Here is a 137,629-nt window from a genome sequence, read left to right as displayed (position 1 = left end):
ATTTCATCACGCATTTCATCGTTAGAGACCTGCATTGCCCAAAAATAGGTTTGTAAGAGATAAATGCACAAAACATATTAGACTTAAAAATTTTAAGGGACAAAAGTACGAAACAAATTAAATGAGATAAAGAAACTAACCGCAGGCAAGTCAGAAATGGCGTCTCCAAGAAGCAGTGCTCGCTCTAATTTCCGGGGTTGATTTTCATCGTACGCCACAACATTTTGCTAGAATTTTTTTAAGCACAATCATGTATCAGAGAAAATGAATAAATTTCTTTTAACAATTTCTGGAAGCTGAGAACGTAAAAAATTAAGGGTTCATTCACCCACAAACAAAAGAAAATGCCTTAAATGCCGTTATTTCCAGCCAAAGTGTAGGCTACGTGGCATTCATTCGACTGGATACAAAAGAAGTCCATTCGACTGGATACAAAAGAAGTCCTTTCCATAAGGATACATGTGCAAGCTGCCCTATAAACCATGAGTCTTCTGCCATTTGTTCCGAACGTCCGTTTTTCTTCCAACTTATGTCGCATGGACATGCCTGAAAGGGCACCTCGCCCATATCGACGTAGCACGAGGGCACCGTATGCCGGAATTTTTTTTTCTTTCAATATATACTTTGGAATTTTTTTATATTAGTTACATTTTATGAATATAAATAATGAATATATGTATCTGATTGCATAAATTTGTTTGGTTATATATATACATATATATATATATATACACATTACAAACTGGCATATCAATTACATCAGTATTTTTTTAGCATATATACCCGCACCACACTAGTTCATACCCATGAGAAATAGCTTCTAAGAATCAATTAAAGCAGATCACAAGATTGAATGACAACAATCGATTGTTTTTCTTTCTTTAAGTTTTTGGGTTTTGACCCGTCTTTGACAAGACAACAATTAAAGGGGGACACAAGACTGAGTAACGACAGTACATTGCATTAGTTGTTTAGTATACTGCTTCAGTCCATTACCAGCATGCGTTCTTTTAGCGGTAGCAGGACAAAGGACAATCGTAGTTGTTACATGGCTTCTCCATCAAGACTTTACTGTTGTGCAAATTGATTGATCCATGACATGGTTATTCAAGGTCAAAGAAGGATGTTTTCCACTATATGGACAGTTGCACAAAAAGCTTCCAAAGCCAAAAAAAATTCTCTGGCAGAGTGAATGGGAAATAATATATATCAAGATGCCAATATCTAAGCAGCCACAAGTAATCATCCACGGTGACAAGTAGATGGCTGATACTTTGTCTAAGGTAGGAACTAAAAAGGAAGACTACATCCTTTACATGCAAGCATACCTCAAATTCATTAGGAACGCCACCCCTAACGACCACATCATGAGTTGGCAGAGGATATGGAGGCAGTTTCTGCAAGATTAAACATTAAAAGAAATTCAAAATCCGAACTATATAATGATAGTGAACCCTTAGAAATTGAAGAAAATGCTTGCCTCGTTTGGATGAGCCCCCCACAAGAAAACACGCATACGAAATTGAGGAAGTCCATAGCATCCTGCAGCCATCATGCCAAGTCTTGCTTGATAATTCATATGAATCAACCGCGCCAATGCATATCTTCCAAGAAAACCACGAGCAAACTTTAAAATATCCACGACATTCTCCATTAAAACGTATTTTGGCTTCAAGTAGTCAACAATATCCATGAAGACAACCATTTGATGATTTTTGGGATCATCCAATGGTGCTTGTGCATTTCTAAACCGATTGAACCCACTAATTCCTTGACAAGGTGGTCCTCCACAAATTACATCAACATCACCCTATTAAATTAACAAGTCACGGGCACAAACAGTTAAAACAACATTCATTTATCATTACAACATACAATTCTATAAACCATAGTCACAAATAACTTCGGTAAGATTTTTTTTGGGTATGGTATGACAAACTTAAAAAAAAATAGGAAAGCCGAAAAAATATAGTAAATTTTTTAAAAATTTAAAAAACTAAAAATAGGAAAAAAATGAAAGTGAGAAACTAATAATACAAACATATAGACTTGCAACAAATAAAAAATGAAAAAAAAAAAAGTGTGTGGCATTAAAAAAACTGAAAAAATAAAAAAGTGAAAAAAAACACGTTAAAAATAGGTTAAAAACACGTTTTTGTGTTTTTAACATTTTTTCCAAAGAAATGCTTTTTTTAAGTTTTTAATGGCCATTTAATTTATCGGGGTTTTTTTTATTTGTTAAAAACGCATTTTCTGTGACTAAACCATGTCATAACTTAATGGGCACCTAAGAGGAATAAGAGGAATGGTTGATGGAGATTCAAAAAGAAAAGTACTAAAATACTTACAGGTAGAGGCAAAATATTCATCTTATAGCCTTTCGTCACAAACTCTTTTATCCGTTCTTGGCACTTGCTGCATAGCAAAACCAATTGCAAAATGAAGTAAAAGGAAGAGTAACTACAACGCCCAACTTTATTCTGGGTACAGTCTACTACCTTAGCCCTTCAATCGGTTCCCAGGTATCATCACTCGGTCCATAACCTTTCCAGCGTACCTGTGGGATCTCGTTATTAGGCAACATTTCAGTAAAAGATGGATTAAAGGCAAATCATTTACAATGCATCGTTCACCAATGCGCAAGAAACTCATTAACAGGAGGTCTCTTGAGAGTTCAGACAAAGCTGATGGTAAATCTTAAAAGCCAAATCGTCGTTCACTTTTCATAGGACAGGCAATTTGATAAGTTTCAACCACATAAATAGTATGGAAATAAATAACAAAAGGAGAATTTTTTGAAAAATAAAGCAGATGGTGCAAATAGTATTGTAAATCTAATATTCTCGTGTCATAAATACAAGCTCGAACCTAAATTACCTTAAACTTGAGTCCACGTTTTCCACATTCACTAGGATCACCATAGCAGACACCTACAATCTTTGCGACCTCATACTCACCACTTGCAAGTTTTTCATCTTCATCTTCAGGATCATCATTGTCGTCCACGACCAAGTTTTCAGACTGGGTCTTTATAGTACCCAATAAATGATATCGCTTGCAAAGCTTCTCCCATTCTTTAATCAATGCCAAGAAATCCTCTGCAGATTCGTTTCTTACCTGAAAAGAGAGCAAAGAACAGTGTAGATCTACATTGACAGGTAACTGGGTAGGTATATGTGGAGACAAACATGCAAACGGACTTAGCATCAAAACAGGAGGGACCAAATACCAAAAGACTAGCAACTCTGACTGCACACTCTAGTAACCTGTTTAGATTACACGAACAGTTTACCTGTGTCTCAGGATGATTAAGTTGAAGACTCTGGCAAGCATATTCATTGATATCCAGGGCCCATCTCTACCAAAAAAACAAGTTAGGAAAGTCAAAGGTGGATAGAGAAAGATAAGTTAGACAATACTGAAACTGTTCTCGTAGATTTAGCATCTCGATTGATTAAATTACCGTAACGAGGTTCACACCAGACAGTCTACCTCCCAGACAAAGTCCAGTGGACATTCCACCGCAGCCAGCATACAAGTCTAATAAAGACAGCACAGGTTTCTCCATCTTAGAATCGACCGACGGTTCTTCAGAATCTGACTTGGTTTCAGAAGATAAAGTTGAAGATGAGCCGCTGCTCGAATCCGAACTTTCTGAAAGGTAATAGAGGAAGTTCAAATGTGATCGGCCAATAGCATTGACAATTCCACAAAGTAACTTTTGTTAACAGAACAATAATTATGAATCACACATTTCAGCCAGGAAGATGTAAATAAAGAAAGGAATTTCAGAAGGATGAGGGGGCTACCAGGTAGAATTTTAGAGAACGTAGAATACACCGGAGAATAAGACATATCATAATAAAAGTCACAAGCAGGAATTTTCCTCTCTTTTGCAAGTAAATCAACCTGCGATTTTGAAGATGAAAGGAAAAGTAAGCGTCAAAAGCTGATGAAATTGCAGCAAGTAAAACTACCAGGATATGAGGCAATACAAAAAAAAATATGATGATGATGATGATAAATGCTAATAATACACACAATTGTATAAAGCATCGAAGAAGAAACAGAGGTGCTTCAGTAGCTGACAACTTCCAAGCAATTAGCATACATTTGGGCATACTTGCACAATCTTGACTTTGGAGACGATGCATTCCAGCAAATTATCATCTTTGATTTCGGATAAGAAAATTCTCTTCTTATCAATAAGGTTCGCGTGATCCTTTATTACCTGCGAAAACATTCGATATTCGTATGTAATGGCAGAATTCAGAAGGGTAAACAACAAATATATCACCGCAAATATTCATACAGTATCCTCGGATCTATAAAACCATTGGGCATTAAAATATCTTTCCCCATCCGGTCCCTCGAAGAATTCAACAATTCTGCCAATGAAATCGGGCCCGTTATCATCTCCCTGCCCAAAAGAAAGCACAAATTAAGCGAAAGGTTTGGCAGTAGAAACGCACTTTCAATGGCTTATTCTTAATGCGAATGCTCAGACACCAAAAGACTGTATAATGCACAAGGAAATGATAACGAGAAAAACGAGAACTAGTGATGGGCAGAACAATGGCAAGGAACAGGGGGGAAAAGGCATAGTAGCCCTCTGCACCACTGAAATGTAGAAGCCTATAAGATTGGATAGCAGAGAAAAATAACCAAAGAATTTTATGAGCTAGATTTTTTTTATTCCTGTCATCTCTAATGAAAATTTCACAATGAATGCCATGGAATTGGGCTTCTTGCAATGATTTGTCATCCTTGCAGGAACCCATAATAAACGCGAATTTACATGACTAATCCTTAACAGGTCATATCTATTCGTACCTATCACGCCTAATCCAGCAGCATGTAGATATTATTTAATCGTCCACCACACTCATATTGCCTTCTAACGTGCGCAAATATGAATGCTTCCAGTGAGTTTATATGTCCAACAACACATGCAGATTTCAACTTCATTCCATAGCAGAAGAGAGTACCTTTACGAAAGCGTCATCATATAGATTGAAAACAACTCCATCAATCTCACATTGAGAAAAATGACGCCTCGCGTAGATAACGGGCTCGCCCCCCTCACTGCTGGGCAATTTTGAGGAAACAAGTTAGGAAAGCTCGGACCAAAATCCGACGGTGCTCTAGACATTGTTTCCCCGATGTAACTTTTACATACCTTTCCTGCTTCAGTTTCCGATCCTTCCCTCCCGATCTCTGTCCAACAACAAAAATCTACCTCAACCAGCGGAATCAGAAACAGAGGAAATAAAGAAAACGTAAGGAAAACTCCTCACCTTGGCAGGGTACCTGTGAGGCCACCTCCGATACGCCTCCTCCTCCAAAATCGGCTCTCCCGTGAAGTAGATACCAGAAGACGCAGGCTTCCTATTCTGCTTCTTCCCGGAGGTCTTCCCCTTCTCCCCCACCCTCATCATTTTAGCCAGAGGCATCGCCTCCTCCTCCTCCTCCGAGTCAACGAACAGAGTCTCCAAACATTCCTCATCTTCCGTCGACGCAGGCTCCTCCTTGGCATCTCGGCCTCGCTTTCGTGCCGAGGAATCGAAGCCGCTCTTCTCAGCAGCAGCTGCGGAGTGGGGGTTGCGGGTGCAGACCTTACGCGGCATCTTCTACTGCCTAGCCGGAGATAGCTGCGGGATTCGGCCGCCGGAAAAATGGAATGGGAAGATGAACGCCGTAGGCTGCCGAAAGGGATGAGTGGCAGGAAAAGCGGAAGCAGAAGGAAAGCGTTTGGGAAGGCAAAGAGTCTAAAAGGGGAAGAGCAAAGCCCGCTTCCTTGCACGGAATGAAATTTAAAAGAACGAGCGGGAAAGGCGAATTTTTCGCGACAGCAAATTCGCTTGTTTGCTACGAAACTCACCGACTCGTTACCCTCCAACGGTCCGTATCGGGATCTCCGTCTAGCTAACACGGTTCGTATTAGCGAGTCGTAGGGCAGCGCCCTGAGCCTGGGCGGCATCATCGGAATCGATATAATTGGAACAAGTTTGTTCCGGACAAACAACACTGCCCCGCTCGACCGGAAAACCAGACACAACGGAATGTTGCTGGACCGGCCGGAGGATCCTGGAGCCAATTCCTTAGGGGGCGTTTGAATGTATGGTATTTAAGTGCTTAGCATTGAAAATAATACACACGTATTTGGAAGGTGGAAATGTGGAACAAATGCATCATATAATTATTCTAGGTATTATTATTCCATGTTTTATATACATTGTATTAAAATGCCTTTCATATACAAAGGTTATCTCATTTATTTTGTAAAACTATAGGTTTCACATAATCCACCTGTTAATCTGGAAAATATCGCAGTTAATAAAGGCTGTAAATTGAAACAAATGCTGTTGGTGTGTCCATAACCTTCCAAAACAGATTGCTTTTTCGCACGCAGCACTACCCTTCTTTGTAGCTTTGTGTTTTCTATTTTCTCTTTATTGTTTCTTTTGTGTACCCAATATGGAAGGCATGTACTCACCCGATCAAAAAAGTAATGTGAAACTCAGAGCAGGGAAAAAAGGCTTTATTCGTTCTTTCTCTTCCTGCAAAACAGCCTTGTGTATCTTAGATTTCATCCATCATGGGTGCAAAAGCTGTTGTTTGTGTCTCCTCGATATCTTATGAAGTGATGATTAATGAAGAGGTAAGGAGAAATTTCACTTCTACCAAGGGTGTCAAGCAAGGCGACCGGATGTCTCCCTACCTATTCATCCCAATATAAGCCTGGGCGTCGGCCCGGCCCGACCACCGCCTAGCCGGCCCGGCCCGACCCGATCGAACCCGAGTCCGGGCCAGGAAAAACCTGGCCCGGCGACGGCCCGGCCCGGCCCGGCCCGACTCTCGCCCTCCGCTCCCCTTCTCCCTCCTCCTCTCTGCTCTCGCTCCCCCTCTCCCTCTCCCTCTCTGCTCCCGCTCTCCCTCTCCCTCCTCCTCGTCTCCCTTGCTGCTCCTCCTCCGCCTCCCTCGTCGCTCCCCCTCCTTTTGCTGGGAAATGGGAGGGCACCAGGGTGGGGGAAAGGGGGTCAGGAGGGCGGGGGAGGGTGATGGGAAAGGGGGTCGGGAGGGCGGGGGGAAAGGGGGTTGGGACTCGGGAGGGGGAAAGGGGGTCGGGAGGGCGCCAGGGTGGGGGAAAGGCGGTCTGGAGGGCGGGCCGGGCCAGTCCGGGTCCGGGTCAAGTTGAGCGGCCCGATGGGTCGGAACAGGCCGGCCAGGCCCGGCCCGATTCCCAGGCCTATCCCAATAATGAAAATTGTAGCTAGGAATATTAAGGGGCAAATAATGAGGAGGGTCATTCGCCTCCCCTCCTCAGTTAGAGTCATACCATATGTCCACTGCCTAATGTTTGCATATGATCTCTTGTTATTTAGTGTTGCTTCAGTCAAATCGCTTATCAACATCAAAAGAATGTTAAACCAATTAGAATGAGAGTGGGCTTAATAATCAATAACTTCAAATTCTCTCTTTTTACCTTTAATTCAAAGGTTGGCCAACATTGGTGGCTGGCAGATGGTTAAGCTGCCCTTAGAATATTTGGGCGTCCTTTTTTTTTTTACGGGGAACTTAAATGTGGAGCATTAGGCATGATTAATTGCTAAATTTGATAAGAAGATGGCACCTTAGAAGTCCCAACTCCTATCATCTGCTGGGCGTACTTGCCTTATCACTTATAACCTAAGCTCCATGGATAATTTTTGGATGCAAATCTTTCTCCTTCCCACGTGATATAGTGAAGAAGCTTAAGAAATGCATGGCCAGGTTCCATTGGGCTGATATTGAGGATAACCAACATATTCACCAAATAGTCTGGCGTTCAATGTGCAAGCTCAAAGCGAAAGGAAGGATTGATATATGCCTTCCTGGGGATGTTAATCACTCTCTACTAGCGAGCAGGCTTTGCCATTCCTTTAATACAATTCAATATTTGCTCATTGGTGTAGGGCAAGATATCTTAAATCTAAGAGTTTATGGACAATGTGAAAACCATGGAAGGGCTCTTGGGCTTGAAAAAACTGAGACAAGATAGAAAACTAGGTAAAATGGAAGATTAATGATGGAAAATCGGTCCCTTTCTGGTCAAACTAGTGGTATGATGAAATTTTGGTGCAATCAAGGAGTGGGGAGGAATATGGTGTCATAATTGATCGGCTGAAGCTTTCAGTAGTTGAGGTAAAAGAGAGGGGTGAGGCTAGACTAGCTCCGCCGAGCAAGGCATTATCGGCGACTAGGTATATTCAACTAGCTAGTGAGCTGACAAATAGTTAGTAATTCCCAGAAATTCAATGATCTAAGGTCCATGTGGATCTGGGAAGCTATAAGGCAAAAGGGGAGTCGTAAAGGCTGGTTGAAGGGTACATGGAACAGACACATTTCAACTAGACCAAGTTGGACTACTTACATTGCCAGCCTCATGAAAAAGACCACTCAAGATAGATTACAAAGGCATAGAGTGCATTTAGCTAATAGATGTCACTTATGCAAAAGGAAGGAGGAGAGCAATTTGCATGTCAAAGTTTGGTAGGAGTAGGTTCCCATGGCAAAGTATAGATGAAAAAATCCAGTTTTGCAAGGTGTCCTTCAAGGCTAAATGCTTTAGGAAATGTTAGATGTTGTTATTCTTAATCATGGTATGGAAGTTGTGGTGGCTTAGAAATGAAGTGACACATGGGAGAGTGACCATACATACGACTCAATAGATTTTCTCTGTTGTTTGATACTCAGCTAAGGAGGCATTTCAAAGTACACAGCTAAAGGATGAGGAACGAAAGGCCATGCCGACTTGGCTGCTGATTGGACTCGTGTGTGAGGATAGTCTCTCAAGCTTAAACATGAAAGCCAATGTGCTTCAAATTGTTACTTGCAAGAAGAGCGTTAAAACCATGGTAATGGGCTTGTGAAGATTGAGAGGTATGCAATCTAGTGAGGCCCTTTTTACTGAAGCTCGCTCTAGGGAAGATGATGCTGAATTGCACATGTTGAATGGCTGGCTACAATCCACAGAGAGATTTAATGGAAATTTTGAGATCATAGCGAACAATGAAGGCTGGAACCGTAGATTCAGAGTTGTGTTGGAAGGAAGAAGGCCGATTAATAAAAAATGGCAACATATTAGGGCACTGAGCCAACGTGTAAGGGTAGTTTGCCAACTGCCTAATATAGAGGCTGGTGAGCAGATGCGTCAATATGGGGAAACAGTTGGGAGAGATGATGGCGGCTAATGCTATCTTAGCTTTACAGGTCCTGTTTGTGCTTAATGTCCTTTGATTTTTAATCAGGAGCATCTACTCTTGTGGTGGTTTGGCGTTTGGTTTTGGGGCAGCTGGGTTATGCGTGCTTGAGTTTTTTATCTCATTTTGTGGCTGATAATGCATCACAAAGTTCAGAAAATGCAAACAAACGCAAAATAAAAACCAGAGCAAATGTCGTCCTAAAATAAGAGGAGACGTTCATGAAAGAGCTTAATCATGAAAGTGTAGGCTGCATTTCCACCGCCAGAAAGCTCCCCACCAAAATTGCTGTCAGGGGAAGAAGCCACCATAGGGGCAGATGGCTTTGCTCGCCTTGTATGAAAAACACTCCTTGCTTCTAATTGGAGTGAGGCATGGCTAGTTAAAGTTTCAACAACGGAGTTATTGCCATTGCTCACATCCAGAAGGCTATCATCAGATTCTCTGTGTTATGAATTTGCAACAGGTTCCACAGGTTCAATCGACCACACTAATTTGCTCCAATTCAAGGACTTCAGAAACAGATTTTATATAACTTTGAAAAGGGCGGTGAAACAGAAAACACTTTGGGGGACCCTTTTAGGCGTTTCAGGAAGGGACAAAGTGAGATTAAAGAGAGAGAGGGAGAGGAAGAGAGAAAGGCTAAGAGAGGGATGAACACGAGCAGAAAACATATTGATGTTTGGGTGACACTTCAAAACCAATTTTTTTTTAGTGTTTGAGTGTCGTCAAAGAAAACCCAGTTTGTTTGGATAGAAAAGAGAGGAAATGAATGAGAGGGGTAGTATGAAAATAAAAAGATTATTTCTTTCATTCCTTTCCTTTCCTTCTCAATCCATCCGATTTGGGAGGGATTGCATTTACACTACACAATCCATCCATTTTCTTTCTTGTTCTTTCCATCCCCTCGCAACCAAACACACTTTCTTCATTTTCCCTCCTTTCTAATTAGTCAACCAAACAAAAATGAAAGATCGCTCAATCCCTCCCTTTCCCTCCAACCAAACAAGCCGTTAGTCTCCTTTTAAGTTATTAAAAACCAGGTTTTGAATGTGCCACCCAACAAAAATTAGTGAAACCTAAACCCAGTTTTTTCTGTTGTAGGCAATGTCGGGCATCAGACACAAAAACGGCTTACAAGGGCTGCTCTATCACCATCCCCGGTCCAAAAAAGAAAAAAATGATGGCGACAACCTTATAAGCCGAGGGTTTGGTTGCCTAAAACCATGTTGCTTGCTTGGAAACCATGTCCCATAGGTCCGTTCGTGCCAATTAAAAAGTACAATAATTTTTTTTTTTTGTATTTGAGAGATGGGAAAATAATAACGTGGGAAGGTGAATGATTGATTTTTGCCACCAAAAGGGCAACGTCGATGAAAAATGGCGATTCCCAACTCCATTTATTTTGTTGCACTAGTAAAATTATTACTTTTTCTTAACAAAGTTGTCTAGTTTGACAGGAAAATCTTTGAAACAGATTGAAAATACAGGAAGCGAACAGGGTGGCGCTGAGATGGCTCTCATCTTCGTTACGATTCCTATGGGCGCCATATTCCTGCGCCTTAAGAGGTGGCAGACACGGTCCATGACTGGCCACGACTGGTCTTAGACCCTGGGAAAATTTTGGCGAGGCAAACGGCCCTTCCTCTCTTTCTCCCTATTCCTGCCCTTCAGCGGGGACGGGGAGCCATGGCTGACAGAGAAGAGCAAGCAGCGACGGTGGGCACTGATCTTGGTCTGGCGTTGCTCAAAATCAATGACGATAGTGATGACGAAAGGGAAAGAGCCGAGGCGTCCTCCGAGAGCGAGGATGAAGCATATAATGAGCACAATCAAGAGGAGCAGCAGCAGCAATACCTCCTAAAATCGATACAGTCGAGCATTCTGATCCGGCAGCTTCCAAGCGAGGGCCTTTCCTTTCAGTTATGGCCTGCCGCCACCGCCCTCGTCTCCCTTATGGATCAAGAACATCTCCCCATCCCTTGCGTCGACAAGTTGAAAGCGACCAGTAATGTCGACCGACCAATCAGAGCCCTGGAGTTGGGATCAGGCACGGGCTTGGTGGGCATCGCGGCGGCCGCGCTGCTGGGCGCCCAAGTCGTCCTCACCGACCTCCCTCATGTTCTTCCGAACCTCCTCTTCAATGCCGAAGCCAACGGGGAGGTCGTGAGGGCGAGCGGCCGCGGTGGCAGCGTGTCCGTCGACTGCTTGCGATGGGGCAACGCCGAGGACTGCCTCAAGCACCGCGGCCTGGACCTCATCCTGGCATCCGACGTCGTCTACCACAGCCACCTCTTCGATCCACTGCTTCAGACGCTCCGGCTCTTGCTGGTAGATGAGACGGTTCTGGTGATGGCGCACCTCAGGAGGTGGAAGAAGGACGCTGTCTTCTTCAAGAAGGCGAAGAAGTGGTTCGATGTTGAGATGGTCCACACGCATCCTCCATTTCCTGGTACTAGAGTCGGAGTAGCCATCTACTGTTTCACTAAAAGAAGAGCCTGATAGTGTTAATCGCCATATAGTTGAAGCATGCAGCTTCTTTTGCTCCTGCAATTACTCTGCAAGAGATGATTTTGTCATGTATTTGTATTTGTATTCGGGAAAGCAGAACTGCTTGCAGTAGCAAGCAACTTTAGGCAATTCATTCTTTTATCACTAGGCACGTATCCTGAAATTGATTTATATTGTTTGGGGTTTCGGATCGGCTACGTCGTTGCCCAAGAATTCTTGGTCTCGTGCTTGGATATAATTTCAAAAGAGATTAGTCTCTAATGCAACAAATAGAAAAGTATCACGTGGGGATCCCTTTGCCAGGTTTGAAAGTTTTGTGAGTTCTGACCAACAGTGAGGCGCTGAGAAATTGAAGTTGCTATTCCTCAACAAGACTGTAACCGTAATAGACGTGCCAGAGAGAGAGAGACAGAGAAAGCGCGCTCCCACTGCCACTAAATTTTGAATATTCTGCAAACAAAAAGTTTCAATTTTTTCTTGCATAAGGATGTGTGGTATTTTCAAAGGAATCATGAGTTAAACAGTCTCAAGTAGTCCACGAAAGCTGATCAGTAAAAAAACAACAAGAACACATTAAAACTAGCAGCAATTGCTAGTGAGCAATTTAGCTATTAGGGAGGCCACTATTGGTACAGCAGGTTAATCCTGTTTAGACGGTCTCCCATCCCAAGAGTGGTTTCTCTGTTACAAAAAGAAATTTAGAAACTTCATATAAGTCAAGGAGGACCAATGTAAAGGATGTTACAACGTATATCTATAAATGTCATAACCATATGACGTCTATGAGCTGATCGCGTCAAAATCTTTTACCCTTTCATGTTAAATTCACAAAGTGAGCCACCTTGACATAGCTTCTGAAGATGGGCATTCTGTGAAGGTTCCAGTCACTATACACAAAATGCAGGTGGGCCTGAATCTTATTCTTCATCATTCTTGCCATTGTATGTATGAATTAACAGTAACTGTCTGCATCAAGGTGGCCCAAGTGTGTTTCTGGGAGCACTAATCCATGGAGTACCAGCAATGGCAAACCTCCAAAGTGCATTTACATGCTCAGGATCTGCATAATCAATACCAACACGTGGACCCACTAATATCTTCTCTGGTTCGAGGCCATCAAGAATTTCCAAACCACCTTGAGTAATGCAAGTAATCCAAGATTTAGATCGAGAGAATTTATAATACTCTATTTTGCAGTATGCAATTCAAATTACGCGTACCGGGAACATACAGAGGATGATTTGACCATGTTGTTGAAAGCCCTAGTGCCTGACCAATCTGAATGACAAGGAAAAATTTAGAGAATCATTGCCAAGCAAACAGCAACAGGGGACCCTACATCAGCAAAACAAATAGAAAAAGTAGGAAAAAAGAAGTCCATGAATTCATATTTGCAGTTCAGCTGCCAATCCTCTTTCCACATAGTTTTTGGTTTGCACTTTGTACTAATAGTTTTCACAGAAAGGATCTATTTCACAAAAAACATTGGCATGAATGTGCTGCATAAAAGACAATTATGATTCCTTTCATAAGCAAAAGAGTCCGTAAGACATTTATATTAATGATTACAAAGTAACCTTTCATGCTTGAAGCTGGGAATGATCTCACACTAAAATATTGGGAGAAGTACGCAGACCTAGTGATTTCTAAATCCTCCAGTTAAAATTTGCAAAGAAGCCTCTGCTAAGCTTGTAGTTTCTGGACCCTCTAATTGAAATCATACTTCACTTTTCTCAAAACTAATTTGCATTAATGTGATATTAGTGCCCAAAACCTAGATCATCAACTTCTACATCATGCCTTATCAATGAGTAGCTATGAAGTTGTCAGACATTGAATTCTACAGCCCTGTAAAATCTAGTTCAAAATCACATGGTTTAAGAGTCAATTTTTCCAGATTTTTGTGGCACGAACATTGAAAGCCTCATCAATGCTGGATTTCGGAAACCACTAGAAAAGTTACAAAAGGTGCTAAATTTAATGAACAATAGAAACTTTTTGAAACTCAGAGAGATGTAAAACCTAGCATCTTAAAAAATACTGGTACCACAGAGAAGCTACCAGTTTGTAGGGGAATTGGTCAATATTACCAGATATTTCAAATTCAAAGAACCCAATATCTAAAAATAGAACCAACATATCATTCCATACATACCATTTGTGAATTTTAGGCCACTGACACTTCTTTAAACATATAGTTATGGACTGAGATCAGGGTTAATCAATTGTGTGTTAGTTTCTATGCACATAAACAAGACACAGGCTGCATGCACACACACACAACAAAAAAAAAAAAAAACAAGATGGTCACATTAATTGCTTTAAGGATGACAATTGCATAATCTCAGAATAAAAACAGAAGATCCACATGCCATGAAAGAGGAGGGAACCATGCCCATGAAGTCAATGTAATATGACATGGGTTCATTTCCTTCCCAGTCAGACGACAGAAGGGAATACAGGTACAAAGTTCACCTTGCCAGGCCCAGTTAGGAGAATGGGTTTTTCCGTCCTTTGACCACGACGTTCTTTTATGGTCTCCAAACCTGGAAATGGTCACAAAAACCAATATTTTGGAATCAGGAAAGTAAATGCTCCAAGTTCTATCATATGGGTGCAGTACGAGGATGGCAGTGTGTGTACAGGTCCCATATTTGAAAATTATGAGTATGCGGGTAAGGCAGGAATCAGGATGTGTGTGTAGAGGAAATATAGAAACGAGATGGAAGGGAAACCAAACAGAAGAGAAAAATCAAAATTAAAGCAAAAATTAAGTTTGAAAACATGAATTTTTAATTTTTAAATTACAGCTGTACTGAGCTATACCCACATACCTATGTCAGCATACTCATGTACCAACATGGGTACTTGGACCTTTCACATGTACCTGTGTCGCACAAGCTGTCAAGCTCCAAGCCTCCAACACAAGCTTTTAACGTTATTAACAAAGATGTATGAAAATATGAACCCAAAAGCAGGTTTCAATCTCATTTACCAAATCTCGTGCAAAATTTTGCTATAGAAGATATACTTGTATCCCCACGAAAAAATCACTAAGAAACATTACTGCAAAGTGCAAAGTGCAAACTGCAAAGTAGAACACACAAGAGTATTTGTAAGAAGACATGGAAGTGAAAAACGTGCACTTAAACAATGCCAAGGAAATTGGGAAATGATGGTAAGTGGTTTCACATGCATAGAAGGCTTTTCTCTTTATGCATGAAAAAATGCCGGTTCGATAAGAAAAATAACAAAAAATGTTTGTAGCATCATTTGATCTTGGGGTGGATTAAGATGCATAAGGAAGCACCCTTTTCAAATGGCTTGTGTCTTTTTCAAGTGCAAAATTTTGGCTACCAGATTTGATTATTTCTTGATGAACGAATTTGACTGTTCTCCAGCAAATTCATCATGCAGTATATTTGTGGGACTTCTATGACCATCAAGAAGCCGCCCACCTCATGGTCACTAGGTTCTTAAGCAACATATCAAAATTTTAACACAAGAAGCCAAAGCTACAACCTGATATTCTCACAAAGAGAAGTCTAAAACCTAATCAAAATCAGAGAAACCTATACTTTGCTGAGCTTCATCAATTAAAAGCTCTAAACACCTTGACACCTCTAGTGCTAGTAGTGTACTTCGCAATTGCATACACACATCCATATTTCAGTCCATATCTGAAAATGTGCATACATTTTTCTATAACTTTACCATTTACAGAATCAAGTTCGCACGCAGGGAAAATATGGCACAATGGCATGTGCTCTTTAACTTTTCCATCGTACCAGTTTTGCTTTATTATTATCAACAAAGCTCGTAAATATAGTAAAAGAAACTCTACAGTTTCTTTCTTGAATTTAACCCATAAAAAGGATGACATGAAATACAATATCATCAAGAAGCAAGAGGACAGGAGGAGAGCCAAACCAATAAGGGAATGACGTACCGCTAACAGGCGAACACGACCGGATTAAGACTGCTGCACCAATTCCTTCTTTGTCTGCCACCACATTGAGCATGACGTGGAGACCATAGCACATGTAGACATAAGCATGCCCCCCTGGCCCAAACTATGCCAAAGCATCAATAACTATTTTAGACATGTTTGGCAAAGGAATTCCTTTTACACGACCCTTCGACCTCAAGAAGAGGAGAAAAAGAAAATTTAAACATGAACGCAATTTTCCTATAGAAAAACTACAGAGAGTTCTCTGTTTCAGAAACATAACATTTGCCTGTCATTAACAAAGGACTTATTGCTATCTAAAATTCCTCATGCAGAACTAACATGCCATAGCAACGGCCAAGAAGGACGTCCTATTACCCGTTCTTGCCAAGTTGCCCTCAACCATGAAGAGAAACAAAAAAACAGAGACTACTGGAAGAACAAGACATACCAGTGGAGCAGTTCTTGGTGTAATACCAAAGCGGCCATGACAAGCTGTGTCATTCTGCCGATAAGCTTCCACCTGACAAAGAAGCAACAGTAGATGCAGAATGAACCAATAGAACAAATAAACAAAGTAGACAGGTAAGTGTTTCCCCAGCAAGTTTAACGAGAAAACACTCCATTTTGTTCAGCTTGATCGTGGTGTCAATGTCTCTTGTCAAATGAAGGAACCCTTGAGAAGAAGGGGACATGAACTAACAAAGACGATACATCAAATAGAAATTTGTTTCAGGTTTGAAGTTATATTCGGGAGGAATGGCAATGATAGAACTACTGATTTTAGAAGGACTGATTGAAACGCATGGAAAAGAATTTGGCGATTGTCTTCTCTCTGGAAAGAAACGTAATCAACAAAAGAAGGAACTGAGTGATAGTGATAGGATTTCACCACTCATTCAGATGGTCCCCAGACTAGGGTTCGTCTGCCCATTTCCCTTATTTCACAACCCGCTGCTAAATGCATAACAGGGCAGGGGCGGCAGACCGCACCTCCGTGATTTGGAGGACGACGTCATCGCGTCTGAGGAGCTTGCCGAGGAGACGAGGCGCCAAATCTAGCGCGTCCATTCGGAAAAACTCCGGCCCCATAATCGCACACTGTCCCGTCATCGCAGCTGGGATGGGCTTGGGCACCGGTGCCAGCGACATCGGCCCAATGTCGGCGACGTCTGCTCTTTTGAGGGTAGCCGCGCGTTTCAGGCGTTTGGTTCCCGCCAAATCCGACGGTTGGTTTTCCTCTTCCTCAGATATCAAAGTCTCCACCTGTGGTCGTGAGTCGTTCTTCCTCCTCCTCTTGGGTCTTGAAGCCCTTGACATTTGCAGCGGTCCAGCGGATGATTATCTTGGTAGCAAACGTCTGTCCCCGGCTTGATTCGGCACAACTTCCGGCCTTCTTTGCTTTGGAATCTCCATCTTTAAATGCCCCCCGTGATATTCAAGTCAACTTAGTTTTAGATCGTGTTTTAACGCTTAATAGGAGAGGTCTAACCTGAGAGCTGGGATGTCACCGGTCACTGGTAGATCATGAGATCTCCGGAATAATTTGTCCACGGCCGGGAGGTGATCATAGTGTCCTTGATGTACCGTGGATAAAGATATTTATGTTTGAATGACACGGATACAGTAGCTTGATTTTTTTTTGTTTTTGGTATGAATGATAGAAGTAAACTTTTGAGTAGTCAATTCCTTTTTTCTTTCCATGGATTGAATACGATGAGTTAGTTATAATTAGGACAGAAATGGAACAACTTTGGATTAGATTTATGCATTACCAAGTCAAACACAACTCAAATCTTCACCGAGCAAGAGTGAAAGCTTTCACCTAACCCTTATCGCTTTTAGAGTATACTTGGGTGCTTTAGAGTGCCACCATCGTACGTGTGGATGGCGCTCCTTTTGCAGTATAAAGATTTGACATGGGGTGATTCAAAATAAGAATTGGCCAGTCCTGTTCACTTTCAAACCCTTAAATTCATAAATCAGCAATAATTTATATAATAATTTATAATAATTGCAAAAGATGAACGGAAACTTGTAAGAGAAATGGTGGCAGTTCAAATATTTTAGCTTGAACAAACATGTAGCCGTCCACATGTGATAGCGTTTGTGTCGATTCAGTTTTTTTTATCAAACACAAAGCCATTGGTTTATGGCACACCAAGGACACTCCTAACACAACCATCCATCCTGAACATTTTTGTTCAGCTGCTCTTCACGACGAAAGGTTCAAAACATTCAGCTACTACCTTAGAGCTACAATTTTAGATCAGTACTTAAATACATAGGTAAGATTTGATAACTCAAATTTTGAATAGGTTTGCAGGTTTTTTCAAATATGATAAGATCTTATTTAAACACCCAAATCAAATGTTTTAGAGCTGAATCTCTAAGTTTTTTAATCATGGAAATCACATCTACTTGCTTTACAATTTGGAAAAAAAAACTATGAACATTAGCTTCTGGGTGCTTCTTATATTGGAGAGTAGTTTTAATAAATACAAATGATAGTACATTGGTTATGTGGCCTCAACGGCCAATCCAATTATAATACTCATACTACCTATTCAATTAAATATGTATAAATAATGCATCCAAAACCTTTCATAGGATGATTTGATTGGATTCTTTAAGATAATAATAAAAGGAGAAACAATTTAAAAAACCATGTACATTAAGGCCAATAACAAATTATTGCTATCTTTCGAGAATTAACAATTAGATGACAAACTTTTGACTCGCCAAGGCTCGCTGCCGTTAGTTTAACTACAGTTAATGTAACGTTAAGTTGTGATTTTATAAAAATATATTAGTTGATAGTATAGTTCCACATAAAATACACCAAATATTGACATTGCCATGGCTTTTGACATGCTTAGCAACTATGACGGAATTAGTTGAGGTTGTCATTAATGAGGTCATTAGTGGCTACCGCTTGCCTGGAGAATGAGCGTCTTACATAAAATCAAAGCATTAAAAAAGTAGTTCCAGATATGATCAGACATTTACTTTCAAACTTAACATCGGCAAATGCTTTTAGGTTTTGGATCAGTGGTCTAGCAGAATAATGTATTAATTATTCTTGTTTTTGGCAACACAGCTAGGGATATAAATGGGTAGGATACATGTATCCACTTACTGATACTATTTCAAACCTGCTTACTAACATTTAGTAAAGAAATCTGAATGAGAATTTAATAAGCAGTTTCATATGAAATCCACACCCGATATCCGATAAAAGTCTAATCCAATTACATATAATTTTCGAACCTTATTATAATCAATATTCTTCAAAAAAGGTCCACATTCGAGTCTAAATTCAGAAACCGTTTCGTAGAATTCGATTATAATATTTTTCAAAAACTATTTAAAAAAATAAATAAAAAAATGCACAAAAGAATAAAAAAATATAATATTTTCGAACATGGGCAGCACCATAAGGCATAAAGAGAGAGAGAGTCAATTTTCTTTCGTTTTCCCCGAAAATTTGGACGAACATTTTATTTAACCGAAGTCCTTTTGTGACAGTGGTGAGCGTAAGTAAGGCCTGTACTGACATTGCAAGTTGCAGGGTTGCTGCGGTGAATGGGAAGGGCAGTTTCGTAATTTTGAAGGGATGATAAGGCGGAACGGTCGACGGGCCCCTCATCGTCCGCCCGTCGCTATCAGGTTTTCCTCCCCCGTTTCTTTCCTTCCCTTCCGTCTGGCAGGCGGGGCGGTGGAGACTTGCTGCCAACGGACGGTGGCCAATCAATCCCTCTCCAATCTCGTCGACCACAGGGGTGACTATGTCATTTCAGCTTCACCCAAATTCCTGGTAGTTTCCTCCTGCAATTCGGCCAGACCCGGCGGCGGCGGCGGTGGTGGTGGTGGTGGTGCGGTGGCGGTGGCGGTGGCGGTGGTGGTGGTGCTGCTTTCTATCGTCGTCGTCGATTCTGTGGAAGAGAGAAAGTGGGAGAGGGAGGAATGTCTTCGTCCAGTAGTCGATTGGGCCAGACATTCTGGTGCCACCCTTGCGACATGAGCGTCACGCTCTTCGAAGGGCAGCCACTCCGCTGCCCTAATTGCCTCGGCGACTGCGTCGAGTCCATGGAGTCCGGCGACTACCTCGACTACTTCACACCGGATCCGCAACCCCCTTCTTCCGCGTATATCCGCCGCCGGCGACTCGGCTCTGACATCCCCCGCCTCGTGCCCTTCCACCATTCTCGAGCTGCTGACGGCATCGGCTTCGAATATTTGTTAGATGACGACGATGGCGGCGGCGGTGGCGGCGAAATAAGAGGCGACGACGCCGCTGGTGGGCTCCCCGGCGACGAGGACGCAGAGCTCCGGCGGACCGGCCTGGGAGACTACCTGCTTGGCGACCGTCTCGAACGCCTTATGGAGCACCTTGCTGAGATGGACTCCGGCAACTACGGTCATTTCCCGGCGTCAAAGGCGTCCGTGGCCGCGATCCCTACTATCAAGATCACCCAGGCGATCCTAGCCGAGGATTCCTTGAATTGCGCCATCTGCAAGGACGAGTTCGAGGCCGATGTTGACGCGAAGCAGCTGCCCTGCCGGCATATCTATCACGGTGACTGTATCCTGCCGTGGCTCTCGCAACACAACTCTTGCCCGATCTGCAGGTACCAGCTTCCCTTGGAACCGCCAGAACCAGAAATGTTTAGTCATAATTCAGGCGATTGGAGAGGCCTTCGCGATGGCGTTTTCCACGACGAAGATTTTAGGGAATTTCTTCGTCAAGTTCGGCGAGGCATCCGGAGCAGGGGCGGCGGCCCCAATGCTTTCACTTTTGATCCAGATTATGAGGAATACCTCGCTGTAGCAGATTACTTCGGGCGCATATCCAGGAGGCACCGTCTGGCCGTGTCCACGACCAGGGAGATTGGCGCCACGACTTCTCCGACGCAGGTAGGGATGACAAGCTCAGGGCCGGCGAACAGCGGGGAAACGGTGTCCAGCGGCAACGATGATGGAGATTCTCTGGTCTCTGAAGTTAGGGCCGGTTGAGGGAATCAATCCCCCAGGGTTGTGGTACGAATCATGTCCATTGCTTGCTGTCTTCATCACCGTGTTTCTGAGAGCCCGAAATGCATATTTTGCCCTCTGTGTTACTCTAACTGTATTCTTATTCGTTCAAAAATGCATCCTCCTTCAAAAATGGCTCTCTTCCTGTTATTATGAGTGAACAAATGCATCTTCTCTTCCTTCTTAATTTGCCCTTTTGGTATTTTACCTTCTCATTTGCTAATTTCTTGTTTTCGGGAGCCGAAATATTTGGTTTATTTACTATCTAACTAGTTCATTTTGTCCTTCATTGAGTGGAAACCGCATTATTTTTCCATCTACTTATTTTAAAACCTCTAGAGGACGAGCCCATCTAATGTTTAGCAGAGCAAATTGAAGCTTCTCTACATTTACACCGCAAAACTAGTTTCTTCATGCCTCGGGATTTGTATGGACACGGCCAATGAAACTAAAATCAAAAGAATGAATATCAACCGTATCAGGGGTACATCACTTCGCTGCTCTAAACTGTATCAGAGGTTTTCCCGGAAAATGCTATTCCAGTCTTTTAGGTTGGTTCACTAACTGTGCTAAACCTACTCCTTTGGTACTATCTCGTACTTCTATTTGCATCGCTTATCTGTTGAAGCCTTGAAAATTCTGATATCTGGTTCATGAATATTTCCCAGAGGTTGTTTGCTAATGCAATTAATATTGGCAGGTCTCAGAATCCAAGTTATTGTGATAACAGAATTTGGGTAAGTGGTTATTGTCGTTAAAAGGAATGGAATTGGGATTATGTATTTGGAGTGACATCAGTTGTAGCCTGTTACATGATTAGCAGGTACATGTCTACCCACCTGATGATGAACGCACTCAGTTTTTTGGTGTGTCAACGACCATGATTCTCAAACAATGATAAAAGAAGTTGACAATTACGATAGTAGTAACTTGGGCAACCTATCATCGTGAAAAAGCGACAGCTGCAACACCAAACCTGAATCCCACATGGGCCTACAAAAAGTACTTGGAGTTCCTTGAGGCCCGTTTATTTCAACCTCATGGAAAGGAGGAAAACTTTCCTGAGAAGGAAATAGTGTATAGAAACCGGTAGAGTATAGCAAATAACATTTTCATGTCATAGTTTTGAAAGTGCGTCTGTTGCATGATGTGTGAACTGGTTTGATAGGACATTACATGGTTAGAACTGGAATGGAATACCTTCTAGTTCACAGGAAACTCTATGGATCTAAATCTGCAACTTAGATAGGAACGTTGTGTTTATGACTGTTTCTTTGTTTTGACTGACTAACTTTGAAGAGGAAATCAAAGAAACCAACCCAGTGGTTATTGACGAACAATAACATGATGATATTTTTCAAAAAATCATTATTTCATTCAATCACCAGGGAATGAATCTTGAAGCACACCGAGCACTCATTCCCATCCCCAACTCTTCTGGGATGGATAACTTGTGATTTGTTAGGGCTCTTGATCCAAACAAGGACCATATGCTGGCCATGATGGAAGAGAAACATGGTTGAGAATCTTGAGATAATGAAATCTCCAAGAGGTGCCAAAGGAAGTAACACCATGAAGTGTTGGCTCTATTTATTAGTCTCAGTTCGAGATGCTTTGGTAACAGTTGTTATGGGTAAAAGAGAAGTTACAATGTCAAGGATGGTGAGGAACACTAGGAAAAGGTGAATGACACGGCAAAGAAGACTCACTAGGAAAAGAGAGCAGTAGAGGGTGAGCTGTGACGCTACTCTCCCATCAAAGTGATTTATCCTGGAAATAATTATGCTTTATCACTGGGCCCAGAAAGAATTCTACTTTAGATGTTTCTTATGTTCGTGTAGGACAACAATGAGTTTCCTGGCAAAACCCAGGATATTTAATGGAAATTCGCTGGGGAAAGGGATTCTAAAATTTGCAATTTTATCAAATGTGGCCACTATAAGCACATCACATCTATTTCTTTTTGTTCCTTTGGCCTTAAACATCTGGTTATTGAAGTTGAGGTTTAAATTTCATGGTGATTTAATGTTGTTTATTCATTTATCAACTGAATAGAGCAGAGCCTTCACTCTTCAACATCAAGTCTCCAGAGGAAGCACTTTTCATTCAGCAAAGACACGTGTTAAGGGAGATGAAATCTTTGATGGTCAAAATTGACAGGAATGTAGATCTTAGATACTTTTTATATGAAAGATATACCACTTCTTTATCTCTGTTTTACTGATCCAGCATTCTCTTCTCTCTGGACTAGCTTTTGGATTTTAGACTTTGTGCATGATATTATGTCATGCTGCCACCATTTGAGGGGACAAGTGGTTACTTATCGAACATTAAGTCATACTTTTTTCAAGTCCACCACTTTGCTGTACCATGTTTTCTCAGTATCAATACGTGTGCTGCTACTGAATATTTGAATTGCCACATCTGGCATTTTTAAACTAATACACTTCATAAGTTCATATTACTAATACACTTCTTTAATGATTTAACTTTATTGTGCATCTCTATCTATTGGAGAAAAAGTGTATGCATTGAGACTTATTGATAGATGTGCTACACTATCTGGTAATGCAGATTGTTTGTGCAACTTATTTAGTTGGAAAAAGTTGGTTTTATCCCTTGCTTTCTAGGTTTCATTATACATGTCAAACACCCTATCATTAACAATGTTTCTCCTAGGACTCGTATTTATCTTGTTAACCAGGATTGGCATCTTCACTGATGGAACAAAAGCACTCAATATATGGCTAGGGGAGGACCCATATACTGCTTCAGTTTGATAAAGTAGGGTAGTTCATGATATTTCATCGATGATGTATATGTCTTGCTGTGGCTGTTATTCTTTTTGTGTTTCATCAAGTATTGTCAGTTAAATATTTTTAAGGGCCTCAAGCAGCTTCAAGGATGTCTATGGAAGTAGACTGTACTAGCTATCTAGCTACAATTGTGATCTAGTTTATAGGCATATGTACTCTGGGCTTCCCTACAGATGCAACAGAATACCAAATATGTGTTCCAATTAGCTTGAGTATAACTGAGACAAGCTTTGATCACATCCAACATGCTTGACTGTTCAAATCTATCCAAGGACTAGTGCTATACATATTTACCATTTTATATAATTTAACTAATGTCTATGCATGTCATTGCTCAAAAATTACTGCACATGCTGGTCCATTAGCTGTATTTCTAGAAAAGCCAGGCCCTATTCACCTCTCTTCACGTAGTGAGGAGGAACCTTTTGTTTGATGTGGGACTGGTTCCCTATATACAAGAGAATTTAAGTCGACATTATTGTATGTAGCACATGTTTGATCCATCACGAATGCAGTTTAATGGACTTTGTTGGACTAGATTTTTCTTTTTACTGTTAGGCACACAATCATAGTAGTCAAAAGTGCCAGGCAGGCCTAGGCGGTGGACTTCCTGAAGGGCCTAAGCTGATGAAAAACCAATGTTGTAAAAAGCGTATTGTAAGCCGTATCGGTATGGCTTTAAGATACGCCGTATCGTAAAATATCGTAACGTATCGTAACCGTATCATATTTTTTTTAAAATTAAATAAAAAATAAAAAATTGAAAAATTCATAAAAAATCAGTAAAAATGAAGAATAACATAAAAAAACGATGAGTGTCATATACAGAACAATGCCTAAGCCGGGAAAGTTTTCAGAACCGGTGGTCTAATTTTAAAATTCGAAAAAAAAAAATTATTTCCCCTCCTCGATCCCCACCTCAAGAAAAATATCGTAAAGAAGCTCGAGCAATTATTAATTATTACAGCAGTAGCGAGGAAAATATTTAAAGCTAAAAGTAATCTCGTGAATATATTAAAAAGAGATTAATTTATTCAAGAAATAAAAGCTCGTAGTACTAGCTCTTTTCTCTCTCTCCAAGAAACAACAAGTTACTGCGAAAATGGGGATGGCGAGGGGAAGAAAGGTAAAAGATGGTAAGAAAAAGAAAAATATGAGGAAGAAGGAAACTAGAAGATGATGGCGACTTGTTTCTCGTTTTTTTCTTCCTTTTCTTTTAATTTTTTTTTTGTTGAGGTTTCTCTCGCAGGACGGAGGCCAACCTGGTGACGATCTTGCCTTCATTTTGGGTGACCTTAGTTTCGAGCGGCGGCGGTGTCCATTCCATGACCACCACCGTTATTTGACCACAGCCACGGGTGTTGGGGTCCTTATGCTCGCAGCGGTTGCCGACCGGACACAACTGGAACTCGTCGGAAAAGACAGTGGTGGAGAAGCCGGATGGCTTCACGTTGATGATGGAGAGGTGGGGCGTGGGGTTGGTCGGTTGGGGGATTTTTAAGCGTTGAAAAGCTAAAACATCCCGTATCTTACGATATAGTACCTGTGTTGCACGATACGTGCGATACAGGTACGATACACCCCCATTTTATGATACAGGGGGTGTATTGTATCGTATTTTAGAAACGATACGATACATATAGTATGTATCGTACGATACGGCCCCATATCGTACGATGCGTACAACACTGTGAAAAACAGTGAAGGAAAGAAAAAAAATAGATGAAAAAAGGAAATAGAAGATGAAAAATATAAAAAAATAAAATTTTGGAGAAGAAGAAAAAGGAGAATCAGAAATTGGCTCTAGAGCAACCTAGTTGAAAGGGTGGTTGTCTGGGGCCTAGGTGCCCCTAGGTGCGCACATATGCATGCTTTTGACTACTAAGCACAATACATGAAGTTGCACCTGAGTGGATCTTAATCTAAAAGTAGATTTATGTGAATTTGTATTTGGTTAGTGGGAGTGATGCTTTCTTTGTGCAAACAAGTGGTAGTAAGTGCAATTAATCATTTGTGAATGAGTCATGTTTAGGTTACAGTCTGACGTCTGGACAGCACTTGTCTATTGGCTTGCTAATCTTATTCAATGAACATTATAGTGTGCAGGGAGGTGATAAACCCAGTATGATGTAGTTCATACTTCATTTATTCATTTTCCAAGAAAAATGATTTCACAAAATCAACTGTAAAGTGTAAAACCTATCTTTTGCAAATCAGCAAGATCTTGTATTTGCACCTCCACATGCATTTGCACTATCTGTTAATTCTTGCAAAATTATAACCAGTTTTTACTAGTTTTAATGTTGGATCGTTTATCTTGGTGGGCCAAATGGGGTGAAACAAAAATGATTATTTTATCCTGACTGAAGGGCATTTACTCAGCAAGAAAGTCAATGTGATGCATATTGTCCAACATCTGATGATGCTGCTGTTTGTAATAACATTCTTTCTATGCCCCTTTTCTAGATGAGTGGTGTGACACTTGGCACGTAAAAGCATATATGAAGTTTGTGGGATAGATGCGCACATGAGAATGGAAAGACTCACACATTTATTTATGTGTATATGCATGTTTATGTCACCAAAACATGATTGTTGTGGTATTGTCATGATTGTTATGGTATTTTAGTACCATAAGGCATAAGCTATGGTGATGCACCTTTGTTGTGCATGCTACATACATCTTGAATTAACAGAAAACTAATTGATCGATCATGTTTAACAAAAGTTAGTGGTTTTCATGTGTCAAACTTGTATTTCAACACTTTTTGGTTATCTTTCGGAAAAAACCCCAATTTCACCATATCTAAGGTTAACTCTTATTGTGAAGGCGATTGAACATGCTACCTGATATAAACAATATTAGATATATCTGTACTGTTAGATTAAACTTTGATGCCTAAGCCCGCACAAACAAGAGCATGAGCTGTCATAACTCATAAGGTTCCAGGATCCAAAATCAATGTACATAAACACACAAAATTTGAACCAGAAAAGTTGTTTTGTTTTGACAAAGTGGTTATGCGTTGTGTTAAGTAATAATTGGATGTTGGAAATTAGTCTGGACTCTGTTTTGTAAGTGGAAGCTGTAGGGGAAGCAAAAAGAGGGTTTAATATTTTACGTCATGAAATAGGAGAGAGAATTGGTTTAAAACTTTAGAAGTGTTGAGTTGTCATAGTACATAATTTTTGATATTCTATTCAAGATGTTGATCTTCCATTCTAAATCACCTGAACTAATGCTTAGAGGCATCGTGTCCACTATCCACAACGTGACAGCTAAGAATGTGTTCTCCCCCTGCTTGGGAGTTTTCTTGTTCATTCACATGGCTGCATTTTTTCTTCTTCCCTCCTGTCACAAATGATCTCCCTGTAACGAATACTTCTTTTTTTTTTTTTGAACAAGGCTTGAACATGAGACCCTTAGCATAATCTGATAGCGATCTATCTACGTACCTCCTACCTGTAGATAGTGAAAAGCTCTATTTGTTCTACCTGCTATTTTTGAATATTGTATGAAGTTATAAATGATGACATTGAATCAATCGTTGCATGTATTATATTAATGTAACATGAATAAAATGTTGGGTGTTTTTTCCTTGAATTATTGCTTAGAACAAGCATCTGGTACACATTCTCATTTCCTATAATTATCTTCACAAGCATCTATGACATTAGTGAGCTCCCACAAGTGGCGAGTGGTTTTTAGTAATCACACTAAGTTGCAGAACTTGACCGACTGAACTGATGATCGAAGAATCTGATTGGTTATATTGAATTAAGAATATTGTGTGGTCTGCGCTATCAAGTTTTCTTGAGTCTTGACAGTATTAGCTGAAAATTTTCAATTTATGTACTATAGATTTTAGGATGGGACAAAACTTTGAATCGCATGTCTTTTGGTAATTTAGGCTCACTTCATCTTGAAATGGAAGTAATTTTGCATTTAAATTTATAGCTGTAGTGAAAGCCATTGATCATTTATTGTTTTCTTGAATTTCTCCTGGACACTTCTTAATATTGGCCACTTCTACAATTTCCTACAGTTTGTATGTAGTTGTCAACCTGGCGGAATGTGTGTAACTAGAAGTGGAGTACAAATCTGTTGAAGAGCTTGCCTACCGTAACGGAGCCAATGCAGCAAGCTTATATCCTCGGCATCTTCTCACTCTAATTTTCACTTAATACCATATAACCTAGTAGGACAAAATTAGCAGTACTTATATACTGTGGTTTGTTGTTACAGTGTCTTGTTTTGTACAACTTCATTTTGGCTTCGGGGAATTGTTTCTTTTTACGGCTTATTGCTGCTTCATGAGTGCAGAAGAGTAGTTTAAAAAAAAAAAGCAGGAAGGAGGCCGCAGTTCTGATTTTCCTTTTTCTTTTTTTGCAAATTGATATTATTTGTGCAGCATATATTCTTCCTTTGTTGTCCATCGCAAGATATCTTTTGATTCAAAATGCAAAAACGTAGCAGCATTGGTTATAACCTGTCCTATGTTGTTTGGATCAAACTGAATCAAGTTCCATGTCCCTGTCCCGTGGATTTCTTGTTTTGCCCATCCATGATCCGCATGAAGCACATTCCTCCTATTGCAGCTAGCCTAAGGTACTTATGTTTCTGATTCGTTTTTGTTTTTGTTTTTCAAAAAAATAATTTTATAACAGATTTGGGGATATTCAGATTCTTAGATGATGGTATTGGAGGTGCAATTTGGATATTGAACTTTAACCTTCATCAAATCAGGGCCTTAAATATTCATTTCTTTAGCTAGGTGAGTGAGACTAGCTAGTCGCAAACCGGTAAATTGTTACACGTGGTTATTGGAGGAGTTGACAGGTTTAAGTTGAAGGACGTCTATCCTACCTGGAAGTGAATTTCTTGTCTTTAAGACATGGTATCCCCTTTATTCAGCTAGTTCTTGCCTATTAAAAGCTGGTAGAATGGTACGCCTATTTTTCTAATGTTTTGCTGATAAGACCGACCGAAGAATGAGAAGTTAGGTTGTTAATGTCTTTTGGAAAGAAGAAAAACAGAGGCCAGTGCATCAAGGGCTGTTTGACATTTAGAAAGATTGTGTGAGTGTTTTATGAAACTACAACTAATATTCAAATAGATTTACAAACCAAATAAGCGTTTTATGAGTTTATCCTAATATTTGAGGCAAATTTATGAAACATTTTATACATTGTTTCCCATGCCAAACGACCCTTAAGCGGGTGTTTACACAAAGAAACAATTTATAAGTGTTTAATAAATCTGTCTCAAAAAGTGGAGCAGATTCATGAACCAGGAAGTTTTAATGCTTTATGAATGAGGTTCAAATTCTTAACAAACTGCTGCTGTCATGAAGAGTTCGTAGTCCATGAATAAGGTCTAATTGACATTTGGTGGATAAGGTCTAATTGTATATGAGTGCTTCAGCAATTTCCCTTCTTTTCACTCTTTTTGTTGTCAGTCGGTTGCTTGAAAAGAAAGCGTTTGCTAGCTGGGCCAAGCTAGTCGATTTATCCAACTATTTAATTCTATCCATTCATCATAGAAAAACAGATTCTAAAGAAAAAACAGATTCTAAAGACGTCTCATTTCTTACAATTTAGTATCAAGTACCACGAGATTAACACATTGCAGGGAGAAATCGCAACACAACCTTGATGTTTCTAGAATCGATCAAAATGTCATAATCAAATTTCCACCTCAATCCGGAATCAGAATGAATATTCCAGTTCTGATTTCCCTTTGAGTTTCATGATACAAAACTTTGGTTGTAGAATTAAAAATGACTTGTTTCACGACAAGAGGAATAAAATTCTAGAATTCATGAAATAAAGCCTTCATGTCTTCTGCCATAAGAAGATGAAAAACTTCTAGAATTCTGGAATCATAATTCTACCCCTTTTAAGTGGGATTAAAAGGAATCTATAATTCTAAAATCAAAATTCTTTGTTTGATGACAGAATTTTCACCTTTTTAAAAAGGGAAATATAAATTGTAAAATTACATTGATTCTCAAGCGAATCAAGTGCCCCCTAAATCAATAACTATTTTTTTTATCAATGAACTCTTAAGTGCCCATTAGATAGCATCTTCATTACTCATGCAGCTTTTCGTAGCAATTCATGATTTTTGGCGACTTAATTTGAGAGCTACCATCCAAAAGCATGGACGATTAACTTCCAAGCTGCAGTGAAGTTGATCTCGCTCTTTTCAAGAGGGAAGAGACTAGAGAGAGAAACGAAAGGGCGATCGAGTGCAACTTCTCCATAAATCTCTCCCTCCATGCAGAAATGATGGTTCTTGAAGCAAATACCGAACACCCATCTCCCTCTCTCTCTTTCTTTCTCCACACTTTCCGCTATCGTCTTGCTTCACACAAAAGAAAGAATTTCGAGGGAAGCAACAGGTTGAAAAGAATGTATACTGCAATCTCCATTTAATCTTTTTACAAAGGAAGTAAAGAAGATAAATATTACAAACTCAAACCACGAATCATTCCGGAAACCAAACAAAAGAATAAATCAATCAATCGAAGGCAGTATTCAGTATTCATCGAAGCCGCAAGTTGAGGCAGTCCCTTCCGATCAAGAAAAGAGGAAGAGAGAGAGTTGTGGAAGAATCACATGCTGGCCTGAGTGGCCAAGCGGGAGGAGGATGAGGAGCGGGTGGGAGAAGGCTCACCCGCAGGGAGGTCGGACAGCAGGGCCACCATCCTCCTGATGCTCACGGAGCGAACCGTCCTGAAGGACGACGATCTGCTGACCGTCCTCTCGAAGAAGCTCGACGATTTCTTGAGGATGAGGTAGACGAGCGCCTGCACCACCAGGAACAATCCCGCCCTCAGCAGCACGTCGCCGGTGGAGAATCCCCACTCTGCTGCCATCTTCTCAACTATATTATTTCTCTTCTTCTTCTTCTTCTTTGCGCCAATGAAGAAGCTCTGGATTCTTTTGCAAGATAAACGTTGACAGAAAGCAATGGGGAGTTAGCCGCCGTGGCCCAGCCATTAAATAGGCGAGGTAGTGGCGATTGCCACTTTGACTCTCTCTCAGCTGACTTGCTAGCCGTTAATTTGTTTATTGGAGGGCCAGGATCTCGTTGCTTATTCAAGCGAAGACCGAAGAATCTCCGCCCGCCGCCCCCTTTTTCCGTTTCCCGGAAGTTGCAAGCTGGGTCATCCAGATGAGCACGCGTTTTCATGTTGCTTGAAAGCTTTCGGATAAGAACCGGCATCCCGTCTACGTGACGCCGCCGTATCCCCTTCACCCACGTCGTACCTTCTTCTCCCCTTCTCCATGGAGTGCCTGATCAATGCATGCATCATCGCCTCATCATCTCTCTTTCTCTTTCTACTGGTTCAAAGTTCAAACTTCATATATTTTTCACAAACAAAGTCCAACTAAACTGATCTGTCCAGAAAGAAGTCCCATGAATTTACCTTATCGATTGGATTTCTCCAGAGAAGAATAAAGCCCAATAGACCCACCTCATGTGTTCAGTGTTCGACCTTTACAAGCAACCAGTGATCCAACCGAGCTAAAACCGTCAGCTTAGACCGATATTAGTAACACTTGACCCTCTGAAGATGCAGGCCCCTAGGGTGCCATGTCGGCATCGGACATGTGTTAAGTCGGGTCTGGTACTTGATGAGTTTTAGCCGTTGAAATTGAGTGTTGGGTCAGCTCGATAATTCTTGATCAAATAGCTTATTGTTTAATAGTATATACATATATTGTTATAATTAATTATATTTATATATTAAATTATATATTTGTTTTAACCAAGTCAAATTGGGCTGAGTCTGGATCTGGGTTTTGACTTTTGAGCAGTCAGGCCAAGTCTGAACTGCAGTCATTGACTGCGGCCTGAGATTGTCTCTAACTTTTTATCGGGCCACCCAACTCAATGCAAAGCCCGAATTGAGGTTGACAGATCAATCATGCACTCATCTTTTCTTTCTGTTTCTGTGCTGGATTGAAACATTTGACCTTGACTGGAGACAAAGAACATCATGTAACAACGGTGGGGGCCGAATCAGCAGGATTTCTCCTTGTTATGTGAAACTGCGCATACTAGATCAGCTCTTGCTGACATAAAAAAAAAAGTGAATTGTAGATAATATACTAAAAGTGAGATGGTTGCAGTCTAAGTTGAACCACCATAACTAAGGAGGCTTTTGGATGACAACTTTTTTTTTTGTAACCCAGTTTTATAAAAACTAGGCTTTCTAAAAACCAAGTTTTTTAATGAGTTTTAAAAGCTTTACTTTTTGTTTGGGTGGCTCATCCAAAACCTGGCTTTTGAATAACTTAAAAGGGGATCAGGTTTTTCACTTTTTTTTTTTTACAAAACCAGGTTTTATCAAAACTGGGTTTTCTTCAAACCCAGTTTTCATGGCACTCAAACACTTCAAAAACTTGGTTTTGAAAACAAAGCTAGGGTTTGCCTCCAAAACCTCGTTTTGAAGTGTCACCCAAACACCCTCTAACTCTCTTACCTTAATGTCTGGGTAAGACAAGAGCATCCAAGTACGTTTAGGTAAAGTTTTACTAGAAAAAAATTTCTCGGTCCAGTAAAACCTCATCTTATCCCTCAATCAAATAGCAGGCATATTGCCAATTTTATGGTCTGCCTCCTATGACACATTTAAAAAAATGATTTTTCAAAGAAGTTGGATTTGTAAGAATGTTTCTTTTCATGAGTTTCGAAAACATATTTTTTTCCATGTTTGGGTGGACAGGCAAAAAATGGTTTAAAATGAACAACCTAAGGAGGAAGTTTTTTCACTCCCTTATGAAAACAGTGTTTTCATTTTAGAAAACCCACTTTCCTGAAAACTATGTTTTCAAGTCATCCAAACAAGCAAAAAATGCATTTTGGAGGCAAAACGCCTTTTTATCTAAACACACACTTACTGTTTAGAAAAGAGACGTGTTATCCTTGCAAAACTTGTCCGTGAAGAAGTTGAACTTCCTCATTGGGTGCCTTTCGATCATATCCATGAACGTCATTGCTGGTGCCCAACTTCATTTTCTTCCAGTCTATCCTGCCAACTTGATCTTCCTCATCTATGTCCATATTTTATTCACCTTTGAAGTATCCACTGGAATGTAACATAGTTAATTTATAATTTAAGAACGAAGTAAAGGAAAAAGCATAATCTGAAACCCATTTAGAAGCCGTGGTTGAACCAACGAGCAAGTTCAAGGCTGCCTAACGATGTTCAAACACTTTGTTGGTATGTGGTTGGTCTCCAATGGCAGGACGACATGTTCAAAGGCCATGTTTTGATATTTTAAATCGTAGATGATGATGATAATGAGGACAGCTTTTGCATGACTCAATATTGATCTTCGTCATTTTTGTAGAGCAATTTTGTCTCTCAGCGGATGATTTCTGGGATTATTTGTCTTATACTGAGAATTACTTGTTCAAAGCGATCTGCTAGTTTATTTGAGGTTTCTTAATTTCTTTGTTTCTGTGTGAAACTTCCACGGCGAAGAGAGAACAAGAGTGCAAGTAACCGCGTCTAGACTATGAATTTGCACGCTTGCTTTCAGTAATGCACGTCTAGACTTGGACACCAAGTATTGCCAATATTTTAATCTATTTAGGTATTTTCAAACGATCTCATGCATCTTTGCTGTCCTTGGCTTGCGAGAAAATTTCGTTCCTCCAAGCCCTACATCCTGTACACAAATTCAGGTCTACCTTTGCCAAACATTAAATGCAAATGTGCCTTTGATAAATAACACGCAGTTGATCATCAAGCCTCTGAAAAGCAATCAATTACTCATGTTTGTTCGACCTGTTCTTTGTGAAACACTAGAGGGTTTTATATAATCCCAGACAAAACACCAGGGCTTTATCAGTTATTTGAGAGGAAAAACCCAGTCCTTTAGAGGACAACACCATAACAAAGCTCGAGCCGCAAGTGGCAGGATTGAAACTCAACCTGAAGATATCAATCTCTCAACACTCTTCTCGACCGCTTCTTCCTGGCCGTTCTCTACCAGTCAGTGGCGGCTGCAATTTTTTTTATCAGATATGATCAGTGGATGCAGTGATTTGTGTATTTCATAGGTTTATGATATTTCTATAGCATTTCAAAGGTCATGAAGATGCCAACCAATTTTGCTGTTCAAGAAAAATTATAATTGGCATTGAAAATAAAGTTGATCCAACAACCATATAGATCACGTTTACAAGGTCAGATTTGATCCAATAGCTTAAAGCACTCGGAAACTAATGGTTTCCTACACAAATAAAGAGCACTAGTTGTCCACAAGAGTTTCCTTTACCTGGACTTGATTACATGGGATTGGTTTCCCTGCCTAGGTGGGTTGGTTCAATATCTCCAAGTTACAGGCCACAGTTCAACAATCAAAGATGTACATTATTTGTCTTGCAGCTAAAGTAGCGCGGATACTTTCTTGGTAGGCAAAGAAGAAAATCACTTGCAAGTTTATATCGATCGACAAATGGCGTAAACATCACCTCTTCTAGCTAGCAGCAGTCAAACATGCCCAAAGAAATCCTTACTTTTCCAGGATCCCGCTTGTCATCTAGAACACAAGAGGAAAAGTTAGTATCCAAATGCTTAATAAGACATTATGCCTTCATTTTGCTTTTCACTTGCATTTTTGCCTCTAGCATTTACATATAGCAGCAAAATGGTGTAGGGCTTTGCTTTCCAAGTAATAGATGGGCAGCAACCCAATGTTTTCGCAATGGACAAAAGGATTATATTATACAATTATCACTATAAGTGGGAGAAGGTAGAATACGGAAAAAGAAGGAAATGATCAGATGTGCTTCTCAATCATTTCACGAACTTCATCAACGACCAGCCATGCCTTGTGCCCCCCAATTATCTCCTCTTTCATTTCTTCATCTTTCCATAGCTGCATATATTGTTTTACGAAATCCATACAAAAGAGCCATATATCAGAAGACAGGAAGAAACGCCAGAATCGAAGGCATTGCTCATCATTTGCAAAATTACCTGAATAGTTGGCATTTTCTGTTTGACGAGCATCATCACATGAGAAGCAACACCAGATAGGAGTTAGTCCTTTGCACAACAACATCAAGATACTATCCTGATAGAAATGCAACAGCTACCAGCAACGGATGATCAAGTTCTTCAAAAAAAACTTCCAATTTTAGCAGAGAAAACTAAGCACTTCTTTTAAATAGTTCCAAGCTTATGAACTTTCATTTTCAGTAGCCCCAGTCCATTTTAAGACAAGTTCAGTCTGTATACATGCCCCATGCTTGCAGAAACATGAGTCTCCCATGACTACATATAGCCCAAAAAAGCAAAGAATAACAGTCCATACCTGCGCAAACCCATCTATGATGGTCATATGTGATTGGGCAACTTGCCAAACATTCCTAAGACTATCCAAGAATACTAATGCTACCAGCAAGAGGAACTGAGGTTCTGATATAATACACGCAACACCACTAGAGGGCAGAGGCTGCACATTTTCTGGTTGACGTATTATCAATATGGCTGAGGACACCAATTAGGAAGTATACGATCCTGGTGGACATGTTATCCTATTACCTTGTTAACGTGCTAAAGAGAGTAGAGTAGTAGACCGATCAAAAAGTGTGGTCATGGTGTTGCACATTCACTCACGAGACCACTTGAAGGGTGGCCTGATTGAGACCGTGAACCGGGCAGATGGTTAAAGTCAAGTGCACTCTGCAGACAGCAGAAAAACGTCCAAGGCTTGTATAATTAAGAGGCTGCTGATGTTAAATAGAAAAGCAAGCAACTCATCTAGATTAAGATCGAACATCGTTTTAATCCTTGTATCAGTAAAAGAATATTGATACAACAATATATATATATATATATATATATATATATATATATATATATATATATTGTGTTAAGGAAAGAATTACTAGCAAACCAATTGCTATCAGAAGACATGCAAATGGGGAAAGAGAAGAGAACGCACCGAGATATTACCCCGCTTCACCAGTGCCTGCGGCACATTGTTGACATCCACACAATAGAATTTAACTCTACAAGAACCAAAGAGAAGTAAAAGGTCAAGTGCATCTACATATTGAAGTCTCATCTCGGAAGAAAGATGGGCGATATTGAAAAAGTACTGCACTCGAGTTCTCATAGCTTTTTTGTTAACCGTAAAATATGCATAAGCGACTTTGAGAAGAAAGTTTAGCAGGCTAGAAAGAAAGATAACACAAGCAGCAGGGAAGCAGCAAGTAGGAACCACTCTTTACACGAAGGTAACTAGCACTAATTTTACACTTTACAGGCAGGAGAGAGAGAGAGAGAGAGAGAGAGAGAGAGAGAGAGAGAGAGAGAGAGAGAGAGAGTCACCTGTCATGATAATCCGACGCGAGCTTCTCCAATTTAGGCCTCAGATAAATACATTTCCGACACCAATCAGCCATCCTAACGACCACCCATCGATCCATTCACATCTAGAAATGAGAGGAGGAGGAAGAGAAGAAAATGAAACTATCAAGCACAGGCAATAAGACAGGGGGAACGAACCAATCGACGACAATGGGCTGAGCTGCCTCCTTGGCTTGCTGCAGGGCTCGGTCGAATTCATCCATTCCCGCTATTGGCTCCATTTCGATCGAATCAGGTCTCGATGCCTCAGCCCAGAAGGACTGCGGCCCCCAAACTTCGGTCGTCCATCTGTTCCTCCTCCTCTTCTTCCTTTCCCCTCTGCCATTCACCAATCTACGGAGGGAGAGAAGCCCAAAAGAAGACGACGACGATGGGTACCCACTATTTCCGGATGACTGGCCTCTATGGTACAAATCTCTGTAGATGAGGTGAGAGTTTGCTGTCAAAACCGCCATTAGCTTTTCCACCGTTCAAGCTCAGTGGCCAAAGGTACTAACGAATTGCCAACAACGGTTGTAAAGACTAACGACAGTAAGAAGGGAACATCTCTGCCTCCTCCTTCCTACTACATTATGATTAGAGAGACGATGAGGGCAGATTGGAAACTGTTGATTGTGAGGATCCAGAGGAGCCAGGAAAGGAAGAGGCTTATCTCGGGGGCTGAAGAGGAAGAGGTCTTGAATGTCCAAGTGAGATGGGAGAAGAAAGTGGGTCCTACACTAAAATGAGCAAAAGAAACTGACAGCCGAAATATCTAGAGATGGAATACTGAAGATATTTTGTGACAGTAACAGTGGTAAGCCCCGGAATATAAAGGATGGCATAAAGGCATGAACAGGGGGTTTTGCCTTTATTTGGGTATTTCGTGGAATTTATCTAGAAAAGTTGGTGCTGTTCGTCTCCTAGGGAGATCCCTAAGATGCCGAAGTTCTTCTCCTTTCTCTCCAACCTCTTGTTTTCGGAGTGTAAAAGAAAGCAAATGACATCTAACTCCACTCATTATACTCTAATAAAAAAGCCTGCCACTCGTTTTGAGTTCTATTAAGTCCACTTTTCTCAAGAAAATAAATAAGTATAGCTACGGACCATTTTGGTCCACACCATTCGCTACTCGTTAACCGATACAGTTTATTACCTGATTAAAACAAGTTTTTTTGACATTAGTGTTTTTACTGCAGCGGTACGTTGGTCATACATGGAGCAGGTCAAAAGGAGTTACACATGAATGTACTAAAAAGAACTGTAAATCCAACCGTAGTGGCTATTATGGTCATCAAAAGCGGAGTGTAGTTCCCTTTCGTGGGGCATATGCGAAGCTAATAAACCACGAAAATTCTTCACTTCCGTTAAGTGCGTTGGCTTGGAGACGATGTTGACAAAAAAAAAAATCAAACCAATTATAGCTTTTGACTGGCAAAAGAGGACAGGATAAAAAGACCATATTAAGTTCAAAAAACCAAAATAGCAAGCCAACATCTGATACAAGCCCGAATCGGCCCCAGAGCAATGGAACGAAGAATAATGCTCGATCATTTTAAATATTCAATTATCATCTGTCAAACAAGAAAGGAAAGAGAAACCAATTTGGCTCCAGCATCCCCAGTTGGTGTTACCCGACATTCTCACTGGCTCAGCATGCACCATCTTTGATTTCTGGTGCAATTTGAAACCAATCATCAGCTTATCTTCGAGACTTGCTTCTACTTGTCAGAATGTCATGCAGGGCCTCGACCACTGGATAGACATTGTCGGATCATGCTTAGAAATCTGCATACTTCATAACTTGCACCTGCACGTACTTTGTGGTATTGGGCCACAGCCTCTGACAACCCAGGGATGGCCTGCAACAGTACTTAAACTAAATCTCTGCCTTGGGTCTGAAATAAATTTTAGAACAAAGAACATTCAGCATGAGTTACCAAAGCCACATTCAAGAGAAATTGGTGCAACATAATAGGGAGGAGTTAGGAAGACAGGCCTTTGCAGAGAAGTCCTTCGAGTAGATTCTTTAGTTCAGGTTCCGTTCCTCTTGGAAGAGGTAATGGATCGTTAACAATCTGATTGGAGGTAACAGCAGAAAGCAGCAGCAGGGTACAAGTGGTTACAACGAATGACAAAATCAGCAAATTGAATGTTTGATCCATCAGATTATGAGACAACTTGTCAAGAACGAAATGAATCACCTTGTCAAATGTCTCTTGAAGTGTGTCGCCAATAAAGGGACACTGCCCAAGGAGCAGACAGTATAACGTCACACCAAGAGCCCACGTATCAGCAGCTTTACCATGGTAGGTTAAACCTATCAATGCACCGAGATGAAACTCGGGTATCAGAATTTTTACTTGACAAGTGTACTGGAAATTCTAGCAGGGGGAAAAGCTATAGCAGGATTTTTTTTTCTTTTTCTGTTTCGAATGTTGCCCGTACCTGAGCAGCATTCTGGTGCTGTGAAGACAGGTGTCCCTGGTGACCTCCGGAGCTCATCATTATCATCCTGAGGGCAGCATAAATCAATTAAAGCTTATCAAGTCTTAGAATCCACTTTAAAAGAAAATTAAAAAGCGATGCCAAGGAAATGGGTTTCATTCAAAGAAACCATAAAGTGCAACCGGCATCTTGGAAAATTTATCGCCACTGTTTACATAAAACTTAACATGGATTGTGGGTCATTACTTGTAACAACCTTCTTTTGTTTTCAATACATCATTGGGCACATTCATGAGCTAAGAAAAGGTCAATAACCGCCAAAGAAGGAAGTTGTACACAAAAATTTTACAGAATAATTGCCATGCTCTCACAGGATCACATGCCACAACAGCCAAATGACAAACAATGCATGGCTGTCCATGAGCACAAGACAAGATAGAATCTGGAACGCTAAACAACCTACATGGTGCTAAAGTTTGGATTCCTTGTATGTTTCTTCCCTTGCTTTTTGGTTGGTAAGTCTAGAGGACTGCCCAACCCTGAGTTTTTCCCATCGACAAAAAAGGACCTAGATTATTCTGTGTCCCAATCCAATAGAAATCAAACATGATAACAATTAACAACTAATGTTACGGATTGCTTGATTAGCATGAAAAATTTTAGGTTGTACTGCCATGAAATTTCAAACTGCCAATACATCCTGAAACAAGAAAGGTGAATTTTTTCTGAAAAAAATCACTCATGATACTAAGGTAAGACCAAAAATTCAGGGAAAAAGAAAAGAAAAGAAAAGCCAGCCCTAGAGGGCCTGACTTTTATTTTTGAAAAATTTCGCCTTCCCTACAGCTGAGGCAACTTCTCCATGCTAGCAAACACCCCCTTAGAGAGCAACTGGTGCACAACACAGAAGGCCAGAAATTCTAATAATTTGATTTGATACGGCCTCACTTCATGTCTGTTTTTAGTTGTGATCTTTTACCGTCTATCTTTCAAGAGGAGCTTTGTGACCATCAATCGTCACCCGAATGTCTCTCTACATCAGGAAGCATAAAAAAACTCAGACGCATTGGAGCCACAAGTTGTTGAATGAAACCTACAGTTTAAGGATACAGGTAAAATAGCACTTGTAGCCTCTGCCACAATGGTGCAAGTTATTGAGACCGAGTTAAGCTCACCTAATGCCTCAACTATGCTATCATTTTTCTACCACAAGCAAAGGACAGTTTGGAGTGTTCTAATGACTTCCACTGCAAGGTGTGGCAATACTTGTATAGTAGTATTGCTCAACCAAGTGCATGGGGAAAAACTGCATTAACCAATAATATAATGGAGGCAGTTACTAAACAACACTAATGACATTAGCTATAATTCTAATGCAAATGAAACCATCTCATAGGTTATCCCAATCAAAAGCATAATTTGTTGCCAATAAAAGGATCTTGAAATTGGAAAGGTTCCAAAAACTGGCCAAGTGAGTGGAATAATCTGCTTGAATGCTTCTGTTTCAAATTTGAATCTTCATAGGGTAATAAAACATTAACCTAACACCATAGCTCTCTTTTATGCCATGTGGCTCTCAGGACGAGCAAATTGCAGTCTCTAGCTACATTCATCTCCAGGTTGAGATACCCTTATGGCCTACGGATATCTCCAATTAAAATGCAGAAGCAATGTTCAGTCTGGCATGGGATTCTCCTGTCATCATGCCCATCAACAAAAAGTTACAGGTCGTAACCAGAAAATAATAGTTTCATTGTCCATAAAACAATCACAAACAAATGTGCAAATGTATCGGCAACAAACTCTTCCACATCATAATTTATGGAGGGTAAGAATTCAAACCCATCCGTTAAAAAATGATCAAACACAAAATCAAATGAGGAAGTTAACAGTACACATCAAGAGAATGAAAAGCAAATATCAGGAAAAAGTTAAGCAAACGGTTCTTCAACAGTTGGATAATTTAAGGCAGAATAAATATACGATCATGTGATATTACCTCAAAGACATGGCTAACACCAAAGTCAGCAATTTTCACTCTGCCACCACTTGTGACCAACAGGTTTTCAGGTTTTATGTCCCCATGTACAATATTCTGTCAAGCGCCATAGTCTATTCACACTCAGCAGTAGCATAGCATGCATAAAAGATTGAAAGAAAATAAACATGAAACTGACTTATACTCAAGTAAAACATGGAGTCCCAAAATCTATTTATATCTCAGATCAAAACCAATAAACATGAGATCCATGTTCATTAGGAACTTAAATATACACTTGATAGTTTAAAATATGATACTTCTGTTCAAGATTGATCTCATTTACTGGGCAACGTGCACTTCACCATTTCTCAAAATCTAGACATTAGTGAACTTTAGTCGTTCAGCCTCATTATGTGGTACCTCTTCTTGTACAGAAGAAACAATTTTCATTTTTTGTAACAGTCAAATCTGTAAAAAATTTAATCAACAAATAAAGAAAAGACTTCCAGTATATTCACTATCTACTAATATCAAGGACACTTGGCAAGCAATGACACAATCCCTCTCCCAGTGCTTCTTATATTATAACTAGTCATCACATTTCATTAATTCCCTCAAAGACACAATTATGCAGTGCGGCAATACGGATACCACCACGAGACATGATATATACATGTGTGTGCGTGTGTATACATACATCTAGCTATATGCTCTTCCTTCAAATAGAGGTCTTATGTCAGCCAATAACTACTTTAATTCAGCATTTTATCTCTGTTAAAGAGCTGCATGCATTAGATAAGGTATTCTCTGCTGATGTTTTATGCATGATGTGTGCCCTCTCGATAGGGGGTCACGAAGTCATGGGAATGAATGATAATAGCTTAGTTAACCTCTCATCCTTTGAACTCCATGGTGGACTTCTTGTCACACTTAATCTCTAAATGAAGTTCAACTTCCCGACAATAAATAATAGTAAGTTACAGTGTTCAAGACTAAAGAGCTAAAGATAAATGACACATTAGAAAAATGAAATAATTTATAACACATTAAAAAGTTAAAAAAAAAATGAAATAGTATGACTAAGAGCATCTAATAAGAATTGCAACTAACAATACAGCTCCACAGTTATGCCCATGAAAGTAGCATTTCATATCTCTGAGTCTCTGGCTCACAATCACACGACAGAGTACATCTCAAAAGTTACCTAAGTTGTAGGATAATTAAAAAAAGAAAAAGCAGCAGCAATTATCATAGTTTTGTCCTATTTCTTCCATAACATAAAAAGTCAAAATAATGGAACTCACATGGGCATGGAGGTACATGAGTCCTGCAACAATATCTCTAAAGTATCCTCTGGCAGTGTCCTCCCCAATTCCACCAGGTGGACCAGAACCCTCACATATGCAATCTCCTTCTACGTACTCCAGAACTACATTGAAAAACAAAAAGCTCCTAGGACATAAACAAAATAGCAGAACATTTTCCTCCAACTATCATAACAGGAGAAATGAATTCTTCAATACATGAAATAAAAACATAGGAGCTAAAAACAAGTATGAGAAAAACCCTCTGAAAGGGGTATCATGCTGATTGGTACCCATATAGAAGTGATCTTGGTCTGAGTCGTCAATCACCTCAATAAGATTAACTATATTGGGATGTTCCACCATTTTCATGATTGAAACCTGATAGAAGGAATAATAAAGCAATAAGCATTTGTACGTCAAAGGTTGCAACTTGCAACATTAGCATTCTGTTGTTTAAGGACAATAATGAAACATCTTATTTGTGCCACTGCCACATGTAATAACAATTAAAAAATATTTCATGACATGATAGCAGAAAAATCCTATCAACTTAAGTTGCTTTATTGGTGTTTTCTCAAGCAGCTAGTCCTTTACATTTTACCATCCTAGACCAACAAATGAGACAACATATTAGTTTTTTCCTTCGTACTTTTTATTCTCATTATTTCCCATGCCAAGAACTTTTTTCAAGTTATTCATTTCTAAGATACAAATGAAAAAAAAATGACTTTTTGAGTGAAATACTATAACGGTATAACCACAACATTTTACTTTTCAGTTGTCATGATCAATTACACTGTTCTTTTTCTTATTTTATTTCTACGTGAGCAAGGGAAAATCGGATTTTTCCATGTGCTCCTGCAAAAAAATTACGATAATTTGAGATTTTTATTTTATAATGATTAACATATAACACAGTTCCATATGCATGTACGGATTTCTGTATGTCTCTCTTCTGTGAAAAAAATCATGTTAACTAATATATTTTACAATCTTTAAGAAATATGGCATGATGACAAAACGTCAACAACATGGATCACGTATTGTTCTCCAAGAATTAGCAACAATACAGACCTCCCTTAGTACATCAGTCATAGCAGTTTCAGAAGGTGCTACACGCAACTTCATCAAACGGGACTTGTAGAAGGCCTGCAAGTACAACAAGCACCACTAATGAAGAAATTGCACTAATAAAAAAATCACACATAAAGGAAAGTTCCCTTGTGTCAGAGTTTACTAATACAAGCTTCAATAGCATTTGAACACAACAGGAGTGTTATATGTTAATTTATAAACCGACACTCTGTGTGATCTGTTGTCATATAAAAGAATGTTAAAAAACAAGTCAACACCCTAGTACTCTGTACTCCCAGAACAGAACAACCTAGTGTCTCATGCTTGCTTGTTCAACTAATATTGCACATATGTATTTGCATGCCAGGACATATGTTCCATTATGCCTATATAAATGTCTATTTGTCTACAGTGTGGTCAAAAGTAATTTTGTTGACCCAATACACAATGGCCCAATAGGGCCAGACGACAGGCTGAGTTAGATAAAACACGACTCATGTAGACCAGTAAATCATACCTAGATCTGCTAGTTGATAGGATCAGCTTGATCAAGACTCTCGGTCGATCAACAGACCAAGTCCAACAGTCATAAGAAGTATAGGCTAGGCTGGCCTAATGACCAAGGCTGTCTGTTGATGACCAGATCAAGCCCATCAGCCCGTTAGAAGGATAGGCCAGGGTGGCCTAACCCAGCTGATTGTTCATCCTTAACAATACAACATTTTTTCAACCATTCCCTCATTCCCATATATCATCCAGTATTTTCTACTACCAAGTTTTTGCAGAATTTCAATATTATTTATTACAATTCACAAGCAATGAATGCCACGGTAAATATAAGGAACAAACAGCTTACTCCAAAGGGGGCCAAAGGCCCAAAAGAGCTTTTATAGTTATTTAAATACATATAGGATTAGCAAAAGGCTCATTGGAAACAATCTTTCTCATTTAGATGTCATTGGAAAGAAGATGAGCAAGGCACTCATTAAACCACAAGCAAAATACACTAAAATCATTAATTGAAAAAACAGAGACCTTATGCTGAAGTACTATTATACCAAGGCACAGGCAAGTTACCTTAACTGCATATCTCTTTCCATCTTTACTGTTTCGGTATAAAACCTACTAAACAGCATTACACATGTAAAGAAAACACATCTTTGATAATTCAACTAAATAGCAACTTGACATAAGCAATTACCACTTTGCACAAGCTTCCTACACGTAATGTACGTTCTCGAATATACTCATTAATAATCTTCCTACCATCCTCATCCTAAATCACATAACATACACATGAGTTAGTGCACACAATAAATAAACAATAAATAAATAAGAATTAAGAAGAAGACAACACCAGGTCGGGTTTTCTACCCTTCATAGTTCATACGAAAGGAAGGAAAGAATAGCTAATTGCATCTGATAAACAATCAAGTTTTGCAATATCAAGACTGAAAAGGCAATGGGATCCTTTGACTTCTAACAATAGGAGGAAGATCAACTCTGTTTTTGCCAAGGAAAATTTGGAGTTTTGAAAAGAAGTCCATAATGGTGCTTGGAGATGGAAGCTACTAAAAATATTGAACCTCCAAAAACTCATTAAGGAATTCAAGATGGTCTGATAAACAAATCTTTTGAATGCTTCACATAAATACTGTCATTTCCTTTTCTTCCTGGCTCTCCTGAGAAGAATATTGGCAAAATCAAACACTAATACAAGCCTGCCTTAGATTACCCAACAGTGCCCAAAAATAGAGGAAAGTGCTCAAAAGCATTCCAGAACAGACAAAGGGACACATGCAGCATCTTTTGCCAACCACAAGTCACAGAACTAGTTCTTACAGCAGAATAACTGTGAAGACAAGTGAGTATCTTTGGCAAAATTTGTCTGTTTGGGGGTCAAGATTTGGGAAACATTTTATTCAAGCGTCAGAAGTTGGACGAGATACAAACGAACTTGTTAGTCCCAAAAACACTAATAGCCATCACTTTGCTGAAAATAAATAGAATATTGAGAATTTGAAAGGTGGAATCCTTCGTAAAAGTTGTCATGCTTGTAATATGTAACAACTTACAGGATGAGGATTAGAATAAAACTTATATACTAATATGCCTATGTGTTTGTTGTTGTCATTATATTTACCTAATGACTCACTAAAAATCTGCAAATTGTATCCAAATATAAACTAAGCAAAACTACAAAGAAAAACACTTCAAAAAAGAGACCAAATGTGGATTGGAAAATCTCTGCAATTAGTTGAAACAAAAGAGGAATTCACATCTGTAGGCATCGAGATGAACTGATACAATCCAATGAAAAGAGAAACAGTTAAAATAAGGCTTGTCATCCACATAAGCATGCTTACCTTGTCCAAAATGAGTACGCGGGTTTCCTTGACAGGGGTAAGCCTACACACTGGTCGAGATTTGATCAGTCTCATGTGGCCTTCAAGGGGGTCCCCAGCAAAAAGGAAACCGTCGCCGTCTTCATTTCCATCCGTCAGCGAGAACTGATTAGGAACGCCATGAAAAGACCTCACCGATTTTATCGGCTCCAGGAGAAAGCCCAAACAACTGCAGCATCCCATTTCTGTGTCGCCTCTTAAGTTCGCCAAGTCTCCCATTTAACCACCCTCCACACAGTAAATCCAAAAGCGAACATAGAAAGGAAGGCCAAGCAAAATCCAAACTACACACAAGGCTCAATCAGACGATGAAGGTAAAGGCAACCAACCTCTTACCCTGCAATTTTTAGAATCAAAACAGCGTCAATATTAACAATACCAACAAAAACAAACAAGAAATAATCCAAACAGAACTCCCGTACAAGCCCCACAAGCAACAGCCGGCATAAAGACCAGGCCAAGATGATTAGTCGTTAGCAACGACACTACCACTACCACATAAAAAAAGAACCCAAAAAAAGAAAAGCATACCAAGATCGGAGAAGACAAAGAGACGTCGAACCTTCCGACGAAATCTTATTTGGGGAGGGGGCAGATGAACGCAGGCAGGAGAGAGAGCCGCCCGCGACCTCCTAGATGGGCGTCCGGTGGGCTTTGCTGCGTGAACAAGAAGGAAAGAAGTTGATCACAGGCAGAGAGGAAGAGGCAGAGATGGTGGCGCTTGGTCACATGTGCAGCCAAGGATGAAGCCCTATCTTTGGCAACCGGGCAACAGAAAAAAGGTAGAGTGGGGGCATTCTGAATGCCATTGCCGCGGGATCCGTGCCTTTATAGTTTACTCCTTTCTTCCGGTTTTCACAGAGCGGGACGACGAACCAAAAGCGGCGGTTCGCAGAGAGACTATGTGGACACGAACGGCGGTGGTAACATCTACCCGAATCCCTCCGAACCCCTCAGAGAAAGCAACGTGGGCACCCGGCACAGCCGCACCCCAGCCCAGCTCCCCGCTGTCTCGCCGTACCCACGGGCTCCATGGACTAAGGATCTGCACTCCAGGTACGACGTCCGGATTTGGGGAGTCCATTTTGGGTTTGAGTTGAAAAATCAACAAAGTCAATTGCTTTCGTGCATAATAGATTATGTACAGACTTTTGGCTTCTAAATTACAATTTCCGGCAACTATTTTCCGTTGGTAAAATTTCAAATGTTCGCCTGTTATTTTACACATTTAAAGAGATTCACCAAATCTGAGTATGCATATTTTACATCCCTTGTTGTCATTCGATAATTTGTTCAATCATTTTAAATAGATTTTATACATCTTAATAATAGAAAACAAAATATTTACATGTCCAAGTGAGCATTTCATCCACCCCTGGATTTCATGTTTGCTTTTCGTGCTTTGAGGTGACTTCTCACTATATTTGTACTTTTCTTTTTCAGTATAAAGACTTGACTTGATGTTTGAAATAGACACAAGTTTCCTAGCTGCCCTCTTCCCATCTAGTTTCACTGGAAGATAAACAAAACATTTACATCTGATATATAAGAATGTCGAGGAACTTGATCTACTTTGTCGGATCAGGTAACAAAGATTGGACGTGAATCCCAACCAGACTAGGACGGCGACGCGGTTTATGTGATGGACTCTGGAAACTTGTTTGAAAACCGACAAAGATCTGACACGATTACAGGTAAACGCCAGATCTAAGACTCTGTTAGATGCAGTTCTAAAAACTCAGATCCAAAACTGCGACCGAATCTGACATGGTAAATGATATTGGTTCCAGACCAGGTCTGAACCATTTGTTCTTTATACCTAGATCATATATATGTTATGAGCCAAACAAGTTCAGTTAATTTCAAGTTCTTGTAAAATTCGACTTATGCATACTAACATGATCCGTACATTTTTTGACAAGCAAATTGTATTTAAACGACACGCACCAACCGTGAAAGCAACAGCGTGGTTCACATCCAATACCACTTTTGGAGCCATATTATTCTTTAATTTGTTACATCGAACAATAAGTACGGACTGATGCATTCTAGTCTATTTTGGAGACTTTAAATATTTTATTATTTCACAATTAAAATAAGTTAGCATTACTTTTATGTATTTTGGCCGACATGGGACATATAAGCCGATACAAGTTCCACATCTGCTAAGACTTGTGGAATCCATTGAAATTTTAATTTGAAATTCTACTTCTATAATAAAAAAACGCCGCCTATTTTAGATCCCTTGATCTCCTTTCATTTTGGATATCCATCTGATACGAGTTGCTTTACGCGCAATGACATTAGAACATTTGTACATTTACTTTTTACAGAGAAAAAATAATCCACACTGTTTACAAAGACAAGATAATAACCTGAGTGTTTATGTGTCTGTATATATATATATATATATATATATATGAGACAAAGAGAGAAAGGAAATATAGAGTCAATCACATTAGGAAAATCAGAAGATTGATTTGGAAAATTTGAAAATGGAAGATGAATCCCGAACATAGTAATCACCAATGTGGAAAATCCCTTCCAGTTTTACTTATGAGAGCAACTCAAACCGAGTACTCTTCTTAAGAAGAAGGAATGAACAAAAAGTAGAGGGCGGATTCAATTGGACAAAAATCACGGATTATCATACAGCTATACTTTACAAAACAAAGTTTTTTGTTTTCTTTCCAAAATCAAATATTCACTCTTAGATTGGTTTTGCTTTGATAAACAAAGTAGGAGTTTATATTGAACAGGATTGGATGAACAAATTTACTAAACTTTTATATGGTCCATGATACAAATCCAAATACGATGAACTATTATTATTTTTTTCCAGGCTATGGAGCATCATTAATCACATCCATTTGACTAATTTTAAAAGATAATTATACAGAAAAGTAGTTAGTTCCATTCGATCTTTACATCAGGTATAAGTGGGCTTGTGAGAGAAAGAGAGAGGAAGTGGGAATCAAAGAATATACCAAGAGACAAAGCATAAGAAGAGGATAACGTTTTTTTTTTTGGGAAAATAACTGAGGACAGCATTTAAATCTGCTACTTTTTTTTTGCTCCCAGTGGCAAGTTCCTAATTTTTCTTAGATAGTGATGGAAAGGGAAAGCAAAACGATAGGGGTGAGAATTGAGAAAAATTAAATGCGTCCACATACATATCTCGTTATGCTTAAATTTAAAAGTTTGAGGTTGATTTTTAAAGATTAAGAAAGTGAAATCATAAATAAAGCAGGCCCAATACTTTTTATAAAAGTTGTGTAAAGGGGTTGTATGGTGTTAACTTTAAAAATAATTGTACTTCAAACCTATTGACAAAAAAAAGAAAGGAAGGTGGCATAGTTGGTTGGTTCGGCGAGAAGCACACCAAACGATATGTAGTTAGTTTGATTCTTTTGGGCGCTATTTTTTAATGAAACAAACAGTAAAAAATGCAACACTAATTAAGACATAAGACATGCATTATTTTTAGTCAGGTTTTAACACAGCTTTTGGCTAAACTTGAATTGGAGGGGGAAAGGGTTTTAACCTATGCTGGAAAAAAAAAAGAGAGACAGCACTACTTGAAAAGGATTTAATTAATTTTATATATATATATATATATATATATTTATTGTAAAAATTCTGTTGTTGATAAAGATGTTAGGGGCGACAGTTTTTCCGCTTAGAACTTCTACCGTTATTTGCAGCCATTTTTGGTTTATCAAATAATGAACCTAACTAAAAAGAGGACAAGAGGTGCCAACACGTTCTCAAACATAAATATATACACACGCAATGTCTTTTTTTTAATTATAGAAATAATAATTAAAAAAGAAAAAGCTTCACTCTCACTTTTTTTGTTATATTATTCGGAAGAAATGACAAGGCCGCCATCACTGTCTTTGTCAGAATAAATTGGTTTATTATTCCAATTATCATACCTCGAAGGGGTGGCCACAGATAACTTTGTCGACTTATATATTTTCTTCAAGATGTCTTTACAAGAAATGGATTGAACCAATGTCGCCGTGCAAGTGTCACAATTTGGAAAGATCATACTTCCGAGGGAGCTACCTTTGTTGGTAGGTGGTGACTGCTGACTGTCAGGCAGCAAACTCAAGATACCGTGAATTTCGTGCTAAATCTATTGAAAACCAACCAAATAAGGCCAAATTTTACTGAATGAGGTGATGAATGCTGTGCAACTAAATCTAAGTTGAACAATGAAGTTATTCAGAAGGAAATAATAATAACGAAGCCAAACAGTTTGTGAGGAGCTAGTAGCAGCAGCGACTAAATGCAGTGAGCCTTTAAGGGTGCAGCTCAACGAAAATTTCAAGTAGATTCGAATTTGGACAACAGATGCTGAACTTGTTTACCACAGATTGAAGCTGTAATTATCAGTACAAAAACCAAAACCACTTCGGAAAAAGCAAGTGAGAAGTCCATTCTTTCTGTTCTTCTTCCTCCCTAGACTGCAGATCCTGCTCTCAAACAATGCAAAAACAATTAAACCTCCAATTAAAGTTATGCTCCTTTAGCATATTGCTTAGCTACAGCATCAACAACAGAAAACTACAAAACATTACCAAAAGATCTGGACAATCTTCAGTTCTGCTCTGTTTCGATATCTTCAGGAATCTTTACCCGAACGCTGATCGGTGGCCATTTTGCATGAAATTTATTGAACGAACAAAACGATACTCTAAAACTACGATACCAAAACCAACAGTTGTATGTTCAGAAATCTAGACCCATTGAAGCCATGGAGGAATGCAATTTCCAATTAATGCCTCAAAAACTTAACCATGCTTAATGTTTCACGTGTAGCAGTCGAGCATACATTTTTTTTTTCTTGTCAAACAAACTGAAAATGCTCCGTTAGAACACCTGAGGCCTACCCAGATGGTGGAAAATCATTGTCGACGAAGAGGGGATGCTTGCAACTGTGGTAACAAATCATCAAACCAGCACAGTTCCTGTTCCTCCAAAGACAGTGAAGAAATCCAATATTGATAAACTGAGATGGTTGCGTATCGGAAGCCTCAACGATACTGCGAATCGACCATCATGCATTTGGCCATCATTAAAATAATGTTTTCTTACTTCTTTGCTGCGAAAATAAATCCATGAAAATTTCAAGAAGATCGGTCCGTTGGCCTGATATGTAATGAAAGGGGTCGCATGCTCCATCTCTTCTAGCAGAATTTAGTGGCTTTAGGAAAAGGCAGAGTTGGTGCGTTCTTTTTAGACATCCACCGTTTCTTAATTTTACGTCAAGAAGCTAATTTATATCCATGAGAATTATCTGATCGGAACTGAATTTGATATGGAGAAAATGAATATTGGTTAAGTATTATTCAAGGATGACGCAGAATCTGATTAACAAAATGGTCAGGAATTGACGCATGTTCCAAATATGATGCACCTATTGCATTAATGTTGCATCAATTGGCCTACCCTCGAAAGTCTTACCGTCTGCATTGGAAATGATTAGATGAGACAAATTAAACGGAGGGTCTTGTATTTGTATTCCTAGGAAAATAAATCCACCCGAAATGCCCATCCAAAAAGGGCCTAGGCACATATTGCATTAATGTTGCATCAATTGGATTACTTGAGGGTTGTTTGATCGGCAGCAAAAGTTTTTTCTCTCCAAAAAGACGAGTACTGCAACAATCTTTGTTAACCTTGGGCATCGAGCTGGCCGGACATCCAAAATATGGTTGTTTGATCGGCAGCAAAAGTTTTTTCTCTCATTTTTAGTCCAAAAAGACGAGTACTGCAACAATCTTCGTCAACCTTAGGCATCGGGCTGGTCGGACATCCAAAATATGAGCATCGGCCCAATCCGACATTTAAAACCCAAACCCAAGTCTGGCCCAGGGCTCGAACTGACATTTAAAACCTGAGCCCAAGCTTGGCCCTGATCTCAACTCTATTAAATTAAAAGTATATATTTTTAATATAAAATAATATATAAATATAATGAATCATGATAAAATATTATAATATATAAAAATTAATAAAATATTATAATATATAAAAATTAATAAAATATATATTAAAAAATATTATCGAACCCAACCAAGCTTAATCAGGGCTGCTCGATTAAGCCCGAGCCGTCCTGGTGAGCTTTTTTCTGGGCTCTAGTTGGACTGGGTACTAAACAAAAGAGATTCTAATCTTCATGGATCATTTTCACATAAGCAACGAGTGGAATTATGCTTTGCTAATGTCAATATCACGTGCATAAAGATCAACTCCGGTACATTTTGCTTTGGACTTCTTAAAAGGGCTTCAATTTTATATATTCTCTTATGGGAAATTTTCTATTTAATAATGTTCAACATGTAATTAATTGCTTATAACTTAAGAAAGTAATGTACCATGAGGAGTATTTCATGCTACCGCCCAACAAGGGTGGAGACCTCTATCTTTCTCTCCATCTTTTCTCTCCATCTTTTCACGACACAGACATGATTCTGGTGCCTTGAGATATGTGCCCTTGTTATGCTTCAACTTACATATCTCTTTCTTTTTTTTTTGTTGCACAAGTAATGAAACACAGAAACTTCATATTAATAAAGATGACCGCCTTTTTTACTCTTTTCACTTTCACCTGAGTTGCTAGAATACTCTCAACAATATAATAATGTAACAAGGCACCATATATAGTATAAGTTGCAGGGTTTAAGAAACGACTATTCATTAATTCTTGCGTTAGGTTTGGTAATCAAGCAACTTAAATTACAACCATATGCAAACTTAATAAAGTTTTAAATTCCTTTTAGGATGGAATATGCCGTTCTATTGAACTATTGGATGAACGACTGCATGGCATTATAAATATTTGTAGTTAAATCTTAGACTTTTTTTCCTCTCACTCTTCCCCCCAACACCCTCCCCCTATACACACACACACACACAAAAAAAAACATCATCTATCGGTTAAGAAGTTGTTGACAAGCCTTATCAATCATGTCCAAGTTCTTATCAAATGCAGTTTAGTGCTTTCAGAAAATGTCACTTATAAGACAGACAAGAACCATCAAGAAGAGAACTACTGGCAACAAACGCCTACTGAAGAAAGGTATCGTAACTTGGATAAATATCCAAACCGAATCCAAACGTACAAACTTCAAACAAAAACAAGATTTTTATAATGTTTTGTATATTAAAGGATTTGGATATGTGTCTAATGGTGTCATGTGTAGTCTGGTGTTAAGAAAATCTTGGTTCGTTTTGGTAAGTTTTGAATTCGCTTCCCTTGCCAAAGCCAACTAATGAAAGTTGGAATACTTTAATGGTTGTAAGTTCATCAACATTGGACAAGGTGCCATGCATCTTTAAATGTGAAATGTAACGGATCCAATTTACCAAATGTTAAAAGTTATCCCAAGGGTAAAATCCATTTCCATGTAATTATGCTTTATTATCATGGGTACCAAAATATTGTGTGCAGTTGCCTACAAAATCCCACAAAATTTATTATTTTTAACATGAGTTATCTTCAACCATTTGCTTATACATTAATTTCGAACCTAACTTCGACTGAATTTAACTGTCCCAGATTCAACAGAGTAGAATTTCAAATCATACAGAGAATCAAAAAAGAAAAAAATAATAATAATGAAGGCTGATGAATAAATCAGTGGGCCAGCAGCTTGCTGAGAAACTAACATTCTTCTTCTTTCATCGCCATGAGTTACGGCGCGTCTTAGTGACTGATGAAGCTTCCACCAGCTCCTTCTCCATTTCATGCCTCTTCATTTCGACTGTGACAACCCAACTGCTTCCTATATATTATTATTGAATCGTCACCGCCATTGGAGGAGCATCTAATTTTCCACCATCTACGCTCTCATCAATAATTTAAGCGTCAGCATCATTTAATGCAAAAGCTCGCCAAGACTTACCACATTTAATTGGCCAGCAATCAACAATATGTTGGGCTTGTTCAAAGTTCGGTTCAGGACCTTTTCTTTTTGTAATTCTTGACTGGGAATCCTTCAAAGACCAGAGCACTTGTTGAGATATATAAGAATAACGGCATTGAAGTGCCATTTACTAATCTTTATTACTTAAACTATAAGATCTTGCGATCCGGATGTGGGCCTTATGTAACAAAAGAAAGTATGAACTCAAGACCATCTAGCTTGCAATAGTCAGAGAGAGTGTGAGTGAGTGACGGCCAAAAAGTGACTTGTGTAGTTAAACTATTAAGAAGTACTGCCGAAAAATTAATGGGAACGCATTAGAAGGGAAACAAGTGCTAAGCAACAGCGCACTTCGGAAATTGAAAGTTAATTAACAAGATGTCATGTTCCACGAGACTTTCGGCTGGCACTAAAGTTTTAATCTCCAACTTGAAGCTGAAGATTTAACTCTTATTCACTAATACTGAGCTCTCCTTCTCTATCTGTTTCTCTCTAAAAGAGACGAGCTTGCCACTCTGCACCTTAAGCTGGAAATGAACGGGGCTATTGAGGTGGACACCTTAGATTGACTCCTAACTTGCCACTCTGCACCTTAAGTGCTTGTTATATGGCATGCAGTAGTGGCCATACATGGGCTTGTGTGGGCAATTGCCTACACAGACCCACATAAAATACCTATCGACACATTAATTTTTGTTAAGCCATTTGTTTATTTAATGAGTTCCCCTTAACCATTGATCTTTTTCAGTGTCTGCTTCTAAGCTAGAAATTTGTTGAGGGTGCTATCCTTGTATAGATCGGTAGTTTGGACTCATTTGAGGCACGCATATCAGGTGCAGATCGTGTTAGATGCACCGAAAAGTGAAGCTTCACCTTCTTCCCTTGCCCTCAGGATCTAGGGGTACTTCGAGACCTGGGTGGATAATAACCAACAATCCAGAAGTGTAGCACCGTTTATAGGATTAATTGAATCGATGACACACAGTTAGCACCCCCGTCAGCCTTACCAGCTATGCTACCTCCTCAGAGCATATCATTTTTTGAATGTTTAGTATGCCACCATTCTTGCGTCCAACACACTTTTTTATGTGGTTAATTAACCACCTCTCTAATAAGAGGTCGCATCAGGGTCAAGGGCTAGCTTTAAAAGCCTGCATAATCTAAGTTTGGGAGAGAAAAATGAATTTTCTATCAACTTTAAGATGATTTTCTGCATTTAAAGCCTGTCATTCTAAGGCAACATGCAAGTTCTACGATATTTTTGAAGTTAGAAAAATGTTTGCTTGATCCTCTTCATGGATTTTTAATTTTGAAGAGATGAGATCGACAGGTGGTGTATTGAGTACTTTCTGGTTTCTCCCCCAATAAAACAGAATCATGTGATAAGTTCCACCAGTTCTCTCTCATGAAGGCAGCCATCTCTTTCCCATCAGTACGTATAGTGAGACCCCTATAGAACACATTGCTCTATTTAATCTATAACTAATAGGGCGCACAACGTGACTGCTGTGTTTGATAAGAGCAAGGTCGATCTCCTCTGCAAGTAGCTAATGGCGAACAATAACATCCTTTCTTTTACTGGACTCGAGAAGAAGCCTTACATTGATCAATCGGTGCGTTTACTAAACCTCCATAGTCATTGACCTTTGAGTTTCAGGTTAGGTAATCAAATCATTGTGCCATCCCCTTTAGTCTTTCACATAATTAATTATATCTCTCTCTGTATGGTGTGAATGGACAGAAAACGCGGTCAGTCTTTTGACCACGTCGGTTTAGTGCGATCAGCTGCATGCTTTACTGCTTCCCAGCTAAAAGTTGTCGCGCAGAGAATCATGGCCTTATATAAGAGGCAGTGCTCAGTTCGTTTTCTTGCAGAGGTCCGAGTCGTCTGTATTGGCAAAGGTAGCTAGGAAGAAGGTGACGATGAATAAGCTTTCAATGGCCACCTTCTTCCTCCTCTTAGGGGCCTTCGCTCCGCTGGCCAATGCCCAGCTGAGCGCGACTTTTTACCAGACGACATGCCCCAACGTGACGAGCGTCGTTAGCTCCGTTATCCAACAGGCTTTGCAGTCGGATGCACGTATAGGAGCTAGCCTCATTCGGCTTCATTTCCATGACTGCTTTGTTCAAGTATGTTCACTCTCTGTTTGCTTCATGAAATTCACAAGCACACACATACAAGAGCTAGGAACAAGGGAATCCCGTAAAGTTCTTTTCCTTTTCTTTATCTGCATGGCCTATAGATTCTTATAAAGTTATACCAAAAAGTTGGACTACTCCGGTTGTCCCGGACTCCAGCTCTAGAGTTCAAAGCGTAAGTAAGAGGACGGAAGATGGTAGTTTGCAGATGATTTTGAAGCAGTACTACAATCTATAAACTTTTGCTCAAGGTTTCATCTTTAGAGCTCTACTGATCTTGGGCTCTTCTTGTTTCAGGGTTGCGATGCATCAATTCTGCTAGATAACGCCGCGAATATAGCCAGCGAGAAGGATGCCCTGCCAAATGCAAACTCAACAAGAGGATTTGATGTTCTGGACAACATAAAGACAGCTCTGGAGAGCCAATGCCGCGGCGTTGTGTCCTGTGCTGACATTCTTGCAATTGCTGCCCAAGTATCCGTTACCCTGGTACAATATCTGCACTTAAATACACTCCCCACAATTCTTTTGCGAGCCATAAGATCCAATTTCTATGCATTGCACAGAAGAAGTTTGTTCCTCCTTCCACCATTAAAGTAATGAATATTGTTTATTCTATAAAGGATGTCGGCAAATGCGTTAATATTTTGCTCTGTTATTGAGATCCACGTTCATACAGAAGAACTTGATTAATTTGTTCCTGGAGTTGGCCCGAGGGCAGCTGAACATGAATTTCAAGCACGCCGTTAATAAATTAAGATTATGAACGTGAATCGGTTAATGAGGTGATTATGTTATCTGCAGGCGGGAGGCCCATCCTGGGCAGTGCAGTTAGGCCGGAGAGATAGCACCACAGCTGATCAGAATGGTGCCAACAATCTAATTCCGGCGCCAACCGAGGTCCTCAGCAGCATCCAGTCTAAATTCACCACAGTCGGCCTTGATACAACCGACCTTGTTGCTCTGTCCGGTGAGTTCCGCTTCTCAAGATTTTACGCTAGTTGATTCCGGCATAAAACTAAAAAATGCGGATGTCTCTGACGCCAGTCTTGGAAATGTTCTGCATGAATCGTTCTTAGGTGCTCACACATTCGGACGTGCACAGTGTAGATTCTTCGTCAACCGTCTGTACAACTTCACCGGAAACAACACGCCTGACCCAACCCTGGACTCCAACTACTTGGCCACGCTCAGGCAGCTCTGCCCACAAGGCGGCGACGGCACCGTCCTCGCCAACCTCGACCCGACGACTCCCAATGGCTTCGACAACAACTACTTCTCCAACCTCCAGGGCAACAGGGGCCTCCTCCAGTCGGACCAGGAGCTGCTTTCCACCAGCGGCGCCGCCACCATCCCGATAGTCAACAGCTTCAGCAGCAACCAGACCTTGTTCTTTCAAAGCTTCGCCACTGCCATGATCAAAATGGGAAACTTCAGGCCATTGACTGGGTCCAGCGGCCAGATCAGGGCCAACTGCAGGAGGGTCAATGGTAGCTGAGCTAAGAGTCTTCTTCTTAAATGCGGAATTTTGTATCTGACTCATCCAAAAGGATTATTAGTAACGCGATCAATGTGTGCAACATTATGTATGCAATATATGATATTGATATTTTATATGTATGGTGCTCTCAGTTGGTGTGTGTGTGTATATATATATACACACACATAAAGTTTGCGTACTATACTTAAAATTTTTATATATATGTCAAACATGTAAAAAGCAAGAGTTAGTGTGCTAATGGCGTAGTGGTAGGACATGCGTCAAAACTGGGTTCAAATTGGAGCTTTCTTTGGAACAGCTAGCCAACCTATAAGAGCTAAGCACTCAAACATATTAGATTTTGGGTTTGGTTCCCTTCAAGAGACGAATTCAGTTTGGAGTCTTAATTTTAACCTTGACTTTGGATCTAAATACAACTCAATTTAATTTAACTGGATTGTATAACGTATACATATGTCCACATTGGGCACTGACTTAAATGTAATTGTGGGCATCGAAAATCGAAAAAGTACACCGATGTCTATCTACCAAGCCGCGTTAAATCCTTAACCAAGAAAGCACATGAAGCACGAAAGGTATAAGCCACTAAAGCCAAAACTATAGTCCCTTAAAATATATGTATATATTCCTCCATCCTTAAATCTACTATATGCAATTGTCCTCTTGGAAGAAAGAGTAAGAGATTGTCCAAAAACAAGCGGTAGCTAAGGATGATGCTAATTGACTTGGAAAATATTTCATACTAACATTGGAATATGCATTTTTAATCAATTTCATAAAGCAACCCAGCTACACCATTTTTGAAATGTTTCACACAAACCAAATGCAACTTGTATGAGAAGCCTTAGGATGTCGAAATCTGGAGCCAGCCCATTACAGTCTTATGGTGATTTGCTTCACTTTTTCAAAAATAGATTGTCTTTTGCTTTTTTGATTACTTCAAATTTGTCCAACCTGCAAAAGAAGCTGTTTCGGGTGAGCGAGACTAGGACCTACTGTTTGGAAAAGAGCTCAAAAGTCTTTCTGTTGTCTTGTTTTTAGGGTTCAAAGCTGTATTGGAGACTAAGGCGAGGCGAGTGCACTTTCAACTTGATGAGGTGCCTTACTACCATATAGCCAAAAAAAATAATACCCACATAAATCAAACTGGTGATATGAAACCTTTTGGAAGTTGTTATGACATAGCATCGTAATTTTGTATGCTTCTTGGAAGCTATTAGGACATGGCATTGTAATTCTGTGCAATGACCAATGAGTCATATATTGTCAACCAGTACAATACCTAATAATATAGAATATAGAATATAGTATCTATGAGAATTGAACAGATTTCAATCATATCAACACTACCAGCTATGTATTCCCCAATGCCTAATAACATAGAAAAGATTTCAATCATATCAACACTACCAGCAATGTTATTCCCCAATGCCTAATAACATAGAAGCATAGTAACTATGAAAATCGAATTACGGCAAAAAGAGTTCAACCAATATCAACATGACCTGATGCATCTCAAATTGTTTGATAGCCAAACTCGATTGTTTAGGAAAGTAAACACCATAATAAAAGTAAGATTGGTAAGCTTATTTAGATGGAGGGTAGAGGAGGGGAGCTGAATGGGAGGAAGGAGATGGCTGCTCGGTTGCGGTTGGACCAAACCCGCACACCAGGTGGAAGGGAGATGACTCAGACGTCATCCCACTGACACTGCCTCCTCTAAGATCACCCATTAAAGAGGCTTTGGGCGTCCCCACGACAGGTGACGTTGTGGGTCACACAGACCCTTCCGCCCCTCCTCCCGTCTCCTTCCTTCCTTCCTTCTCCCTCCCACCACCACACATACCCCAGACACGGTTAGGCGCCCACCCATCCTCTCTCTCCATCTCTCTCTCTTGCAGGAGGCGATCGGTAACCAGTTGTGGATTTTTTTTTTTTTTTTTTTGTTTCAATGACCACAGCCCACTTCTTTTCTCTTCTCCTTTGTAGCCCCACTCCTTTTTCTTTGTCTCTCTCTATCTGGGGATCGATTCTGATGAGGAATTCGCGCCAAATATAGGAAAAGAGAAAAGGGCGGAGGATTTGAGGCAGGGGGGTTTGCTTTTCCCTTCCTTGTTTAGTTTCTTCCGTTGTTTCTGCGTTAAGATTGAGCGAAGTTAGGGTTTTTTGGCTTGTGAGGGAGATGGAGGAGAATGAGGTGGGGAACCCCAATGAGCTGGGGATGGATCTGGATTTGAACGTGGGGCTTCCCTCACCTCCCCATCTCATCTCCTACCTCGGCTTAGGGTTGGAACCGGAACAAGAGACGCCCTTTCATGTGATCTCTCCGAGCCACTGGTTCTCCCAGATCCCTTCCGCCGGTGGTCATGATTCGGAGGCAGCTGCAAGACGAGGGCATCTGACCGTGGAAGAAGGCAGCAGCAGCGGAGGTGCTCGTTTGGTTGTTAATTCGGAGGGGGAAGGGCGGAGCAGTCGATCCAGCCATGCTAGGCACCGGTGGAGAAGGCGGGAGATGCGAAGGATTCGGCCTACAGTATTGGATTTGCCGGGGCCATACTCCAGCCGCGGCTCTAGGGCGGGCGGCTCGATGGGTCATCTTCTGATCTTCAGTCCCGTCGACGGTGGTGTCGGGGCATCTGGAGGAGAAGCTGGCACCATTACGGGGAACGCCGGCGGCGCCTCTGCTGCAGCAGAAACGGCGCCGGGGACCCAGAAGCCTGACCCGAAGAGGCTATTGGCAGAGGCTTTGGCGGACGAAACGGAGGAGCAACGGGAGGCATCGACCAGCAATTTTGAGTGTAATGTGTGTCTTGAGGTTGCGAAGGAGCCGGTGGTGACGTCCTGCGGCCATCTGTTCTGTTGGCCGTGCCTTTATCAGTGGATCCATGTGCATTCGAATTCCATGGAGTGCCCTGTATGTAAGGGTGAGGTGACGGATATGAACATCACCCCCATCTACGGGCGGGGAAGCACAAGTTCTGATTCTGGTAAAGCAGTTCAGGAGGACCTTGGATCGGGATTGAAGGTGCCTCCCAGGCCCCATGGTTGCCGGATAGAGAGTCTCCGGCAGAGGATTTACAGGTCGACGTCGAGGCGAATGGACCGGTTCGCTGGCCTAAGAGAGTATTTGGGATTGAGGGCTGCGGAGATGGGCGATCGGGAGCGACCACCAGTTGCAGAGGAAGGTACAGAAGACTTGTTCGAGGGGCTTCACGCTGTAACGGATCGGATACTTAGCATGGTGAGAGTTGCTCAGAGGTTAGACAGGGAGAATTTGGATGGGAGGTCTCAATCTGGGAGGAGAGGGCTATTCCGGAACTCAGCCGAATTCAGGCTAAATCCGCCTGAAACTAGGGCAGATTCGCGTGGCGACCGCCTTAACATAGAAGAAATTAGTGGTCGATTGAGGGGCCGCTCCTTCCTTAGGGAAGGAGGTGATCACTGGCATGTTTTTTCCAGTCGGATGCAGCGATCAGATAGGTTAGCCGCACTAAGTGCCCGACTTGCATCAGTGGAAGGCATGCTTCAAAGATTTGCTCAGACTGCTAGCGGGCCGGCTAATTCCGGCCCCTCAGCACCGATGAACGTCAACAGTTCACCTTCCGTAGATAATCAAGGCGCTCCACAGTCCTCTGGACCTGCTCTTGCTGAAGACAGGACCTCGATCTCGAGTACTGCTGGAACTATTCAGCCAGATAGCTTGGCCGGAGATGTTTCTGCTGAACCAGCTTCTGTGGGATCCTCTTCTCACACACGGAGAAGAAGAAATGGAGCTTCTGGCTCTTCAGATGTAGATGGTGGGGCTGCCTATGCTTCGAAAAGGCGGAGGTTGAATTAGTTTTCATGAGGAACATCCTTCATCATCGTACTCAAAGACTGAGCGAATAACGTCTTCGCTGTTGGCTGCAGAATGCTGCGTTTAGGAACTTGAAGCTGTGGATATCTGCTGCGCCATGGCCTGACCGAGTTTAAAAGATTTCAGATGTTTCTCATATTTACTCACTTACGTGTATGCTTTTAGCTTAGTACATACCTGTCTGTAAGTTTGTTAGCGCCTTCTTTCTGCCATTCATATCAATCTAGTGGTAGCGATGATAAGCTATGCTATTTGATAATTTTGTTTATATAGAAAATATTTTCTCGATTGCTTCACATTGTCTGCATTTTGGCAAAAACGCCAAGTCTGGTACATGTCTAGTCTCGTCTGCGTCACTGATCTTGGAAACTTAACTCCTTCACTAACACGGTTCATTGTGCCGTGTTATCTATTGAGGATGGCTAGATTTCAGCATTAAAATAAATTACTATGCTAAAGAATTGCACAGAGTTGGTGATTGGCAGCGAATCAGTCATGTTTTGGACCTTGGGGACTGCATGTCTTCTTGCAGATAAATGGTATTCAATGCAGTCGATTGCTTTTAATTTACGTTCCATTTGGGAACTTGTATTCATCGTTACAAAATTAAGAATTGACTTTGTAGCATTATTGGTCAATCTTAGGAAGCTCACAATTATATATCATATGTTTGCACTTGGAGACTGAATTTTGTTCTACAGGTTGGATTCTGCAAGCCTCCAAAAGCCATGCCACTTAGGAACTTCTGTGCTTGGAAAAAATTAAGAAGTTGACTTTGTTGTGCTATTTATAAGTTCTCACGAATATGATAAGTCAACCTGTTTTCCCTACGCTATTAGTCTACTGATGCATTCTACATCTCCTTTTCTATAATTTCTTGCTCTTCAAGGATTTACCTTCCGCTACCTGGCAACCCCCCCCCCCATAGAAACCACAAGGAAATTATACTTTTGAATCTCATGAGGTGTTTTTTTTTTTTTTTCTATTGTTAGCATCCATCTAGTTGTGTCATGCTGTGGTTCATTCTTGTGCATCATATCTGCATAGGAGAATTTGTTTGAGGCATCGAGATGATTCTTTCCCCTTTTTCTGGCCTTCGTCTCTTGAATTGCTTCATTGCTTGGTGGTTGTTGTTGTTGAAGTTGTTGCTCTTTTGGTGATAGTAACAGTTGAAGAGTGAATATTATCTAACTGAACTTCACCTTCGGACCGCACTTTCATTCTTGTGCATCATATCTGCATAGGAGAATTTGTTTGAGGCATCCAGATGATTCTTTCCTCTTTTTCTGGCATTCATCTCTTGAATTGCTCATTGCTTGGTGGTTCTTCTTGTTGAAGTTGGTTGTTCTTTTAGTGATAGTAACAGTTGAAGAGTGAATATTATCTAACTGAACTTCATCTTCGGAGCACACTTTTTAGGAAATGGAGTGTTGACTATTCTCATCAAGAAACACATCCTTAATTTTCCTTTCTTGATGTGTTGTTTCCATTGTTATGATGAATTGCAAGCCCGCTCAGCCATTTGGACATTGAATTATTTTCTGCCCATTGTTTCTGTCTTTGTATTTTTTTTGCTTTTGTTTCTTTGATTTTCTTTTGCATATGTGTCTACCTGTTTGAATGTTTGTGTATGCATGCATGCATGCACATTTATATGTGCATAAGAAATTTCCACAAGCACATTCAGTCTCTTTGTCTATATGTGCACACACACATTAATTTGCTTCATGCGGCTTTCCCAGCATTGTTCAACTTGCCTTTCCTTATGGCTAGATTGGTAACTGCTCTCTCTTATCTGACGTCCCTATGATTTCAATCATTACTGGGACCATCCTAAGTTGCCGATCAGGAAAGGAAAGGGAACAATTTTGTTGAGTTTTACTGTCTCCAGTATTGCTGAGCAACTTTTCTTTCTGAATTATTATTGTCTTGCATGCTGCACAAGCGTTTGCATGCTGGGTCATATGGGTTTGATTTTGAGCGGATATTCTCTATGCTTTGTTTTTGTCCCTAAATTTTATTCTCTTCATTCAATACTTGCATTGACTGGAGGTTTTACCATGTAGCTGATTCTGGGTGGGTTTTGTTTATGCGTTGATTTAGTCCCTATTCAGTATTTGCATTGACTCGAGATTTTACCGTGGAGCTCATTGTGAGTGGTTTTCTTTATGCACTCCGTCACTCCAGACATTACCATGTTTGTTGGTTTCTTTCATCAAAGAGCCATTGGCAAAGTTTTGTTGCCTACTTCATTTGTGTTATTGTTGTCGTCTAGAGTTGAACCAGGTTTTAGCCTTGAGGCATTTTTCAGCATTATTAGAAATTTAACTGGAATTAGGTTGATTTCCGGCTTTTTTCTGTGTCTGCAACTTGAGATATTTCAAATCAAGTTCATAAGGTATTGCTAGCTCTAGGCTGCATCTGAATTATAAAGTTTCCAGTCTGTCTTGGTGGATCTATTTGCCCATCTTGACTCGCATAGAGTTTGCTCGATCTGCTTCCTTTTGTTGAAAATCATGAGGGCGTTATGGAGATGCTAGATATATTTGTGCAATTTAATATAATGACAAGTTCCATCAGAGTTTGATCAATATGTGCTGCTTATTGGAAACATTCGTATGTGGACGGTAACTGCAAAATGGATGCCAGAGGGAGAAAAGGCAGTTACATTCATGGCTTCATACTTGCAAGCTTGTCATCCTTCTTGTTTGTGCTTGTATGTACTTATTGGTGCTCCTAGATCTTCAATGACGAATTAGGCTTCATGTCAGGAGTAAAACTTTTACAGCCCACTTCCTTTGATAATGGTTACTGAGAAGATAGCAAAAGAAGTCCGAGAAGAAGCTGAAGCGTTCCTACTTGTTTGCTTTGCAAAAGAATGGTCACAATATTGATATTGGGACCTGAAAGTAGTTCTTCAAACGCGCCAATATTGATATTAAACCAAATTTAGCGCCTCACTATCTTGTAGGTTGGTTGGACAAAAGTTATAATTATATGAAGAATCCTTTTCTTTTTCCTCAGAGTATGAGTTCGTCGATGTCCATATGCAGATTCTCATTCGTAAGAGTGTAAACTCTCGTGGAAGGCCTCTACTGTTCTTTTCCCATATCAGTTTGGCGATGAATTTCTACATGTCGGTTTTGTTTTTCCGACCACAAAGCATTTGGTAACTTTCAGTTGTATTTTCCAATATCAAATTGGCGATGGATTTCTACGTGTCCGTTGCTTTTAAGAACTGTAGAAGGCAAGCTCTTTCTGAGCTTTTGTGGTGGCAAAATAGAGAAAGTTGACTGGTCTGATAGAAACAGGCGTAAATGGAATCGATACAAACATCAAATTAACATAAGGTTTGTGATCCACGGTATATTAAGGCCCGTATTCAGCTGTCAAGTTCCTTAGTGGATATGGAACCTTTGGTCAGGTCACTCCTTTTGTCGGTCATCCTCGTCTGTTCGCCAATGCTTTATTAATTGATGGTGATTCATCCTCTTCACAGTTTTTATTTTGCATAAATGCGTGCCTCGTGTCAATGCCGCAAAGAAATATTGTGACACGCATGCATGCACTGTATTTACTTCACCTGTTTATGCCCAAACATGTGCGTCAGAAAAGGAAATTCTACTTGGAAATTGAGAAATTTTACGTTTACGTGGTTGTCACTCGGATGAGGGCATTGCAGATCAATTGTTAGGCCGTGACAAAGAATATCTGCAGTTGTTCTTTCTTTAAATGAATTAAACCCCTAAGTATGTCTGCAACCGATTGTTCACTGGCGAATATTGTTTGTCGCTTATTATACTTTTGTGAAGAAGGCCATTACAACTTGCAAAATCACCAGTGAGTTTCCATTCTGGGCTACACTTGCGTCAAAATTGGCATCCATGCTGGATATCTGATGCGGACGCGTCCCTTGTCTCGAATATAACGCTGCCTTCAAACTAAAAAAACTTCTGAGGTCCGTCCATGAATCTGATCTGATTTTTCAAGCACGCTTACAACGAACTGAATAATACCTCGTGTGCCATATATCACATGACCTTTCGAGAACACCAAATTGCCTCGACTTGACTCATATTTTCGCCTGCTCGAAGCGCCTACATGAGTTTTTCTGCTCAAAACGGGACTCTTCCCAGTCACTTTCACACGCGATTTGGGCAATGGACTTTGCTCACTGCTTCAGGTTTTGGTCAGACGCATCTAAGCTCCGTATTCACTTCTAGATCTAAGATCCAAGACTTTTGAATTAGTTCAGAGCCTTCAGATCATCCGAGACGCTGTCACGTGCAATTAGATCAAGCTATCAGACCTCGCTCGATACTAAATACCTTGGAAGGGCACCGGCCTAGAACTTGGTTCCTGCATGAATATATCCAGTTCAATTTTTGCAGCGTGCTCCTTTCCTATTTACTGTCTCGTTATATGTAGTTTCTGGGACAATTCATGAAATTTTCAGATGTAAAGTTTGCAAACCCTTCTATTGGAATATACGGATCCGTATTGTCCAAACATCAGGGTTTCGTTTTCTGCAACACAGAGACTGGTGGTGCTGTCAGCATGAAAAAGCTTCTTCAACCATGTAACGTCCATGACCATTACTCTCAGAAACTGACCACAAGTGAAACATATTCGTCACGACCCTGTTTCCTCAAAGAGAAAACGTATCAGAGGCAGCTCCTAAATGTTCACATTTCCTATTCATTCAGTGAATAACTTGAAAACAGAAAAATTTAGCAACACCAAGACAAACACTCAGCACACGCTACTAATCCACAAGCGAAACTTGTTAAGATTGCATACACGTCAGGTAATTAACCTCAGGAAGCAAAGTCAATGAGGTCATTGGGGACTGTTCGGCAGAAAACCTAGCAAATGGCAAAACCAGAATACCCATTCTTACTTCAACAAGGTTTTCACGATGGATTTCACATTAAGCTTCTTGAGGTCAGTGTAAGATTGTCCACAGCCAACAAACATCACTGGCGCCCCTGAGATGTAAACCATGGAAAGTGCAGCTCCAACCTGGAAAACACGGAGAGGAATTACAAACAGGTAAAAAATAGTCAAAGCAAAACTTTCCTGGTAAAATAACATACCTTGTCATCAATTGTGTCGAATTTTGTCAGCAGAATACCATCAATCAACCTTGCATTAGTCGCCGTAGAAAAATCTGCTAGTTTCTGCAAGATGAGAAGGTGGTAATCAGACAAAACCATTGCTGCATTAGAGAATACATAAATAATATGCCACTTCAAGAGGATCAAGATTGCAGGGCTGATGCTGCCCAGAAAAAGAAAAAATAGGAGTTCCAGGCAAAACCTGATTAAACTTCGACAGCTGATCAACAGCATCATTACCAACAAGCGCCTCTCCAACAAACAGAACTAGGTCAGGGCTGTTGAGGTTAATCAACTTGGAGAGAGCTCTCATCAGTGGCTCATTGTCCTGTACAAGAATATGTTTCTTCCAATTATTTCATTTTCGTAAATTCAGAAATTAATTTGCACATTTATAAAAAAAGGTTTACAAAGATGGAGTAGTTCTTCTACATACCTGCATTCTTCCGGCTGTATCCACAAGAACAACATCCGTGTGCTTTTGGCTAGCTTCATGGATAGCTTCCTTCGCTACAATTGCAGGATCCTTCTCATAGCCTTTCTCAAATATAGGAATCTGAAATAGAATATCATCAATGCATCCTTCATTGATAAATAAATGCTTTTTGAATTGATTATTACTGCAATTGACTTCATTTGCCAAATTTTAACAAGCGTAATCCAGAGAATCAGAAAGCACCATCTGAGATACTGTTAATCATTCTACCTCAACCCACTATGTCAGAAGTCGAAAGATAATAAATGATTGTCATTCGCTGTGCAGAAATAATTGTCATTCAAAGGGTAAAAACTCATGTTAGTAGTGTGACTATCGACCATCTTATGTGCGCCCATCAAAACTTGGTGTTACCTGGGAAAACCTTTCACACAAAGCAGGAGCAATACAACAAAACATCGTACATTACACTGCTTTTGTGGAAGCAGGGGACAGAAAAATAAATGTGCAGGAGAACAAACTATACCACAAAAGAGCCTTTTGTGTAGGGCATCAGACAACAGATTCACAAAACAAGAACCAAGATTTACAAACCCATGCAATAGCATTAATGAAAATTCAATGACATGCATTATACCTGAAGTCTACGAGCATGAGTCCGAAGCTGCTCAACTGCACCAGATCTAAATGTATCGCAAGCAGCCATCATAACAGTCACATTATGCTGGAGCAGCCAGTAAGCAACCTGTAATATACCCAACGAAGAACTGTTGATCAGGAACAATAGTACCATTCCTTTGATAAACCCGTCTTTTGCAAATCTGCAACATAAACACAGTCTACTCCTATGACATGTTGACTCTTGCAAATTAACACCAGAAACACTATGACCCCAGATTGTGCCTATTCCTCTTTCACATCCTTAAACATAGGGAGGCAAATGTTTGACATATGCGTACAAGCTAACTAATTTTCAAAACCATCCCTTAAGAAGGTACTCCATAAATGTCGATTATAGCCAATCCAAGTGATCAGCTAAATGATCACTCGCCAAGCCAATAAAACTCCCACTAAGCAACAAACTTGAAATTGGAGTTGCAAATCTGAAGGCAAACAGAAATCCAGGAAACAAGAAAGAAAAAAAGGTAATTGTAAACAGGTTGTAGAGGGTTGGATTCAAAGTTGTCTGAACAATCTAGAAGCGTCCCACATGCCGTTTTTCCATTTGGGTTCTTCAAATGCATAATTCCAACTAACTGAAAGTAAACAACTAATAGATTTATTCTATTTTATTTAATTGTGTGCTTTACAGGTTAAGCCCTACTACATACAATACAAGTGGAGCAAATCTTGAAAGAGAAAGACCGGTTTCATACAAAGAATTGGCAACTGAAATTTCTCTAACGACACCCACTAAAGATAAGAAGAGAACAGTCCAGAGGCAATCAAAAACCAAGCCAAATAGATCTGTTTGTTACTGACTCAGAATGTAAAGATTGTATCTTCTACAAGAAACAAACTTTATATTCCTTTCAAAAGAAAACTTCAAGGACTAGAAAGTACAAGAATGTTCTAAGTCTTATCAGTCAACTTTAGGTTGAAGTCTTGGATGGTGCATTACTGCATTGCTTGCTTGGTAATAGAATCCGCAAAGAAAGAAACAACAGTTACTTACCTTAGCAAGATTCGTAGACTTGCCAACGCCATTAACACCAACAAAAACAATCACATATGGCCTCCCTTGCTCCTTCGCAGCGTGAACATCCCTCAAGATATCAATTGATCGTCTTGGAGTCAAAATTCGTAGAAGAGCTTCTTCCATTGCAGCCTGTATGACATTGTAAATGATGAACAAAACAAAAAATAAGGATTCATGCTACCAATGGCTATCATATATTACAGGTGCAGATCCCAACAATCTTATATCTCACACAAACCTGAACTGTTGATGAAACCCTTGTAAACGAACCCAGTTTTTTTCCTTCAAGACTCACGGCAACTGATTCACAAAGTTTCTGAGCAATTTCCTCAGCCTGGAGCATTTTTACATTTCGACATAGTAAACATATCAAATCATACTAAAACGGGTTGTGCAGAAAATAATTTGCACGATCACATACCACGTTCTTTGTCATAAGGCGATCTTTCAGAGCCTTTAGAGCAGGTTCCAGATCTGCTTTTTCAAGAACTGTATTGCCAGAGATGCTGAAAATTTTGTAAGGAAAAAAAAGTCAAAAACGTGGTACCAGTCGAAAAAGAGACTGCAATCAATGAAATGTTCACGCGTTCACACAGCAACTTCTCACACCAACTAGAATTCTAGAAAGGAATTATGGAAAAATATGGAATGCTGTAGTAGCATGAAAATTAGTAGCTGAAAAACAGATTAGCAATTGGCCGTGCACAAGTGATATTCCAAATGCAAAAGGCGCTTGAGAAGTAAAATTAACAATGTAGGAGAAGGCCAACCGAGACAAAAGCTATCGCGAGATCAAATTTAGGGTCCCAAAAACAAAAAACAAGCTAATTCAATAGAGACGGGGACGTTGTTACGCGCAAACATGTTGCCAACCAAATAACAACATAACACCCTTGTTTTCTTGGACAAACAATCACCAGCAACTCAATACTACGAGGCCATAAACCAAGACTAAGAAACAATTGCCATGAACTCCTGCACTGAAATTGACATTACCTTTGGAATATCGAGGAGAACCATCCTTTCTTCTTGGAACCCTCAGGCTTTGCGTTCTTATCTATCTGGTCAGAATTGTCATCATCATCATCATCATCCTCGCTTTCACTGGTAAAAGCTTCATCCCTATCCATCATACTCGTTCCTTGATCTCCCATTACCGGAACAACTGCCTCGTCCCCTTTCTCATCCACAGGATCAGTAAAATCCAGCTTCGTCTCCGTCGGCGAATCATCCCAGACTCGGTTTTTCTTGGTCAGTTTTTTCTTCTGCAGCTCAGGCCTAGAGTCCTTTTTGGCTGCAGCCTCTGTTTTTTTGTTCCCTGCTTTGGAACGTAATTTCTGAAGCTTATTTACATCAAAAGCAGTTGACACCGGGCCCGTTTGATCGCTTTCGCTGTTATCAACGCCAGGGACAGCATTATTGCTGCCGCTGAACGACCTACCGGTCCCATTCTCAAACAACCCTATCTTTGCAACACCGGAATCGCCATCCCCGTTCTCTTTCCCCCCCTTTCCCCCTTTAGAAGAACCGCTCTTCTTTTGATTGTTTCCGCTGCCTCCATTTCCCTGCTGCTTCTTGTTCAGGGACGACGCCGCGGCAGGCTTCACGAGCTGCTTCGATTTCTTCATCTCCTCTGCCCTCGTCTCCGCCTCAATCTGCAGCTGGCGGAAGGTATCGTCAAAATCAGGGTAGACCACGCGCTTAGGGTCGTAGATCTGGGAGAACTCTCGCTTCACCGCGGCCAGCAGATCGTCGACGTAGAGGAGATGGAGGAATTGACGGAAGACGGCGACGAAGATGAGGCCGAGATCGTTGTGGAACGTCCATTTCAAGGTGTAAGCGGCACCAGGAGCCGAGTAGTTGTAAGATGCGTCGCCGGATCGCTCCTCCAAGAGGCAAGATCGGATCAAGGCGTCGATCGGAGATCCCTTGAGCGCGTTCCCGAGCTCCCTATACGTCCACAGGATCAATCCCCCTCTGGTGAAGATAAGGAGCTGTTCCAACATCCTCAACCGGCAACTTAACCCAACGAGATATACGATCGGTTTGATTTTCCTACCCTACAAGCAATAGATCAGAATCCCGTAAACTTTTCACGATCGATCGACCGATTGACAGACGCCGAAGAAAGAAAACAGAACAAGAAATCAAGCAGACGATCAGAATCGGAAACGTACCTCTCAAAGCGACGCCGGTTCTTGTTTCCCCCCTTTCTTTCTGGTTTCTCTGTCTGCGGCACGAAAAATGACTGGGTCCTATCTTACTATTTAATTTGCAGACCGGGAAGGAGAAACTTATACATATATATATATAGAGAGAGAGAGAGAGAGAGAGATGCACATACACTGGAGCGAGTAGGGACGTCTGGACGCTGTCCATCCGTCCCAATCAACGGCACCCAAACGCCCGCACGAGGCGTAGGGATTGTACTTTGTAGTGTTGTCTCCTTCAAATCGCCGTTCATCTACTCGATGGACGGCTGACAGGAGGACCCTGATGGTTTGTGGTCAGATTGTCCTTACCGTATAGATAACCGGCGAACGGTCAAGCGGATGGTCAGAGAGAGTTCTTCCCTTCTCCTTCGCTTCCTCCTCTTGGCACTTGGCAGGCGGCGCGTCGAAATGGAGACACGGAAGTTTGACTTTGACCGACGCCCTTTCTTGTCAACGCTTCATAGTGGAATTGGATTTACTCGTTGTTGTATCCGATTTATCAAATTTCACGTATTTGGATTTGAAAAAACTTGAACAAAAAGAAAGGATCTAAAGGAGACGAAGGAAGGAAGGAAGGAAGGGTCGCCTCCAATCTCCAGGTGCTGCCATTGAAAATGGTGTTGGAGAAACCACTGCCGCGCATGCTTCAATGTTCTCCGAAGCCAATTTCTGCACTTGTCCCTTTCTTTATTCGAGTGCAACTCGGAAAAGCTGGGTGTCTTGCCCGTGCTTTTAAGCAGGTCGGAGTGGCGTGCAGACGGTCCAACTTACTTTTCAGGCAACATTTTCCACAAAATTCACCTCCATGTTTCTTCAAACTCTGAGCCGCTAATGGCTGCGACCATTATGACGGACTAAGTTTTGGAAAGTCAAGATACAGTTTCGTTAAGAATTTATACAAATTTGGACTCACAAATCCACAAATTATATATATATATATATATATATATATATATATATATATATATATATATATATATATAGAGAGAGAGAGAGAGAGAGAGAGAGAGAATTTTGATTCTAAGTCTTTGGAATCATTCAGTTATTTAACTAGTATTGTTCGATAGAGATCTATTACACAGTTAAGAAAAAAACCAGGAGAAAATGTGATTGACATTTTTGTTATTTAGTATTAGTTTTTAACTTTTTTTTATGTTCTTCTTTCAACCATTCATGAACATGAAATATACAGTTTTAGTTAGATTATATATATATAACAGACCTCGCACCTATCGTATTGATTGGGTGGCCCAATTTTAAGCCTTTTTTTCTTTTTCTTTTTTTTTGTTTAACTTCACTCTCTCTCTCACTCCCTGCAAACAGAGCAAATATGAGCGGGAGAGGGGAGAAAGAGAATTGAAAAAAATAAGTAAATAATGGTAAAAAATGTACGGCCATTTGATCCATTCGATCAAATGATAAAAGGCCAGATGGACAATCAATAATCAAACATGTTATATCTCTAGTAGTTAAACTCTTTGCTATTATCGATAATGTGGTGATAAGACAAATAATGGAAGTTATCATCATATTAAATGGTTTACTTTATGTCTCTTAAAATTAGAGGGAGACATAAGACTTAGAGACCTCGAAAATACCAATATGGCCAACTTGACCTTTTTAGTGTATAGTGTGACCCAACAGTCTTCCCCTTGGGCAGACCTTTTGACAGGTCAGTACTGTAAACAAAAATGACTAATTGACAGCACTGTTAGGAGCAAAAATGTGTCTAAAGCATGACACAAGGCATTGCAGTCTTGGAGCAAGATTAATGCAAATGTCGGCTGAAAGATAGGCAATGGTGCTGTAGCCAAATTTTGGACGGATTATTGGGGTCCAGAGCATCTGATTGATAAGATCCATAAATCCCATCACCATCAATCAATGCATGGTAAAAGAAATCATGGAGGGGAATGAGAAGTTCATCAATGAGTTCCTTGTCGGTTTAAATATTCCTCTCTTTTGTCTACAACTTGGGAATTCAATTGGGATGAATTTTATCAAAAGATTCGAAAAAAAAGGCTCCAAGATCAATGAGAAAGTGCTTGTCTGGAAAGGGATAGGATTCCCAAGGGCCACCTAGACTGTTTATTTAGGTGTTTCAGGTCGTCCACCTACTGATGGGTTTGTGCAAAAGCAGAGTCGGTCACTTGCCTCTAAGTGTAGAATTTGAAAGCATGAAATTGAAGACATGAAGCACCTTTTTTTCAATTGTAAGGGAGCTCGTTTTATATGGGCATTCATTTTTTAAAATTTTGATGGACATTCATTTTTTAAAATTTTGGGAGTGCCAAACAATGGCAGAGGAGTCCCCCCCAAACCCAATACAAGGGCTTATATAATGGCGTAAGAATGACTTTAAAGACAAATTGATTGATAAATGTTGGAAAGGCAACTTTCATATGGCAATATAATTCATGTGAAAGACTCGCAATCACATCAAGCACAATGGTGATCTACCAATTGGCAACTTGGTGGAATGGTTATGGGCCCAATGCAATGGTTACTGGTGGAATTTTCAATAAAAATAATTAACATTCATAACTGACTCTGCTCTAGGATTCTATGAAGCAATTGAGTTAGAGATAGAGATAGATGAGTAGAAATCAACATTAGTTTGTGGAGCAAAGGTGATAGAAGAGGAGTAGTTGGTCTCATTAGAGACGCCTCTGGATGGTTCTGTTTTGGTTTGACCTTCTTAATTGAGAATCATATTAGCTGGTGTGAAACGGAGATTCTAATGGAATCCGTCAAGCACTTGGTGAACGTTGAAGATAACTCAGGCTGCACTTACCTTTTGTTAGTTGGTGTGAGACGGAGACTCTAATGGAATCTGTCGGGTACTTGGTGAACGTTGAAGATAACTCAGGTTGCACTTACCTTTTGGCCAATATGCAACAACATTGAACGTGACACAGAAATCGTGAATAACATTTTGATGAGCAGTAGCTTTTTTAATAGGCTTTCTAAGCTTTTTTTAATAGGCTTTCTATTTGCAAGGGATGACCTCTTGTTGAAGCTACTCACTATTTGTCGATTATTCCAATCAATGGATTGTATAGAAAATGGATTCACCCTGACAACATGTGTGATCCATTAAAAGGAAGTAATACTTTAATGGAAGTAATACTACGAGTTGAAGTCTTGAGCGAACCAATTTTTGTTGTACATATTTGATCAAATGATGGAAGGCCAGATGGACGGCCCACAAGACAACTAAAACATGGAGTCAACGTTCAATTTTCTCGGAAACCCCTTTTTGACAATAGTTTGCAAAGGAAGGCACTTTCCTGGGAAAAGTGGGAACTCAAGCACTTATTCTGAGATTGTGGTCAAAATCGAGGCTGCCAAACGAAAATTTATCACATTATTTTCGCACGACACCACGTCTAATACTTTGGACATATCATTAATTATTCATGGCGGTGTACGGTGTGGCATATTACATGTCATTCATTTATTGCGCCAAGAGGAGTATGTCAAACCCAAAGGAATCCATTAAAAAGGGAAAATTAATGCATTCATGACATGAATTAATGTGACAGTAAAGAAGCCTTTGATGGAAGGCAGTTAGTCCTCATTAATTGATCCGCTCCCAACCTTCAAATGCTCGTTTCTTAAATATCCATTTGAAAAAAGAAAAGCAGTAAGCTACAAAATTATTTCACAGTCTTGAAATTTTTGTTAGGGATTTCTTTAGTTTTTGAAACAAAAAATCAACCTAACGATATATAGGTACGTCGAAAAATAGTTCAAGCTTCCGTGATTATTTTTATTGCTTCAAGTATTTTCCTTTTGAATATTTCACAAAACGTGTTTCACTTTTGAAAAAAATAACAAAAACGCATAAACTTCAAAATTTTCACACTAATTGCCTCTTAATTGCCGGAGTCAACCTAATAACTTATTTTAAATATTATTATACATATTAAATTACATTAAAATATGTATTTTTTTTTATTTCAGTTGTGCTGGGCCTATTGCTAGGTTCCAACTACAGCCCGACCCCATGCCCAGGCCTATCGATAACCACACGTTTTCTTCACTAATTTCTAATGTTGCACAAGCTAATGCGGTGTTTGACTTTAATGAATAAATCTGGCCCTAGTGATGTTTCGCATTAACAAAGTCACCTACCAGGTTAGTTGGGCAGTCATTTTCCCTGGTCCATGTATGTGCCCTTTGGCTTCAGGTGCATATATTATACGTGCACTAATGTGTGCCACTATTCTCGTTGGTTGTTTGATTCTCTGTGCAGGCCAAGTTTGGATTGGAGGTGATCCAAGATTCGTGTGGATTTGAAAACCGCAGATCTCTCATCTAACCCCTTCTACAGATAGATTTCAAATCCGCAGTTTGTTAGGTTGCATTTGTTCGCCTTAGAATTTAGATCTAAGACTGCATAAAAAGGTGTGTTTTGGGAGGTTCTCCGTTTGAACAAACTAAAAATCTTTGTTGCATGAATTTGGAAACTATGTTACATGTTAAAAACTATAGATTTAAAGCGTGATTATAAGAAGAGGGTCCGATCCTAAATCCATGAATCACCGCGGATCTCAGATTCTAGTGAAACAAACACATTGGGTATCTATCGCACACCAAATGAGGCCTTATTATATAATAGCCCATAATGGTTGGACTTGTTTCAAGGTGGCAAATAGATTTGATTTATTGGCTAATACGGGAGCACCACTTGCTATATGCCATATAATTTTTATTGGTTTTTGAATGTTTTTCGTAAAGCGTCAGTAAAAGTTTTACTGACACTTTTAGACATTTTCATTAGTGTTGTTCTGACGTCAGTAAAGACTCTATACCTGAATTGGTGGATTCAAGGAATCCGTAGTTGCATGAATTTGACTCAATTTGTGATTTTTTGTGACAAGAAACGAATGTGATTAATTCTGAACTAACTTCTAATCTATGTAGCTGTCGCAGATGTGACCTATTCACTATTTTTTTTTTTGCTCATTTGTCATTTGGTAAATGAATCAGTTTATAATTATTTTATAAATCTATTCTAAGGTTTGGGGTAGATTCATAAAACACTTTTATGCTTGTAAATCTATCGTAAATCTATCTTAATCTTTTAAGTTATATTTACGAAACAATTACATATTATTATATTTGCCGAAGGGACCCTTTGATTACATGATCATGTTGACTGTGGTAGTACTGTGGATGAGGATGTTCATTATCACCTGGATGGTGAAGGCCACCGCCCCTGACCGCTACGAGTTTATTACGGTGGCGCTTCTTGTCTTGCGTGTGTGGTGCCATATTCATCTTCTCTGCCCCTCTCCTTCATCCTCCATTAATACAATCTGTTAATTATTGATGGTACGCTCTGCCATGGCAGCATATGGGAGCTCTGCTACCGCACCAATTGTTCCATGAGCGGACAAACCAAACTAAATAATAAATGACTCTCTCTCTCTCTCTCTCATATGGATGCATATACTCTCTCTCACACACACATGCATGTGCACATGCAAACTTAGAATGAGATTGCTTTATTTCCATGATTATGATTCGAAAATTTGACTAGATATCACGATTTATAATCTAGCTGAACTTGTATTTCTCAATCAAAATCACTACAATACATGTGGTTTTGATTGAACAAGAGACTGCCCAAATCTTCAATATTTATGTAATTAGTTGATCAGATATTATTTATGGGAGGTTCATATATTCAAATTCGAAAATGAACAAGAAAAGTTTAATACCACATTCAAATATATAACGACTAGGCTGACTCCCACATTGGACTCAATTTCTTAGTTTCGCGGATGTTGACCTGACCTGCCTCTTAGTAAGTTAGGTTTCAATCTTCAAAGGCCTATGAACTAATACAACCGTGTACTCAACTTACCCCGTCATAACCTCTTCAGTATTTTCGAGAACGTCCAATATGGAAACTAAGCTTCTTCGTAATAAAATGTTACATAATCTGTTTTTTAATTTAATTTACAATCTTAGTCTCATACTAACACAACTTTTACTTTTACGTTCGAAGAATCCAGTTTTTAAAATGCACAATATGTCAAAACATTACTAAATATTAGATGTAGGATATTTATTTGAAATCGAAACCAAATCCAATCACATATTTACCTAAACCAAGTTCGAATTTAATCCGAAGTCACTTTCAAATCCGAATCCAATCTGATTTCACAATGGAATGTTTTTTTTTTTTTTGGTTTTCTATATCCAACTTGTTTAAAACATTTTGGTCAAATAGCTGTCCATATTGTCCACGAAGTCCAAACGATTGCATGGGCCCTGGCCCTACCTCAAATTTTTTTCTAAAAAAAAGTTTACATGTAAATTTTATTTTTTTTACTTGTCTTATATAAAAATTTTGAAAAATGATATTTTGATCCGTATCAAAATTTAAAAACTTTAATTCGGCCTTTTTCATAAAAAATTTCTGGCTCCAGCCTTCAATGCGCCAATCCTTTATTGCATTAAAAGAGAGAGATAGACTAGCAAAATCTTTAAAGTAGTCGTTACACCCAATTCATCCTCCATATAGGTAAATGCATCGAGGTCCAATCGAAACGACTACGTAGAAAATTGACAATATCAAATCCAAGCCACTTGCGGCCGGTTGACGTCTGCTCTAGTTAAGATCGGAATCTTTTGCATGGACAAGACGGGTTGACGTCGATCACCATCTACGAAAATAATAAAATAAATCCAAGCTCAACGAATGTATAATTTCTTCAATATCTATCATTGGTAACACTATTAAATAACTCCCCGTATTCACCATTCATTAGCATAGGCTGTCAAAGTTTACTACTATTAAAATGTATCATACGTGGTTCTCAGCTTATTATAATGAGATCGTTGCTTCGCTTTTCAGAATAAGGTTGAAAGTTGGTGCCCTTCTCTCTTTTTTGAAAAATATTAGTTGGCAGCGACCCAACTGACCGTATCGTATTCAAATATGTAAATAATGATGTTTCCATTGGATTCCATTAAGTAGGCAATCCGATCGAACCGACCGGATCGGCTGCTTGGGGCTTCTGAAAGAAAATCTTATCTTTTATTTGGTGTCCTGAAAAGGTCCAAGCAGGGATCAGGGATTCCAGATTCGCCGGCCCCACCTCACGCCTTTACACCACCGCGGCCGGCGACGGCGCCAGGCATATTTTCACGGCGAGGGAAGAAGAACAGCATCAAGGTTAAACTACAGTTGGATTGCAAGTTTTTAAAATTTTGTTAGTGCTTTTGTTTCGTATTAATAGTGAAAGTAAAAATTTTTAAGAGGTAGCCCAGCGGAGATAGCGTAACGGGGTTTGAGGTTTGAATCTATGGTCGTTGTACACTCAAATGTATTACTCATTTGGCGATAAACAATTGCAAACACAACACTTGAGTTGAAAGATGTACTATAAGCGACTTTCTTGATTGCTTTTACATCAGACAAATTTGGTTAAGCGCAATACGTTCATCCAAGCTCCAAATCAAATAAAAACACTTTGAAAACTTAAGGTTGTGACCTTGAAATTCTTCTAAAAGGGCAATAAAATTTAGATTTAAATTTGACTCACTTTGTTTTTTTTTTATCAAAGCACATGATCAAGTATGAAACCAGGACTTTTTAGTTACAGGAACTGAACTATAGTTTTAAAATTTTAATAGGGGTAAAAATAATTTTTTTCAAAATTTTTATATAGATTAAACTAATCTTCTTTAAAAGCTACATACATTTTTTTCATGAGATTGGTATTTATCACATTCTACTTTATAACTGAAAAATATAAGAAGCTAATTTGATGACACATTAATCTTATATAAACTAACCCGACCAAGCCTGGCAATGGCAATGAACAACATTAAACTTTAAAGCTTAAATTCATGGAGGGTCCCCAGGTGGATTGCGTGAGGGGAACAGCCCGGGCTCCCCGCTCCAAGCCACGGCTTCCCAATTTAGCAAGATCATGAGCATTCAACTGAAGACAGCAAAATGCTAACAAAATAGAAATAAAAAAAAATCAATGCCATATATATATATATATATATATATATATATATATATGAAAGGGCGCCGACCGAAAGAGGTGGAAATCGATAGAGGTGGGTCGGGAGAAGGGTGGTTATTAATATATATATATATATATATAAAATATAGAAAAGGGTGGTTATTAATATATATATATATATATATATATATATATAATATGTTTTTTTTGTTAGAAAGGGGAAAAAAGAAGCGTCTGAAGGTTTGAAAGAGTCAGACACCTATTGAGGAAGGGAAAGAGTAAAGAGGAGGAGCAACCGTATGTTAATTTGAATTTCATCACATGACCTGTTAAGTGAAGAGTAATGAGTAATGGACTTTTGTAATCTCCCACCTCCCTCCTCCGCCTCCCCCGACTCTCTTTCTCTCTCTCTTCCTGTTCTTCTTCTCCAGTTTTCTCCCTTTCGGTCGATCCACCCTCTCTATCTCTCCGACTCGACGGCAGCAATCATCGCGGAGATCACCATCGCCGGAGCCTCCCCAGCACCAGAAGCCTTCCTCTCTATAGGCAAGTCTCTATCTCCCTCTCTTTCTCTCTCTCTCATTTTTTTCATTAGCTGGAGCATGGGGTAGTTGGCTATGGCTTTCGTCCACTTTTTCGTCCAGAAATGAGGGTGTCACGGTTGATACGTTCTTTCTCTCGCTCTTCTGAGAGGGCCTGTGGTGAACGAGGAGAATGACCGGTCAGCCGGCGACCAACACCATGGTCTCCTATAAGGAAGAAGCGAGTGGATAATGGGAGAGTGATTTGTTTCTTAGAAGGAGGTGGACGGCCAGGGCCTCTCGTCCTCTCCGAATCTCTCTGAGGAAGAATAGGGGAGGAAACAGAAAGTTAACTGGGGGACGACCTCTTCCTTTATGTCTGAATATATTCATCGCAGAAAAGGAAGGTTCGGCCAATGACTCGTTCCTTTCTCTTTTTTTGCTTGTTCGGAAAAAAAAAAGGGAAGAGCAGAGGAGGAACAATGAAGGAGGTCTCCATTCCCTTGCCGGCGGCCCTTTTTCGTTTTTGTTCCAATTTTAACTGAAAAAAGGACAACATGAAACAAAAGGGAAAAGGAAAAGTTAGGGGGTCGGCCGGTGGCGACCAAAGCTGGTTACCTCCTCAATTCCTTTCTTCTAAAGGACCACCTTTTGTAAAATTTATTCTAGTCGGAATCAAGTTTTTAGAGGTTCCGTCTCCCTCCGTTCATCATTTTTGACACAACGTTTTCGATTCAGAAAAAAGTCCGGGAGAGATGCCGCTTGAAAAGGGTCCTTGTGTCATTTCCTGTTGGAAAATTTTCTTGCATGCTGTTGGGACAATGGTTTCATGACTGGAATTTGAGCACTTTAGATTCTATAGCTTTTGATATTACGTTTTTTTGCTTGATGGTTGGTTCTCCAGTTTTGTTCTTATTATTTCGTCATCTTTTCTTAGTGCTATTAAGAACCGCTGGTGTTGACTTTCATGTAACTGATGAATATATTCTGCTATTCGGATTGGAGGTACCATAATTTCAAGAATTTATTGCCGTTTTCATGTATATGTTGCTTTTCTATACAATTTGCCGATATTCTTCCGGGGTTTTTCCGAGAGTGGACACCCCTTTAGCAAAACGTACCACGCCAGTTTTTCCCTTCCTAAGAGAAAAGCCACCCGGGGGGGTGGGGGGGGGGCGGCGAGGGGGTGGTGTGGTTGAAACTATGCTGCACAATTAGTGGGGGTCAAATGTTTGTTCCCACACTTATGTCATTTCATCAATGCGTAAGCTGCAAAGGCACTATTTTTTCTCTATTTAGTCTTTTGTACCCTCTCCAACTCACCTCCAACAATACTTCTTCCTCTGTGTGCGTGAGAGAGAAAAAGTTAGGGAAAGAGAGAGTTTAATGATGAGATTGTGGCAATTGACTTTTGTGATCTCGTGAATTTTCAGGACGATCTTGAGGATAGATTCTGTCTTCATCTACCGCACTAGGTAGTAGCTACGGTATCCTCTTCCAGTTCCACTAAGAGAGAGGGAGAGGGAGAGAGAGAATGGGCACCTGCTTGTCTACCGAAGGAGATTCCTTCCCTGCACGTTCTTCATCATCTGCATCATCAAAAAGGAGAGGAAGGAAGAATAGGGGAAGCTTTCGCAAGTGGTCTAGCTCGTCTAAGAGAAGGGATGCAGTTGGTAGTTCCGGAGGAGCAGGAGGAACAGGACCATGCACTTTGTTCAAGGGAGAGGACGATCTGCTAGATGTCCCTGGAAGGATGTACCTCAATGGGTCAAGTGAAGTTTCCTGTCTGTTTACTCAGCAAGGGAGGAAGGGCACCAATCAAGATGCCATGCTCGTTTGGGAGGTATTACAGACAATTCTCATCTTCCCATTCTCGTTGTTTTGTTTTTGCTTTTTGGTTAGTCATTTGGATTGTGTCCGCCTGACCCCTATCAAATGGTGTCTCAGGGTAAACAAATTTCTTAGGAATTTATGAATAGTAGTAAGATGATGTCATTTGATATGGTAATTGTGACGTATCTCTTCCTGTTGTGGAATTACTTCTTTGCTAAATCCGTGTTTCCCAATTTTCACATTGAAGAAAACAGATCTTTCATGCTTCGAGATGAAGGGGCACAGTTGCTTAGGATCCAAGCTGTCTTTCTTGAAAGAAAGATATAGGAATAAGGAAACGTTTGTACAATATTTGTGATAACTGAGTTCACCATTGAAAGGACTCGTAATCTAGGACTGTGTTTTGACTTTCATCACGATGGGAATTTTGAAAAGGTTGATATGGATACATCGGTGCCTTCTTGTTCAGCTATGCTTGCAATTTTTTCCTACAGTTACACTAGACTGCATTATAATGTTACCCAAAGATAGAAAGCAACACTAATTTGTGTTTGTGGGAAATGCCCAATTCTTGATTTGCCTAGCGAAATAGACTGTTGCTGTGTCTAATGCTTGACCTCTTGCAGCTTTAAGAGTCCCTACTTGTTTGTTTGTTTGTTGTTGTTGTTGTTGTTTTTTTTTTAAATGAAGTAACTTCTAGTTTTCTGTACCATCAGTATGTGTAAAGTTACTCTTTATCGAGTGGAGCCAGCATTGACTATAACTTTTTATGTTTTGCATCTGCAGTTACTCTATACCTCTGTTAGTCTTAGTTATCCTTGTTGCTGAGGTCTCAGCTTTTCACAGCACACACTTTCTTTGGCAATCAGAACTGACCCTGGTTTTATCCAGCTTTTATGAAAATTTGTTTCTTCTATTTGAACTAGGTCTATACTGGTTTGACACTTGGCTTGTGTTTTCGGTTACGAAATGTTCTTCTCTGTCCTAATGCTTATAAAAATTTTGGATCCTTTGTTTTGGGACTATAACATAATGCATTAAGATGTGCTAGTCAAATGAACTAAGAGCTGATTCTTGTAAATCCTAGATATAGATATCATAGAGTCTTAATGGAAGAAAAATAATAAAAAAATATTGAGAACAAAACCTTGATGGTCTGATCATAGATGTGTGAATCAAGTTTGTGGACCTAAGCTCATCTGCATGTTCACATGTGAAGATGTCTCTTGTAGTCTTGTTCTACTTCCGTGCTTTCATCATCCCACTAGCAACTGCATTCGTGTTGTTGGGTATGATAGTGTATTTTCTGCTGTCTTTGTTCACTCTGACACTTATTTGGAGCTCCTTAATTTGTCCATATGGTTCCAATGGAAGTCGACCTTGCGGTTTGTATGTTCCATCAGTAGGCGTGCCATTATTCATCGGTATAAAGATTATGTGGATAAATTAAGTGCATGATTTAGTAACATGGACTTCATTTGTGCAACTATTGGTTCATGATTTCTGGTTCCATAGAAATATCAGTCTTCTAACCTGCTTAACATTTTTCATATTGCCAGCTTCGTCAACAGTCTGCCTATATATATCATTCTTGATGAGTTTTCACTGTATGAGTTTCAATGTATCTATATTTTGCCCAGGCAGTCACTTATGTGATGATTGGTGTCTCTCTTATTAGAACTTTGCCTCAAGAAGTGACACCATTTTTTGTGGAGTATTTGATGGGCATGGACCATTTGGGCACATGGTTGCAAGAAAAGTTAGAGATTCTCTTCCTTTGAAGCTCTGCACCCACTGGAAAGTTAATGGGACTATCCAGAATAGCCTTTCTGAGAACAATAGTGCAACAGGAAGTATGAATTCTGAAGAAACGGCATCCATTAACATGGATGACGAATGGGGCGAGTCCCTTCCTCCTGATGAAAATGAAAAGCTTCCCGAGATGTATTTGACACTGAAACAGTCATTCTTAAAGGCATTCAAGGTAATGGATAAAGAGTTAAAGCTCCATCCAACAATCGATTGCTTCTGCAGTGGAACAACTGCAGTCACGTTGGTGAAGCAGGTAATGGCTTGAACAATGGATATGATGCATCAGATGCCTCTGTGATCTATCTTTTCTGTTATCCTAGATCATGCTATATCTGATGAAACTTTTGTCTCCAGGGACAGGATCTTGTGATCGGAAATGTTGGTGACTCAAGAGCAATACTTGGTACTAGAGATGAGGATGGTACTTTGTGTGCTGTGCAATTGACTGTAGACCTTAAACCCAATCTGCCAAGTATGTTGTCTTTTAACAGGTGTCCTCTTTTGTTTTTGTACGTCAATGGCTGTGTGATCATGTAATCCACCCGGTGTTTTGTGTTGCGTGTGTGAACTTGTATGTTTCAGAGATATAATGACTTAGCTGTTCTTATTTCAAAATATTTCAAGTTCAATCAAGGACCACCTTTTTGGAAATAAGCAATGAGTCATAAATTCAGGTTCAAGTAAATATTCCTACGAATAAGTATTGGGATTTATGAAGAAGCTATTTAAGGGGGACCCTGGATAGAGAAGTTCTGAGATGTGTGTGTGTGTGTGTGTGGTGTGCACGTCTGCATGAGAGAGAGAGAGAGAGAGAGAGAGAGAGAGAGAGAGCAGACGTGTGAATGACCAGAAAGACTGTAAAAAGAAAGGGCAAGCAGTAGGCATGTTCTCCTAGAGTTGTTCCAAAGATGTTCCCACATCCTTTTCTTGGCTGATATGTATGTTCTTCTGTTACTTTTTAGGGCTCTTTGTCTCCTTATCTTCTGGGGTGTTTCAGTTAGAGCATTCACAGACTCAAGTAGATTTCTTGCATTGAAAACCATACTCCTGGACTCTTAGCTATAATGAATGTGCCTTTATTCCTGGAACTCTATAACAGACTGTGCCTGAAGCCCGAGTCAATAGTTCCTATAAACTAATTTTTGTCTCCCGCCAGAAACATTTGATTTCTTAATAAGTCTGAGTGTCATCTTTCATCAGCTGTGGGCACTGGGAGAACAATTTACCAGATTCCATTGTCTGGATGCTGCTAAAGAAGATGTGGATCACGATCCTTGCAAGTTGCATGGCTTTGTTGACTTATTTTCATTGTTCTTGAGGAATTCTGACCACAAATGGTGTGAGAATCCAAAATAGCACTCTTTTAGCTCTTAAACTGAGAATCTGTATCATTTTCTTATAGGAACTTGATTTTACAATAATATTGTGCTGCCAAAATATGATTCTCAGGAGTTGCTGCATAAAGTGTCTGTTCTGAGTGTTGTTCAACTTTCGTTTTGTGGCTGCCAATTACATCCCCATATCCAGCTTTTTGCTTATACTACTGCTTCCAAACAATAGAGGCTGCTGAAGCAGCTCCACATACCACTTTCAAGGAAACTGCAATTCGTGTCTGGCTGAAAGGCTCTGGGATGGAGCTTTGTGGTTATTGATGACCCTTGTAGTTAGAAGATTCTTATGCTTTATTGTAAAAATGGTTTAACTGCATCCAGTTTGCCGCCTAATCTTTTAAATCCCTTCTACCATTTATAGGAGAAGCTGAGAGAATTCAGCAGTGTAAAGGAAGAGTTTTTGCATTGCATGATGAGCCAGAGGTTGCACGTGTATGGTTGCCAAACAACGATTCCCCTGGATTGGCTATGGCTAGAGCCTTTGGGGACTTCTGCCTGAAGGATTTTGGATTGATTTCTGTTCCAGATGTATCCTACCACCATGTGACAGAAAAAGACGAATTTGTTGTTCTGGCCACTGATGGGGTATAGATCTGTAAATCAACTCCGTCCTTGTACTTCGTCTGGTTTTATGTGGTTTCCCCTTTTACTCATACACTTATTAACATCTGCCTCTTCCAGGTATGGGATGTGCTGTCAAACAAGGAAGTTGTTGACATTGTGGCCTCAGCACCAAGTCGTGCAACCGCTGCACGTGCACTTGTTGAATGTGCTGTGAGGGCTTGGCGGTTAAAGTTCCCTACATCCAAGAGTGATGACTGTGCTGCAATCTGTCTGTTCCTGCAGAGCACATCCTCAGCTGATCAGACAGATTTGAGAGATTTGGAGCTGAATGGACCACCAGCACCTGCAGAAATATCCACTGCAGTGGAAGAGGTAGCAATCATCGATTTGACAGAAGATGATTCAGATGGGAAGCACTATGGTCCCATAGCGGCAACAGAAGCTTCTCAGACCTCAGTGCCTATTGTTTCTGGAAACTCTCACTCTCACATTGACGATGAAATAGTCCCTATTTCTGAATCAAAGGAGGCAATGAAGCAAACAGAAAGATGCTCTTCAAGAAGGAGCCTTGCAGAATGCATTTTGACTGCAGAAGATGAAGAATGGTCTGCACTCGAAGGTGTGACAAGGGTGAATTCTCTTCTGAACCTTCCAAGGTTTTTTTCTGGGGACAAAAGGTCAAGTAGCTGGAGGAAATGGTTATAGATGCTAATCCTTCATATCTATTAGTATACTTTTGTTAGGTTTGGTTGGCGTGGGGCGGTAGATTTCCAAAAATCTCATTGCCGATCAGCTTCAAATTTGTCTATCAATTCAATTTCTTTTGGGCTGTCAACCGTCTTCTGTTTTGACATGTGCAATGTAAATATCTTTTTGGATCTCTTTGGTGCTCTTCCATCATATGTTCGCCCTCTTTTAACTAAGGGCACCATAGACCAGTACTCCAATTGAAGTTGGAGAAGCCAGATATGGTATATGAGTACGGTACAGTACGTTGTTCATTAGAGTAGCTTTGCCTTGGTGGATGTTATCCCAGTTGCTAAAATGGCCTAGTGGTTCGATCTTAGCCTTCACGGTACGAGTGTAAACTGTTTCAGCTAATGATGCCCCTTCTCTTTAGGGTCCAGAACTGGGTCAGAGCCTGAATAAAAGGATGGTAGGCTTTTAGCTCCATAACCGCAGGCAATTTCATATCAAATCACTAATGGTGACCTTGTGAAGATGAAGTAGCACCTTGGCCATATATTTGTTGGTGTTCAACCTGCATACAAATGAAAAGTGATGGAAGACATGCATTTGTGATTCCTTGTAGCATTTCCTAAGCTAGTCTCTTCTCTGATCTGTGAATTTTGTAGGTGATCAAAAGTTTGATTGGCATCTCCTGGAGATGTGGAATCAGGGGATCATTTTCATAAGCATCGGGGGAATGCTCCATGTGCTGTGATCTAATCTTTGTTTGGAAAACCATTACAGTAAAACCTCATGGCTAATAGCCCACCCTTCTTTGCTTTGGATTTATCAAGGTGTACGTGCAACACTATGCCTTACCACTGTTAGGTCACCTGTTGCGTGTGTCACTGTTGTCTCCACACTGACAGAGCAACCCGCGTACACCTCCTTTCGGTGAAAGCCCAGCCTTCACTAAAAACAGGGTGATTCCATTTATGTTAGTGTTTAATCCCTGTTCTGATTTATACTGGTATGGTGCCGGGTGGGTTAGACTCTACCACCCAACCCGTAGGCTGGGTCCATTTAAGTTAACCCGCTAACATGACTCCGGACTCAAGACCAACTGAAAGACCTACTTACCCAGACTGACCAAGTGTCTAACAGTCAACTAACAACTAGGACGGCACATTTAGTATACCAAAAGTATCCGTTACGACCCAAATGAGAAGCTGAAGCCCCTTTTTCTTTCTATGCTTATGAGGTTTAGAGCTGCATTGGGATCCAATAAATTTATAATTACGTTTTTCAATTCTAGAGTATGGCTTACCATCTGTTATAGTTCAAAAGAGTAACACTTATAAGAATCAAATTGATCGGTCTCTGGCCGGCCCAAGTTACACAATGTTTTTTGGAGCGATGAAAAGCTCTGTTTGCTGAACAATAACACAACAAGCTCTCACTGACCCGCCAACCTTATTAGCTATGCTATGCTCTTTAAAACGATGAAAATCTCTGATTGCTGAACAATAACACAACTAGGTGAAATGGGTAGCCACCTTATCTTCATTTTCCATTCGAACATTGCGGAATCCATGTCCTTAACTTTTAGCGAAGACTAGCGATCCAATCAAATCTCGGTTTGCATATAGAATCGGGATCCATGTACCGAAAACTGGGTGTGCCACACTGAAACCTCATCGCTCTCCGGTCATGGTCTGGACTCAGTTGTGAGAACCCACTAACATCGGACCCGAGTAACATAAGGCTAAAGGTTTTGCAAATTTTAACTAGACCAAAGTTTGAATACTGTTCTCCAAGTACGTGATGGTTCTGAATCCCGTCCGTCTGTCTGCACTTAGCTCCATGGAAGGTGGTGCCCCTGTAAGGAGTTAAAAGAGTCCCCCTCTTAGTAGTAAGCGTCGGTACAGAGAGAGAGGGAGGGTGAGAGAGAGTGAGGGAGAAGGGAGGTGGGGAGGAACAGGTTCTCCTCAATCCGTGTCAGTGGTAGCTGAAGAGATTGAGGGAAGGAATTCAAGGAAAGGGGAAGAAGAAAGGGAAGGAAATCGAAAGGTGGTGGGAAGGAGTTAGGTTTTACTCGTGCTGCTGTTGGTGCAGGCGACAATGTCGACATCGAGCAGCGGGCTGACCTTCAAGCTGCACCCGCTGGTGATCGTGAACATCTCCGATCACTACACGCGCGTTAAGTCGCAGAGTGCAGCGCAGGGAAACGCCGCCCCGAGGGTGTTCGGGTGCGTCATCGGCGTCCAAAGGGGCCGCACCGTCGAGATCTTCAACAGCTTCGAGCTTCTTTACGACGCCTCCACCGAAACCCTTGACCGGGCCTTCCTCGACAAGAAGCAGGAGCAATGTATCTCTCTCCCCTTTCTGCCCTTTCTCGTCTGGTTCATTGTGTGCACTCGAAGTGTCCGACTCTTTTCTTCGTTGATAAGAATTCTCTGCTCGATTAATTCGTTGGAGTTCTTCGTGTTGTCTGGACTTAAAAATGGTATTCGCTGAAATTGATTATACAACCCTTTAGTTATGTGGTTCTTCCGATATTTCAAGAAACGTTTGATACGCCTGGTTAGGGGATGGTCTTGAGACAGCTTCAAGTTTAAATTGAAGAAAAGCAATGGTCTGATTGCCGGATTGCGTCTCTTGTAATAATTTGGTAGGATTCTGCTTAAGACCAGCTTGCCAATAGAAGGGAAAAAATGGGGTGCCCTTTGTATGAAATGAGGAGATTATTCCCTCGATGCTACGCGAGTTTCTTCCTGATGGAAGGGTAATAGTTACAATTTAACGCTTCTTTTCTTTTTCTTCCGATGAGACGATATTGGTCTTATCCTGTCGTTATTGTGTTGCACTTTCTAACGAGAAAAGGTGGAGAATATATATCGACATTTCTAGAACCGTAAACGTGTTTAATTCCTTGTATTTCAGTAACCTAGAGAAGGAAAAGTGTGGAAATGGACTCAGCATTTCGTTCTAAAGATGCTGGCATTCTTTTGGGAGATGAATTTGCTTGTTCCATGTTTTATGCCTTTCTTCGGCGTGAGTGATATGGATGCAACCCAATTCCATGGTCAGAGGTTCTGATTCTCAAATGGAAGATTCAAGGTAGTTTACCGAAGTAGTATACGAGAAGGGATTGCTTTCTCCTACTTTTCCCACTCGTTTTTCTTGCGGTTGGTTGCAGTTACCTTAAGATATTGACCATCATCTAAAGGATTTGTTTCCTGATGTGGTAGGTTCCTAAATAGTTTCGATTCGCTTGGTTCAATTTTGTGAATTCCATTTGTTTCCAAAACAACCTCACATCTAAAAGTAGGGAAACTGTGTGTTCAATATAAAACCAATCTGCCTTTAGGCATTGGATTGAGTGGCCCAAACTGAATGTGTACGGATTAGTTCAGCTGAAGGGGCTTATTAGGCAGGTCATGAGCTATGTATTGAGGATAGTCCCCCAGTACTTCAGTCGTACTTTTGTGTGGATAGTCCATGATGTTATTCTATCGTTTCTGGTTGTGTTTCGGTTCAGCATGAAACAATAGTTACTTGCTTTCCTTCTGTGATCCAGATAAAAAGGTTTTCCCAAACTATTATATACTCGGTTGGTACTCAACTGGAAGCGATGCACAAGAAAGTGATATGCAAATTCACAAAGCTGTAAGATTAAGGACTTCCTTTTTGTTTATATAATCCAATTCCAAGTGCTCCTTTTGTTGCTTTTTTAGCCTTCTGCATTTTCTTTCTCTTGTTTTCTAATAACTAAACTTGTAAACATCTTAGACCTCTTATTAGCTTAGTTCATCGGTTAATGATTTATGCTGAAGAGTGAAGAATAAGATTAAAATATTGACCAAGATATTCTTGGTGCCCAATGCCCATTTAAGAGATACAACTTACTTAATGAGATAGGAATATTTTTTTTCTTTCTTTGTTCATAAATGCTATTTTCTTAAATAGACGTAGCTGCAAATCTGGGGATACAGCTCTTTTTGTGAAATTTTCCAATATGACTTCCATAAAGAACTGAGAATAAGAGACCACATGTAATATGTATAAACCTAGAAATTGACATTATGTTGAAACATGGACATCCCTTCTTGAACTATTTATTGAGGTTTTCAGCTGCCTTTATTAGAGGAGTGTTTGGAGGTGCAGGAATTCTAACAACAGAACATTCAAGGATTGATTTATAAGCATGTTTGGTTCTTACATGATACTGATGCCTCACAAAAGCATGATCACATCACAGGCATGTTTCTGCTCTTCTGTTATATTAGCAAATTAACAGTTCACTTTTTGGATTAAATTTGAATCAACAGGCTAACATAGGGATAATAAGACTTGTTGCAGTTACCTTTTCACAGTGTATGCCTGTATTATGCTATCTTCATAAGCTTAAAAAACATTGGCCCTGCCTATGTTTTCTTAGTTTGTTTCATGTTTTACTAAATGTAGGTTGAAGTTTGTAATTTTTTCGAATGTTACTTCTGTTTTCTGTTAATGAACATATCATTTATATCTTTGGTTCATATACGTTGGAGAGTGGCATTTGGACTAGAAATTGTTGGGTAGTTCTCGTATCAAGTTTGACTTCTTCCCATTTTTTGTCCATGTCTTTTGATTGATTATGCCTCATTCTGTTGGCCAGCTGATGGATATCAACGAAAGTCCAGTGTATGTGGTTTTAAATCCTGCGATTAATCATGCCCAAAAGGACTTGCCCATAATCATATACGAGAGTGGTATGTATATACCTCTAAGACCTTTCATTATGACACACACACACACACACACACACACACACACACACACACACACACACACACACACACACACACACACACACATATATATATATATATATATATATATGTTTTGTGATTTTAATTTTTCCTTCCATGATAATTGGTCTTGTTGCACTTGATCTTTCCCATTAATGAATCTGTATAGCCAATTACTTGTGCCCTTTCTATCCTGTACTGTAAGTTAAATTGTACTCCATTTACTGGTTCATCTGTGTTAATCAGGAGAAGGTACTGCAATTTAGATCTCTCCTTGCACAGTCTTTTATCCTGGATGTGTATGCCAAAATAGTATATTTGCTACTGCTCATAACCTTGTCTAGAAACCTTCCAAGCACGAGTTGCAATTCCACATCTGATCTTGAACCCTGGAGTATAAAGACTGTGATCTAATTATGGTGTTATCTGTGAGCAATGATGTTGCCAACCAGAAACCTTGGGCATCATTAACCTGGTGTTAGTGTGATAGAGTAGTTTGTAGGCTAGCATGTCCCTCGATGCCTATGACCCAGGTCCCCCTGATAGTTGTATATAGGATTCACACTCTTCCATGGAGCATGTTGAAAGATATGCTCGGTAGTTATTAAGTTTATAACCTTCTTGTGCATGTTGTCCAGCTTGAATGATGAGTCTAATAGCCATGCTTCTTCACTTTGTTGAAGGCATGCATGTCACTTCAATAACCTATTGATTAAAATAAATTCGTTGTTCTTAAGCCATTTGAAGGAACACCAGGTGCTACTTAAACAAACCTGACTACTTGAGTATATGAAACTCCACTTATGATGAAAATGAGAAGGTAAGTGACAGTAAGGAAGAAGAAGAAGAAGAAGAAACAAACAAAAGAAAGAAAGTGAAGAAGAAGAGTACTCCCATACGGCCATACCCATACCTGCGCTTCTGTCCCCAACTCAATGCGAGCTTAGGTGACTGCTCTCAGCTTGCATACTCTAAAAAATAATGCTGTTACATTGATTAGGAAGCTTAAAATCTTTTACTCGTCTGTTGCAAGATTGCTTTGTAAATTCGCACGTTAAGCAGCTTAGTCTTTTTGGAGCATTGTTTTTTTTTTTTTTTGGTTCATTACTTTCACTGATTTTTGTGTTTTGAGTTCATTACTTTACTACTTATGTTAACAGGCTTCTAAATTGCTTCTAGAATGATGTGGCATTCTTTCTGCTGCAGAATTGCATGTCATAGATGGTATTCCCCAGTTGATCTTTGTCAGATCAAATTACACTATCGAGGTTGGTCTAGTCTGATATTTGTGTTATTAACTGATTAATTAATAATTATAGATTCTGAATGGTTTTTGTGGTTCCTTCAGACTGTAGAGGCGGAGAGAATATCGGTGGATCATGTTGCACATCTTAAGCCTTCTGATGGAGGATCTGCTGCAACTCAATGTGAGAGTTGTCCCTCCACTTCTTATTTTCCTCTCTCTAGTTGAAGTTTGAGTTAGAGAAGATTGTGCTTACATTTTGTCTTGAGCTTCAGTGGCAGCTCATCTTACCGGCATTCATAGCGCCATCAAAATGTTGAATGGCAGAGTCAGGATTCTTCATCATTTCCTTGTGGCTATGCAAAAAGGTAATCCACTTTTGATGAAGACTATGATAGTGCAAAAAATTTGAGGCTCTGATGATTGGACTAGCTAGGGCATCCACCAATATTTAACCTTACCAATGAAATTCTGGGGCATCCACCAATATTTAACCTTACCAATGAAATTCTGGGTTGACGGTGGATTGGTTGAAACGCTATGTGTTGGAATGACAGATGCTTTAATGTGTTTATTTTGCTCTCCATTGCAGGTGAGATTCCATATGAGAACTCATTACTACGACAAGTTTCAAGTCTTCTTAGAAGATTGCCTGCTATTGAGTCAGAAAAATTTCAAGACGACTTCCTCATGGTACATGCTTCTGCATATCTCCATCTTTTTGTGGAGGTTTTCTGACCCTTTCTCAGCTCAGCTGTTTCTTGTTGGATGACTTGTCTATGTGTTTAGTTGTCACATGTTCTGATGTGAATTGATTTATTTAGGAGGTTCTAGTCAGATATGTGGAGTGTCATTCATTTTACCTTTTTGGCAAAGGTTTGAGCAGCTTGATTTCAAAGGGGATTTAGTTGTCAATCCAACTGTTTCCTTTTTGAACCCAGCTCTTTTGTTGAGACCAGTAGCCTGGTTGTTTAGGTGATGGAGATGCATGAATCTTTTCTTTATATATTGTTCAATGGGATTTCGTGTTTGGTCTGGTTTATGTTGCTAGCTGATATTGTGGTCCTTTGTGATGTTTAAATTCCAGATTGTGGTTATTTTGTGAGTTCCCTAATATTTGTTTTGTGGTCTAGGAATATAATGACACACTTCTGATGACTTACCTTGCTATGGTCACCAACTGTTCAAGGTTTGTGATGCCATTCTAATTCCTGCAGTTTGGCAACTGTGTTTCCGTATCTAGTATTCGGTGACAAACGATTTGAATTATATTTTTTGCAGCATTATGAATGAGTTTGTCGACAAGTTCAATACAGCATATGACAAACAGGGTAGGCGAGGAGGTCGGACGCCTTTCTTTTAGTTATTGATGCAAAAATAACTGAAGAGCTTCACTTAGTCGATGGCCTTTTCATGTACCGCCTATAGATCTTTCCAATGCTCTCTCATGAACCAGGGGATGAAGCGGCTGCATTGTGCGTCAGATACTGGCTATGATCGAGCAACAGTCCTCGTGTTCGATTTTCTCACCTTTCCTTATAAATTTTGTGAAGGAACCTCAGTGCAATTACCATCGTTAAAATCTCCTAACAGGATATTTCTCTCATTTTTATTCTACAGTACTGAAATGTTTATTTTGATCATTTATTCTGATTCAGGTACTCCTCTGTTGTCGCAGTGACAGTGGAACATTTTGCAGTTTTGAGTAAGGCTAGTAAAACGGGTTGAAAGGAGCCCAGTTTGCCATGTCCAGTCTCGTTTTTCTCTCATGTAAGCAGTCGCTTGAACATAAAACACGCCGTATCATACTGTGATTCACCCTGGCTTTGACCGTCTCAAAATGAACTGCATAGGCATCGAGCCAATTTGAATAACAAGCAAGAAATTAGCAAAAGTGCTCGTACATGAGCTTTTTAGCATTAGATTAAGATATCTTCATCCGCAAAACCGAACGGTCTTCCCACTTCCTACCCCATTTTCTTTAGTCGAGAACATATTTTTGTATATTCTGTTCTTAGCAGAACTATAAGGGCTTCCAATATTCAAAATCCACAATGGGGTATAAGTTTAATTGCTGAAGGAATAAAAAGAAAAACATCAGTCTAAAAGAAGTTGATCAACTACGCAGGTCATTCTCAGCAAGCCGCGAAATGTGCTCCAGTTATTATTACCATTATTATTGTTATTATTATTATCTGAAAAACATCTCTGCTGAGTAAAGCAATCCCCATTAAGAATGCAAGCTGTGTCTAAGCATTGGTGAGGAACAAGACACCAAGTAGAGAGGTGCCTGAATCAGATATATTCGATTATCTGACCATATTCGAAACCTTTTAGCCCAAGCTAGTAAAGAAAGCCGTAATTAATTTGATTTGGCACGTACCTTCACAACTCCATATGAAACAGAATCCATTATCCGATTCGGATTCAAGAAAGACGGAATCATTTACATGTAAATGTCAAATCCATTGTTAGTTAAATCTGGATTTAGTTTTAAGATACAAATCCTAATTTAAATTTGAACCCAATTGCATAAAATCCCAATTAGGCAAAGGCTGCATCTCATCCTCATCCAAAGGGTTTACACCCTGATTGGGAAGAACATGATTCAAACACCCTACCGGCCCCGTGCCAGTGGCAGCAGCTCGGGTCCGTGCCATCAGAACCAAACCCGCATTCCCATAGGAAGAATTCGCCTTCTCCTCCTCTAGAAAAAAAGAAATGCACAACGAGGATAAGAGAGAGACAGAGAGGAGGAGAGACAGATATGGCTATTCCGGGTTGGAGTAGTGCTCCTCTTGCTGTCCCCTCGGTCTCGGGATCTCTTCCGTCGTCCCCTTCTTCTTCCCATGTCCTGCCATTTGCTGCCTTGATGAGCTACACAACAGGCGGCGGCGGCGGCACTCGGCCCATAATCAACATGTGGACGCCCATTCGCCTCGAGGAAGCAGCCACCACCACCATGACCGCCGGCGTTGCTTCCCTGAATTGGGGAAGAAGAGGAGAACATCTCCGGAGGTTCCTCCCCCACGCAACGTCCGCTGATCAGACACCGCTGGACCTGACAGAGGAGAATGTGATACAAGTTCTGGAGGATGCTAGATCAGAGGCAAGCTCTTTCTCTTTCTCTCTCTCTCTCTCTGATTGGCGCTCCCCATTCTAACTCCTTTTGGCGTCCTGATGTTCTTTGCCATCACCAATTCTTTCGAATGCTAGAGTTGCAGGATATTTATTTTGATTACAAGTACTGAATCTGGCTGCCATCGTTCCTGAGCTAAATTTTTGGGGTTGGCAAGTGATTGCACTTGCTTCTGAAATCTGAATTTGCGCATTGACGCTCGTCTAACTGGTGCTCCAATTGGGTAATGAATTTGATGAGATTTGTATTTGCGTTTTTTGTTGACGCAGTTTGAGCAAATCTTTGATACTTCGGTTGGCATGACGGGTGAGAGCCCTCAGGAATTCTGTTCTGCCCATTGAGTCTTGGTGGTTTGTTTGCTCGTCTGGTCACTTCCATGAATGGACTTGCAGGTGAGGCAAAGCTCGCTGAATTGGACGGCCCCTTCGTGAAGCTCAGCCTCAAAGGCCGATTTTGGCACAAACGGTCCACTGTTCTCGCAAGGCTTGGCACTTATCTCAAGCAGCGGATCCCCGTACGTCCTTCTTAGTTCTTCCCACAGATTGCCTTTAATTTATTTGTTGCAGTAAAGTTAAGGATAACATGATTTGTTGAGTATGGTTGAGACACCCGCATATATCCACCACTTACGAATAACCATCCTAACATGTGACCGCTTTGATATTTTCCAGGTCAATAAGCATATCGATACGTTAGAACAAATCATTCGATACGTAGAATATCGATAAACATATTGTACATAAGAGATCCTTGTACAGTAAAGTGTAAACCATATAGTATATGAAAAGTGAACCGTGCCTATTGGTAGTACTCCTCCCACTCCCTTGGATAAAGGAAATAAATGTAATAGGTCCACTTTCTGAACAAGTGCTTTCAGCTAATTTAAATTGGTAAATGTGCTTATCATGTTAAAATATATTTGTAATTAGTTTTTCCACTTGGTTGTGCTTTATAAGCGCTAAAACATCTGACACCGATCGTAGGAGGAGGTCATGGTATGAAAGGCAAATGTTTTAATTTCCCTGAACTAACTTGATCGAAAAATGTGTTTCTTGCTACAAGTATTAAGGGAAAAAAAAATCTGGTGTCATATGACAGCTTCACTTGGAAGCTAAATTGGTAGTGGTTTATACTTTATATATATATGTGGTTTTCATGATGGTTGGTTCATCATTTTTTTCTTTCTTAATGTGTCTCATGATAGTGCACATATATATTTATATTTTAGAAATTAGTTGGTTAACCAACGATTGAGCTGATTAGTTAACTAGTCTGACCAACTAGTTGCGGATTTGAAATACAAGTCGATCAGATGACCGACTCAGCTGGCTAGTCAAGCTAGTCGGCGACGGCGGACTAATAAAGGTTTTGACAAATACGGTGATAACTTTGCAAGTGTTGCTCAAGCTGATGAAAGTAGTCTATGACCATGTCGAGAAGTTGAGGAGGCCTAGAATTCTATACCCAAGTGTTTCTCCTCATGTCATTTCCTGTTTGATAATTATATTCGGGAAAAAGGGGAAGAAATTATTATCTTCTGATGTTCGTGCAATACTCCTGACAAGCCCTCATGGAAATATGTTTGGATCAACATAAATGGTAGTGCTGATATAGGGCATACAGATTTAGTCCGTGCCATACTGAAGATACTAATTCTTATTTTCATCGTCTTAAGTTACTCTGCTGTTCATCTTTCTATCAGGAGATTTTGGAGGTCGACATAGAAGACGAGAGTCAGTTAGATGACAGCCCTGCCAGTTTTTGATGTACCAAAGTTCCTGCTGCTCTTCTTCTGTATGCAGTGAGAAGCATCTTGCCTCTTGATCTGGTCGCATTGATCTTGCCTTCTCCTTGATCATAACTGTCCTTCTGTTAATAGCCTTTTTTTTTTTTTTTATTAAACTCTAGTGTTGATTTTCAGAAGGTCTTATTTCCTTGCTTAGCTAAAACCCTACTTGCCACTTCTTTCAGTAGCGGAGCAAGAAATTTTTTGGTTGTGGTACACTAATTCAAAATCTTGGACCCAATGTTATCACTGCTGTATCGTATCGCGTATCGGTCGGGCCAACCTATACGCCGTATCGTAACGTATCAAAAATTAACTTTTTAATTTAAATCAGAAAAATTCTAAAAAAATCCAAAACAACAAGCAAAACTCTATTATGATATGATTTGCTTACAATAATTGCATTAACTCTTAACCTATCTTTGGGATTCACCCTTGTACACCACTGCCATGTAGGATTCGACATTATATCTTCACAAAACAAGTAAAAACATACAAATAAATGTAAGAAATAAGAGAAATGAACGATTCGACAGCAAAAATGAGTTATTTCTTACCTTTTTAGTGTTAGAAACAAAAAAACCCTCTTTCTCCAAGCTTCCCACCGTCCCGAGACTTCTCACAACGAGAAATAAAGTTTCTTCTCTGGTAAATCTTGATGCAAATGGAGAAAATCTCTTCCTCCCATGTCTCTTACAGTGTTTAGAAATAAGAAAAGAGAGAGAGAGAGAGCGAGAGAGGAGCGTAGGTTTCAAAATAAGACGCAAAAAAGGGGCCGTCGGGCCCCTTTTTCAATTTACCCCTGTATCGTAAGATACAGGGGTGTATTATGGGTGCGGTATCGTGCGATACAGGTGCGAGACACATGCGTATCGTGTTTCGAACACGTATCATATAAGTTTTCTTGACCTATATGATACGTATCGTATGATACACGTCCGTATCGTACTATATGGATAACATTGCTTGGACCTTTAAATGGATAACAAAACGAATAAGGGGAACCATATACAAATAATAAATAAATACGTGAGGGGCACTAATTCAAAAAATGTTGGACCCTTATATAGACAGCAAAATAATTCAGGGATACTAAGTAAAGGTTTGAAGGGTACCTTATGGGAAATGTTTAGGATCGATCAATATATAAATAAAAAATTTTGTGGACTTATGTGGGCAACGACTATATTTTGTTTTATAATGTTGATAAAGATAGAAAGTTTTTACAAGCATGACATTTCATATTCTTGTGCTCAGTGAGCAGAAGAAATATTTCATTATATCCCCTAAGATGGCAACCGTAACCCCTCTTCCCCTCGTCTCCAAGGTCCAAAACCCTATCAATGCCACTTGAATTAGGCACCGCTGCCTGCTGACCACCGACCTGAGCCTATAGTGGTACACCCTCAGGGCTAATATTTTATTCAGTCATTTATCGTTTTCTCATAAGCTACTTCTCATGTGAAATTAACCACCTAAAAAGAAGCAGCCTCATTTGTTTCATCTCCACTAAAAAGGAATCCTTTAATGGAAGATGCTGAGGTGCAGGAGAAATACACGTAAAAGTCACCAAAAATAAGGTATGTTCATTCATAAAATGATTACTATTTTCTTGACAACATGAAAGATTTTAATGAGTAAAACCAAATGGTATCTGAATTCAGTATCTTCTGATACAGGATCTTCACCTCAGCATCCTTAGCAGTTTCTTTTTGTCATCTTCTCTCTACATGCAGCGCAGTGGTCTCAGCTTCACTGTAGGACTGAAAGTAGGGTTATAAATGAGTCTGGTTTGATGTAGAAATGTAATATTTAATTTGGTGGTCACATGTTTTGCTTCCTCAGGAGAGTTGGTCGCTTGACTCCTCAGAAAGGCACGTCCTGACGTTATCAGCAGTGATTGTTAATCACCTACCATATTCGCTGTCGCGCGGAGCATCCGTCGGCCAAATTTTCAAACACTTGGACGCACCGTCCAGGTGAATCCTGCCATGTGTAATCAAAGGCGAAGTGACCCTTTTCTTCTTCTTTCCTCCTCTCAGTTCTAGAGCTGCTTCCGGAGCCTTTTAACCAGGAGAGAGTAGAACAATGGAAATTTTTCAGATCATTTGCTTTCCTCTTTCTTCTTAAACAACTTCTTTTATCATTTCAAAGATTATTTTTTTTCGGTGAAAGGAATTTTCATGAACTTTGCTTCTGATGGTATGTGCTGGTTCATGTGAATCATTCAATATGCCGTCGGCCGTATCTTTTTCCTCGCTGAATAGAATTGCAGAAGAAAGGATTGGAAGCAAATAGAAAAAAGGGTTTGGGGATCTTCCATAATGGTGCAACGTGGATAGGCCATGTGCTCCGCCCCCCCCCCGTTCTCTCCATCGAGGTCTTCTGAATTATTGACTCGCCATTCTCTTTCCCTGCCCCACTCCTCTTTCTCTCTCTAGCCTGCGCACATGCACATCCCGTGGCACATTGTTTTTTTCCTATTTTCTTCTTTCGCCTGCGGTACAGACGCGCACACGTATGACTCACGAGGCGACAGTTTATCTTGAACGGTTTCTTGAACTTATTTATAGATTAAGTTGTTATACTTATGTATAATGAGTGAACTCTCGTTGTTTGTTTGGAGTCATCCAATCATTTTCATCTAAAACAAATGAATAAATGATTGATGGAAAAACAATAAAAAAATATCTAAATTAATATTAGATGACAAAAATATCTATCATTTTTTCTCTTTAGTTTTTTTTTTTAATTATTCATCAAGTTGGATTGAATATGGTAGATTAGGTAGTTGGGTAATTCTAAAAAAAGCTAGAGTTGCCATTTTAATTTTATATACATATATATATATATATATATATATAAAGAGAAAGAGAGAGAAAGAAGATTTATGTCTCCTTGATTCAGCCCTTACTTTCGACACTTTAGCCAGATGAGAGAGAGAGAAAAAGAAGAGGTATGTCTCCCAGATTCTGCCCTTGCTTTGGACGCTTTAGCCAGATGCATAGAATTCTTGCACATTTCCATCACGTTAATGACATCCATTTTCTTCATTATTTCAGTTGATGGTTAGCAGCTGGAAATAAGAAAATGTTTTCTCTCTCATGTTCTATATAATAATGTTGGAGTTCGGCAGACCATATCAGTATAAACAGCTAATTTAAAATGGGGAGCAACAAAACAAGAACAAGGCGTTCAATGTTTGGATTGGAATGCCACTTGGAAACTCTTATATATTTTATCTCCAAATTCTCAAGGCCCATAACCTAGCAATCTTATTCATAAGAACGAGTTTGCTTCTTTACTCGATAGTCGAGCTCGGATCGAGCTTACATGAGCCGAGCTCGAGCTAGTCATGCACGATTGCTTCTTAGTCATGAAAGCAACTCCATTATTTATGCGGTGCGACCATATACAAGAAGATCACATGATTCCTAAAAGCTTAATCACATCCACCCGTTGCATTGCATGGGGTCATCATAATTGGACTAAGCTCAAGATGGCCGAAGCGTATATACTAATAAAAAAAGCGTTTGATGACAAGAACATTGTGTTTTTCATGAATATAATCTATTTTTTGGAAGACATTCATGAAACATTGTGTTCTCGTATCAAAAGCCATGAGAAACTAATAAAAAGAAAAGGCAGAAGGAAGGACGGACAAAATGAGAGTTGATGTGTAGGGGCGGAGGGAGGGGAGAGCCCGCCTAGGCCATGGCCCCAGCCTGGCCAATGAAAAAAATAAAATTGTTTGATTGCGCCATGTATTTTTTGGATTTAAATTCAATTTGGCCCGCCCCTAAAGAAAATCCTGACTCCGCCCATGCTGATGTGGCTGATAGAGGTGGTGGAAAAGGACAAGCGTAGGGTCGTCGTCTCTTGACCCATTGTAACTAGTTACTTGGTCAAAGTGAAGGGAGTTAGAAATGAAGATACTAATAATATATATATATATATACTTGATATGGACCGACGTAGGCAATTTCTGACTCCGCCGCTAGCCATGTTGCTTCCCCCTTCCTTCAAACGAACGTTTTGAGTCCTTCATTCCTGGCAATCTTGACTCTTCAAGCCAACTTGACTCGCTCTCCCCTGCATGGCCTGAGTCAAACAATGACTTGGCCAAAAGGTCAGGGAGCACTACAAATAATAAGAATGATAGTTAAGTGCTGAAAGAACTATTTTTTTCTCGTTCTTCATTAAAGAGTGGTGTTTAATCCTTTTGTAATTCACCAATTTTCTCGAATAAAAACTTTGTGATCTTGATTTTGTGTTACTTGTAATATTGATCTTAATTAAACTTTTTTTTGGTTTTCTTGAGCATGTTGAACCTTAGAATTGAGAGCTATTGTTGCAACAAATTGCTGATCTAAGAATCATGAATTTAAAATCTCCAACTAAAATAGGGAGTCTTCCTTGCAATTCATTGGTGAATTTAAAAATGCAAAAACTATAAATATATAATTTTACTCTTGCTAAAATGAATCAAATCATAGTTAAAAGACAAGGATATGGATCCTAAAATGTCAAATGACCTCAGTGTTTTGTTTCCATGCAATATATTCAAACCTCCCCCAAGAATGGAGACAAGATATCTCAGACTTTTAGAGAGTAAAACACAAAAGTCAATAGGAAGACCAGAGCAAAGAATTTCTCGTAAAAGAAGTAATAAAATTTAAAATTTTACAAAAAGTAGATATAACCTTTAAAGAAATTACGAACCAAACTTACCCTTGATCTTCTTTTTTTTTCATTTAACTCAAAACTACATTAGAGAAACCGTTGAAATGAAAGAAATCCAAACTTCGTTCCATCGCTTTGTAAATATTTCATCAAAATTTCACCAATCACAGCTAAAAGGCACTCTAATTTTTGACTTCCAACAAAAAAGTAACAAAATTCGAACAGCGACCGCTCTCTAACTGCTCTCCGCCTATTGGCACCAACCCTCTCAAAAAGTTATAATTTCAGCTTAAACCACAGCGATCAGCCAAACTAAAAAGAAAAAAAAAAGTAAAAAGTAAAAAAGCAAAGTTTTGGTCACCAACATGCAATTCCCTTAAATAAAATTTCAAGTCACGGGGGTCCATTATGGGGCTGTGGCAGTTTCCTCTCTCCACATCCCCCGCACCCTACGTTACGCCGTGGGCCCCACACCCCCCGTGGGTCTCCATCTCGAGTTATCTCCACACAAGACGTTCCGCTCCGCACATCGCGTCGGTGGACGGCCAGGATCGCTGGTCGGTCGGAGCGGGGTCCCGGTCGTTGGGTCCCCTCCACGTGTCGTGTCGACGTGGCCCCCTTCTTTAAAGCCCCGACAGGACAGAGAGTGCACCAGCAGATAAGAGCAAACCTCTCTTTCTACCTTGACCAGTCAACTTCTCTTCTTTTCCTGTGAAAGTGTAAAATATGAAAAGCGCAAGAGAAAAAAAATCTCCCCGCGCTTCTTTCTATAAAATTTCTCCGCCTCGTAAACTACAAACTTCGTTTTTCCAAAGGAATATTTTTGATAATTTAACTTATCAGACCTGCGCTTGTGAGTTGTTTTTGTAAACTCAGGTCATGTTCTTTATAAACGCATCAAAAATTTGGTTATTTGTAGATTTTTCTTGAACACATACATAAATCTCCTTCTCCCTTGCTTTTTTTTCACTCTCTCTCACTTTCTGTCTCGAATCTCATTTGGGTTCTTCCTCCCAGAGAAGCTTCCCTGCCCAATCTGTGCAGAACGTTAAAGTATATGTGACCATATACATGTAAACATAAATGTTTGTGTATATATATATATATATATATATATATATATATAATTGCTCATTTAGATATTGCTTCCCCCTCCTCTCATTTTTGTGCTCTTGCTTTCCTCCTCCATCATCCTTCGCGATTTCGTCCGCTGCTGGCTAATCCCAAGAGCGGGGGATGGCAAGCATCGACAATAATTTCACGTTCGCGGACGCGAGCTTTCCTTCCTTCCTCGACGACGATCTTGCCGCTATTTCCGGCATGAAGAAGCGGGTGGAGGCCGGAATGGCGTGCGAGAGTGGGGCGGTGGTGGGGAGCAGCGACGGTACGGCTTCTGCGGCGGAAAGGGAAAACGAGCTCTCTGGGAGCTTCGGCGGGTTCAGTTGCGGGAGGAGGCCGACGGCGGCGGTCGGGGGACTCGGGGAGAGGGTGGCGGCAAGAGCGGGGTTCAGCGCCCCCAGGTTGAACACCGCGCGGGTTCGGTTGGGGGATGGCGCGTTGGCTTCCCCCCGTGGCGCTCGATCGCCGTGTCTTACCATTCCTCCGGGGCTAAGCCCCACCACCTTGCTCGATTCCCCAGTTTTCCTTTTCAATTCTCAGGCAAGGAATTGCAACACCTCTCTCTCTCTCTCTCTCTCTGTGTGTGTGTGTGTGTGTGCGTGTATTTGTACGTGTGAGTGCGCGCGCGCGTGTTTGTTATCTCGGTGGTAACGGTTTGGAGGGATTTCCAGTTGCTTCTTCGGATGGATAGATCTCCGATAAATTTCTGTTGTCTCTTCTGGTCTCCTGGTTGTTGACTGCCTCATGACTTCCAATAGAGAAGTAAATTTTGACAAAATAGAGCGCAAGTAGAATAAAGAACAGGGTGGAAATCATTGTAGCATGTACTGTAATGTAGAAAGAATGGGAGAGTTCCCACCTAGATCTGAGCAAAGTTTGGCCACTCTCTGCACATGGCTTGAGTGGCACAGATGAAATATAGGTTCCCTGCCTCTGCAGTGAGGAGAGTGCTGCACAACCAGGAAACTGTGATCTGCCGACTACATGAAAATCAGCCACCAGAGATTGGTGTGTAGTTTTCGAGGAATTGATTTGCGAGTCTGAAATCATTCTTTTTTTGAGGAAGTTCCTTTTCTGGACTGCCGTGATGGCAGCCCATCTCATGATAATTTTTTCGGGATCGAAATGGGTTGCTTTACCAAGATCTGGTCATGGTGGTCGAAGTTGAAGATTTCATTTTGATCTCTGGTTAACAATTCGGTTGATTTTGGTTCAGGCTCAACCTTCTCCAACGACTGGTGCATTTCCCTTACCGTCGCTCAGCCAAAGAAACGATTCCACGATCACACATACAACCAGAGTTTCTGCTGCTGCTGGCAAAGAACAACGGACATGTGAACAATATAGTGATTCATCGTTTGCCTTCAAGCCTCATGTTGGAGGACCTGTGTCCTGCTTCCAGAGTTCAGGAAACCAGGTGAGACCCTTTAGTCCTGTACTAAGGGCTTTTCCACTTTTTCCATGAAAAATAGCCTTTCTTTCCTGGTGAGCAAGGGAGGGTTACCGAACGTTGCATACCAAGAATAACCAGACAACCAGCAGAACAGGGCAACTAGAATAGAGATGCATCTCCCGTCCAAAAATGTTGGTCCTACTGTTAACAATATGAACTTCCGACAACCAGCTAGGAGGTCGGTTTATATGACCTCGAGGTTAAGTGTTCGGTAGTCTTTAAGTCATCCAGAAGTGGCCAGACCATCCCAGCTAGAGAATAAAGAAAGTGCAATTAGATTACGCATATTGTAGCTGTAGTAGGCTCTTATGGAAAGGATAGAATTTTCTTTGGAACTGGATCTCTCCGGATCACCAAAAACCCTGTGGAGCTTTTAACTGCATTATGTGGGACACTGGTATGCTTGGATATTTCAGCATAAACCATGCTAGATTTGGATGTGATTTGGTCACTTTATGCTTTCATGACTCCATTTCCCCTTCTGTACAGGCATCTTCCACCATTCAAGAGCCTTCATGGTCCAGAGTTGAGGACGCATTCCTGCCCAAACCCTTTATTGAGGCTCAAAATGCTGCCCCCAAGCTCCTATTCGAAACACAAGCAGAGGGCCAACACCAAAACGAGTCATATAATCAAGCAGATTCTCTCACACTGTCATCTGGAGAGAGTAACATAAAAACTGCTACATCCGATACACAAGCTTCCGTTGGTATCATTTGCAGTGAACAATCTCCTCCAACTGAGGACCATCTAGATGATGATGGAGATAAGGAGACATCCTTTGCACCTGCATCTGTTGGAGTATCTTCGGAGGATGGATACAACTGGAGGAAATATGGTCAAAAGCAGGTGAAAAGTAGTGAATTTCCTCGTAGCTATTACAAGTGTACTCATACAAACTGTCAAGTGAGGAAGAAGATTGAGCGTGCTCACGATGGGCACATCACTGAAATCATTTACAAGGGTGCCCACAATCACCCCAAACCTCCCCCCAGCCGACGATCACTTGGTGCATTGGCTGCAATTGAAGATGCAGTCCTGGATCGCCAAGACCAAGGACTACACGAGACTGCAGAGAGTCAGCCAGTGTGGAAGGGCAACCAACTAGAGACCGCTGCAGGTAGCCAGGACTGGAAGGCTGATTCCTCGGAGATGACTTCCCTTGCCCCCAGTACTGATTTCTGTAATCAATCTATTAGTGCTCAGTCCCGAAGCTTCGGTCATCATGAGATGACTGATGCGCCAGAGATCTCATCCACCTTATCTGGTGGCGATGATGATGATGAGATGGCCACAAATTTCAGCATGTCACTAGGAGATGAGGGTGATGAAGACGAGCTAGAATCAAAGAGAAGGTGAATCTCTTTGCAATATGCTTATTAATCTCTTCAAATCTACTCCTTTTGCATATGTTAGAGCACGTACCATATGAATCACTTGCCTAGCAACTGCTCACTCCTGGTTTTTGCAGGAAAAAGGATGGCTGTGCCGTGGATGCTGCAATGACATCCAGAGGCATTCGTGAACCAAGAGTTGTAGTTCAGACAACCAGTGAGGTTGACATCCTTGATGATGGATACCGTTGGCGCAAGTATGGGCAGAAGGTGGTTAAAGGAAATCCAAATCCTAGGTACTTCAACTCTTCATTGCTTAACAATATCTAGGCTATCAAGTTACCGTTGGACACTTTTATCTTATGCGATTGCAATCAGAGGCACTCAAAAATCACTCTTTGATAAATGATTTCAACCAGTTCTTGGCTCTCGTAGTCAGTCCAAATTATATTTCTTCCCTGATAAACTGCTTTAAGGCATTTTGACGAAAAAAAAAAAGCAACTGCTACCATTCATTTTTCGAATCTGAAACGTTTGCAGGAGCTACTATAAGTGCACCAGCCCAGGGTGCCCGGTGAGGAAGCATGTGGAGAGGGCATCCCATGACCTCAAGTCTGTGATCACCACATATGAAGGAAAACATAACCATGACGTGCCTGCTGCTAGAAGCAACACTGGCAGCAACCATCTTACTTCCACAACCTCCAGCATGGGAACTGCACCAGCTTCGTCGTCTCACATCCTCAAGCCAGAGCCTGTGCCACAACAGAACAACATCATGAGGTTCAATAATCTGCATGAACGATTGAGCATGCCATCCTTGCCCGGGTTTGGTCCTGCTAACACACCGCAGATGGGACAGTCTCTCTATTCTGGTCTTTCAAGTTTCCCACTGAATCAGCAGATGGGACTTGGAAACTTCAAATTCTCAGGGCTTCCCATTGGCCATGAGAAGCTGGGTGTTGGACCATATTTGATGCAGCACAAGCTGACCGAAGTGGCGCCACCATCAAGACTGCCTGGCGAGCTGAAGGAGGAACCCGTATTTGAATCTGGAATGCCTGGTACGCACGGGTCACTGTATCATCAGATCATGGGCACACTTCCGCTAGGACCACAGATGTAAGATAACACATTGAAGAACAATTTTTTTGCTGTACATGTCAAATAGAAAGAAGCTAGTCCTCTTTTTTTCTGAAAGGCATATTGGTTGAGTTTAATATATATAGAAAATATATTATTTGCCGAATACAAGGAATCAAAGGACCCATGTCTCAGTTGTTTTTTTTTACGTTTTGGAATAACTACAAACCTAAGAGTAAGACGTCCAAATTCAGGTTCCTGAATTCTCGCTGTGAGACAAAACAACTTACAGTAGATGATCGGACCGATGAAGGACTCTATGTCTGTGTAATGCTCTAACTATGCTTGTGTAACTTCACCATCTCTGCGGTTGCTTATCATTCAGCAACCAGAACCAGGTTATGATCATGACCGCAAACTGCTTCCAAAACCTCCAAACCCTGCAAAGCTTCTATGATGGTGGGTTCTGGCTCATCTGCTGAGCTTCCTAACCCTAACCTGCCATTTCGCCCTGAGCCCCATGAGAAGATCTCCCCTTGAGAACTCACAGCAACAGAATGCACACGGCCACCACAAGCTCTCTTAATTTTCTTTCCCTTTAAGGCTTCCACCATAGACGGCATGTCCTCCCTACCCCCTCGACCAAGTTGAGAAGTGAGATTCCATCCCCATGAAAATAAGCTGGGAGTTGCATCTGCAATTGCACACGAGGGATTCAAACATAATGCGAGAGAATGTCCTAGACCACAGGATACAGCATAAGGCCTGTATTCTAAGTCGATCGGCTGCAGTGACTGGATTTGAGCAGGAACTCTGCCCAGCTGATTGTATACGTTGCTTCCTCCACTTAGCAGAAGACCAGTGCCTAAAGCATGATAAAATTAACAACAAAGTCACAAACAAAAACATCCCACAAATACTTGCAGCGCAAATGAAACACAGATCAGGGTATAGGAGACATACAACAGAGGACTAAAGAATGATCATGCCCACAAGCTACATCCATAACGTTCAGTCCATGTAATTCAGGCACCTGGCAAGGCTCCCAAACAATAGGCATGTTCTTCTCTTTCTCAATGTCCTCTGCCACCATCTTAGCTGCGATGTTTAGCGCTGAATCACTGCACGCGCTAGCTGTCTTGCCAACTTCTGTATAATCAGAATACGAAGGCCGAGTGGGCTCCAAATTTTCTCCAAGTTTTCCCAACCTTCCCTCTGCTGAGTAGCCCCATCCGTACAACTTTCCATCTTTGGTCTGCGCCAGAGCGTGGCCCCATCCGAGTCCTACCTGTTGCAAGGGAGAACAATCAAAGATATATAACACTGGACGGATCTTCTCTCTTCGGTCCACTGTAGGTTGAGTTAGTAGAATTGCAGCATCAGAGCATTGAACTGCGGCGAACCAGGCATTGGTTCTTTAAATCGAGAGATGTGTTCAGAGTATTGAATTATGACCTCTTTTGTTTATGCCAACTTCAATTCGAAGTAAACTCAGCTGCAGAGATGTAGTCAATTATTGAAGTCTTGATTTTTCAACTTAAAGATGGATTCAGGGTATTGAACTCTTGAACTTATTGAAATAGAAGCTTTTCCAATGGATACACTTGCTTTAACATATAGCACCACAACGTAAGCACAAAGGTCAGGATCCGTGTATCGTTATAGACTTAAGAGTAGGAGAAAGGATCAGGCGCAATGCAATTGCACGAAAATTATGAGACAGCAATCTGTATTCACATTCATGGTGCATACATTAGCCTTCCTTGCTAGCGCTTCAGCTTTAGTAGCAGTGTAGCACCAGTAGGGAAGAGCTCAATGATCTCGATTCACATGATCACAGGACAAAAAATGACAAGCTGCAGTGAAATTGCAGAAAAATTGTAACAAAAGCAATCCAACTGCATAATCATACCTTAGCCACTTCTTCCCCTGCTAGTGCTTCAACCTTGGTAGGTAACCGAACCTCTAGGATTCCTCTGCCGAGCCCAAGCTGTCCGCGTTTCGATCTCCCCCAGGCCCACAACGAGCCATCGTCACCAACCGCCATTGAAACAACACCAGATGCAAACGCACTCCTCACTCTGACGTGATCTAGCCCCTGTACTCTCCCAGGCCGGCTCCATTCATCCCTGCCATCAAGAACAACAGTTCGATAAATGACGCCCCACACGAGGAAGGGATCAAAATCTTAATTTCATTGAACATTCTTTTTGTCACTTCAAGCATAGAAAGTAAAGAGGCAGAAAAGGCAGTAGAAATAACCTGGAATCAAGAAGTTGTCCCCTGCCAAGTTGACCTTCATCATTCCGACCCCACGCCCAGATTTCACCTGCGGAGGTGACGGCAAGAGAATGGTAATGGCCGGCGCAGACGGCGCGGACGTCGGAGGGAAGGTCGGGAACCCTAGTGGGCTCGTAGACGTCGCTGCCCACGAGAAGGGGCAAGCCAAGAGCCCCATGGCTCCCATCACCGAAGCTCCAAACAGAAGATTCCGACGGTTGGCTAAACAGGCGTCGTCCCCCTGGGCCTGAAGATAGTGAAGCGTCGGCGGCACTGCCCAAGAAGCATGTGCTGACCAATTGCCGAAGACTCCGAGCCTTCTGCATCGCGATCCGTCCCTCTTTTCTCTGTCTCTCCCTCGTCGGCAACGATGTCTTGCCTATCTATGCACGTCACGGGGATGCCTAGACTGCTAAAGTCACAAAACTCTCTCATTCGAACTTTGTTCTTCGAACTTGGACACAAAAGACACGGCGTTTTCTATTTTGATCAATGAAAAAGTACTTTTCTGATTTTAACAATTCAACAACAATTCTAATGGGCGTTTAATAACTGGAAAAATATTTTAAGGTGGATTAAACCGTCACATTTTGGGACATCTTTGGACTAAATGGTGACTGAATCTCTTTAGAAAAACTTCACCCGGGTTACATTGTTCTCGTTTAAGAGCGTGTTTGTTTGTGTGGTCAGAACTTTGGTGACATTACTTCAACTTTGATGGCTGTTTGAGAATTGTTGATAGCCTCGGATCTCATATATGAAACTGTATTCAAAGATGTGCATTGTAAGATTCCTATGAATTTAAGGTTGGATACGAAACTGGTTTGACTTGAAATCTATAATGATCTCAAATCACTGTAGATCTCAGATTGCGGTAAAGCAAGTGTACCTTTATTGACCTATACACCGCAACGGACATGCAACATCATCAAAATGATCTCAAATCACTGCAGATCCCAGATTGCTGTAAAGCAAGTGTACCTTTATTGACCTATACTCCGCAACGGACATGCAACATCATCAAAGTTCATGCTCTATGACGAAGTTGAAGCTCGAGATCAGCTCACTTGTGATCTACTCAATGGCTGCAATATAGGAAAGAGTTCATAGATTTCAAGGTTTGTATGATGATCCAGAGCAGGTGGATGATTAACAAGAGACATTAGGAAAACTATTAAACCTTTTAGGTGGTGGTACATTGGGTAGAAAAGAATATCTAGGTATACCTAATTAATCTTTTTGCTTGATTGAATATCATTGTAATGTCAATAGTTTTATGTGAAAATCTGATCTTTCTAGAAATATTGCCTTGGCCCTTCTTTAAATTGAAGGCATGGAAGTGCTAGAGAGGCTGCCAACGCATCCCTTGGCTCTTTGGTAGATTGGCTCAACTAACTATTTCCGTTAAACACTTTTAAATGACAAAATGAAGGTTTAATGAAATTTTCCAAACTTGGGGACGTTTCCGTTATATAACCAGAAACCGAGGGTCCTTCTGTAAATTTTTCCTTTGTTTATTATTTTGTTGGTCAGCCCACAAACTTTTTCTTTTTAGTGTTTGTCATAAGGATAATATTTTCTTTTTCCTTTACTGTATTCCTAACTTCAAGGCAATTGACAAATTGGAATTATTTAATTTCCCGGTCTCGATCCCGACTTTGCTAGTATTTTTTTTAATTGATTAATCGGAATTTATTTTTGTTGCTTTAACCATAGCCAGTGGCTTGCCATAGTCGCTAGTGGTTAACATGAGTTTTAAGTTTTGAGAGGCACCTGTATGATGTTTTATTGTACATTTTCTTGATTTTCACTAAAGAATTTAACTTCAATAACAAATTTAATTACTTTTTCTAAAATGATATGCTAATAAAGGTTGTGATAAATATTTAAAACATCTTGGAGACCTGTTGGCAATAATATCCGCTACTATATTCATATTTAATAAAAAAACAGACTTTTCGCCGTCCTGGGCTGGAGTGGGCTTAGGTTTGGGCTCCGAAAAAAGGGCATTGGGTTTGCCCGACTAGGCCTAATAGCTCGGGTGAGCTCGATAAATTTTTTAATATATATTTAATTAATTTATATAAATAGTTATAATATTTTATTACAATTAGTTATATTTATATATTATTTTATATTAAAAATATATATATTTTAAATTTATCAGGTTGGGCCTCAGCCATGCTCAAACTCTAGTTTTAAGTGTCAGGCCGAGCCCAGGCCCGGGTTTCGGGTGTTAGTTTGGGTCGGCCGAATGCTTAGGCTTAGATGAGGGTTGTGGTTGGGCTCCTCTCTCTCTCCTTTAATCTTTCTAGAGGAACATAATTGTAAATGGTTTGGTTTGTGGGGCCCGTGAAAGTTGAAATGTAGTCTGTTTTTTGTGGGTATTATAATACTCCAGGCAAATGTTGTTAAAATCTTTTTTAGATTGAGTTGATCTTCAACAACATTTAGGTAAGTCAGCAAAATTGAAAGCGGATCTTTGATTAATCCAGTTAGTTTTTGAAAAATTTGAGAGATTCCAGCAATTGAATCGAAATCAGGACAGCGTTTTTGATCAATGGAAATTAATACCATACATCTTAATAAAAGATTAAAAGACGAAAGAAAGATAAAACAATTGAAACATAAAAATATTGTGCCAATTCACCGTCTCTAACGCCTCTAAAAGACCTAAAGGCGCACCCATTCACCTCGCCTTGAAAGTCTTCTGATACATCGAAACCTAGATGAAATACGATACACAATCAATTAGTGTCGTGATCCATTTTAAGGAAGTAACACTCATAACAATCAAATAGTCCTATCCTCTACACTCATTGAAGCCCATTTGAGAAATGAAAAATTGGCTTGTTCAACTGAATTAGTTGTGAACCGAATAAAAATATCAAATTATTTTTAAAAATATATAAAAGTAATTAAATAAAAATTTTATAATATTAAAAGAAAAATAAAAGCTCATGCATGGCACCCTTGAATCAACTGAATTGTTGCTTATCCGATTCAATTGCCAAGTGCTGTTAAAGACAAAAATAGACCCTTCTCCTCGTCGTAGTAATAAAACATTGTTAATTTGCACGTTTTACGAAAAACTGTATTTTCATAATATTACAAAGGGACGTCCTTTCATATTTGACTTTTGAAGGTGTTTATATTTAACTATTATCTATATCAAAACTGGCAACACATGATCGGATCCATAACTTATAATCTACCCGGCCGATCAAGATTCTTGCGTATGCAAATTATTTTAACTTTAAATCCAAAACTTTGGACTGTTTTGTTTGAATTTACAAAATAAAATTAAAAAAAAAACACGAACCATTCTAAAAAACAGTTCTTTAAAATATATTTTTGATAATGGAGATGGGGTGCATTGATGGAAATAGGAAAGAGGGGACTCATGTCGCATGAGCAGTGAGCCTCTTACCCTCGCATATTTTATCGGTCCACCTCTCTTTTCAAAGCAGGGAAGATCTGGGGTGGACCATACTTGTCTCGGTTTGATGGTTCCATTTAATGCAGGTATTGTTCACGCGCCCACCCACCCACAGTAATGCATCCCATCCCGATATGGCCCCATGACCCTCACCAGCAGCTGGACCCAATTCAAATTTCCGGTTATTTTTCTCATTTGCTTTTGTCTTTGAGGTCTTGGGTTGCGTTGGGTGCTAGTTCCCAGACCGATGCGAAAACTATACCCTTGTGGCCGAATTTTTTTCTATCAAAACCGAGTTTGAATATAAATTATGCTGGTTCAACTTATTGTATCTAAAGCCATAATTGTTATCAGCTCTCTTAGAGTTAGGGATGTCAATGAATCAGATATACCTTAATCATATTTGTTTTTCAGATATTCATATATTTTGGTTCGAATACGAATAAAAAAAAGTCATATTTGAATCCGAATCCAAAATCCGATTTTGTAATCTAAATTCAATCCGAATCTGATTTCCATATTTAGATCTCAATCATAATATGAATTTTGAACTTACTTTTGCCAATTTTCAAGATGTAATGGCATTAGTTACATGATATCTGTTTAAAATGAATCCGGTTTGAGTCTGCATCCAAATCTGATCAGATATTTATGTATATCCAAATCTGATTGGATGCCATTTATTAAATTTGAATTCGATCTGATTTCTTAATGGGATATTAAATTTTTTTCTATATCTGATTTTTTCGAACCAGATCAATGATCAATCGAAAATTTGATTCAAATTGAATATACTAACATCCCTACTTGGGCCACCACTTCAAATAAGAAGAACAAACTTAAATGGGCACCATTCAAATGAGGAAAAATTAGAAAAAAAGTGGCTACCTTTTGGTTTGATAATAAATCAGCACTCGACTTTTAAAAGTTGAACAAGCTCAGCTCGAGCTCGAGCTCGAGCTGATTTAATATAAGAGATAGAGTAGGCATGCATGGAATGGAATGCGATAGTTAGTCGACTATATTCAATTCATTTGTTGTACGAGTGGAGACCGAGCCTAGAGTTGGGGAGCTGAGCCGAGCGAAGGACGGAGTCGGTGCGCCTCGACAATGGACCATGAGATGGTTGACCGTCGGTTGTTCTTCATTGTTTTCGACCACCACCACTCCTTTCGTGAGAAATCGGCAGAAAATGGGGAAGTGAGGGGAAAAGAGAAAAACGGAAACCCGGAAGGACGGAAATTAGGCCACCCTAAGTGGATCAGCCAATCGAGGAGGGATTGCTGCGAATCTTCCGAACCCTACCTTGTTTTCCGGTTAAGGGGAGATCGACGATCCTTCGATCGGGTCTCTCTTCATTCACCTTCCGATCCCTCCGTCGATTAGAGAAAGGCCGCGACCCGATCGGGCCCTCACCGCTGAATAATGAGCAAATGGTTGTGTTCCGGGGAGAGGCTTTGATATAGATTTTGGAGGTTCTGCCTTCTCCGATTTGTTACCGTCCTTGGAATTGCTGGAGATTTAGGGTTCGTTTGGTGGATTGGGGGTTGGGATTTTCTGGTGGGTTGGTCGCGATCTTGTTTTTGGACATTGAATTCTGGGAAAATTACCTGGGCGATCGCGGGTGATTTGCCCTTGTTTCGTGTGCTGTGAAGATGAGGATTGTGAAATGAAGGGGGCGGAGGTTAGGGTTTTGGGTGTCGATCGATTTGTCGGTCTAGATTTTGGGGTGCTTGTTCGTGGAATACGGAGAAGGGAGGAACTGGTGTTTGTTGTTGAGCCGAACGCTTCAGTGGTACCGATTAGTTAGGGTTTTCTAGGGTTACAGGAGGGGGAGAACGAATAAGGGATGTGTGGTTGTTGAGGGGTTTTGATCAGGATACGCTTCGTTAACTAAAAATGCAAGCCAGACGCCGAAGTCCCGGAGATGGACCAAGGTCGAAGAATCCAGGGGTGGGTTTGCGCGCCGGCCGAATATCGCCGGAGAATTCGGTCCGTGGCCAGGGCTTCTACAGCCAGGAGTATAGGGGATACAGTCGCGCTTACAATAGGGGCCCAGCGAAACATTATACTTCGCCACCACCCCCCCCTCCGCCTCCTCGGAGAGGTGATGTTCTGATGGAAGCAGGTAGGCTTGCTGCCGAGTACTTGGTTTCTCAAGGCCTGTTGCCGGCACATTTGCTGCCTGGTCGGTGGGCCAACGGGAGTTCGAAAGGTTATGCGGGTGAATTTCAGGATTTCAGGTCGCGTGATAAGGGAAGCCTTCCGACTCAGTCGGACGGCAGGACTTCGGCCCTCGCTCGTTTGGGGCACGCAGGGCATGACGTCAGTGTGCCTGGTAGAGACGATGATGTTTGGTCTGTGCAAGTGGGGAACTCGGATGTGCCTTTCTATGGAAGGAGGAGGTTTGCCGATGAGCAGCCAGGATCGAGAACAAGAGGGAGACGCAGGGCGGGTTCGTTTAGAGGCTATGGCTCTGATTGGAGTAGGGAAAATGGAAGGCCTGGGGGCCACAGTTCGGAGAGGCCCGCTACATTCTCTGAAATGCCCGAGAGTGAGGAAGATGCTCCCAACTGCCGTGGTGATAAACTGGCTGATACTGACGGAGAAGAGACGCGGAAAGTTAGTGATACGCCTTTTCGCACACCAGCAGATGAAAATGCTGGTGGTTCAAGCTCGGAGCTTGAGACTTGTGCCCTTCCTGGGGAAAGTTCCTCGAGTAGTAGGAAAGACAATTCTGCCATCACTGATGATGTGAAGCTGAAAGACGGTTGCTCTATCACTGATGATGTGAAACTGATGACTAATAACCTGGAGGAAGCCCAAATACAAGAACCTTTAGGTGGTAAAAATGCTGATACTGTAGCAAGCATGGATGTGATGGATGATAAGCAAAGTTCAAAACCCCAACAAACTGAAAATGACGACTACAAAGAGGCGGCTGCAGATGATTGTAAAATGGAGGACAGCAATGTCTGCAAGAAAATTAACTTGAACAATTCAACGGCCTCCTTAGGCAGTGATTTGTTGCAGTTCTGTAACGTAGCTAAAGTGCCTACCAGGGCCCGTTCTTCTTTGAAACGAAGGCCCCCGTCACAAACTGATCAAGGAGCAGTTGTCTCATCTTATTTCAATTCAGAAAGCAAACCCGCTGTTGATAACTTGGGTGTTGCAGAGATAAAGGACAAGGCAGCATATAACTCCACATCAATTGGTTCCTCGTTTTTCGATTCAGACAACAAGCCCATGGTGGATGCCGCGGATGCAGCAGATATGAAGGACCGCGTAGAATATAATCCCATATCAGTTGGTTCCTCATTTTCGAATGTAGAAAACAAGCCCGCCGTTGACGCCATGAACGTAGCAGATATGAAGGACCAGACAGCAGATGACTCCCGATTAGTTGGTTCCTCATTTTCCAATTCAGAAAACAAGCCCACCGTTGACGGCATTGATGTAGAAGATAGGAAGGACCAGGTGGCCTATAACTCGGTCGGTATCTCTTCGAGTGAGTCACAGCTGCAGGGAACTGGATTAACTGGCCCTGATGTTCCTGCAGTTGCTACCGTTAGAGACACCGATGAGTTTGTAGAACCAGTTCCAACAATTGATGCGAATCAAGAGGAAGGTGCTAACGTACGGAGCATCTCAGGTGAATCTCGTTTGCACCAAGAAGAGGTCGAGAAATATCCACCCGGCTTTGGTGATATGACTACTGAGATGCCTCTCCAAGATAACAGGGCATCATTTAGTGTCAGAAGTGTATCAATGTCCCCCGTAAGAGACTGTAAAGACTTTAAAGACCTCATCGTCGTGGGTTCTAAGAGGCCCAGAGAGTGGCCATCACCACGGAATTCACATGCTGATGATTACTTTCTCATTCAGAACTTCGGAGGTGAAGCATCAATTTTAAATGACAAGAACCTTCCATCTGACGTGGAAATGGCTTCTGTAGTTGAGCCACCTCCTAAGGTAGATGACGCAACGATGATGCCATCAAACGAGCCCCAGCTTGAGTCTTCGACGGAACCTGTTTTATCAAATTGTGGTAATTTGCCTCAGGAAGAGAAGCAGCTTCTGCCTTGTTCATTCCAAATGTTTGACATGAACTTTCCAGGAGCAATTGCTGATCCTATTCTAGGTCACGTTTCTTCTGAATTCTCTGCATCAGAAGTTGAGCACGAGGCTTCTCAGCACATCGGATCTCTTGTAAGAGATATTTGTCATAATCGGATGTACCCATGCAATGACTTCTTTAATGAAACACCGGGCAATGGCAAGTGGACCAGTTACGACAGCCTGGTGAATATCAATACAATAGATGCTGGGGTCTTTCATACTGCTTTGCGAGATCTTTTCAGCAGGCTGCCTTTGGTTCGAAGACTCTATCAAGCCAAAAATACAAAGCTCAACTGCCTTGTTTGCGTTGGTCTGAATCAAGAGTAAGTTTAGTGCTTTCTTCCCCTAAACGTATTCATATTTTCAGAAGATGTCTCAAGACAGTCATATATATATATATGTGTGTGTGTGTGTGTGTGTGCGTGTGTGCAACTTACCCTTTCCACTTTGTTTCCCAGGTAAGTTCTCACGATCAATATTGTTGGTTTCCAGTTACGGTTATTTGAGGTTTTAAACTTTGAACCGATGTTCCAGTATCAGTTTCCAATTGCTTTATGGTGCCTGAAAATCTTGCAACGAGTGTGGCAAATTATTTCTATATTAAATCGCCAAAAATAACAAACTACGTGAATCATAAGTAGCGGTATGAGAAACAAAAAGGATTTGTTCTCATTGTGATAGTCATTGTATAATTTTGTCGTTTTGTGACCGCATAAATTTGATATTTTTACCGGCTTGTGGTAGGACCACAAGAAATGTAACCTGGACCTAGGCTAATGGTTGGAATTCTTAAGCTTCCTCTTCGTTTGGGTTTTATGCCTTCTACAGATAGGTTCCTGTCCTTATTTGTGTTCCCGTGTTACGTAAGGTACCACTTGCAGTAATCATTGAGCCATTTCAATCATTCAGCCGGTCTTACTATGACCATTTAGTCTTTGTTTCTTCTTATGCTGGGCTTGGTCATATTGATGCTGATTTCTCCTGCTGTGCATCTAGGGCACAAGCCGCATACTCAAGCTTGGAGGATCTTCTTGATCATACCAGGAATGCTGATTGCCTTCCAAAGGTTCATAGAGGCTATGGTTCTGCCATCACTGATTTGCTTGACATGGATCTCTTAAGCAATTCATCTGCCGCTGCTATTAATGCTCTTCATAGCGATGTATACCTTGGTTTCGGTGAGGTAAGACCTGTGGCATTTATACAACTATGCAATTTATTGGCTCACGAATCATCAAATATGGTTTCTTCTGGTTATTTGTTAGCTTATAAAAGGAAAGAAGGGAAAAGCTTTACCTGCAGCATGTTGGTTTCTTCATTCCTTTTAAACATTCTTATTTGTTGTTTTGCCTTAATTATTTTTTTTTCTTGTTTGGCACAGGTTCTTCCTTGTTATGATGATCCATTCTATCTGTCTCTGGAAGAAATTTCTGTGGATATGCCAGACCTATGACCTTGTCAGTATTTTGCAAATCATTCTTACTCTGTTTTGTCCCAATTAGTCTCTATGATGGGTTCCAACTACTGTAGCCAAGTTATGAGTATATTTTTGTGGAATGATGTTAGTCACGTCAATGTATCTCCTGTTTGTGGTTGTGAAAGGATGTCCTTTTGTTAGAAATATGGTACTAATCAAATTACATGAATACCGGGGCAGTCTTATTTCTGGTCTTTTACTACTTCAGATATTCATGTCTGGGAAGGTCACTTTTGTGGTGGTCAATGAAATTATTTTCTCTTCAAGCTGCAATCTGCATTTGGTTGGAGTCAAAATCATGCTTTGTTAACTTGAATGACCTTGGAATGCAAGGAGTTCATAGGGAGATTTCTCGCATTATTGGACATCTGCACAGTATTGCACCACTCTTGCACCTACTTTGGTAGTTCTCCATTGTACAACCATTAAAATCGTAGGTGGTATAAGAAAAATGTTCTTAGATCACTTTGCTTGAACAACTCAAAGTTGGCTTCAAGTTATGCCATTCATTCTGCAACTCAGATTTCAGGTTTTGAGTGATCGTTTGAGGATATGTGTAGCTTGGTTATTGCTAGCAATTTCGAGTCTTAAAACAGTCGCTGGTAACCCAAAATGGGAAGGAATGAAACATTAGTCTAATTCTTCTTCTTCGTCGCTTATATTACATGGTAAGTGCTTGCAGCTCGGTGCCTTTTAGAGACTAGTTCATATACGTTAACGGTATAATGTCTGAAAAAGGTATATACTGAAAATATTTCCTGTAACTGGATCCAATGAAGGCTGCTTGAGGTTCAAGGTGTGATGGTAAACATCAGACGTATGCACGTTCTTTCAATTTTTGATGACTATGAGATGCATCGACTGGTTTTTTCCACTTCTGGAGTGGCTTTAATGTGATCTCGGTCAAGTCAGTGAATGCTTGACCACTCCTTATGCAACGAAACTCCCATATGCCACTGGATGGTCTTGATTCTTGAATTTGAACTCCATTCTGTTATAGCAATTACCCATGCTCAGTCATTCCTTTTTTTCCTTCCCTCGGTTGTGCTTTCCTGTTGCTTTGCTTTTGTCATGATTTGGGAATTTGTCTATAGCAACCGTGCTTGCTTGTTTCTTTGGTGAATTTAGGGCAGTTATTGTCTTCTTCTTTGGAAAAAACGATTAAAAAGGACAGGTCGATTTTCCCAACCCGATCTAAATCGTTGCTTTCACAAGAAACAATGTAGTTCTACGGAATCCTCCAGCTGTTATTGAATTCAACGTGGGATGGAGAGGCTGTTATAATGGTGCTAAGTGTTCGCTTCAACATCCTATAGATGCATTCTTGCAGATTACAGCAAACAGATGATCATTGCTTGCTGTTTTTGTGTTCATGAAACGTCCATTCATTAGAACGGTCTTTCTTCTGGTTCGGTCTTGGGCGCGGGTCATGTATTCCAGACATCGTAAAAACGTCCCCTTATTTCATCATATAAGCGGGTCAAGTATTTGACGGAAGACCCTTGTAAGCTGAATTATGACTGATCATTCATAATATTCAACTTCGTTCATGACTCACCTTTTTCTCTTTACCCCCTCTTGATTACCAAAGGGAGATACAGATTAGAAATTTATGGCTTCTTAAATCAAGATACTATCGGTTTAAGTGAATAGGTAAATTGTTTGCTGAAGAGAACGGCATGATTGTGCTCTGAATTATTGTTCAACAAAGCCCGTAACGAGTCCGTAAGCTACTATTACTGTTTATTCATGATTTTGTTGTGAGTTGGTGGGCCTATTTAGATGACATCACCTTGTTCGGACCGTTTGATAACCCCAAGGTGCAGTTGCTTCAAAGGGAACAAGAATCTGTTTCTTTCCAAGCAAGTTCTTCTAAATTCAGGTTCAAGAAACAAAAGTACCTGGAGAAGAATTCTCGTGCAGCCGGGGCCATATTCTTACCGTGAACTGGATACAATGGCGCGCACTCAGCTTGGTACATGGTAAGGGTCTGCTTAATCCCGACTTGCTAATAAAATATGATTAAACCTGGACTGCGCTGTTCCTCTATTGAAGGGGCCAACCATTGTTCCCACCTGTGGAGGAATGCCTAGCCTTGTATGCATGTAGTCCAGTTGCTTTCTCTTCTTTTTGTCTCTTCGTTCTCACAAGCGCTATCAACAGCTTGGATCTTCTCATCTGAGCTGCACTAAAATGATGCACGCATTGACCCACTTTTAGTTGGAGGGCTTATTAGTGCGGTATGGCCGAAAGGTGAGGCCCAAGCCGGAGGGCCCCCCCTTGGAATGGTTCCTGTAATCTTTGGAGAAAGGAGACTTGGCATGCTCTGTTGGAAATTAGCTAGTCTGGGGACGCATCCACATGTGAGCATAACTATACAGTAATCTGCCAAATCACTTTTCCGAATTGCGTCCATGGATCTTTCCACGCCATGGTCACTGATTATGAGCATTGATAGCTTACTTTTTAGTGGGTCGTTACACCTCAACTCAGAAGTTTGGTCGGATGAGAAGGACTGTAAGATCGCTATCAAACAGAGTTGATAGACGACCGACCAGGTCTACTGTTTTCACATGTGATCTGACCCCCACTGCTCGTGCTGTGTGTTTGTGTGGCGCAGTTGCCGGATGAGATGAAGACATGAGCTAAGAGAGTGTTCTTGCTTGCTGCGTCTTGACCATCCCTTGAAGCCTGAGGCTTGGTGAATTGTGTTGGTTGTCATGCTGGGGCAGGAACTATAAACACAGAACCTGGTATTTGTTCTGGTATCCAATTCCCGGACAGGTTTTCCCAAGGCATCCAATGTAGACTTTGTGTTTGTGCTGGTGACTTCTGGTAAAAGAAAAGCTTTCTCAGGTCTAGTTACCCGTTTAGAGAGAGAGAGATAGCACATGGTGACAAATCGGCTGGTATGTATTTCCAAAATGATCACATCATTACCGGAGGATGTTCATGAAAGGCGCATTATGCAGGTTGCTTCATTTGTAGTCGAATTCAGAAGGTCGGAGAGAAAGTGATTCTCATTTCAGAAACGTGTGATCTAACCTGGAAAAGAACACCAACGTGACTACTCACACGGGTCCAATAGTTTGCTGGAAAGAGGCACAAAAGCTTTTGCTTCGTACGTTTTCCCATCAAGATAGATAACTCCGTCTGGAAAATAACAAAACATTTCTTGGCTGGGCACGACCAACAACGAAGGAAAGAACACTGGCCTCCTCTCACATGATTTCGTTTTGGCAATTAAATTCAATCCTATGATCGTTCTTTTCTTGCATTACCCAGGATTGAAACAAACGGGACCTAAGACACTAGAAGGCCAAATTGGAGTATCCATGTGAAAGAGTACATCTTTTTGATCCAGGTTGTTCATGTAATCTATAGAATCTTCAAAGGAAAAGCTGGTACATCGAACAACTAAATGGCTCCCTTAAAAGTTTGTTTGGTTATATTTGATAGCTTCGGGTTTGAGATTCAAAGATACTTGCGAGTGCTTCATGGGCTTTGCTAATATTGTGACTTGCTTCTTAAAACCATGGACATGTGGTCAGATCCCTCCTCAGTCGGGCCACAAATCCGTGGTATTCACAAGATAACATAAGTTTGAAATCCTCAGTTGAGAAATCTACCTTTTGTTTAAGCTATGGATTTGCCTTCACGTGGACTCAAAATCAACCTCGGATCTCATGTCGAAGCTATCTCATAGAGAAGAGATCTTGTACAATCAGATCAGTAGTCGCGAACTAGTAAAAGCTTGATTACATGTTTAACTATACGGAAAACATGAGATGATTGCAAGTTGCTTTTATAAAGTTTCACTGTGTAAATGTGATGCACATAATTGATTTGCGGAGAATCTACCCACGATTTGTCAGAATCTGATACGTACCAAGTACTTCCGGCCTGTCATTTCAAAATTCAACGGTCATGAAAAAACCAGAGTTTAAATTTGGGAAGGGCATAAAGAAGTCAGACCACAAAATGTATCACAACTTCAGGGTCAAATTTAACCAAGACAATATAAAAAGGTTGCTTGCATGAAGTGTTTTTTCTTCCCCAACCTCTACTGCACCCTCGACAATGTTTTTCTTAAAGAAAATAATGGCTTCTATCAAGGATCATCTAACTGGACAACTTATAGCCAAATATTTTCAAAAATGTATATGCCTTAAAAAAAGATGAAATCGTGTTTGACATATAGATCTTTCCCAAGAAAGCAGAGAAATGAATGGGGAAATGAATGGTGTTGGCGTAAAAGTTGGGGTAGGCATTGGTAGACGACCAGTTTTCGTTTTTAATATCTAGAGCATCAATTTTCTGTACTCTAAAATGGGAGCCACCTGACACATAAACTATAAACTATAGTTTATGTGAAGTGTGACAATGGTGACACTTATAAGATACTGTAAATAGGTAATGTACCCTAAAGAAACAAGGGATTGGGTGAGAGCTTTCATCTCTCATTTGAATGATACGATAAACTGCTTCTTTTGCTCACTCAAAAATTAAGATTTGTTTTGTTTTTTCTTGTTAAGAGATGCCATGGTTAGGTTTCTAAGTTCAATCTCTTGAAAGGAAACTTTCGGTAGCACCTGCTTTTCAAGTTCCACAGTTGAAAATAACATCCTAAGATCTCCTTTCTTAGCATAGTTACTTTGCCGTGGTGGAAATGGAATTCATGAACATGTTGGGGGCTTTCGTTTTCAGAGTCAAGTTGGTTTTGCGTTCTTCTAAGTGGTGTGGATCTCAAGTCTGGTCCTTGGTTGCCTCGCTTTCATTATTTTTAAAGATTCTGCAGTTTGAAAGATGCCCATTCACTGAACTTAGTGTGAAATAGACTATGCTTGGGAGTTGTTTGATGCCACCTGTAAAGTTTTCCCAAGAACAACATCTGCCTCAGATTTTTTTTTTTTTTAAAAAAAATGTTTGCTGCCTCTGGATTCATTCAGTGCACCTCCTCGTCAAACTCGTTCTCACATGCATCGTAATCTCCATGTCCCAATAACCAGAAACACAAAAAAATTAATCTAGATTAAATATAATAATTTTAAACTTAAACATCATGACTTCTAAGGTGATTAGAAAACCCAGATAATGTGATCACAAATGTATACATGTAGAAAATGTGAAGTTACGAAAACTAGATATAACTACTTTATCAATTTAATTAATGTTAACAAATGCGCCTCATGTCACTTTATATCTGACATAAACTATCAATCAAATGAATTAAGTGACTTCTGAATCAGTCTCGTTTATATATATAAGGGTTGAAATCTACCGTACACCAAATGTAGCCAATGGATATTCATTTATTTTCATCCATGTCTTTCTTTATCCTCCTTTACATGGTAATTCAAATCCTTGAAAAAAACAATTTAGTCTATATTTGCAACTTAATCTCTACTTTTACAATAGACTATCCAAACGATTCCCATTAACTCTCTCTCCCTCCCCCCGTTTTTGTGCTTTCTTTTTGTCACTTTCTTTTTCACTCCAGTAGTGATGGATCTCAAAAGATATATATGTCAAATTATCTCTTCATTTTATGTGCTTTGTTGCTTATATTTTGCAGACTGACTTTGTTGCATATATATATATATATATATATATATATATATATATATATATATATATACATGGAAGAAGTTCTCAGGTGGTCGGTATCCATTCAGGAGCAAATTGAAGATGGCATGTATTGGGGAGGCTAAGTCCCCTTGGCTCTGCTCATGTTTAGGGAAGCTTCAAAGCCTTGGTAAACTTATTATTATTTCATTCAACTCGAAAGTAGTGTTTGTCACAATTTTCAATATGAACAATACGAAAGAATAGTACCTACAAAAATAAAATTGGTAATTAGGCTTTCACCATGACCAGCTATACTATACCCTTAGAACTAGAGAAAAGAGATTGGGTTTGTGTCTAGCAAAAAGCCAAAAGAATTAGTGAAGTATCGTCCATATGTAAATTTTTAGTTGATGGAGAAAGCTAATATGCCAATCATGTGCTTATTGTTGGCATGTAAACCAGTCGAATATACTTTATTACTCATCCAATTTCTAATCCGTTTAGTCGTATCTGGCAAACGAAAATTCAAATCCAATTGCTAATTTGATTTGGTAGGGATGTAACTCTTGTGTTAATGGGGGTTCAAACTTCTTGCAAATTCAAGGTACGTATATTTCAAATTTGAAAACACAAGATCCGATACGGATCCAATTCGATTTCAAAGTTCCGATGAGTAACGAAGAAAACATGCGCTTCCAAGTTCATAAGTTTGAACATCAAAGAAAAAATAACGATGGTTTCTCTTGTCATCAAACTTAATAATGAGAACACGAGTCGACAGACATCCCTGACTGATCTAACACTAACAGCAAAGGAAGAACAGGTGGGAATTCGAAAAATTTACTTCGTCGAGTAATTAGAACTTTACAGTCTCTCCTGCCATTGCTTAAGAAACTGAAAGGAAGAAGAAGAAGAGGTTCGAGAAATCCCCAACTTAGCGTAGGCTTGATAGAAAGGAAGTTGAGAAGAAAGTGCGAAAGCAGCCATTAATGCAAAGACAGGAGCTTCGCTGCAACGAGCACATTCATAACATGATTCACAACCGGACGTGGCACATTTTCTGCCGTTTCTTTCTCTCTCTCTCTCTCTCTCTCTCTATTGAGGCCTTTGGCTGTCGTGTGTACTTCACAAGACAATAAATATCTTCCCCGTCCTTTTACTTTCTTGTTGGTAAGTGGGGGGAAAGCAGGCAACGTCCCTGCCTCTCAAGTCCCATCCAATGACGCTTTCACCACTTTAAATTTGATTCCTTCTCTCTCCCTCTCTCATATATATATATATATATATATATATATATATGAAACAGTAGCTGCGCATGAATTATTTTTTTATTGTATAATGTTTTTCACAAACGATTCATGATATTTTTAGACAATAAGTTTTTAATTTTTAAGCACACTAATTTATGATAACCCAGTGTTTATTCACGGGGAGGTTTCCCAAAGTGAAAAACGTCGTTGTGTAGATAATAAAGAAAGAGAAAAGGAGGTACGTTTGATCGAGAGTTGATATAAAATGGGGTCGCGCGAGACTCTAAGAAATGGTTGTACTACAACTAGCCTTTTATTGCTGGTTTCTCTTGGATATTGGTGATCTCTTAGAGAGCCGGAGTCCTTTATTAATTTGTTTTTCTTATTTTAAGATTCAGTTTGACTTCAATCTTCCTTAATCAAATCATGGAATGTTGTGAGTTTGGGGGTCTCGTGGGCAGATGGTGTTTGGTTGGAATTCAAATTGTGAATTTGCTAATATTGATTTCTTGCATAAGAAAATCAAAGTTTCTATAGTCTCGACTGAAGGAGTTTTCTTGTTGTTCTCTTTTTTTGATCACATAAATGTTGCATCTATTAATTATATTTATGTCTCTCAAAGGCTTTTACATATGTATCTCCATATTTTCTGAATGATTAATCACTTTATGACTTTGGTTACGGATGAGCACATTTTTTACCTGTTATCAGCCGATACATAAGATTAGGGGGTTTGATATTTGATCGAACTGCTTCAAGAAAGGCGAATATGAAAAAAGTTTGACATTCGAGTGAGAAACCGGATCAGATATGGATTTTAAAATAACATCGGATTGGATCCATGTTTGTATTCAAATTTAAATGAGTATATGATTCGATTCAGATTGGATTTAGTTTTAAATAAATATCTTAAATCCACTAGCCATACATTTTGGAAATTGGTTCTTAACATACTATGATGCAGTTGGACTCGGTTTAAAAATTTGATTCATATTTAAATAGGAATTCAAAAATCGGATTCAGATTATATTTAGGTTGTAAATTCAGATCCTGATAAGTTATAGATTTTTCTTCATTTGTATTCAAATCCAAATTTGAATCCAAATAGATAAGCATCCAAAAAACAAATACGGTAGAACTACATCCGACTCAAATCCAATAGGAAATGTTTTCTGCTGTAAATCCGCTGTTCCGATTATGTATTTGATATTTTTAACATGTTTTATTTATAGATTACGGACTGCAAATGTTTCAAATCAACAAATCATGTTATTCTTATAATTAGACGTCCCATTTAAAGCCTCAAAAATTGTTGGCTTCAGCAATATGCCGATTAAAAATGTCATTTATCAAACATCATACATTGGGCATTTTATGATTCCTTAATTCAACATCTCATATTCTGATGTTCATTCATCTATGATCATAACTTGCTCAAATTTTAAAGGAAGCTCCTTTTGTTAATGTATATTATGATATATAAGAAACTCAACACGAATGTCATTTCCAAAGAACCATTTTCAAGTTTGAACTACGCAATTTTGCAGTAATGAAACATTCACTTTCAGTCGGCAATTGCTCATCTTTTGCTTCATTGAGAATAAAAAATAAATAAATGTTATTAGCAGCAATGGATAAATATTGCGCAGAATACTATATATGATCATGTTCAACAGTAAGATGCATTAAGACCAAGTATCAGAGATGAAGCTAGACATCAATCGTGTACTTGGTAATTGAAGAGATTCTTAAGAAACCATTGTCAAACAACTTCTACCAATTGGACCTTTTCATCTTCTTTGACAGTAGCAGCAGCAGCAGTAGGAATGGATTGTCTTCCTCCTTGAGAAGATGGGTAGCAGTGCGCCCACGATACACAGTAAATGCAATGGTCACCAGCTCGATCACGGTAGTTTCGGCACTCGAGAAGATGTAGAGATAGATACTGAGAAGAAACACATGCAATCGATTCACCTAACGAAGGAAGAAGCTTGGAGAGGAGACTGTTGTGGGATAAAATTGATTCCCTCGAGTTGCTCATCATCCTCCTTTCCTTGCTCCACATGGTGGAAAGAGAAAACAAACAGGAGGTGCCATGAACAACGCGTGTGCGAGGAAAGGGAGAAAAAGCAGATTGAAAAGGCCCTTAGATTAAATGGCTGGCATTTTGCTACTAGATTCTGTTGGTTGGTTGGGGTAGCATGAGATTGGCGGTTGGTTGCCTCAAACTCAGGGCAGAGTGAAAGAAAAGTTGATTGAGACGACCAACTCTGGCGTCCCTTCTATGAAAGCTGCATCTCCCTCTCTCCCTCCGTGAGATGATGTCATGGGTGCATGCATCCTTCGGCGGGCACGTTGGTAAGTTATTTATGTGATTTTTGAACGGGCTACATTTTTCCAACCTGGTTACATGTGTTATATTGTGTATGAATCTATACTGATGTAAGAATTTTTATGGTTAATAACTAGAATACTTTAGTGAAAAAAATAAAATGAAAAAAAATAAAAAAGTATAAAAAAAGTTTTTTTTTTTTACAACCTAAATATCAAATAACCAGTCCAAGTCCAACCCAGCCTGTTGCCCATACTTAGAGAAAACAAGCTACAATTAAATTAACATCTATCAATGCATAAGGGGATGAAGCTGTTTTCGGCCACCCGCTTTGTCACAAATGTTAATGAATTTCAGCCGTTCGATGGAGTATCCGACGGTCATTTGCTTAACCCGTTTATCAAGTCTGGACGGGTCTCTCCTGGCACTTTATTCTTTTGATTACTACAAGCCTCCTAGCTGTAGGCATTTTCATTGCTTCACACGATGGACATCATTACTATATTGCACAAATAAACTAAATCTTGACTAATGAATTAGAATCCAATAATCTTGTCGTGTCACTCTTTATCTTTACTGTCTCTGCTCTCAATCAATTTAATAGGGAGTAAAATGAGCAATTATAAAGATTTAATAAAGCTTTATTCTTCTAATAAATAAAAAGTTTCACATATAAGTTTCGTTCTTATTAAGAGCATTAATAACGTATGCTAATTCTTGAAGGCTTGTAGAGACTTTAAAATCATTGTCATTTGATACAGTGTAGAAAACTATATATGCATGTGTGTGTGTTTTCACAAACTTACGTCGAGCTTTCATAGAAACACGTTTGGTTTTGAATTTCTTTCAATTCAATTCACTATTGAAATGTAGTTTGATAAGAGCATTTCTTTATCGGAATTTCAACGATTAGCCTTCTCGAAAATGCCAGAATCGACAATCGAGATGTGATCTGCCTTCAATGTGTTTTAGTTGCTTATTTTCTATGTAACACAAAACTTAGTCCAAATTAATGAGGTAAATCGGCTTGAAATTTTCACCAGTTATTTTAGCACAGTTTGAGCCATCAGCTTTTATTAATTGCCTAAAGAACTGCATCCAATGGGAAAAGAATAATTAACGTAATTAATATTTTTTCAAATAGGCCATGATGAATGAAATTTGTTGATAAAAATAATAACTTAAAGAATTGGATCCATGTGCTTGGTTTTGGAAAAGAAAACATGATTCCGAGATATCTTATTCTTTTTTTTTTTTTGTTCTTAGAGTCTAAGGTTGTTCCAAGTCTTAGATAAGAAGCTAGACACTCGCCAAACTAAACATCATGCACTCACCATTTGCATTGCAAGAAAGTAATGACCAAAAGAATTGACCCCCATGTTAAGCAAGAGCTGGTCATTCTCAACTTTTTCAAAACTAAACTTGATCATCAAACTCAAAATCAAATTTTGATTTGTCATCAAAATGCTCTAAACTGAGTTTGAGCTGTACAAAAGCTGGAAAAAAAATTACCAAATTTTTCGGAAAACATAGTGTTGGCAAATCTGAGCTTTCTATCTTCCTTGTCAATGTCGTCGATCTGTTTTGGCTCAATTCCTGACTCTCCTTTGCATGTAAATGTACACCAACCACATTCAAACGAGGAGAGATACATTAAACAGGTATTTAAGGTGTTTCATATGGATTAAAAAGAAAAAAACTGGTAATTTTTCTGAAAGAATCTGGAAGAACGGGGTTTAAATAAGTTCTGATTTGACACCCCTGAAACCATGGTGAAGGAAGGGATGAATTTCAAAGGATCTTGGGAATAAAAAAAATAATGTACCCATTTTATCATAATTAGGAAAGTTAACGCTGTCTGCCTCTGTTTTCTTCCATGGCCGCCACTGCCATCGTCACCTCTCCGACTCTTTAGGCAAAAGATCAACCGTGTTGACCTGTGAACTAATTACAGGCCATGGGAAGCCGTAATGGTAATTTTCCTTGGGGCTCCATTAAATGCAATATATGTAAAAATAGACAAACGATGTATGTACGTAATTCCTTTTTCTTATTCTTCCGAGTTGCAGAATTGTTTATTAGTTTTAATAATGGCAGGAGTATTTTAAATCAACAAATTATAGTGCAAACATGCTTTTACAGATAGGGTTGGGAGAAAATTTCTTTGGCCTAGTTGATGTGCTTACGTGTATGAATAATGTGGGCTTGACACCGATTTCCTCCCAATTCTCTCTACCGTCCACTTTGTGAAGTTTTCCGACGTAACTCTCATTTAATTCTCCGGTAACGCCTTTTTTCTGGGGAGGGCCGTATGCCGTGGCCCCTCTCTTCAATGTGGGGAAAGCGACGGAATTCGAGGGCTGTGTCTGTCGCCTTGCGTAAAGGGACGAGACTCTCTTGGCCATTTAGTAGTTTGGTACGTGGGCGGAACAGAAAATGAGCCAATGGCGGGGTTCGCCGGTGGCCGATCACATGGGGAGGTGGGGACGAGGGGCCATCGGTGACGGAAGAAGATGTTTTGGTAATTTTCTTCAAGAAAACGACCTGTTTGAAAATCGAAATCTGCAGAGGAAAAAATGGGGAAAAGCCTTCCCGTAGAGTAGGTATAGGAAAGGACGTCTCTTTGTAAACCCAGTCTCTTTCTCTCCTCTCTCTCTCGTCTTTCCCCTTCTCTTCTCTTCTCTTCTGTGCCGCTGTTGTGCTGTGACTGTGTTTAGCTCTCTAGGATTGTTTTTCTTTCTTTCCATCTATATATACATATATATATATATATTTAAGTCAGATTGGTGCTGATTTGGGTGCGGAAGAAAGAACCAGATGCGCCTGGTTTTTGTGAGTGGGCGTGCTTTTCTTCCCTGTCGTTGGTTTTTTATTTATCTTATCTTCCTTGATGCTTGTGTATGTCGAAAGGAAAGAAACATCTCCCTCCCTCTCTCTCCCTCTCTCGTATTGCAGGAGTTTGCCAAGATTTTATGTGAGTTTTCACCTCTCCTTCTTCCTTGGCTTTATTTGATCGGTCCTCTTTCAACTGGTATGTGTCTGAAAATAACAACTGGTCTTGTCTCTTCTGGTGGCTCTTCGTTCTCGTTCTTGGGGCTTGCATTTGAGAGTTGAATCTTGTTGGGATTTCGTCGACTTGGTTTTCCAGATGGTAGCTTAGATTTCCTGCAATAAATCTTGTTGGGGTATCTTTCTTCCAGTCATCTTTGGTTGGTTTTTCTGCTCCTTGGTTCGGAGTTTTGGTCGCATGAAATGATGGCGTTCGAGTCGCTTGAGAAAAGCCTGATTTGGGACATTCTTTTACTAGTTCTGCTTTAGTCTCTTCTCGTGTGTGGTGGATGGCTTTTCTGTTTCTGCTCCTCTTCTTTCCATTTTTCACATAAAATAACAATCCAAACGCGTTTACATGTTCCGTGTTGCTTCTGTTCTGAACCATTTCCGTGCTTTGGCTGCAGGCGTGATGTTTCTGTTCAATTGCGCGGGATGGTTGGTGTATCAGAAAAAGCCAGGGGAAGAACTTATTCTCATCTTCTTCTTCTCGGTTCTGCTATTTTCCTTGCCCTTCTGGGATACCAAGAAGTGCCTGGTGGCTTATGACAAAGGATTTGTGACGACGAACAGTGAACGGTTTTAGATGGGATAAGAAAGGGTGGTGGAGGTCGATCGAGTTTGTGGTAGAGAAAGGAGCTCGGAGTACCAAATTCCACGGATGATACGGTAAGTAAAGGGAGAAAGAGAGGAGAGAAAGGAAAAGGAGAGAGAAGAAGGGGAGGTTTCCTTCAGATGTTATCCACTCAAAACCCTTCAGATTCTCCGTGCTCTTCTGAGGTTTCTGCGAGGAAGAAGAGAAGCAATGAAAAGGCTCCCGATGAACTATCCCTTGATGAGGCAGATCTGCCAACCTCAACACTTGACCAGCTAGATCTCCTGAGCTTCTCCATCAGGTAACTTCCTTTCTTTTCCTACATATATATTTTTTTTCTTTTTCCCTTTTTTCCTTCTCTCGTCCTTTTCTGCGTTATTTGTTTTTCTCTCTCCCTCTCCTCTTTACTTTTCGGCAGTTTTTTTAATGGGGGTTTTCTTTCCATTGAGAAGGTCCAAATGATTCACCTAGGCTGTGGCTGCGGTCTCTCGACCTGGCTATTACTCAGAAAAACTTAAAAAGCGTGATGATTTTACTTTGTTTGGTTTTGGTAGGACAGATGGCACTGTTTGCCTTACTGTCTGTTTTTCTGATGGAGTCTCGGAAGAAATCTGGCATGAAGCTTCATTATTTGGTGCCTTTATTAATGAGCCGACTGTGATCCCATGCACACATCAAACCCTAGAACCCGAGGCTCCTCCTTTACATTTCCGTCAATCTGATGGAATTTTTTATGGAAAATAATTCCCAAAGAACTTTTTTTTTTCTTGTGCGGAGGAAACTTGGCAGCGAATGTTGGCAGTCAAGGATTTGGGTTCATGTGCACACCTGAAAGCACCTTGAAACGTTCATTACACGGAGGTTATCACAAGATGGTCTCTTCCAATTTCTGTTATGGAGGTAACAAGCCTTTTCTTTACTTCTTTAAGCCAAGATCTTGTTGGGTATTGCAGAGACTACGTCTGTCAATCAAGGACGAAGAGCATAAAGCAGAACTGGCCATTCCATCCTCCCTACCTGCAACTCTGCCTTGACCATGGAGTGACGGACGTCCTGCCACCTTTCGAACCGCCGACTTCCTTCAAGCCTTGGCACCTCTTAAACTCTGACCTTGTAAGAACCAAGGTGGCTGGTGAGGCACTCGATCTTGAAGACGATGTTGGTGGGGGCCTTCAACGGACATCAGCTACGTGCGTAGACCAACTAGGTGCTACAAGCAAGCAGGAAGAATCGACAAGCTCGAGACCGTCTTCTTCTCCCAAAGGGATGCCAGAATCCGACTCTACCATAACCAACGATGACCTCGTGAGAGAAACTCTTCTGCCACCTAAGTTCGTTCCGGTTGGTCGCCGAAAGCCTTCAGTGGTTGGCGCCTCCCAGCCGGCTCCGTCCTTCTGCAACAGCAAGTCTTCGTTGGATGTGGACGAGAATTGTGGCTCGAAACCAGCAAAAAGGCCCGGGGATAAGAGCTCTCTTACTGTAAGCAAGGAGTGCTCGGAGATGAAGCCAGAATCCGGCAGATGCGAAGGGTTCGTTTCGAAGTTGAGCGCGCTGCTGGATCCTATGGCTTCCAAGGTATGCCCTGTTTGTAGGAATTTCTCATCGACGTCCAATACTACTTTGAATGCCCATATAGATCAATGCTTGGCGTCGGACTCGACTACCCAACTACCACTAGCTATCAGGCAAAGGCGGCACAAGGTGAAGCCGAGAAAGATGAAATCAATAGAAGAGATCTATGCAACTGCACGACCATGCACTCTTGAACACCTTGATCGGACGAATGGCACGACAGGGACACTGAATAATTTTATGGTGTCATTAACCAGTGAAGATTTTAGAGAAAACAAGAGAACAAGGCCAGCTGAAGTGAATTCTGCTGATGAGAGTGATGCTGACGCTGTTAATGTCGACTCCAACGGTAGAAAGGTTCGTATGCTATCACAGTTGACTTCGGAGGAGGGTCCTTCGTCGAGTAAGTATTCAAAGAGTGAGAGTGATGAAAGGTGTCCACTTACCTCTAACAAGAGAAGCCTTGTCTTCAGCAGTTCCAAAGCTTCACTTCTCAAAACCGAGGGCAAGAAACTGACCATGCTTACAGACCTTGAGAATCAGGTACAAACTACATCTGGTGATATATTTTTGCTTTTTAGTTCCTTATGTCTTGTTTTTCATTTTTCTTGAAAGAATTTCTACTTCTTGCCGGCATTTGAGAGACATGATATCGTGTACCTTTTATTCAAAAATTGGTTTTTCTACTTAGAGTGAGTAAAGCCTTGGTTTGGCTGAAGCCACTGTAACAATGCTTTTTCTTGGTGACTTCGGCTTACAAGCGGTTAGGAGCGACCGAAAGGCACACCGCCTGTAACATGGGCAGTGTTAGTTCGGCCTGGTGTATGGAATAAAATAGTAAAATACAAATCATCACCCGTTCTCTTTCTCATATCCATTATTTACCCGAAAATGTGTTTGTGATTCCTGTTGGACAATTTTAGTTCTTCCTCTTTCCCGTTTTGAATTGTAAAGCATATCAGTGGAATGCTAAAATCTATTGATTATAAATTCCATCGTGTCTAAAAGTGGAGAAGAAGTTACACATGGGGTGGATGGTATAATAATTAAATTTTGACATATATATATCTTTGGAAGTCTCTGTTAAGGAAATCTGATTCCTGCCTTTTTAACGTTGAATCACAATTAATATCATTCGAATGGGAAAGAAACCGTGCTGCATTTGGATGTCAAAATAATTATCTTTTTTATTTCGTTCTCCTGTAAAAAGAATCTGAACTCTTCCTTTTCTGGGCTTCAAATTACAATTCATGGCGTTGAATATTAACATTTCTTGGGTATTTGTTTCAGTGTCAGAGAAGTCGCGAAATAATTGGTTGTATTGTAACTGTGCTTCCTACATTTGTCTCTAGCTGTAACGAGTTTGAATTTTCTGCTAGTGAAATTTTGACTTCCCCTTTTTATTGCCTTGGATTGCAATGTTCGTCATTCAAATATTTAGATTTGTTGCGTACTAGTTCTAGCATGTCTATGTAACAGTTGAAAAGACTTTGATGTTATTGTTGGGTGTTCTAGTAATTTATGCTTGCTTTTATGCTGTCTTGAATGATTCTTGCTGTTTTTACAGCTTAGTTATTATCTCCTTGATGACGGCTTTAATTCAATATAATATACTAATATGCTTTTCTGACATCTCATTATGTTATGGCGAATTATCAATAATAAGATTTTTTTTTCATTTTTTTTTTGAGAAATGTAAAATACAAATTCATCTGGCACTGATGATTTGATTTGCCAAACTACTTGAGATACTGCTATTCAGTTTTCACGTTTTTAAATCTATGTTTCATGTTTTGTACAAGCTGTTACCATTATCTGTTCTTTTGCTGGTGAGGTTAATACTGCGAACTATTGATTTCAGTTCTTTGCTCAGCTTAGACTAGAGCCTTGTTAGCATTATCTTTTTTTTTTTTTTTTTTGTGTAACCAAAAATGAAATTAATTCTTGCTTATGATTTGTGGTATTTCATGATAAGCAGAACCATGAATTGCCTGAAGGAGCACAGAGGATATGTGAGCATCAAAAGGAGAAAAAGAAAGTTTCTCTGCATGAGAAAACCCAAGAGAAAATAAGGTCCTCTGGACATCTAAAGCATTGGGTTCGTTCAAAACGCAGAGACCTGAAAAGAGTTGTATGCAAAGGAAATATGGATGTCTCCAAGGACAATGTTGTGCACAATGGTGATCCATCTACATGCACCAGTTGCGACCCAACTTCAACTATTTCAACAGAAACCTTTGTTCATTCACCCAGTGAAGGAGGAGAAATTTGTCAAGCTGCAACTGGGGCTGCTAAGGGTGATCAAAGCACCTTGCAGATACTATCCTATAAGAATTGTTGTCCTTCTGCTGGAAAGAAGCTTCTAACCTTGGGAAAGAAGTTCTCCTCTAAAAGTCACATGGCTAAGAAAGTATCCAAGTTGAAGGATGTTGAGGAAGCTTTTCCCAGAGAGTATCGGGAAGAGCTACCTAGTAGGGAAAGTGGCAAACAAATGGAGCTAGTTTGTCGTATAGACAACAGATGCAGTAGGACATGCAATTTCAGTGTCCCAATTACTCTGCAAGCTGGTAAAGAAACTTGTAGCTTAGGTTGCTCAAAAGGTCCCCTAGAGACTAAAGATAGTAAGCTTGAAAACTACTTGTCTCTTGTGGAAGGCACTGCACTAGATTCTGAAGAGAAATTGAATAATGAAAATCCACTCACTGTGAAGAAACGATCAGGTCCTAACGAGTTGCCACATGATACTATGGATCGTGGAGATAGTCCACAATATATGCATTTTGGTGGTGCAAAAGAACCTGATGGTGATGAAATGACATTGGATGTCCACAACCCGCTGGCTCCTACATCTTATAGTATTGGAGATCCCACGAAAGTTTCATCCTATGGAGAGATGGCAACTGTTTCAGCTGAATGCCTACCCTCAAGTGGTGGTACACAATTGGAACCTTGCATGGAAAATCTAGCAGAAGCCTTGCAGTCTGAGTTATCTAGAGAAGATAGCTCTTTTAGCAATCAAGGAAGCAATAAGGCTGCCCATGATACTTCCCAAACTGTGGATGAGAAGATTAATGAAAAAAGTAAGCAAAATGTTTCTGAAGCCAAGGCAACTATATCTCAAGTTAATACTTTTATATGCCAAGGGAAAGGGGAAAGCTTCACCTCCTCCCAAGAAGACGTGTTTGTTGATGCATTTGTGGGGAAATCAACTGCTGAACAAAATAGACACGTAAACTTGGGCTGTCTAAATTTTATTGGCTCTGAATATCAGTGCAACCTGTTTGATATATTGGCAGCACAGGTAACTCCTACCTCCACTAGGTTGGGCGCTCGTGTTTCAACTGCAGTAGAGCCCATATGCAGAGTTATTGAGCCAGAATCATGTTTTGGACCGTCCAAAATGAACATATGCTCCCCATGCCAAGATTCTGACTCCACAAGGAAAAGTTGTTCTCACTTTTTCGAAGATCAGCAACTTGCATCACCAAATGGAATACCAGGCTGGCAGAATATTAGCCCAGATTTACCTTTTGAAGCATCCATGGTATTTACAGGTACTCAACATTTTCAAGTTAACAAAACAAGTTGTTGCCAAGGTTATCATACATCATCTCAGAGGGAGGGAATATGTTGCAGAGGCTCTTGTGCAGTATCTGCAGGTCAACATATTTTGGCACAAAACAGCAATCCTTATCCATTATTTATTGATGGTTGCGTACATGGGGAAAATGGATTCCCTGCATCCACTTGCCTTTCGGATCTCGTACCCGAGTTGCCACAAGACTTGCAGGCAGCAACTGCTGATAAAATGACCAATATAATTGTGCGCTCACCTTTTCTTGGCATTCCCACAAAATCACAAACTGATGCGATTCAAAGGCCCCATGGAGGCACAGCTTCTCAGGTATCTGATCATTGTAAAGTTCAGCCAACTGCAAATTGTGTGCTGCGATTGATGGGGAAGAACCTCATGGTGGCAAGCAAAGGTGAAGCAGATGCTGTACTGCAGCACGTCAGTACTCCTTGTAGTAAAACCAATCATCCTAATTCTGAATACGTTAGGAATCTTGGTTTTTCCGGGACTTGTGGGTGTAAGCCCAACCAGCTTCTTTCAACTCCTTCAGTCCAAGAAGATCCTTTTGTTTTTACACATTTCCAGCATGAAACTCTCTCAAGGTCTCCGGGCAATTTTGGCAACCCTAGGATTCCGCTACCTACACAACAAAAAAGCTACCGTAGTATTCACAATGACAATCTGGCTAGATTCTCCTCGCAGACAGTATTTGATGCTAAAAGTGAGAACTACTTTCAGCATAGGACGCTGTTCCAAAGTTGTGGTCAATTAAACTCTTTTAACGCTCAAAATTTGGAGTTTGCTCACAAGCTGGAGAAGGAGGCTCTTGCACGCTTTGGTGCCAGGTCTGCTCAAGAAGTAATTATACTTGATGATTCTCCTGAGCCGTGCAGATCAGATTAAGTAATCCATTGCAGGTTATTATGGGTACGGCAGTTGGTGTGCAGTTATATGTTGACCACTTTGAAACTCAACTTTAAACCAGCAAAGGTGCTATCCACTTTTCCTGCTTGCAAACGCAACCTAGCCTTCCCCGGTGAATGTGGCAATGCCTTGAATTTTTTGGGGAAGGCCTTTTGGTTAATCATCAGTGGAAACAGGTAGAGTGAAAATCGGCACTGTGTAATCTACAAATGTAGCCCTTTGCCTCAGTTCACTCACTGGTCGTTCTGCTGAAACACTGATATCCCCAGTCTTCCCTGCCTGCAGATTGTCTATTTCATGTTTAGAGTGCAAAACTTCCAAGTTTGGAGTACTATCTGTATGTTTTAAGATTTCCTGGCAGATTCAGTGAATGGGTATCGTTGCTTGGTTGTTTCAACCACGCCATGGTATCATAAATCAAGTAGAGGAAGAGTTCTTTGACATTGGTGTTGGTCGCATTAATTAAGCAAAGGAAGATTTCTTTGACATAAGTGGAAGCAAACACAGGCCTTCTTGAAGGCCCTTTGTCTAACAAACTGGAGGCTTAGAACCCTGCCAGCATGTGTACAACTTTCATATGAAATAATGTTTGGGAGGCTCTTCTAACTATTGAAGCCTTTAATGTTTAGTTTCCTGATGCCTGATGACAGTTAGTTTTCATCTTCCACGGGTTCTTCTTTTTACCTTTTCTCGTGCACTTGTGTGATTACCGCTCTGGGACTTGTTCCGCCACATGAATTTTTCTTTATCATGCAAAATCCAACTACCCAAGTTCGTCATCCAACTAAGGCGATTGTCTTTCATCTTGCTAGTTGATCCCAGTTTCATTTTCCCGATTAATCTAGAGTCCCATTGTCATCGAAGTCAAATTATGCATGAATAAGATTATAGCTACCATTTTCTTCACGATCTACAGGCTAGCTGAAACATAGAATAAAGGTAACGCGTTACATCAGCAGAAGCACAACCGGACACTGACTTTCTCGAAGATTTTATGTACAGCGCAGTTATATTGCCGGACTCTTGTTGGCTAATGATGTCGAGAGGACTTGTAGATCTTGAATGGTCAAAAGTCTAAGAGGTTAGATTCCATATCTTAAAGATTCTCCACCTAAAGTGTCCTGAATCATGATCTGCTTCTTCTCTTCAATCTTCGTGGTTGGCTAACGTGCAATACACGATTTTGAATCAGTGAATCATGCGACTGCAGGTAAGTTTCGAGAAAATTCTGCGGAAAACACAAAAGATAACGGTTGAGCACGCTGTACACTCGGTATCGATGATGGTCCTTGCTTGTTGGTTCAAAAGGTTGAGTCGAGAATCTGTCGAAAACCCACGCTGGAAAATGATCAAAAGAAAATTTTACTGGAGGAAGATCATCAAGGGGAAATTATGATGCTGGGTTTAGGCAAACGCCTACCTAACAATACTAGAGAAACTTATACGAATGTCAAACTGCTTGGCCAAGTACTTGTATGAAGTTAGCTGACGATCCATGTGCTTTAGCAGAAGCTACAGGGAGAAGACCAACCAACGAAGAGATGTTCCCTTCCAACAGGACCCACAGTCATTCTCTAGTTGCAAAACGCCTTGTACGTTGCTCTCATCAATGCATCAAGGTTATGTCTCCATGGTAAAAACTCTAAAGATAACCTAAATTCTGTCGCCTACAAAAACGAGAGAAGTGAGAGAGAGGGAGAGAAATGGCAGTATGAAAAGACATGCTTCTGAGCATGGGAGTTGGACGTGGTGACGATAAAAGCAAGAGGAATGGCGGAGAAGGGAGGAGCCACCAGCGACCATATTGGTTAATTTCGTCTGAGGTATAGGAGAGTAGGTGTTCGACGTCGTCTCAGGGAATTACATGCCTGTGCTCTAAGCCTCCCTTCACTCGCATGACACGCCGTTTGTCCATGCAACGTGGGAAGTCATCAGCTTAAGAGCACGACGAACGCAGATGCCATCGCCGACGTCTTGCCTTCTGGTCTT

General features: G+C 40.3%; 17 protein-coding genes across 27 annotated transcripts in view; 10 read left to right on the top strand and 7 right to left on the bottom strand.

Annotated features, from left to right (window-relative positions):
* Window positions 1–5,769, bottom strand: part of LOC116259695 (DNA (cytosine-5)-methyltransferase CMT3-like) — an 8,154-nt gene extending 2,385 nt beyond the window's left edge. For 3 of the 4 annotated variants that reach the window (XM_031637595.2, XM_031637596.2, XM_031637597.2), the window contains exons 1-15: window positions 5,298–5,769; window positions 5,180–5,217; window positions 4,989–5,085; window positions 4,313–4,420; window positions 4,112–4,231; window positions 3,810–3,909; window positions 3,464–3,654; window positions 3,293–3,358; window positions 2,878–3,117; window positions 2,499–2,557; window positions 2,349–2,415; window positions 1,481–1,810; window positions 1,329–1,397; window positions 141–227; window positions 1–29 (exon numbers count right to left, since the gene is read on the bottom strand). The exon at window positions 1–29 is cut by the window's left edge and continues 59 nt beyond it. In XM_031637595.2, coding sequence (XP_031493455.1) covers window positions 1–29; window positions 141–227; window positions 1,329–1,397; window positions 1,481–1,810; window positions 2,349–2,415; window positions 2,499–2,557; window positions 2,878–3,117; window positions 3,293–3,358; window positions 3,464–3,654; window positions 3,810–3,909; window positions 4,112–4,231; window positions 4,313–4,420; window positions 4,989–5,085; window positions 5,180–5,217; window positions 5,298–5,627 — 1,931 coding nt within the window. In that variant the 5' untranslated portion in view covers window positions 5,628–5,769. The remainder of the gene's footprint in view (window positions 30–140; window positions 228–1,328; window positions 1,398–1,480; window positions 1,811–2,348; window positions 2,416–2,498; window positions 2,558–2,877; window positions 3,118–3,292; window positions 3,359–3,463; window positions 3,655–3,809; window positions 3,910–4,111; window positions 4,232–4,312; window positions 4,421–4,988; window positions 5,086–5,179; window positions 5,218–5,297) is intronic. The other variant, XM_031637598.2, reaches the window with a different exon arrangement.
* Window positions 5,770–10,710: 4,941 nt separating this feature from the next.
* LOC116259333 (uncharacterized) lies at window positions 10,711–11,966 on the top strand. The gene has a single exon (XM_031637084.2). It carries the CDS (start codon window positions 10,932–10,934, stop codon window positions 11,742–11,744), a length of 813 nt encoding a protein of 270 aa, XP_031492944.1. The 5' UTR covers window positions 10,711–10,931; the 3' UTR covers window positions 11,745–11,966.
* A 339-nt stretch (window positions 11,967–12,305) lies between these two features.
* Window positions 12,306–17,356, bottom strand: LOC116259332 (DNA-3-methyladenine glycosylase). 2 transcript variants are annotated; one of them, XM_031637083.2, is made up of 6 exons: window positions 16,696–17,350; window positions 16,154–16,225; window positions 15,703–15,826; window positions 14,229–14,299; window positions 12,974–13,031; window positions 12,306–12,888 (listed from the first exon to the last, which is right to left on the bottom strand). In XM_031637083.2, the coding sequence occupies exons 1-6, from the start codon at window positions 17,020–17,022 to the stop codon at window positions 12,725–12,727; spliced, it is 816 nt and encodes a 271-aa protein (XP_031492943.1). In that variant the 5' UTR covers window positions 17,023–17,350; the 3' UTR covers window positions 12,306–12,724. The 2 variants fall into 2 exon arrangements, with proteins under 2 accessions (XP_031492943.1, XP_049935204.1); XM_050079247.1 differs by having other exon boundaries at window positions 12,735–12,888; window positions 15,684–15,826; window positions 16,696–17,356.
* A 2,014-nt stretch (window positions 17,357–19,370) lies between these two features.
* Window positions 19,371–27,926, top strand: LOC116258755 (E3 ubiquitin-protein ligase RING1-like). Its single transcript, XM_031636124.2, has 2 exons — window positions 19,371–20,742; window positions 27,599–27,926. The coding sequence occupies exon 1, from the start codon at window positions 19,669–19,671 to the stop codon at window positions 20,716–20,718; it is 1,050 nt and encodes a 349-aa protein (XP_031491984.1). The 5' UTR covers window positions 19,371–19,668; the 3' UTR covers window positions 20,719–20,742; window positions 27,599–27,926.
* Window positions 27,927–29,957: 2,031 nt separating this feature from the next.
* Window positions 29,958–30,821, bottom strand: LOC116259071 (uncharacterized). The gene has a single exon (XM_031636685.2). The coding sequence runs from the start codon at window positions 30,431–30,433 to the stop codon at window positions 30,170–30,172; it is 264 nt and encodes an 87-aa protein (XP_031492545.1). The 5' UTR covers window positions 30,434–30,821; the 3' UTR covers window positions 29,958–30,169.
* Window positions 30,822–33,682: 2,861 nt separating this feature from the next.
* Window positions 33,683–36,700, bottom strand: LOC116258309 (thioredoxin-like 3-1, chloroplastic). Of its 2 annotated transcripts, XM_031635394.2 has the most exons (6): window positions 36,092–36,684; window positions 35,915–35,989; window positions 35,526–35,592; window positions 34,556–34,573; window positions 34,338–34,454; window positions 33,683–34,115 (listed from the first exon to the last, which is right to left on the bottom strand). In XM_031635394.2, the coding sequence occupies exons 1-5, from the start codon at window positions 36,406–36,408 to the stop codon at window positions 34,356–34,358; spliced, it is 576 nt and encodes a 191-aa protein (XP_031491254.1). In that variant the 5' UTR covers window positions 36,409–36,684; the 3' UTR covers window positions 33,683–34,115; window positions 34,338–34,355. The 2 variants fall into 2 exon arrangements, with proteins under 2 accessions (XP_031491254.1, XP_031491256.1); XM_031635396.2 differs by lacking the exons at window positions 33,683–34,115; window positions 34,338–34,454 and having other exon boundaries at window positions 34,553–35,263; window positions 36,092–36,700.
* A 1,152-nt stretch (window positions 36,701–37,852) lies between these two features.
* On the bottom strand, window positions 37,853–46,174 carry LOC116258903 (serine/threonine-protein kinase GRIK1-like). Of its 2 annotated transcripts, none has more exons than XM_031636351.2 (11): window positions 45,679–46,174; window positions 45,109–45,484; window positions 43,944–44,018; window positions 43,820–43,864; window positions 42,743–42,817; window positions 41,959–42,046; window positions 41,666–41,790; window positions 40,380–40,475; window positions 38,381–38,447; window positions 38,137–38,252; window positions 37,853–38,010 (listed from the first exon to the last, which is right to left on the bottom strand). In XM_031636351.2, exons 2-11 carry the CDS (start codon window positions 45,364–45,366, stop codon window positions 37,918–37,920), a joined length of 1,038 nt encoding a protein of 345 aa, XP_031492211.2. In that variant the 5' UTR covers window positions 45,367–45,484; window positions 45,679–46,174; the 3' UTR covers window positions 37,853–37,917. The 2 variants fall into 2 exon arrangements, with proteins under 2 accessions (XP_031492211.2, XP_031492212.2); XM_031636352.2 differs by having other exon boundaries at window positions 45,710–46,174.
* An 8,460-nt stretch (window positions 46,175–54,634) lies between these two features.
* Window positions 54,635–56,832, top strand: LOC116259049 (peroxidase A2-like). The gene is made up of 5 exons (XM_031636648.2): window positions 54,635–54,697; window positions 54,960–55,214; window positions 55,521–55,712; window positions 56,028–56,193; window positions 56,303–56,832. The coding sequence occupies exons 1-5, from the start codon at window positions 54,635–54,637 to the stop codon at window positions 56,719–56,721; spliced, it is 1,095 nt and encodes a 364-aa protein (XP_031492508.2). The 3' UTR covers window positions 56,722–56,832.
* A 1,651-nt stretch (window positions 56,833–58,483) lies between these two features.
* Window positions 58,484–60,876, top strand: LOC116259436 (uncharacterized). Its single transcript, XM_031637258.2, has one exon. It carries the CDS (start codon window positions 58,907–58,909, stop codon window positions 60,560–60,562), a length of 1,656 nt encoding a protein of 551 aa, XP_031493118.1. The 5' UTR covers window positions 58,484–58,906; the 3' UTR covers window positions 60,563–60,876.
* A 4,379-nt stretch (window positions 60,877–65,255) lies between these two features.
* Window positions 65,256–70,140, bottom strand: LOC116259267 (uncharacterized). The gene is made up of 10 exons (XM_031636990.2): window positions 70,010–70,140; window positions 68,829–69,892; window positions 68,254–68,338; window positions 68,071–68,166; window positions 67,809–67,961; window positions 66,771–66,878; window positions 66,134–66,253; window positions 65,900–66,025; window positions 65,677–65,760; window positions 65,256–65,602 (listed from the first exon to the last, which is right to left on the bottom strand). The coding sequence occupies exons 2-10, from the start codon at window positions 69,836–69,838 to the stop codon at window positions 65,477–65,479; spliced, it is 1,908 nt and encodes a 635-aa protein (XP_031492850.1). The 5' UTR covers window positions 69,839–69,892; window positions 70,010–70,140; the 3' UTR covers window positions 65,256–65,476.
* Window positions 70,141–78,350: 8,210 nt separating this feature from the next.
* LOC116259037 (probable protein phosphatase 2C 66) lies at window positions 78,351–85,040 on the top strand. 2 transcript variants are annotated; one of them, XM_031636631.2, is made up of 6 exons: window positions 78,351–78,585; window positions 79,994–80,403; window positions 82,072–82,458; window positions 82,560–82,677; window positions 83,958–84,181; window positions 84,278–85,040. In XM_031636631.2, the coding sequence occupies exons 2-6, from the start codon at window positions 80,095–80,097 to the stop codon at window positions 84,863–84,865; spliced, it is 1,626 nt and encodes a 541-aa protein (XP_031492491.1). In that variant the 5' UTR covers window positions 78,351–78,585; window positions 79,994–80,094; the 3' UTR covers window positions 84,866–85,040. The 2 variants fall into 2 exon arrangements, with proteins under 2 accessions (XP_031492491.1, XP_031492492.1); XM_031636632.2 differs by lacking the exon at window positions 78,351–78,585 and adding an exon at window positions 78,669–78,967.
* A 1,664-nt stretch (window positions 85,041–86,704) lies between these two features.
* On the top strand, window positions 86,705–92,542 carry LOC116258304 (COP9 signalosome complex subunit 6a-like). Its single transcript, XM_031635388.2, has 9 exons — window positions 86,705–87,197; window positions 88,410–88,498; window positions 89,490–89,583; window positions 90,829–90,890; window positions 90,971–91,049; window positions 91,141–91,233; window positions 91,458–91,558; window positions 91,999–92,054; window positions 92,147–92,542. The coding sequence occupies exons 1-9, from the start codon at window positions 86,951–86,953 to the stop codon at window positions 92,226–92,228; spliced, it is 903 nt and encodes a 300-aa protein (XP_031491248.1). The 5' UTR covers window positions 86,705–86,950; the 3' UTR covers window positions 92,229–92,542.
* Window positions 92,543–93,586: 1,044 nt separating this feature from the next.
* On the top strand, window positions 93,587–97,931 carry LOC116258564 (uncharacterized). 2 transcript variants are annotated; one of them, XM_031635752.2, is made up of 4 exons: window positions 93,587–93,974; window positions 94,274–94,310; window positions 94,397–94,518; window positions 97,636–97,931. In XM_031635752.2, the coding sequence occupies exons 1-4, from the start codon at window positions 93,633–93,635 to the stop codon at window positions 97,771–97,773; spliced, it is 639 nt and encodes a 212-aa protein (XP_031491612.1). In that variant the 5' UTR covers window positions 93,587–93,632; the 3' UTR covers window positions 97,774–97,931. The 2 variants fall into 2 exon arrangements, with proteins under 2 accessions (XP_031491612.1, XP_031491613.1); XM_031635753.2 differs by lacking the exon at window positions 97,636–97,931 and adding an exon at window positions 95,707–96,006 and having other exon boundaries at window positions 93,591–93,974.
* Window positions 97,932–101,430: 3,499 nt separating this feature from the next.
* On the top strand, window positions 101,431–105,637 carry LOC116258881 (probable WRKY transcription factor 34). The gene is made up of 5 exons (XM_031636322.2): window positions 101,431–102,132; window positions 102,809–103,009; window positions 103,535–104,400; window positions 104,517–104,675; window positions 104,920–105,637. Exons 1-5 carry the CDS (start codon window positions 101,710–101,712, stop codon window positions 105,503–105,505), a joined length of 2,235 nt encoding a protein of 744 aa, XP_031492182.1. The 5' UTR covers window positions 101,431–101,709; the 3' UTR covers window positions 105,506–105,637.
* A 68-nt stretch (window positions 105,638–105,705) lies between these two features.
* LOC116258882 (ultraviolet-B receptor UVR8) lies at window positions 105,706–108,163 on the bottom strand. The gene is made up of 4 exons (XM_031636323.2): window positions 107,725–108,163; window positions 107,375–107,591; window positions 106,426–106,750; window positions 105,706–106,327 (listed from the first exon to the last, which is right to left on the bottom strand). The coding sequence occupies exons 1-4, from the start codon at window positions 108,066–108,068 to the stop codon at window positions 105,840–105,842; spliced, it is 1,374 nt and encodes a 457-aa protein (XP_031492183.1). The 5' UTR covers window positions 108,069–108,163; the 3' UTR covers window positions 105,706–105,839.
* A 4,176-nt stretch (window positions 108,164–112,339) lies between these two features.
* LOC116258785 (uncharacterized) lies at window positions 112,340–116,984 on the top strand. Its single transcript, XM_031636173.2, has 3 exons — window positions 112,340–115,623; window positions 116,297–116,483; window positions 116,682–116,984. Exons 1-3 carry the CDS (start codon window positions 113,081–113,083, stop codon window positions 116,751–116,753), a joined length of 2,802 nt encoding a protein of 933 aa, XP_031492033.1. The 5' UTR covers window positions 112,340–113,080; the 3' UTR covers window positions 116,754–116,984.
* An 11,274-nt stretch (window positions 116,985–128,258) lies between these two features.
* On the top strand, window positions 128,259–136,300 carry LOC116258676 (uncharacterized). Of its 3 annotated transcripts, none has more exons than XM_031635972.2 (4): window positions 128,259–128,448; window positions 129,383–129,871; window positions 130,524–131,685; window positions 133,121–136,300. In XM_031635972.2, exons 2-4 carry the CDS (start codon window positions 129,711–129,713, stop codon window positions 135,617–135,619), a joined length of 3,822 nt encoding a protein of 1,273 aa, XP_031491832.1. In that variant the 5' UTR covers window positions 128,259–128,448; window positions 129,383–129,710; the 3' UTR covers window positions 135,620–136,300. The 3 variants fall into 3 exon arrangements, with proteins under 3 accessions (XP_031491832.1, XP_031491830.1, XP_031491831.1); XM_031635970.2 differs by lacking the exon at window positions 128,259–128,448 and adding an exon at window positions 128,551–128,759; XM_031635971.2 differs by lacking the exon at window positions 128,259–128,448 and adding an exon at window positions 128,773–128,901.
* Window positions 136,301–137,629: the final 1,329 nt, after the last annotated feature.

The sequence above is a fragment of the Nymphaea colorata genome, chromosome 8 (genome assembly GCF_008831285.2).
Source record: "Nymphaea colorata isolate Beijing-Zhang1983 chromosome 8, ASM883128v2, whole genome shotgun sequence".
NCBI lineage: Eukaryota > Viridiplantae > Streptophyta > Magnoliopsida > Nymphaeales > Nymphaeaceae > Nymphaea > Nymphaea colorata.
The sequence above is the reverse complement of the archived record's forward strand: the minus strand, read 5'-3'. Positions and strand labels throughout refer to the sequence as shown.

Coding starts and splice junctions, on each gene's coding strand:
- LOC116258785 (XM_031636173.2), top strand. CDS start 113,081: ATGCAAGCCAGACGCCGAAGTCCCGGAGATGGACCAAGGTCGAAGAAT. Junction 115,624..116,296: donor TGCGTTGGTCTGAATCAAGA/GTAAGTTTAGTG, acceptor CTGTGCATCTAG/GGCACAAGCCGCATACTCAA. Junction 116,484..116,681: donor TATACCTTGGTTTCGGTGAG/GTAAGACCTGTG, acceptor TGTTTGGCACAG/GTTCTTCCTTGTTATGATGA.
- LOC116258676 (XM_031635972.2), top strand. CDS start 129,711: ATGTTATCCACTCAAAACCCTTCAGATTCTCCGTGCTCTTCTGAGGTT. Junction 129,872..130,523: donor CTCCTGAGCTTCTCCATCAG/GTAACTTCCTTT, acceptor TGGGTATTGCAG/AGACTACGTCTGTCAATCAA. Junction 131,686..133,120: donor TTACAGACCTTGAGAATCAG/GTACAAACTACA, acceptor CATGATAAGCAG/AACCATGAATTGCCTGAAGG.
- LOC116258881 (XM_031636322.2), top strand. CDS start 101,710: ATGGCAAGCATCGACAATAATTTCACGTTCGCGGACGCGAGCTTTCCT. Junction 102,133..102,808: donor TTTTCCTTTTCAATTCTCAG/GCAAGGAATTGC, acceptor ATTTTGGTTCAG/GCTCAACCTTCTCCAACGAC. Junction 104,676..104,919: donor AAAGGAAATCCAAATCCTAG/GTACTTCAACTC, acceptor AAACGTTTGCAG/GAGCTACTATAAGTGCACCA.
- LOC116259267 (XM_031636990.2), bottom strand. CDS start 69,838: ATGTTGGAACAGCTCCTTATCTTCACCAGAGGGGGATTGATCCTGTGG. Junction 67,962..68,070: donor GGGTTTCATCAACAGTTCAG/GTTTGTGTGAGA, acceptor AATGTCATACAG/GCTGCAATGGAAGAAGCTCT. Junction 66,254..66,770: donor CTCATGCTCGTAGACTTCAG/GTATAATGCATG, acceptor ATTCTATTTCAG/ATTCCTATATTTGAGAAAGG.
- LOC116259436 (XM_031637258.2), top strand. CDS start 58,907: ATGGAGGAGAATGAGGTGGGGAACCCCAATGAGCTGGGGATGGATCTG.
- LOC116259332 (XM_031637083.2), bottom strand. CDS start 17,022: ATGTCAAGGGCTTCAAGACCCAAGAGGAGGAGGAAGAACGACTCACGA. Junction 15,827..16,153: donor CACCAAGAACTGCTCCACTG/GTATGTCTTGTT, acceptor GCTTTGGCATAG/TTTGGGCCAGGGGGGCATGC. Junction 14,300..15,702: donor GTCGTGTTCGCCTGTTAGCG/GTACGTCATTCC, acceptor GACCATTTCCAG/GTTTGGAGACCATAAAAGAA.
- LOC116259037 (XM_031636631.2), top strand. CDS start 80,095: ATGGGCACCTGCTTGTCTACCGAAGGAGATTCCTTCCCTGCACGTTCT. Junction 80,404..82,071: donor ATGCCATGCTCGTTTGGGAG/GTATTACAGACA, acceptor CTCTCTTATTAG/AACTTTGCCTCAAGAAGTGA. Junction 82,459..82,559: donor CAGTCACGTTGGTGAAGCAG/GTAATGGCTTGA, acceptor TTTTGTCTCCAG/GGACAGGATCTTGTGATCGG.
- LOC116258903 (XM_031636351.2), bottom strand. CDS start 45,366: ATGGGAGACTTGGCGAACTTAAGAGGCGACACAGAAATGGGATGCTGC. Junction 43,865..43,943: donor TAGGAAGCTTGTGCAAAGTG/GTAATTGCTTAT, acceptor GCTGTTTAGTAG/GTTTTATACCGAAACAGTAA. Junction 42,047..42,742: donor TGACTGATGTACTAAGGGAG/GTCTGTATTGTT, acceptor TCCTTCTATCAG/GTTTCAATCATGAAAATGGT.
- LOC116258309 (XM_031635394.2), bottom strand. CDS start 36,408: ATGGCGGTTTTGACAGCAAACTCTCACCTCATCTACAGAGATTTGTAC. Junction 35,990..36,091: donor CAGCCCATTGTCGTCGATTG/GTTCGTTCCCCC, acceptor GGTGGTCGTTAG/GATGGCTGATTGGTGTCGGA. Junction 35,593..35,914: donor GCGTCGGATTATCATGACAG/GTGACTCTCTCT, acceptor TGGTTCTTGTAG/AGTTAAATTCTATTGTGTGG.
- LOC116259333 (XM_031637084.2), top strand. CDS start 10,932: ATGGCTGACAGAGAAGAGCAAGCAGCGACGGTGGGCACTGATCTTGGT.
- LOC116258882 (XM_031636323.2), bottom strand. CDS start 108,068: ATGCAGAAGGCTCGGAGTCTTCGGCAATTGGTCAGCACATGCTTCTTG. Junction 106,751..107,374: donor CAGGGGAAGAAGTGGCTAAG/GTATGATTATGC, acceptor CCCTTGCAACAG/GTAGGACTCGGATGGGGCCA. Junction 106,328..106,425: donor TCATTCTTTAGTCCTCTGTT/GTATGTCTCCTA, acceptor ATCATGCTTTAG/GCACTGGTCTTCTGCTAAGT.
- LOC116258755 (XM_031636124.2), top strand. CDS start 19,669: ATGTCTTCGTCCAGTAGTCGATTGGGCCAGACATTCTGGTGCCACCCT.
- LOC116259049 (XM_031636648.2), top strand. CDS start 54,635: ATGGCGAACAATAACATCCTTTCTTTTACTGGACTCGAGAAGAAGCCT. Junction 54,698..54,959: donor AGCCTTACATTGATCAATCG/GTGCGTTTACTA, acceptor GTTTTCTTGCAG/AGGTCCGAGTCGTCTGTATT. Junction 55,215..55,520: donor TCCATGACTGCTTTGTTCAA/GTATGTTCACTC, acceptor TTCTTGTTTCAG/GGTTGCGATGCATCAATTCT.
- LOC116258304 (XM_031635388.2), top strand. CDS start 86,951: ATGTCGACATCGAGCAGCGGGCTGACCTTCAAGCTGCACCCGCTGGTG. Junction 89,584..90,828: donor CATAATCATATACGAGAGTG/GTATGTATATAC, acceptor TTTCTGCTGCAG/AATTGCATGTCATAGATGGT. Junction 92,055..92,146: donor ATGGTCACCAACTGTTCAAG/GTTTGTGATGCC, acceptor TATTTTTTGCAG/CATTATGAATGAGTTTGTCG.
- LOC116259071 (XM_031636685.2), bottom strand. CDS start 30,433: ATGGCAGCAGAGTGGGGATTCTCCACCGGCGACGTGCTGCTGAGGGCG.
- LOC116258564 (XM_031635752.2), top strand. CDS start 93,633: ATGGCTATTCCGGGTTGGAGTAGTGCTCCTCTTGCTGTCCCCTCGGTC. Junction 93,975..94,273: donor TGGAGGATGCTAGATCAGAG/GCAAGCTCTTTC, acceptor TTGTTGACGCAG/TTTGAGCAAATCTTTGATAC. Junction 94,311..94,396: donor TACTTCGGTTGGCATGACGG/GTGAGAGCCCTC, acceptor ATGGACTTGCAG/GTGAGGCAAAGCTCGCTGAA.